The 129,853-nt window shown below is 42.3% G+C and overlaps 2 protein-coding genes across 5 annotated transcripts; one reads left to right on the forward strand and one right to left on the reverse strand.

Moving 5' to 3' along the window:
* Positions 1 to 1,079: 1,079 nt before the first annotated feature.
* tmx1 (thioredoxin-related transmembrane protein 1) lies at positions 1,080 to 8,455 on the reverse strand. The gene is made up of 8 exons (XM_079573948.1): positions 8,231 to 8,455; positions 6,862 to 6,977; positions 5,085 to 5,130; positions 3,334 to 3,462; positions 3,148 to 3,193; positions 2,945 to 3,046; positions 2,797 to 2,863; positions 1,080 to 1,432 (listed from the first exon to the last, which is right to left on the reverse strand). Exons 1-8 carry the CDS (start codon positions 8,440 to 8,442, stop codon positions 1,215 to 1,217), a joined length of 936 nt encoding a protein of 311 aa, XP_079430074.1. The 5' UTR covers positions 8,443 to 8,455; the 3' UTR covers positions 1,080 to 1,214.
* A 37,753-nt stretch (positions 8,456 to 46,208) lies between these two features.
* trim9 (tripartite motif containing 9) lies at positions 46,209 to 113,555 on the forward strand. Of its 4 annotated transcripts, none has more exons than XM_079573448.1 (12): positions 46,209 to 47,205; positions 69,942 to 70,037; positions 71,764 to 71,886; positions 90,348 to 90,458; positions 90,891 to 91,044; positions 91,152 to 91,297; positions 95,833 to 96,000; positions 102,820 to 102,958; positions 106,264 to 106,302; positions 108,118 to 108,421; positions 110,363 to 110,525; positions 113,105 to 113,555. In XM_079573448.1, the coding sequence occupies exons 1-12, from the start codon at positions 46,384 to 46,386 to the stop codon at positions 113,180 to 113,182; spliced, it is 2,343 nt and encodes a 780-aa protein (XP_079429574.1). In that variant the 5' UTR covers positions 46,209 to 46,383; the 3' UTR covers positions 113,183 to 113,555. The 4 variants fall into 4 exon arrangements, with proteins under 4 accessions (XP_079429574.1, XP_079429575.1, XP_079429576.1 ...); XM_079573449.1 differs by having other exon boundaries at positions 108,118 to 108,367; XM_079573450.1 differs by lacking the exon at positions 95,833 to 96,000.
* Positions 113,556 to 129,853: the final 16,298 nt, after the last annotated feature.

Below are 129,853 nucleotides of genomic sequence, written 5' to 3' on the forward strand. Positions count from 1 at the left end.
TTTTCCTCCCCCTACATGTTCCAACAATGTCCTAATGTGTAGAATGAGCTCAGACCTGTTCACCACAACTGCCTCGAAAATCCTGCAGTCACTCAAAAACGTGTTAATTTGGATCCGAATTGCCGTCATGCACGAACTTATTATAGAAGGTGCAGCTACACGCAAGACCTGAGGTGGCAGTAGTGAGTTTAAAATGGCAAACTTGCATCTAGCCCCGTTGATGTCAGAAGATGAGTTTAAAATGATCAAGAGAAACTATCGTTAGGATCCGGCTTCAGTCTGTCACACAACCTCTTAACCCCCGTCTGAACCAAGCACATTTTCTGCAGTTTGACTTGACCCAAATCTAAAAGTAAAAAATTTCGACCAAAAAAACGCAGCAAAACATGTGACAAAAAAAGTGATGAAAAAGCACCAAAAACGTGACAAAAAAAGCAACAAAAATGTGGCGAAAAAGATCAGTTTTGTGGATCCAAGTTTTCAAATGAAGCATCACTCTGGCCTATAGGCTTATGGTCCAGTCGTACTTGACTGAGGTGGGGGTTAAGAGGTTAACATGCAAACAAATGAGCCAGGTTTTCCCTCTCTTGCAACAGTAATCCATGTGTCTCATCTTATTAATGTTAATAATGCTAAATCCTGTGTCTGAAGTGTCACACTGCCACAGGGATTCGCGTCAAATCCTGCAACGCGCTGGTGCAAAAATACTTATTCCACTCCAGTTTTACTTGGCACGGCAAAATTACTTATTAAACACATTATTTGTGGAACCTCAGCATTGACATTTTACCTCCTATAAGGAAATTATGTCTCTGTAGGAATTCTTTAGTAAGAAGAGCTGGAGAGGACTTTGACTGGGGGGCTCCTCCTGCTGCAGCTACTAAAAAAACAACTTTCCATTTCGATTTACAGTGTGGTTTACTATTTCTGCACGGCCTGATAAACACTTTGAACCAAAATAATGTTGGATTATGGGCTTTAAAAATGTGTTAACACTGCTTTCTTAATTGGAGTAGTTTTGCTGTGATGGACTCAGCCAAGCTCTTTCACAATACTTGACTTTTGAGAATCTGATATTGAAATTCTTTGGAAAAGTCTTTTAATTTGGGAACATGTGGCCCCAAAGTCTGCCCTCCTTTGTGGACAGGGCGAAAAGTGAAGGAATCGAGGAGTTGAGGCTTTGAGGACGTAAGTTTAACGCGTCGTGATCTGATCTAGCTCTCGCTCTCGTCGTCTTCCTCGGCGCCTCTGGCTCTCACCGCTCTCTTCCTCACCGCTCCGTCTGTGGACTGAGCAGCGTTGTCGGAGCGGCCTTCGGGGGGCGCTCTCCTCCGTCTCCACAGCTCCTCTTCATCCTCCTCGTCCTCCTCTTCTCCGTCAGCCTCGTGCTCGTCGTCCCGGAGCAGCCGAGCCGCCTCCGCCGCCTGTTTCTCTGCAAGAAGAAACATCCAAACACTCATGAGACAAAGTCCGTTTAACATCACATCCTCCTCTTAAACCTTCATTTAGTTTCTGCCTCAGTGTTTTATCAGATTCACTTTAAGCTGATGGAAGCACCACCTAAGAGGGATAATGCATCATCTATTAATATATTAGGTAAGCAAGTATCTGTCTATCACTGTATATCTATATCCATCTAAAACAGCGGCAGGCTTCATATTCTGGTTAGGACTGGGAAAAAGCAGCATTTTGACATTACACACCAACTATAATATGGTCAAGCTTTGTATGCCTTTCAATGCCATTTTGATGCCCAACTATTATATTTCTAATGCCACAAATGCAAAACATTTCTTAATATTTGCAAAAATTCCATGAAACAAAAGTAGTTTGCTATTTAAAAGCAAATGGAAATACTACCCAAAAAGGATCACAATTTCTGCAAAAATAATACACGAGTGATGACAATGGTAAGAGATTTAGATTTAATGCATGTTGGAATCTGAGTTAATCTTTGTAAATGCCATTTAGGGCATTCAATTTGGCAATATTAAGACAATGTTTGTTATTTGAATTTCAGTTTGGGCCGTCTTGTAATGAAATTGCTACTGGAACAGGAATTACTTCATTTTAAATAAGATAAATTACTTGAAATGAGACATACAAGTTTTCCATTGGCAATAAGGCAGTCCATGTCTGGTCAAAATTAGCACAAAATCCAATTAATTCACGCACTTTTAAGATACTGTATGCTCTTTTTTTATCCAAGATAAAAGAGCATACAGTATCTGTTTCTTACTCATTTTGTGTAAGCAAGTACTGTGAGTAAATCATTTTAAGCGGTAAAAGCTTCATGTCGACATATATAATCGATGTTTGTCTAGGTTTTATGTATTATTCCTCAGAATTTATTTTTCATATCCATGACATACTAAGATTTTCACACGATTTCATGTTTTGTTTCATTACTAAATTACATAACATTCGCGTAAATCAGAGTTTTACACTCATTACTCAAGTCATTACTCAAGTAACATTTCAAGTACTTGCTTACTTTGTTAATTAATTGTGACCCAAATAACCAGGATCTTCTACTTGAGCAAAATTAGTAACGTTACTCTTGAGTAAATATCATAATTTAACATTGGTTCGGTTCTACATAAGTTCAGTGAACTTCAACCTACTCCTTCTGAGTTAGCAAATTCACTACTCCTCCTGTCAAGAATGTGTGTTGTTGTTGTTTTAATGCTGCGCAAACTAATAAAACTGAAATTATATATTTAGGCGACTCCACCCACGTCTCCAGAAAGAACAACCTCTAACAGCTAAAGTTGAAATGTGAAAGAAGAGACTCACTCTGGTAGTACTCTGAGGACGAAAACCTTCTGGAGGGGAAGACATAATCAGCGATGAACACCAGCAACTGCAGAGACAAACGAGTGAGATAATCAGAACGACACGCTGCTGCTGAGGAGTCTGAGATCAGAGCGTGAATATGACTCACCAGCCCCAGGGCCAGTCCAGAGAACAGCGTGATGAGGCCAAAGATCACGTACGAGCCCCAGTTTGGGATGCCCAGCTCGTCCGTCATGTAGTTATGGCAACGCTGAAGAGAAACAAAAAACAAAATTATGAGACCACTTTTTAATGTAAACCTGTTAAAATGATCAATTCAGTAAAATACAATCAAATAAAAGTGTGACTTACTCTGATGAACATGGAGAGTTTGAACAAAGCAGACATTGCGTTCATTCTGCAAAGACAAAATAATTGAAATCCAAGTGCTTTATTGCTTGATACAGTATTTTACTCAATAAGTCTGAAGATTTAGGATGATAAACAAAGAGATGATGTGGAAAGCAATGTAATAAAGTGAATCTTAAGTGTCCTTACAGAAAAGAGGAGGGTCCAAACCAGGAAGACACGGGTTCGATGGATTTCCATTTCTGTTCATCGATGAAGCTGAGGAAGTCGTCTTTGGTTCGAGCTCCGTGGTACTTTCTGAAAACCCCGTCTTTACAACTGGAAAATAATCAGTGTCATCATTACTAAGATATTTATGAAGCAAAGACACAGGGGCCCGACCGATATACCGGACCGACATTTAGGTATTCTCAATATCTGCTACCGGAACCAAAGTGAGAGAGACTTCCTGATTCTGTTTGCGCTGGAGAATCATCACAGTGAAAATCAGTCGCAAGTTTGTTCAACCATTTTCACACATGTTGCAGACTTTTGCTTACGAGATAGAGACAGAAAGTGTTCAGAATCTACAGATTTTTGTCTTTCAAACAAGCTCCCTCTGAAATACCTACTAAACATGAACGTCCTGTATAAATCAGCCCTTTGCCCCTCAAACAGCGCCCCCTGCTGTCACAGTTCAACACTGATGTTTAGACAATTCATACACAGGATTACAGATGTGTTGGGGTAACGTATTACAAAAGTAACGAGTTACAAAAATAAATGACTTTGATCAGAAACTAAGGAATATAACATATTACCTACACAAAATACGGGAATGTATTAGCCATTACAATTAAAGCAACAGAATTACAAGTGGATTTTTATGTATGAACTAAAAAACGCCAAACCCTGGTGTATAAGTTAATGTCGTCAAAACAAAACCTGAAAGAATGGGGAGCAAAGGAAAACTCTAACTGCACTTATGCTCAGTGGCATAATTACTATTTTCAATTTGTATTTTGCCAAAAGTAACTCAGCTACATTTTTGATGACGAGACATTGTTTTAAACGTTGGCCAAAAATATAATCGGTGCACATCGGCCATAGAAAAAAACGCATATGTGACCTCTACTAGGTATTTATATATACTTCTATGCTTTTACTATAATAATAAATGTTTAACTATTGGCTATTTGAGAGATAAAAGAAACTACATTGAATTAAATTACTTAAAATATCGGCCTATATCAGCCTTCGGCCAACCCCTTCACATCGGCATTGGACCCCAAAATTTTTTCAATCGGGCCCTAAAAAACACTTAAGTCTGCTCTCTAGTGGTTTAGAAAAGGCACTACAGCCTGGGGCCCTTACGCTGCATGAACACAAGTGCAAATCTGAACATGACCTCATCTCTGAGGACAGAAATAAGTCATGGTTATTATGAAATCATCATTAGACATCCTTCAAATCCTATCTTTGCTGTTTACAGTTTAAACATCATGCTAACTCAAAATAATTTCATGCTATAACATTTTCAGTAGATGAATTAGGATTATATAATGCATTCAGAACCCCTGAAAAGTAAACCAAGCCTTTGTTTAAGGATAGGTTATGAAGTTGGCAGTTTGGATTTTAAACCTCTCGACATTTAGACTCAAGCAGCAAAACACACAGCACGACATTGAAGCAAGTCTGACTAACCACAATTTGCATTATCAGGCAAATCACCAACAAAAGGAAGCTTGCACTGGCGTGGCTTCTTATCACGCACTTGTACAGCTGCATTTCAACAGTGACACTTAAAGTAATCATATATTTTAATGTTTGCACACAATTCAGTTCATGCCACGAGCAAAAACCACTGACAGAACATTAAAAATAGGCTTATTTTTAATCAGACATCTGCAACTGACCACAGCTTAGTTTCAAAAGCAGAAACCGCACAGAGCCACACTTACTGGTAGATTGTAGGAAGTGAAGTGATGATGAATCTCCCACTCAGCCCTGAAAGAGACAAGAAACTGTTTGACAAAGAAACATTTTAAAATCATGCCATAGCTTGCACTCCATAATTAAATAGAAGTGAAAAAGCAGGTTTCGTATTGTCTACATGGCACAAATACTTAAAGTGACACCATGGAGCATAACTGTATAATGTAAAATGATCTTTAAAAGGAAAGTTTCATATATTAGAAGCATTAACTGGTGTATGTATTTCCATATGTATGTCCAGAAACTGCACAAAGAGACAAGTTAAAATGGTGTGTTAATGTGTTATATACTCCAGCAATGACCCACTATTTCAACAATAACCCAACATGCCCTTTGTAACTTGACCTGGGACGTCCCATTTGGATCGTGCACTCGTAACTTAAAACAGCTAAACATTGTCTCCCATGATGCATTGTACGAGACACTGCTTAGGGTTCATTTCAGCTTAGAATACAGGATTTGTTGGAGAGGTTTCAAAGGGGAAACAGAAGTAGAGACTCTTCAAATATCACGGGGGGTTAAGTAAGAGGACACTTTTATTCATGTTAGAGATTTTAATAAGCTATGACTAAACCCAGGAGGCTATTGGAGGGATATGCAAATGACAGTCGTGTGGGAGGGCTGGAACTAGTGCTGTTTTAGGAAGCCCTTTAAGTTTTAGTCTTTTGGTTGAAAATACTTTAAGTTTTAGACACATTTTAGTCAGTTCTACATGTGATAGTTTGTGTCACATTTTAGTCAGACAAAAATTCAAAAGTTTTTTGTCAAGTTTTAGTCAGTTTCATTATAAAAAGTAATTAAGCATTAGTGTTTATTTCTTTTTTAAATTATGTTAAGTATCAGAAATTGGGATGAAGGTTGACAGGCTGTACTAACCTTTTAATAATAATTAGGGCTGGGCGATGTGGCCAAAAAAGAAAATCTCAATTTTTTTACTCAGTTTGGACGATCTTAAATCGACTTTATTTGAAATAAACTTTAAAAAGTCTCCTGATCTTTGAAGAAAACTAATCACAGTCCTGCTCATTAATAATTTCATAATGTAGCTACAATTAGGCCCATTAAGAAAACATAACCCTTTATTTAAACATTGTTATTTCTGTTTTAGATATTCCTTGTCTGCTCTCAAAAGTAAAACCTCTTAATAAGCCATGGAGTTTTCAAAAGTGTTTTAGTTTCATCGTCTTCATGCCTCTGCTGTGATTGACAACCGTCTCCATGGAGACTCAAGGGAAAGGGGCGGAGTTAAATGGTCCGCTCAGAGCAGAGTGAGAGAAAGGCACAGGAGCAGACCGGAGGAAAGAAAACTCCACAGCGTCCTCTTAAAACACAACACGCGGCCTTTGTGAAGCAGCAGAGATCGTCAGAAAGTCCCTGCTCAAGGCAAATGTACCATCGCATGAAATATTATTTGACTGCTCAAGCACCTGGCTCATCACCAAGATCAAACTGAGACTTACTGGAATAAATTATGTAAAAACTGTGAGTAAACCATGTCTAAACTCGAAAAACACCTAACTTATGCGTTCTACTAAAGCATGGAAATGAGTGTCCACATCCAGCTGCAAACAACAAATAAATAAGCAGATAAGGTGTTATAAATGTTTAAATCTTGACTGAACAATTTTGAAAAAACTTTCAAACCTCGACTCAATGTCTCACCGGTCCCACAGCTTCACTTCACCTGAACCATCCCGTCCTTGTGCAGTAAAGTTAGTAGTATTTTTCCAAAGTATCACATACCAGGCTGCTCGGTGACATCCACCTTGGCGATGTTGATCCCCATGTCGTCCCCCCAGTCGGCAAACTCCTTCCACGTTAGCTGGAGCTGCTGGCACGCCGGACACCACGGAGCATAGCTGTACGGGGTCACATTACAAAGGACAATAAGCCAAGGTGCCATGGGAAGAATCTCAACAGTGCATGGGAATTTTACATCTAACACATTTGGGAAGAGGGCTGCAATATTTGCCTACTCCTTCAAATATCGCAATGAATTTATTATTGCGATATCTTCCTAAACCACTAACAGTACGTATTTTTTCTTTTAATCACAATTTGTCAAAACAAGACTGCATTGAAAAGGAAGTAGGCTTTTCTAGTATAGAGCTTTTCTTTTAAGCTGGAAAAAAAAGTACATCTCAGCCAGACAGAAGACCTCAGAGATGTTGCTGATTACCGTTGCTTTATCTCCATCCTTTACTAAGTAGTATACAGTTTAACATGTTATTGAGGTGTGCAAAATATACTATATACAGTGAGACATTCATTTAGTGGTAGTGAAAAGATTTTGAAACTGAGACAAGTCTACTGTAAGATGATTCACTTGCAATGTGAAACTATACACACACCTATATGAGGACATTTCCTTTCAAGTGGGGGAAGTGCGTACGGTGATATATTTTTCACCAGTTTGTACAATATTAATTTGGTAAACATGTGTCACATTCATTTCCTTTATTACTGTGGAACTACTTGTCAGGAGCTACCTTACTTTTGGCGGAGGGATATTAGTTCACTTATAAAAGTCACTGCAGACATTACTACTAGGTTTCTTCAAATAAAGTTTCCTGAGGAGCCATTTCCACAAAAACAGCGCACAAACCTCAAGCCACTTCCTATTTTGAGCCTGATATTCAATGCAAAACCACACTGTGAATATTTCTCTCTTGAAAAGTCAATATTACCATTGAGTGAATCGTCTTGGTACCACTTACCCCAATGTATACGATGTTAGTGACAGATTTACCTATAAAAATGATCGCCTCCCGTAAAATGCACACATTGTATACATTGATCACAATAAAAGCAATACACAACCAGCCTTTCCAAATGTTGTTACTCACTTTAAAGCCTTAAATGTCTAAATTAGTGAGAGACAAGATGACAGCTAGCATCCAAGTCATAGTTCAGTAGCGTTACAGTAGCCACACAAATAGTTCCGTTTGACCAAATATACAATTTAAACAAACAAATTACAAGCTTAAAAAGGTATTCTTGGCCAATTACGCTTTCAAACGTTTAAAGGAGTCGGCACGTTCGCTGTAATTCTCAAAATCAGCGCTAAACGAGGAGGACTAGCCGGTTAGCCTTTAGCATTAGCGGTACTTACAATTCAATCATCCATTCTCCTGACAGGATGTCCTCCCAGTTCGAGTCGGTCACTTCTTTCAGGCTGTCCGGCTTGGCTTTCACCGGAGACGATACAAAACTAAATATAAAAACCAGACAGCTAAAGAAAAATAGCAGCTTAGTGTCCCTGAATAAAGAAAACATTGTAAAAGTCCTGCTACTACTTCTGCTGCTCGCTGCAAAACACGCCATGGCTGTGGGGGGCTTTCACTTCCGCATTGCGCTCCCCGCGTAAGGTCACGTGATTTTGAAATTTAACCACGATTAATAGCAACAAAACTATTTTTATTAATATACATATATTTGTTTTATTGATTATTGAATCAAAACATCACGTTACAACTTCCCAATAAGAAAAAAAAAAAAGGTTATTTATATTTTCCGATAGGTGGCGGTATTGTATCTGAAACAGTCCCTAGCTGCACATTACTACACATTACTGTATATTATAAATCTTTGCTGCATGTACGGATTGCTCCTAAAATCAGGTGGGTGAAATGCTCCCAAACAAGAATAAATAGGCTATAGCTGCAGGTAATAAATGTGCTGAACTAACGTCTTTACTGCAGATTGCAAATACAAAAGCCTAAATGTCTTTGGTTTAAGGCTATCAGTCTAGCACAGGAGTACTTCACAGGTCTGTCACCATGCAGAACATCATTAAAACCTTTATTTTTGTTGTTAATTCAATTTACATCATCAGTACGACAGGAACACAGTGGAGTCGCCTATTATCTTTCCAAATACACTCAAATATCAATCAGTCAGTTCATTTTATTTTCCGCTTTTGGTCTTATCTCTCCCCACAGGCCCCGTATACATTTGCCATTTTTATTCAAGCACATTGTCCTGCCTTATCTCCCCCTCCTCCTGTGAGTGAGTCAGTCAGTCGTCCGCTGCTCTTCTGCCTGAGTGGATCTGGAGAAGGGCCTGTTATCAGTGTGGAGTTACAGAGGTAAAATGGCCGTCAGTTTATCGCAGCTCTTCAGGTTAAAAATACCTCCAGGTTTGACATCCTTCTGTGACCCGGGACTCTTCCTCCACACATCAGCTCTGCTCCACTTTACAGCTGCGAGAGTCTGACTGAAATAGCAGCGGCAGGACAGACATGAATTGCATGGACATTTCTAAACGCTCATAATCCAGTCCAACTCAGATTTTTATTGGTAATTCCTAAAAGCTGCAGCTGTTTATGTCCTTTGCAGAGTATAGGAATACAGCGGAGATAGCCCAATTCATCAAGTAGCAATAAAACCTGTTAACACTAATGGATCCCAATTTCTGTACATTATTTATTTTTGTGAGGTCATTTTCTCCTTCTAATGCACCATGTTGTACCCTGTTTTACCTTTACAGTATATATATGATGAAAATACTCATCATATTTATACTGTAATGGGAGTATATAATTGTAAATGTTGTAGACTAAAGTTACAAATGTATTCTCTATACACAACTATTGAGAAAACGTATCAAATATGAATTAAATCTTTATAGCCATAACATTACTTGTATTTGTTGTTATTAGAAGAGTAAAAATCATCAGCTAATTCTTCAAGTCCCGTACAAGCTGGTTACTTCATTGGGAAAAAAGTCACTTTGTCTATGATCAAATGACTTAAAAGTGCTTGACAAAGACAGGTACGAAACAACTCCTCCAAGCTCAGGTAAGAACGTATCTCAGCATGGAAAACACTGACTTTCTTCAAGGTTACGCCTTCAGGGAGGAGACTGCAGAATCTACAGGTCAGTTCCAGTCGCCTGAGGAACAGTTTAGTACACAGGGCCATTGGGATAGGGTATTTTTTAACCATTTTGCATTTAAAATACCTTATATTTGAGCAGCATCAGCTTCGTGGTTGTATAAGCTACTCAGCGGCGGAGGGATCTGCTAGAAAAAAGTCCCTGAAAATGCGATCATTCATGTGATGCATTTTTATTCCAAAAATTATTCTATGGACACAGACATTTATATGGTTAGTCTGGTGTTATAAGTGATTTGCCTCAGGTCAACTGTGGAGCGGGTCAGACTGTTTTTAATGCAGTGTAGCTGATACCATAGAAATGCACTAGTCCGTCCATGGGAGTGGATCTCTCCTTCTGTGGTTCTCCCCAAGGTTTCTCTTTTCTCCTGCCGGGTTTTTGAGTTTTTCCTTGCCGTGCTGGAGAGTCTAAGGACGGGGGACACCCACGCCGCTCATCGCTACCTTTGGACAATATATTTGCCATTATATTTACCTGAACTTTTAATTGTCATATTTATTGCTCTGTTTTATTGCCTTGATGTTTGTTGCAGCCCTTTGAGGCGACTTCTGTTGTGATATTGGGCTATACAAAACCATTAAACTTGAAACTTGAACTTGAAACTAGCCTAGCACTAGCCTAGCGCCACAAAACTCTTCAAATATAAGAGCTGCATGAATTACAAAAAAAAAGATCTCCAGAAATCAGCAACACTCTGGTTATCTAGGAAATGAGGCCCTATGTCAAAAATCCTGAAATATCCTTTTAATCGTCGATGAAGAGATGAGATGGCCTTTTTTCTGCATGTTCCAGCAGAATTGATGGATGTGTTAAATGTCAAGAACAAAATAGACCTCATTTTACTATTCCCGTGGGCAAGTCTTCATCAACCAATAGATCTGGACAGGAGCAGTGAGGACCAGGCGAGCAGGAGGAGAACTTGCAAACCCCCACATAAAGTCAAACCTTCCTCACACAAATGTTTATTTTTTTAGTCTTTCTCCACAGTATTGTACAACAGCCCTCTTTTAGATCTCTAGTGTGTACAGTACAATCTGCAAATATGACATTTTCACCGCGGGACACCCATAGAAGTTGAATTATTGATCGTTATCCGCAGGGCTCCTATGGGGAGGTCAATATACTCTCATTTGCTTTCGGGGAAGTAGTGGGCACCGAACATTTCTTTCACACGTTAATGCTGCTACTTCTATCAGAGCATAGGATAAATCTAAGCAGCAAAGGCAAAGTAGTCACCGGAGAAAGTATTGACGACACACATTTAGTAATTTATTTGATGCGCTATATCTGTGTAAGCTTACACTGGCCATGGTTTGTACATTTAAAGAGGGGGTATTATGCTTTTTTCAATCACTTAGCACCAGTCTATAGCACACTACAATGATGACGAAACCTTCTGTTGGTCTGTAAATGCAGTAAATTAAAATAACTGCCTTGTATAAAATTGCTCTCTCAAAATGGCTGCAGCGAATGTCTTGAAATAGGCCTCTGTCTCTTTAAGAACCTCTGACCCTTTCAGACACGCCCCCTCCACACGCTGTCTGTAGCATCAGTGGGGAGGGGGTTCTGCTGAGGAGCAGTGGTTGGTTAGTCGGCTGATGACGAAAGCTCGGAGGCGTCTCCAGGAGGTGGGGGCGTTCCTAGGAGGACTCAGGCAAAGCTATCCCTAAAATGGCTGTTATCAGAGTTTTTACAGATTACTCAAAAATACGTGAATGTGCCAAGGCAACACTTCAGACATGTTTTTAATGAGGGAATGACATAATAACATGATGTAAAGCTTGAAAAAGTCGATTTTGCATAATATCCCCCCCCCCCCCCCCCCCTTTAAATGATCTCTCTATACAGTTCACCCCCTCATAACTCTATAGTTTCATTATCTTTATGTAAATGATGCGTATAATTACTCTATATTCACATAATACATTTCAGTTCAGAAAAAGCTGTTTTTCATGTGGTAGGCGACTTGAAGTTACATTTTTAATAAGAATTCTAATTTCTATTGTCAGAATCTCCAACTCAAGGCAATTAAAGCTGCTCTATAATCAGAAAAAAATGCAATGTAAATTACGGGGTAAAGGTTTAGGCCAGTTTTGGGATGTTTTTTTCCGAGGTTTGGCTGATGCTGCATTGTGTTACCCTGGCAACGCAGTGCTCTGCTGTTCTTTCATAACTCCTGCTGCTGCTCTCCAGCTAATGACAGCGATTTTAACTAAAAGTTAGTACTACGCATGGCACAGGTAAGTAAACTTGCAGTTGTTAAACAGATTTTCAAGATGTTGTTTTGATATTGGTGCCATTTATCATGACGAGGAAGAAGCTAGCGTCTCTCAGAGCTAGTAGCTAATTGTCAGTTAGCTAGCGTTAGCTTGACAGGAGAGTAACTGACATTTTGTTTCTTGATTTATTACTTTAAAGGATAACTTATCCTCAAATCCTCTTTTTTTGGCTGACAAACTGTATACATGAATGTCCAATAGTGGTGTCTTCATATCATGGCCATAATTTTTGCAATTCATTGCAAATAAGTTCAACTGTCTGCCTAAAAACGTCAGTGTGGTGCCTCTACAGGCAAAATGTCTGTACTGCATTTGATTTTTGAATTTGGTGCCACAGTTGGAGGAGGCGTAAAATCTTAGCCTGGCACGAGCCAGACTGATGCTCAGTGTTAAGAGATACGTGTCTTTATATGTATTTATAAATACATAAATAAAGTCAGTCTGGCTTTTGCCAGGCTATTAAAATGATGTCACAGGGGAATTCTGATGTTACTTGCCCTGCAGCACAAACACTCCAATGAAATGCTCCCACACATGGCCCTGCCTCCAGCAGTGAGGGGGGGAGCCGGGGAGGGAGAGGGCTGTATACCTGTAAGGTGACTCAGGCCTGTCAATCACAGACCCATAGCTAAACCCAGAGCTCCCTGTGTACTGTGCATCTGGTTTTCCTGGCAAAAATGGACATTATTAGAGATCTGATCAATCTGGCCCAACACCTGAAAATCAAAAGGACAGTTTTGTCTCCCTTTAAATAAAGAGAATTTGTACTTAAATTATTTACAGAATTTCTCGTCCTTTGTCTGCATCAGCCATAGGAAAATAAGATACCAATAGTTCTAAATGCAAATCTAATCAGTTCAAATCTCATTGTTTTCTCTGTTCTCACTGGTTAGGGCTGACCCATCTGTGACTTTGTGAACATGTCTAAAGGCCAAATGTTCAGAGCGTTGGTGAACGAGCGGTTGGCAGCGGCTGCTAAAGAAATATGTACGCTGTATAAAAGAATGATGACGGAGAATGAGGAGGAACTACGTCAATGTGAAGAGGAGAACCAGAGGAAACAGGAGCTGCTGGACAAGGCCCTGAGTCCAAGAGTTCTGCTGCACAGAGTTGGTCCTGGTGCCGATCTGAACCAGGAAATTACTCCAGAGATTAAAGAGGAGCCAGAGGAGCCAGAGGAGCCAGAGGAGCCAGAGGAGCCAGAGGAGCAGGGCGCCACACAGCAAGAGCAGCTGCCGGTGTAGGTTTTATACATTGTATATAAGATACCACTATTTACTATTGAATTGCTTTTTTTCCTCACATTTCCTACCTATTTGCACACCCTGAGCTGAATGTAAACAAGTACATTTCTCCATTGTGAGATCAATAAAGGCTATCTTATCTTATCTTATCTTATCTTATCTTATCTTATCTTATCTTATCTTATCTTATCTTATCTTATCTTATCTTATCTTATCTTATCTTATCTTATCTTATCTTATCTTATCTTATCTTATCTTATCTTATCTTATCTTATCTTATCTTACACTGACAGTAATGAAGACTGGACACGTCCACTCAGCTGGTCAGACACAGATATGGGAGCAGAGTCTGATGGAGGTGAGAACAGCCAAGTCCAGATCAGGGGCAGAAGCACCAAACGCTCCGCCCGAAACAGGCCTGCACCAGACCCCAGCACCACTGTCCACGCATCAAGATCTGACGGAGGAGACAGGAAGAAGCACCAGTGTTCTGTTTGTAGGAAAAGATTTGGATACAAATGTGATTTGCAAATGCACACAAGATTACGCACAGGCGAGAAACCATACAGTTGTACAGTTTGTGACAAAACATTTGCAAAGTCCTCTAATTTAAAGTTACATAGCAGAGCACACACAGGCGAGAAACCTTACAGCTGCTCAGTTTGTGACAAAGCCTTTGCACATTCCTCTAATTTAAAGTTACATAGCAGAGCACACACAGGCGAGAAACCTTACAGCTGCTCAGTTTGTGACAAAGCCTTTGCACATTCCTCTCATTTAAAGATACATAGCAGAACACACTCAGGCGAGAAACCTTACTGCTGCCCAGTTTGTGACAAAGCCTTTGCACAGTCCTCTCATTTAAAGGTACATAGCCGAACACACTCAGGTGAGAAACCTTACAGCTGCCCAGTTTGTGACAAAGCCTTTGCAGACCCCTCTACATTCAGTAAACACAACAAAACACACACAGAAGACAGACCTTAGCTGTGCAGTTTGTGAGAAATCATTCAAAAGAAATGTTGTCAGAAGACACATGAGCACTCATGATATTTGAAGTGTAGTTCAGTATGTAATATTTTGATGAAAAAAAAAGTTAAAGATAAAGTAAATATAAAAAAATTCATGTGTTGTGTAAATATGTTGTGCCTGATGAATAAAAGCAAATTGTTATGTAACTCTTTTGAAAATACTGCTTGTAAATCACAGTAAATATGTTATTTTTGTTCAAATCACAAATCTTTGCATACTTCCAAGCAAATGTGTCAGTGTTTGTGGACTAGAGGAACATTTTTTGATTGAGTTGTTTTGCTTTCAAATTGCAAATAAAACTTAAATCTAAAGATCAAACTCGTTACTGAAGTTATTCTATGCTTTGTCATTGCTCTGTTCTGCTTAAAGCTGTTTCGTTTCTTTCGCTCTAAAATCCATGTGATGTTTGATGACCTCAGTAATTTAGTAATTTCTGTGAGTGGGATGTTCCTGAATCACTGCTGAATCACTTGACGCCGCTCGCTCCATCCATTTCCCTCCATGGCAGTCGACACATTTTATATTTATTTTATTTCATGGTTCATATTAAGAAAACAGATGCTTCTGGAAAATTCACATCTGAAGATAACATTTGCCTGTACCCAATTATTAAGACAATACCAACTTGTGAGGTGCACTCTTTAACATGAAAACAGCAGCTGGTTCTGAGACGACATCTGGATCGGCTGGAAAGAAACACGAGCTCCATGTCTCAAGATGAAATGGATCGCTGATCTTTTAAGAAGTTGATTTGTGCCCAATACCCGGCAGAAAGTGAAATACAAGCACTACCTTTTGATGGAGTTTCTAAAATAATTCCCAAGTGTCCCGCCAAAAACTAGAGGCTACTATGGTAAGCTAGCAGCAGCTAATGCTATCAGTTTGTCAAAATGTCCGACACTGTAATGCACTGAAATATTAGGTTCAAGTAAGAGTAACGTTACTTTAAAATAATTTTACTCAAGTAGAAGGAAAAAGTTGTGCTGGTTCAACTGAACAACAAAATTGTGTTCAGATGTTAGTCCTGAGCCGCTACGACTGAGCCGCGCCATCACTGTGGCCGTAAAAGTTGGAGTCATGTTTCAGTCGTGACATAAATAATGAGAAAGAAAACATGAAAACATTTAAAACATTAAAATAAATCATTATGAAGAATTAAAGAAGCACTTAGTAACTTGTTTACCTTAATAAATCCTTTTCGTGGTCCCTCTGGTCTCCCCTTGGTGTCTCTGGCCAGAAAACCACAGTTGCAACTTCTCTGCCTCCGGGTCTTATGTGTAATATGCACTAATGGACTCACGAAGAAGAAGCAGGCTAACGGGCAAAGCTAACTGTGGGCTAAATACCACTTAAACAGTATTTACAGCCAAGTTTGAGCGATAAAAAATATCCATAATCCAATAATCCATTGTGTCACTGGGTTGTGGCACAATGTACAATATCCCTCTCTCCCTTTGTCTTTTCTTTCAGTGTAGTATTTATTCTCACGGACAATTAATGAGTATAAAAAAACATGCAACTTGCTAAGACACCTGCGATGTCGCTTATGCCCTCTAGGGGCATGAGTTACTTAGTACTGCTTTAAGTAACAAAACACAAAATAGGCTACATCTATTTTATATTTGTCACTTAAAAAGGTACTCACAGTGGCATGAGTTTTTACTCAAGTAAGAGTACAGATACTTCATTTTAATATTACTCAAGATAAAGTAAAAAGTATGAATGAAAAAACTACTTGCAAAAGTATAGTTCAAAACATACTTTAAAAAAAGTACTACCCACAGGTTATTTAGCCTTAATTAATCATGAATTAATACTTAATTAATTATGAACTATTCATTAATTGAGTGTGGAACATACTAATTAAAGTGACTATACAGCGTTTAAAAATGTTAAAATCAAGTATTTTCCTCCCCCTACATGTTCCAGCCATGTCCTAGCGTGTAGAATGAGTCCAGACCTGTTCACCACAACTGCCTCTAAAATCCTGCACTGTCACTCAAAACGGTGTTACTTCGGTCCAAAGTGCCGTCATGCACGAACTTAATATAGAAGCTGCAGTTACACGCATCACCTGAGGTGGCAGTAGTGAGCATAAAATGGCCAACTTGCATCTAGTCTCTTTAACTTCTATGGTAAATAATGCTTAACTTCTAATATAACATCTGAAGAACGGTTTATGGTAAATGGTGAACAGTCTCAACTTATATAGCACTTTTCTACCTTCATTAGGCCCAAAGTGCTTTACGGCAAGGAACCAGCCACCCATTCACCCGCTCATTCACAAACTAATGTGCACAGACACTGAAGGCAAGGTGGGTGAAGTGTCTTGCCCAAGGACACAACGACAGTGTGCATCTTTAGGAGCTCGGATTCAAACCCCTGACCTTCCGATCATGGTAAATGGTAAATGGTCTCAACTTATATAGCGCTTTTCCACCTACATTAGGCTCTCAAAGCGCTTTACAGCAAGGATCCACTCACCCATTCATACACCAATGTACGCAGACACTGGGGGCAATGTGGGTGAAGTGTCTTGCCCAAGGACACAACGACAATGTGCACTTTCTGGAGGTGGGATTCGAACCCCCGACCTTCCGATCATGTGACGACCTGCATTACGACTGTGCCATTGTCGCCCCAAAACATAAATACTCACAGTTTATTAAGTGTTAAAAACTCTCTGAGGAACTAGTCACAGCTAGTCCCGCCAAAGCAAAGTCATGAAGTAAAAATATACTTTTTTTTAAGTCTCTGCTGCAGTAAACATGGCTTTTCAGTTCAATATAATAAAAGCACGCTGTCTCTGCTCTCACCATTCATCATCCTACCACAGCCCTGTGTCTAAACCCTGGCTCTGCTCCAGCTCCGTCGCCTCGAGTGAAACGCAGACAAACCAAAACGACTGCAAATTCATCACACCGTATACAGGCCGCTGTAACTGTCTGCAATACAACAGGCCGTAACTGGAGAGGAGACGCTGACGTGTTTATATGAGGCACAGAACTCATGAAACTAATGCTGTAGAAGAGGCTCTGAGAGAGAAAGATACAAAAATGTGGAGATTAGTTTTACAATTACATTTGGTTTTGTGCGTTTGGGTTTAGCAATAAATAAACTGTTATTAAATGCGGTAAAATAGATGATTTTGGCATTTTCTCCAAGTAATGTGGAGAATAGGATCACAAAAAGACGAGAGAGAAACTAAAGTACCTAAAACACATAGGAAACCTTCAATAGGCTTAATGAAAATATATACATGCATTTCCAATGATATCACGCATTTTTCCGGCCGCCATTTTGAATACCGAATTAGCATTATGCAGTGCTACAACATGTAACTCTCTACTCAGGATGAAAATGAAAGACAACTGATCGACAGTGGCATTTTTATACTCGTAATCATTGCTCAAGAAGATAAAACACGGACCCAGAGACACACGTTTATGTGATATAAGTAGTAAATGTGGCTCAGACGTAGCAGCTCTGTCTGTTGAGCTACAGCAGGATTTACTAAAGATCTGCTTCACTCCTCAGACTAAATTAACACATCAAAGAGGAAACAGAAAACCTTTCTCTGTGTTTTTTCTTACAGCTTGTCATGTCAACAGAGTCGCAGTCTGAGTCAGTGTTTAAGCTGCTCAAGACGTTAGCATGCTACCGGTTAGTAACTGTCATCCAACTGTCAATGGCTTCAACACGATAAACACACGCATGGCTCACATATGAACACTGAGGAAATACTACAGTAACTGCATGCTGTATCCAAGGCTAGATGTTTGAAGTGTGGTTCAGGCCTTTCTCTTGGAGAGGTCAGCGCTGAGCTGTTGAAGCTAAACGCTAACCGGTAGAATGCTAACATCTTAAGCACTGACTCACTGGTTTCTTTACATAAAGGTGCGTCTCTGGGGCTGTGTTTTTACTGTTATCTTCTAAAGCAATGATTATAAGTACATAAAAATGCCACTGTCTGCCACTTTTCTTGCATTTAAATCCTGAGTATAGATATTGTTACATATTGTAGGACTGCATAATTCTAATTCGATATTCAAAATGGCCACCAAAACAACACTACATATGACTGAAAGGCATGTATAGAGAGTAGTAGTCAGTTAAGGTGAGTTTAGCTTTAATGACAGAAAATACTTGAAAATTCATCAAAATTGTTTCATAATTACAACTAATATCTTCTTCTGGAACACTGAAGAGGCACCAAGAGCCCCCCACCTCTGCAGCACAGTGGAGCCGTCACAAGAGGCGCTACAGGAAACAAAAAGGGACCAACAAGGGGGCATCCGGTCAAGACTCGCAGCTAAGCCACACAAATCTTCTATCACTATTGTTCTGACTAATGTTGGTCACTGGAAAATAAGCTCTTCAGGAGGAAGAGGAAGGAGGAGCTGACCAGTGCAGGACACCACGCTCTGAAACAGGGACAAACACAGGAGGCGGTGCACGGTTTAAAATGCAGTACTTTCTGTAGCTATTTTCAGTCCCGTCTCTGTGTCAGCTGCAGGTCATTACAATAACAGGCTTACGGTAATCAGACTGACAGTGTTAGGCCAATTAAACACAGCCTCTAATAAACACTATGTGATTATGACACTTGTTCACAGGAGAGGAGCGGCTGCATGAGTCAAAGTGAAGTGAGGAGAGAGTGCACAGGGGTAAAAGCACTGATTCTACTGGTCAAATGTTTCCCCAACACAAGTAAAAGTTGCTATGTCTAATGTAGAAAATACTTAAAGGCACTATACCCGAATTGTCCTCCTTCAGTATATTGTAAGCTCAGACATTTGTGATAAAAAACTATTTAATTTTCTTGACAATGACCCTGAAAAGTGATCCTGCAAGTTATGAAATGTGTTTAACTTGTCTCTGTGAAGAATCGAGATATTACAAATATGTTACAAAAGTAGTTGCGGCCCAAACAAATTTCTAAAATGTGATTGTTTGTAAAAAAAAACACAAAAAAAACAGGTGTAGGACCTTTAAAGAGGGGGTATTATGCTTTTTCACATAGCACCAGTCAATGACTACAATGATGACGAAACCTTCTGTTGGTCTGTACATGCAATAAATTAGAATAACTGCCTTCTATAAAATTGCTCTCTCAAAATGGCTGTAGTGAATGTCTTGAAATAGGCCTCTGTCTCTTTAAGAACCTCTGACCCGTTCCGACACGCCCCCTCCACACACTGTCTGTGGCATCAGTGGGGAGGGGGCTCTGCTGAGGAGCAGTGGTTGGTTACTCGGCTGGTGACGAAAGCTCGGAGGCGTCTCCAGGAGGTGGGGGCGTTCCTAGGAGGACTCAGGCAAACCTATCCCTAAAATGGCTGCCATCAGAGTTTTTACAGATTACTCAAAAATACGTGAATGTGCCAAGGCAACACTTCAGGCATGTTTTAATGAGGGAATGACATAATAACATGATGTAAAGCTTGAAAAAGTCGATTTTGCTTAATACCCCCCCTTTAAAGAAGAACTAGGTAACTTGTTTACCTTAATAAAGCCTTTCCGTTGGCCCTCTGGGGGTAATACAAGTGTTAATGGGATGATTGGGGAGTCTTTAATCTCCCCCTGGTGTCTCTGGCCAGAAAACCACCCTTGCAACTTCCTTGCCTTCAGGTTGGAGGCGCAATACACTCTAATGGAACCACGAAGTAGAAGCTAACAGGCTAACGGGCAAAGCTAACTGTGGGCTAGCGCCACTTTAACATTATTTACAACCAAGTTTGGGAGAAAAAAAATATCTCCATTGTGTAATTGGATGTACAATATCCCTCTGTCCCTTTCTCTTTTCTTTCAGTGTAGAATTTACTCTCACGGACAATTAATGAGTAAAAAAAAAAATGCAACATACTACGACATCTGCATTGGCGCCTGTAGGTGTTACGGAGTTCTGCTTTAAGTATCCAAAGTAGAAAGTACAAATCCATTTAAAGTGGACATGTCATATGGAGCTTAACAATAAACTTAAAAAACTAATTTTGGGAGCCTCAGCTTTGATACTTTCCATTTTATAATTTAAAAAAATATGTCTGTAAAAATTAAATGCTAATAATGAAATGCAGGAAAGAGCTGGTGAAAAGCTTGACTGTGGCTCCTCTTGCTGGCAGCTATAGGAATAATTTTCTTCAAAATAACTTCCAGGTTTAACAGGCTTCAAGCACTGAACGTCTCAATATACTGATAATGTGGGATTATCTGTTTTAAAAATGACAGTTTTCGGGTTTGAACAGTGACATGAGTGTAATCAGGTATTTCAAGAATTGTTTCTTTATCCTGAATCAAGCAAAGTATAGATTCCAAAAGTTACAAACCGAATGTTCAGACCACATAACATGAAAGGCTCTTTTAGAAATGTTGGAATAGAAATGACAGCTCTATTACTCTGTTGTTCCAGCAAAGAGTGAAGCTTTTATGCCGTGCGTTAAAGTGAACTAGACAAGGTCAAGACATTTAAATCTCCCTCCCTTCTATAGTTTAAGTTCATTGTCTTTAATCTATTCCTGGCAAAAAACAAATGTGTCACTTTGCATCTCCAGCCGGTGAAGTGTCTGCGGCTCCTTTTTGCATGTGCCGTGGATTAGTGCAGGGCCAGCGGTGGTTACCTCTGAGTGAATGTGTCTAATTGGATTATGGAGGTGAATGGGCTCTAAACACACAGCAGCATTTTAGAGGGAACAGTTCCACATGTCTCTGGGGACGAAACCAAACAAAGCAGGGACAAGCAAGGGACATTTTTGTGATAGGGTTTGAAGAACAGCACACACTGAGTAATACCTGTGAAAATAATTAACATTTGAAGCATGAGGACCAAACAAGGTGTAAAACTGAAGAGAAGAAGCCACTTTGAGCATCAGGAAAAGCACTATGTTAGACTTAAGCGTTATTAATTAAGGGTCTAATTTGTAAAATCTACTTTTTGGTGGTTTGTTTTAATGCTATAGGATATAAGTAGGATTTTGCTTGGTCTTTAGTAAAAATATCAGCCCATACACGTGATTTCCATGTAGTTTATCTGCACTAAACTCACAAAACTCTCTTCAGTTTCATTTTTGCACCACTGCTCTGGTCACGGTCGCACAAGAGGCTGAAGTGCACCCCCTGCTGCCCGTTTTATGTAACTACATGTGTTAACAAGGGTTTTTATTTCCAGAAAAATTGATCTGCATTTTTAAAGTTATTGAACCAGACATAACAAAGCTAAGATGGGTTAAGTATAAAAGCCTGTATGAGGCATCGGATCTTTAAGCACAACTAAGACAAAGCCAGGTTTAAAGCATGAGAAAACTGCCACCTTAATTTAACCAAGTTTTCTGATTTTAGGTTTCTGCAGTTGGTCAGGTCTAGGTACAGCAACACTATTGGTGTGTTTCCACTGGTCAGCCCAATGCCTGGTCAACCCTGCTAGGCGAGCATCCCCACTGCCCAGAAGGACTAATCTGTGCTGACCAGTTTTGGGACCAAACTCAGCCCAGGGCCAAAGCGCTGAACTGATACTAACATGATGTGAACAGACTGCTGACCTCTGACTGGAAGAAGAGAAGAAGAGAAGAGAGAGAGTGTTCACTAAAACAGGCCGGTCATTCAAGATTTAATATTTCACAACATTATACGCTGTTGAAACAGTTCATTTTGCAGATAAAAGCATTTAGCTGCTGTTAGCACAACCTTAGATGGTGCTAGCATAACATTAGTGTTGCTTACCTTCATAGTTGTCTATTTAGCTTCTTCAATCTTGTAGCATTTGCCTTGGTACCTCTGAACATTTCCATTAACCTGATCAAAAGGCATTGCTTGTCCAGATTGTTCTCATTGCGACATTGCTCTGTTATTCCTTCAGTAATGTGTATTCCAGCGTGCACGTCCGGGAAGCGCCGCCCACAACCACTGCGGCCCTATTGCAATGGAAACGCTACACGGGGAAAAACTGTATCGTGTTGCATACAGCAGCCAGTAGATGTGTACACGTGACTTTTGTGCCCAAAGAATGAGATCACTCGAGTACCAGCACCTCCTGAATGACCAGGTTATTCCATCAGTGGATTCTTTTTTCCCTGCATGACGACATGGTGTATTCCAAGATGACAATGCCAGGATTCGCGGGGCTCATATTGTGAAAGAGTTGCTCAGGAAGCACGAGATGGATTGGCCACAGAATCCATTTTTATATTCGAAATGTTGATGAGGATTGGCCTGTGAATGTTAATTAGCAGAGACTTGTGTACTACAGTTCTGCTCCGTGTTGTTCATTTTCAGAGGTTTTTCTGCTGCTTCTGTCCCATTTTAAAGTCTATTTATACTCAGCTCCAAAAGGACACTACAGCAACGTGTTTGCGAAAGTGGGACTCACCCGAGAGCGGCGTTACATCACACGGCTTAGTCATGTGTCCGTGAGGAATGACCTTTCTGCGTTTGAGAGACACAGTATGTGGGGTATCAAAGAGTCTATTCGTGAAGGAAGCAGGGAAGAGGGAAATGGTTATGTCCAGGCAAGGAGCAGCAAAATGAAAGCTGTATTCAACATCTTCAGGTTGATATGCCCTTCTTATAGCTTAAAGAACAACTAACCCCAAAATCAACTTTTTTTTCTAGCTAAGTTGTATAAATGGGTTTCTTTTAGTGTTGTCTAAGTGTATCTGTCACTATTTTAACAATTTAGTGCAAATTTGTTGAAATCCTGTCTTTGTGTCCCAAACCGTCTGTGTGGCGCCATCTGCAGCGAACTGTCTGTACTGCATTTGATTTTTTGAATTCGGCACCCAATTAGCGGAGGGGAGAGAGATGATGTCAGGAGGCGAGAGATGATGTCACGGGCCCTGCCGCTCTGGGGTATAAAAAGGCTCAGTCTCGCTCACGCCCCCGTAGCGAGTTGGAGTTGGAATAGCGAGAGAATATTTTCATCGATTGTCAGGTTTGCGATTAGTTATCATAGCATTTAGGTAGATTTTATTAGGATAGCTTGTTTATTATAGATAATTGTATAGTTTTAGTAGTGTTAGTTGTTGAATATTGTAGTTGTAGTCACTAGTTGCTTTTATTGTTAGATTAGTTAGCTCAGTTTAGCTTAGGGCGTTTGTTAGTATTGTTTTTAGTGGTCTATCGTGTATAATTTAATTGTTAGGTGTTAATTGTACTGTGTTAGGATGGGGAGGAAGTGTAGCGTAGTGGGGTGCCACAGTTCTGTAGGTTTGCACAGGTTTCCGCAGAACTTAGAAATTAGGCGCCAGTGGACGCGCGCAATTGGCTTGGGGGAAAACTGCGAACTCCCTGCACAGGCTGGAGTTTGCAAAGACCATTTTACGCGCGATTCCTTCGCCAACTTCATGGAGGTTGAGCTGGGCTATGCCAGTCTTCTCCGTTTGAAGAGCGAGGCCGTCCCCACCCTTGCTCTTCCACGACTGAGCCTTAGCCCACCGACACTGCTGCCCCGCCAACAGGACGATTTCGGGCGCCAATGTGAGGTGAGTGAGAAAAATAATGCTGATTTACCCATTTTGGATTTGGTAATAATTGCAATGATTGTAGCTGCTGTAAAAAGAGGCACTTGGTTCACTCTGTCCCGGTCATTTCATGTCAGTAGAAGCTACTTTGCTCACAGATTGAGTCATGTACAGTATATAGAATATTGATGTGCACGTCAGAATAGATCGTTATTGTAGTGTCTCAAACAAATTCGCCGTTTTCGCCTCTGATAATACCAATCACATGAGTCGTGTAGATATGTTGAAAAAATATGGCGTGTAAATAGACTCTGCAGCCTCAGCTCCAGGCGACGTGTCCCGCACTCGCTCACTTTGGCTGAGGAACAGCAGCCACCGGTTATAAGCGCGTCTACTCGCTGCCCGGGGCAGCCTGCTAATGCATCAGTCTGCAAAGTTACGCCAACACTGTGCGCAAATGTGCACGAGTCTGAGCAGTGAGCACCAAACTAATCTAAGTTTTGCGATGACTGTAGCTTTTGACAGTAGCTACAAGCTAGCATGTTAAGCTAACGTATAGCTAGAATGCTCCCGTTTGATGCTCGATTGCGGTCAGTGAGGAGAGGGCTGACCACTCCAGGTGGACCGTGTGGTCAGTGAGGAGAGGGCTGACCACTCCAGGTGGACCGTGTGGTCAGTGAGGAGAGGGCTGACCACTCCAGGTGGACCGTGTGGTCAGTGAGGAGAGGGCTGACCACTCCAGGTGGACCGTGTGGTCAGTGAGGAGAGGGCTGACCACTCCAGGTGGACCGTGTGGTCAGTGAGGAGAGGGCTGACCACTCCAGGTGGACCGTGTGGTCATTGTGGTCACAGATATGAGCTGTTCTTACGTGGTTTCAGAATCAGTATAGTTGTTGTTGCCGTTGTTGTTGAACAGGTTCACAAAGTAGGATCAATTCTGCTAATTATGTTCATGTTGACAAGTTTTCTGAACTGAACCAAAGTTTACACCTATTTGAACGCAGCTATTCAAAATGCCAAACCATTTGGAAGTTTTTAGTAGCGACTGTAGCCAGAATGAACCTGATACAAATATTTGGTTTATCTGCTATAGGGTGGCATATTCTAAAGTATATCCAAGGTTGTTTTCCTATAAATCATCAATACAAGTTTACAATCTATGTGCATGTCACGTGAGTGTGCGCTTTATAAATATTATTTATTTTTATGTTTTCAGCCAAAAGTGAGCAGAGAAATTGGTTGCCAGACTGATCCAGTCATTACATGGCATGCAAGTGTCCAGGCCAATGTGAAGCCGAGCAGGCGAAGCAAAGGTGATCTCTCTATTTATCCTTTAAACAGTACTCTCACCACTTTAGTTTTTTTTTCTATAGTTAGACACAAGTTGTGTAATTACTGCCATTTTAAACATGTTTATTTTGTTTGTGTTTTGTCCAGCTACTCAAGCCCGGACCGCTTACACAAGCGTCGGTTGTGGGACAGGGGACCTGATGGAAATCCCTCTCCCTGACAGTCCCAGAGCAGCCTCTACACCTTTAAAAAGGAGAAGGTGTGAGGTGTCTGCGTCTGACCCCAGCTTCCACATTGATGACAGTGCCAGCACTGTGAACTGTTCAAGGTACAAAGGAAATCTAGAGTTTAATTGAAAAAATATATACAGCGTCCTACTTTTTTGAGGGATGACATATGCCTCTTTTTTTTATATAGCATTCCTGCTGAAGTCCCTCCACACAAGGACAAAAAATATATTGTTCACGAGGACCAACTGCTGGAGCTGTTCAGGCGCTGTCCTGTCTGCACTGGTCGCTGTGCTGTGGACACCATCACAGTCGGCACACTGCTTCGGGTCACGCAACAGTGTCCTCGCTGTGAGTTTACCAATCAGTGGTCCAGTCAGCCCATGGTGAACAACATCCCAGCTGGAAACTTACAGCTCTGTGCTGCTGTGCTGTTCACCGGCTCATCATTTAGGCAGATTTCAAAGGTACTACAAAAACATTTGAATTGTTTGGATTATTTTTCCATATATTATCAGCTGATAACAGATGTTTTAATTTTATAGTTCTTGGGGGCCTTCAATATTCAGGGCCTGTCAGAGCAGTGCTTCTATAGGCATCAGGCAAAGTTCCTCATCCCTACGGTCAACTGGCAGTGGAAGCTGGAGCAGGATGACCTCATCAGGGAGGCTCTTGAAAGCGGCTCTGTGTCACTGGGTGGGGACATGCGGGCAGATTCACCTGGTAAATACATTTCATAAACATTTATCTGAAGTATTAATAAAAGTCAGCTAATGTATAACTTGCATTCGTGTAGGACATTCAGCCAAGTATGGCAGTTACACCATGATGAATCTAACGTGTAACAAAGTCATTGACATCCAGCTAGTCCAGGTAAAACATTACAATAAAAATGTATATGTAATTTGGGATAACTGCATTATGATAGAATTTTTTATTCTTATTTTTTTTGTCTTATTAGAGCAATGAGGTTGGAAACAGCGTGCGCATGGAGAAGGAGGGCTTTGTGCGGAGTCTGACCATGCTGGAAGAGAGGGGTGTCAATGTGGAGGCCATTGTGACGGACCGACACACCGGCGTGCAAAAGTTTTTACGGGAGGAAAGAAAGGATATCCGTCACTACTTTGACCCATGGCACATGGGAAAGGGTATGCATTTTGGTAATGCTGTATAATATTATGGTTATTGTGCATTTAGTAAAAATATATTTTAATTCCTAGGAATTGGGAAGAAAGTGGATGAGCTGGGAAAGAGAAAGAGCACCCAGGACGCTGGCCAGTGGAGGAAAAGCCTGGTAAACCACCTCTATTGGTCAGCTTCTACGTCCTCCTCGGGACAAGAGGCTGTCGCCAAGTGGACTTCTGTGGCCAACCACATGCAGAATGTCCACACCCATGATAATGCCCTGTTCCCTCAGTGCCTCCATGGGCCTCTGGTTGGGGAAGGGTCAAGAGTGTGGCTCAAACCAAGTAAGTATAGCAAGCAATACTGGCCCTTTGGCCATTGTATTTTAGATTTCAGGCTAGCATTGCCATTCTAAATGTCATTCTTTAAAATGCTTTACTCTGTAGGTACAGCAGCGTGTGAGAGACTCTCAGACATTCTATTGGCCCCACGCTTTGTCAAGGATGTGGAAAAAATTAGTCCGGTGTACCACACATCGACCCTTGAGGCTTTCCACAGTCTGATTATCAGATTCTCCCCAAAAAGTGTGGGCTTCTCCTTCAAAGTAATGTTCGCTCGGTAATACCTACAGAAAGTATTAAAATATATGTTCTGTGTGTATATATGTAAATATACTTTTTTTCCCCAGGTTGCAAGTTGCTGCATTGCATTACAATGAGAATGCAAATAGGTCTCACGCAACGACAGTAGAGGGTGTGCTTAGGTATGCTATTGTGTACCCAAAGTACAAACACGGAGACTACACTGTGAGAGCCCTGAAGACGAAACCTACCTCATGTATGTCACATTTGCAAAATGAGTTCAATGCTTATAAGTCAGCGAGGACAAACGTATTCTTTGTTTACAGTCTATATTGACAAGCTGATGGCACTGCTCTTTGACAGTGTGGTGGAGGATCCTCTCCTGTATCAGGAGCATTCAGAAAAAGTCCCTGTGCCTGAACCACTCTGTGCACAATATGAGAGGCCAGACAAACAGGAGGCTGTGAGCAGGCACAGGTCCAGATTCTTCAAGAAGACATAAGGTGACCAACGCACCTGTACTGCATACAGATTTTAAGAAATTTTGGATTTGGTCATTTTGTATGGCAAGTACATGACGTAGATTATAGAGCTAGCTTATTTATTCCGAGGGCTCGCATGGGCACCGCCATTAATTGTGCCAGCCCCTTTTCTCCTATCTGTTAACATGGGACTGCATGCACTACACGAAAACAAAGCCTTTTTTCGGCCGCGCAGAGCAACGGTGCAGTGTTGACTTGTTGATGCAAATGAACATTGGACATTTTGCACAAATCAATCTACTAAATATCAGATTTTAGGGAAGAATATTTTCCCTCGTTCTCCGTTAAATGAACGGGCTTCGCGCTCGACCAGAAGTGTCTGTACAACGGAAGTGCCGAGACAAAGCAAAAAGTGGCAAAAGTGGGCGGGCCAGACTAAGGTGAATAGTGCTAAGCTATAGTGCTAACCATTAACCAAAGTGTATTTTAGTCATGTAATTGTTTCATTTTTTCAGTAATTTCATTTTATATCTCATGTATTAAAACACATATTTTATTGTCTTGGGGTGTTTGATGTCCCAGGGATAGGAAAAAACTGAGCTGGGCAAAAAAAGGTGAACGGAGGAAATGACGAGTTGGAACAAAAGCGTTGTGAACCATCTATATGAACCATCTCTACTGGTCGCCATCAAAGTCCTCCTCAGGTGATGATGCAAGAGTGCGTCCAAAATCAAGTATGTGGAATTGCAACTACTCCTCCCAATATCTAATTTATATTGATGTATTTACACTTCAGATATAAATTTATTATTCTTTGTAATTCTTTATAATTCTTTGTAGGCACAGCAGCATGCGAGAGACTCTTACTATTTTGTTTACACCACGTTATTTGAAAGATGTAGCTAAAATGAGCCCACAATACCACACTTCGCATACTGAGGCATCCATAGCCTGATTCTCTCTCAATAGTCTGGGCTTCTTGTTCAAAGGAATGCTGGCCAGGTAATGAATCATAAAGGTTCAACAAATATTCACTTGAGTTATTTTATTGCTTTGAAATGTTTAGAAAATAATACATTGATACTGCATGTTAATGTTTATTTGTGAAATTTTAGGGTGCAGGTTGGTGCCTTGAATTATGATTAAAAAAGGCAAATCGTCACATATGCTGCTGTATGCCATAGTGTATCCAAAATTCAAACGTGGAGACTACACAGTGAGAGCCATGAAGACCAACCCTACTTCATGTATGTCATATTTATTTAAATTAGCATGACACATAAGTATTATTAGGATAAATGTTGATTTAAATAAATGTTGTGTTTTAGACTACATTGAAGAGCTGATGGATCTACTTTTCAATAGCATGATAGAGGAGGCCCGTCCCTATCAGGACTACTCTGACAAAGTACCTGTGCCTGTACCACTTTGTGCCCATTTTGAAAGAGCAGACAAACGGGTGTCGTGTAAGGTGAGAAATGTGAGAATTTTTAAATGTGTGTTTTTAAAATACAGATAACAATGTTTCACTTTTGGAATTTAAATTTTTATATTCATACATTTTTTGTGGATGTTGAGAAAATCAGCCATCTGTACCACACAACCCTTGTGGCATCCCACTGCCTGACATTCAAAATCATCGTCATCAAATTAATGTTGGCCAGGTAATGAGTAGATAAAGTTATAAAAATATTTTGTGTAATGTGTACATTTTACTTGTGAATAATACTACATTTTGTGTTTGTCTTCTTTAGGCCCAAATTGTGATGCTGCAGTGCAACGGAAGCACAACATGGTCACACACTACAACTGCTGGGAGTTTCCCAAAGCTCAAACATGGCAAGTACACATTGCAAACCTTTATTAACCTCGATTAGTGTCCTGCGTAACAAGACCTTCCAGAATGGAATGATGTGTTGTCTTCTATATTTTGCATGACAATATTATTACATTACTGTTGATGCTAATTTTTTGTTTTTTTCCAGATTTATCTGGCGTGGTCAATGGCAATAAGGACCAACAGTGTTTGAGAAGGAAAAAAGTTGTCAGCCAAGTGCTGTAACAGACTAGTATGATGATGGATTCCTTTGCACATGCTATCTTCGTGAATATCCTGCCTGAGGCTTTTGCAAAACAGAAAAGGCAACTATTATCTGTTGTTGCATGTATCTACAGGAGAGCATATGACAAATGGTGTAGTTTTGCTGCTATCAAAATAATAAATTTAGTCTTGGGCTAGCCTGGCCTTAGCCATCCGTAAATTCCAGTCAATTATAATTACCATTCAGTGAGCAGGGGAGGTGGGTGCGGCACCTCAGATGGACCAGTAGCCAACCACATATAGAACAATAGGGTGTGATCATGAAGTCCATTATGAACATGTAATTCAGATGTGTCAAGTTTTGATTGTGTGCAGAGTGTGCAGGCCAATGTGTGTTCTGTATTTACAAATACTTCATCAGTGTCACTTTATCAGCCACAGTCAACCTTCATTATCACAGTAATTTGTAAGTTTATCTTTTGGACAGTCAAGGAATGTTTTTTTTTATTTTTTTTTATTTGTATGTAATCAAGGTCTACTTTGTTTCCTTTGCACATGTTTTATTCATTTTACATAAAGGACTTTTTTCTGTTATAAGTACTTGTTATCAAATGTAACTTTTTTTCTTTATGCTTGTTTGCACCTCAAAGCTGTCTCTGTAGTAAATGAACTCCTCCACTGACTGCTAAAAAAAAAGTATATTCTCGTTAGGGGTGCAGCCCATCTTCCAAAAGCTGCCTGCATGGATATTGATTGTAAAAGTGAAGCATAAAAGTATGATTTCAAATCGATACCAAGAAATGTTTTTTAATGGACCAGTAATTAACAACTGCAAGTCTTTTCAGATATTTGTATTTGATTAAGAACATCCATCCATCTTCTTCCACTTGTCCGTTGCCGGGTCGTGGGGGCAGCTGTTGGAGTTGCCCAAATCACATTACACCAGCCCTTATGGCTTCTCCTGCAGGCGGTGGGTCCACGGGAGGTCGGCCTCATGGTTCTAACCGGGCCTGGTGGTCTCTCATAAGGGGCTTCTGAACCGCTCTTTGTCTGACCCGTCACCTAGGACCTGGTTGCCATGGGAGACCCTACCAGGGGCACGAAGCCCCCGACAACAGAGCTCCTAGGATCATTCGGGTGCTCAAACCCCTCCACCACGTTAAGGTGGCGGTTCAAGGAGGGGTGATTAAGAACACATATATTTAAAACAAAAACTGCAAAACTATATACAATAAAATACAATACAACTATACAACTATACAAATTCCAGTGGCGGGAGGAACCCAGTATATTCCCCGTCTTCTGGGAATTCCTGCCTGATCCTGGTCACCGCACAGGAGGGGATGACCACACGAATGTGCTGCCCTAAATAACCCCAGCACCACCGGACAAAGTTCCTGTATGCCAGGTGCCTGTAACAGCTGTAAGAAAGATGATACATGTGTGTTTTTTTTTAATTAATGAGCCAACACATTGTCATACTCTAACTCAAACTAACCTGTTGATCATGGTCTCTGGCATGTCTCCAAACAGCTGCACATAGGTTGCATACACTGCTTGGAGAACATACGGATTTAGAGACACTGGCTCAAATCCGGGGTGCTGGGTTATGCAGGTGGCATGACCCACCTGCTGACATCTGCGCATAACCTGACAGGCAAAATTAAAATAAATAAATCAGGGCTAAGACTTTAGTGTAGGGTTAATGTGTTAAATTAATGTTTCTTTTGTGCACATAATTTCTATCAAAAATACCTTCGGGGTCTCCTTGCAGCACACGTTTTCCCTTGGGGACAAACAGGTGCAGTGACCACAGGTGCACCTATTGAGGCAGAGTTTTCAATATTATACCTATATAATAACACAACATATAGTTTATCTTGGTCTGGGTTCATTTATTAAATTCAAATACAAAAAGGTCAAGCAAAGGACCGCAACAAAAGGGGTTACTTTAAAATTGTATGGGAATGTGTTAGGCTATATAATTGCCCACTCTTGTCAAAGGTTCGATTCAGACAGGTTAGCATTTCGGTATCCGGATCCCTACAGGATAGCTTTTCAAGACCTGTAACAAGCAGTTCGTACTTTTTATTCCGCTCTAATATATATATATATACCATTCAGAAACAGGCCCCATTCTGTGGCCCTGCGCTGCCTCCGCAGCCTCCGCTGCCTCCGTAGCCTCCGCAGCATCGGCTCCCCCGGTGGCGCGGGCTAGCTCGCGAGCTAGCGGCTCAAATTGATAGGGCTGAGGGCCGCTATCTGCCTCCTCTCTCTCAACCTCCGGTGAGGACGGTGGAGAGAAGTCCTCCACCTCCCAAGACCGCACAGAAGCTGTAGAGCTGACGTCGCTGTGATCGTCCTCCATCTTGGTCACTGCCAATGTCAAGTGTCAATCATAGCCTAGACCCGCCCAACATTAACCCCCCCGCCTGTCCCCTTTAGTCCTCCAGGCTACGCCCATTTGGAGGGAGATTTGAAAAGAGAATGTGAGTGACGTAAGCCTCGAGCAGCGGGGGTGAGAAGCTCTTTAAATAAATCTGTATATGGAGTCAAGACGGTTGGACAAAATAGTGATGAGACTCTGTGTCTCAGTTGGACTTTCCCTAAAATAGACATTTTGAAACTGAAATGTGTTTTTGAAAGAATGTGTTCTCATGTTTATTATCTTCATATTTCTATTATTTATCACCATCATTTGTTTGTGTTTAGTTTAGGAATATGCAAATGAACAGTAAAGTGAAAAGTATTCTATTTTCAGGCAATTGTGCCAAACTAGACTGCAAGTGACTTAGGAATATTTTAGACTGATCTTTTGCACATTTATTAGCTCAATGGATTATTTGTTTAGGATGAGTTTTCAAAAAAAATTCAGATAGAATACTTTGTTTTTATGATTTTGCAACATATTGTGGCGGATATTGCGTCACCTAAAATTACAATCCAATATTTTATGCTGTCTGTAAATACGTCATCCCTGGTGGAGACGGCACAACAGTGACTGCACTTTCTGAAGCACCACAGAGAGCAATCTCACCAATTGCATCTCAGTCTGGTACGAAGCCTGCTCTGCAGCGGACGGGACACTTGTGAAGAGTGTGATTAGGACCTCAGAGAAGGTCATCAGGACCTCCCTCCCCTCGGTCCAAGACACTGGAAAAAAGCTCTGTGTGTCCCGAGCAAAGAGCGTTATCCTTGCTGTCGTCCAGAGCTGGACTGCCGGTCCTGCAGGGTGTTACAATAACCTATTTTCACTTATAATGGCAAATATGATGTGAAGGGCAGGAGTAATGTTATATCCGAGAGGCCCATTGCTCATTAAACAAAATGATCTGGGAACCATAACTCAAGAAAGCGCCAACAGAGGGGTACAAAAAGTGTCAGATACTCCCATGGACATATCATGAAATTACACCTATATAGTGAGGAGCACGTCAATGAAATACAGTATGTAGTATCTTTTGAGGGGCTCCCGATGGCCAGTCCAGCCCTGCTTTTCCCATGGCAATTAGGCTGCTGAATGACTGAATGACTCAAATAACTTTACCTATTTACTTTTCACACTAACTCAGTTTTTAGAGATTTCGAGGACAAATGCAACAACATTTCGTTCTGTGTACTTCGTGCATTGAATGACAAATAAAGTCCAGCAATCTATCAATATATTGTACAGTCCCAGTGAAAAGCAGTACAGGTGGTTATTTAGTAGCTAGAAAAGAGGTTCCCAAACTTTTCAGATTGTGACCACCAAATTTATCAATGCAAAATACTGGAAACCCCATTAAACTGTAAATTGATGCTTGTAATCATCAAGACTTTTAGATTGTTGATATTGTTTTATGGTCATTTAATGTAATTTTGATACAATTAAAAAAAAACCTTATGAATGACCCCATTTGGAACAATAAAATCTAGAGCTAAAGAGTCTGTAAAACACTATGACTAAAATATAATGAAAAGCCATTCATCGCCATTCGTGACGTTTTAACAAAAGTTCCCAATTTCCGTCCCCGGCTGACGCCTCATGAGACTTTTACGACAATGTTCTTTTTACGTCACGGTTATTATTTTAGCCGCAGATTTACTCATTTCTCCCCGGGCCGCAGTGTCATTACGCGGATGCATTTGTTTTCGGATGCCGTGGTGGAAGTCTGTGGGCGTCTGAGCTGAATGAATCCATCCCGCGCCTCCGTGCTGTCCTCCCACACTTCCTGCAGCTCCACTGAGTCACAGAGATGAGCATCGACACACGGAGACACCAGGAATACACCGGATTATGCAACGCGCCCAGGAGGGACGGGTGTTCAGGGAGCAGCGCACCACAAAACTACAATCATGGTTAACAATGATGGAGTGCAGATCTCAACCCTGGTGAGAATTGTTGGGATGTGATGGAGGAAACATGCAAGAAATGGTGACATGGAAAGCTGCTCCAAAGAGAATCTCTGTGACATTTTACTTAGAGGTTGGCAATATGAAGCATAGGCGTGAATTCAGCCGAGAAGATTAATTTGAGCGTCACTTTCCTCCAGCCAGTGATCACATCTGAGGGTCACACCTCCACCTCAGCCAATCAGAGCAGAGCCACACCTTCGTCGCAGCCAATCAGCGCCCGCGGTCCTGCCTTTAAGCCTCCAGTGTTCATGGCTCATCCGCTTCCCACCTTTACCCCTTCACACACTGCTACATCCTTCACAGGTCTCCCATAACGCCACCAGTGTCCAGACATACCTACAATCCATATATCGATGTCGACTGCAGGGATCTGTGAATAAATCTTTCTAATCGCTGCTTCTGTCTCTGTTCGAGCCTATCCAGGTGGAAATATCATCGACAAGACAACATTGAAATTGCTGTTTGGAAGATATGCACATTTATAATGTCGAGTTTAAATCCAATGTCAAGAAAAACAAGGGAAGAAAATGTAAAAATTGTGAAAGAAAAGGGAGAAAAAGTTGACAAATATGGGGAACATTTTTGTTTTTTCTGTCCTTTTGAATAATCTTTTTGAGCGACAAAGCGATGTAAATGTGCCCCATCACGAGAACAGGGGACACAACTCGGTTTTGGGGCGTTCTGAGCGGGACATTGCTTGTGTAAGTGTAGTCGTCAAAGTTTACAACAATGTGATCATATTTGGAGAAGATGTGGAAAGTTGAATTCAGGAACTGGAAATATGTCAAAGAGAGGAATCGGCCTCTAAACTTTGGGGCTGTTCTCGCCTCTCTGGGAGTGACAATAGGGCTCATTTACATCTCATTTAGAAAAGCCACACCGCTGTAAAGCTCTCCCTGTCGTGTCATGTGTGCAGTGTTGGGCAAGATACTTCAAAATTGTAATATATTTTATATGATTGCAGCTTTGAAAATGTAGTAAGTTTGTATTACATAATACTGTTTAAAAAATGTAGCTGAGTTACACTACTTTGAGCTGCTTTTGAGCTACTTTTAGCAAAATGTAAACTGAAAATAGTAAAAATGCCACAGAGCAAAAGTGCAGGAGATTTCTTTTTCCTTCGCTTTCTCTCGTTCTCTGTTTTGTAAATGCAGATCTAACACACCAGTGTCCAACTAGATCTGGCATGTTGCATGTTATTTGAGGGGAGTTTGGCATTTTTTCATTCATACATTCAAATGCACTTGTTGCTTGAATTTTAATGACTAATATATTCCCGTATTGTGTCTCAGTAATATGTAATATTCCTTAGTTACTGAAAAAAGGAATTTATTTTTGTAACTAGTTACTTTTGTAATACGTTGCCCCCAACACGGCATGTGTGTGGGGTTTCAGAGTTCACTCACTCAAATGCACATAAACTGATCCACAATAGGCGTGTGTGTGTGTAAAACTGGCTTTTTTGCGTGGCATTTGTTCACTAAAGGATGTGTCAACAACGCAAACCAAAGCAGCGCCGCCTCCTCCCCAAACAACAACAGGAAACAGGAGACGAGCGTTTTCTAACGTGGAAACAGAGAGAGACATCAGAGATCAACTCAAACGCTTTTTTTAACACTGAAGCTGCTGAGTCCAAAGTGTCGTCCTGTCTGGGGAGCAAAGCAGCGTCTCTGTCCCGCCGTCGCTGCTTTGTTATCAAGGCTCTTCATAAGGAGGCAGCGCCACATAATCCGTGATTAATGAATCCGCTTCCAAACATGTTCGGTTCAGCTCATCTGCTACAATTTTGTTTTTGTTTTTTTGTATACTTTATTGTCCCCGTAGGGAAATTTGTCCTCTGCATTTAACCCATCCTTCGATGCCACTGGGGCGACCCGTAAGGAGCAGTGGTCGACGGCCGTGCCGCGCCCGGGGACCCATCTCCATGATGTGGAGCCAGGCTGATGGTCAGAATCACCTGGCTGGAGGATTCACCTATTGCACATGTTTTTAGTGGTAGGGGAAACCGGAGTACCCGGAGGAAACCTACGCAGACACGGGGAGAACATGCAAACTCCACACAGAAAGGCCCCGTCCTGGTGGGAATCGAACCCGGGACCTTCTAGCTGTGAAGCGGAGGCGCTAACCGCTGCGCTACCGTGCCGCCAATCTTTGCGGCGTCCATCCAACACCCAGTATGGAAGTACCCAGAATGTTTACCCAGTATGTAGATGATGTAGTACATGCTCCGACATCTCCCTAAACAAGCCGGTTGGAACCTAAAAGTTTACGCTTTTAAATATACCAATACTCCAGTTTAAACATGTAGAGGCTTCTTCGTGGCTTCAACTGAACGACTCTACAAAAAAAATACTGCTTTTGCGTTTTTCTCGAAACTTGGGCTGCCGACTTGAGTCCCTGGTTCTAGTGACTGGGCACACATGTAGATGTCTGAAGCACTTATTTACATATTTCTGATGGTTTGCAGAAACATTGCTTCTTCATCATTATCAAGAAAGTCCCTAAAAAGCTACTCATTTTTATCGATATCGCCCTGATTTTACTTTACTCAGAGGTTTTCAGTCTTTTGCTCAGCAGCCTGCATAGCTCAAATAACTCTCTTTCCAAGAAGCTCCCCTCAGGCTTTATACCTTGATGTGTCAATTTTTATAACTGTCCTGGTGAATCAACTATGTATAACGTCAGTTTTGTGGAAGCCGTTTCTCTTTGACGCCAAATGATGGAGTTATTGAGATATTGAGAGGAGAAACTGGTCAAAAATATGAGCTTCTTAACCAAATGGGAAACAGGCTTCCCAGGTGAATAGGGAAAAAATGTATATTTACAGATATCAATTTGAAACTTTTGCTGTAGATCACTGGCATAAATGTGAGAAAAACATACATTGCAAGTTTTCTGTCATTTTATCTTTTCATATAAGAACAAGGTGTTTTATGCCTAAAAATGGCCCAAATTTCCCATCTTTTCGGCGACAAAATCTGAATAATGGATAGAGCTACATTCAAATTTATGGCTTCATTTTATTGATGAATGAGTTACCAAGACTTTTTCAGAGGGGATTTTGGATTTCTTGTTTAGTTTTAAAATAAGCTGTTTTTTAGTGGAAAAATGTGTAAAAATTAAATTTTCACCTTATTTTTTGACATTCAAAACTCAATAAATGGGGCTAGGGATTAAATAATACAAAATCCCTCTGAAAAAATCTTTCAAATATTGTTCAGTCCAAAGCTGGAAAATGTGAAGTCTTTAGGTCCGACTGACGTGGACATAGTGTCGCCACAATGACGGAAAAATGTATTTTGAGAAAAAGGCCCTTGAAATTGCATTCTCCCATACAAGTCTATGGGGGAACATTGAATTAGCGCAATATTTAAACATGTTCTTGTGAAGATTAGGCATATTTTCTGTTTCCGGGTGAAAGCTTATATGTTCAGAGACCAATTTGGCCCAAAACCTGAAAACTGAAAAAATTAAGTTTTGCCTGTAGTGTCTCCCCTTAAAACAACAACAAATATATATATCATTGTTGTCTTGGCAGTGGATCAATGTGTTGCAGCTTCACCCTGATCCTCATTTGAGAGAAAAGGCTTTATTTTCAAATCCCAAAAGCTCTGAGAATAAAAAAAAAATCATTAGCCTATTAACTGCACGAGACTCCCTGCAGAGAGAGAGGAGAGAGAGGCACGTGCTGGGCTTCCACTGATCACGTTTATCTCAAAGCAGGTTTCTCACTCACACCAAGCGCTGGAGCATGTCCTACATCCGTTTTAGACTCCCTTCAGTGAGAGGGTATTGGTGGATGAAATATAGAGCAGGTTGGCTCATCGCAGTGTCATGCTCGAAATTTTCAATGACGACTCATTCCCAGAGCACACGGAGCACAGGCCGAACAGAAAACAGGACACACCGACAGAGGGATGAAATAACTTCAGATCTGACAGTATACTGGGTCAGGGTTTGCAGCCGTCCACTCCTGCTTTTTCTATCTGTTCAACAACGGAACCGTCTGGAACTTTGCAAACAGCCAATGAAATCTCAAAAGGTTTTTATATCAATCCAATCAGAGCATAGATGTTGGTGCTTCATCTTGTCTAAGAGGATTATCTTCTTGTTGTCAACGTGCATTGCTTGAAACAGCCATTGCACATTCATGTTAAACGCTCCTAAAATCTGAAGCGAGTTGCTAATGACTCCTTTTGTCCTTAAAGACAGTAGTTGGTCATTTTATGCTCACTACTGCCACCTCAGGTCTTATGCGTAACTGCAGCTTCTATATTAAGCTCGTGCATGACGGTACTTCAGACCCAAAGTAACACCTTTTTGAGTGACAGTGCAGGATTTTAGAGGCAGTTGTGGTGAACAGGTCTGGGCTCATTCTACACACTAGGACATGGCTGGAACATGTATGGCAGGTGTAGGCAACGTCAGCCCCGGGGGCCAAATCCGGCCCTCCACATAGAACCTCTGGCCCCAAAGACGACTTTGAGAAATATTATATGCAAATATGAGATCAAATACCTTAAAGTACTCTAAATAGTGTCAGTATTTTTAAAATATCCTCGCAGAGCAAACCACTTGGTCAAACACACGTAATGTAAAACAATGATTCTCAACTTGTGGGTTGGGACCAGAAAGTGGATTGCAAACCTATTTTCTAATTAATGTTATTGGGCTGTTTAAAAAAAAAAAAAAAGATATATTTTTTTAATTATGGACAAATTAAGACACTTTTATTTGGGTCACGGCTTGTCATCCTGGGGTTATGGGTCTCGAAGCTTGAACATTGCCATTTGCAGAAAAACATTTTCTTTACTTTAGCATAAATGGTGAGGTTCGGCTCTTGGTGTTTTGGCAATGATAAAAATCGGCCCTCCATGACGCAAGCTCGCCTACCTCTCATGTAGGGGGAGGAAAATACTTAGTTTTAACATTTTTAAACTCTGTATAGTCCCTTTAAAGTGATGGTCTGTAAGTCTAAATGTATTACACATTTTATAGTCTTGCATTTTGATGTAAAGTAAGTGATAGAATATCCAATACAGTATATATATATATATATTTTTTGTAAAGTCCCTCCTCCCTGGATCTCAGCAACTCCAGCAAGTCCAGTAGTCCTTTTTCCTTGAGCACTTTTGAAAATTCTGTTCCTGCTCTCCTCATTTTGCAAAATAAGAAGGGCTTTCCTCAGTATGCAAACTTACAGACTATCATTTTAGACGTAGATCATTCAGATTTTCCTCCTATCTTTGTAAAAAAAAAAAATAGGAAAGCATGAATTCTGGCTGAACAGGCTAGGTCAGAACTATGCTCGGTATTAGTCATTTAAGTCATACAATGAAATGAATTACATGAGTGTTTGGTTTATTACCATGTAATTACACTTTTAGGGACCATCCTAATTATATTACTGTCATTATTGTTGAGTAAAGTAAAGCACTTTCTGGAGCCCTGCAGCTTATCCAACTGAAGATAGATAGATAGATAGATAGATAGATAGATAGATAGATAGATAGATAGATAGATAGATAGATAGATAGATAGATAGATAGATAGATAGATAGATAGATAGATAGATAGATAGATAGATAGATAGATAGATAGATAGATAGATAGATAGATAGATAGATAGATAGATAGATAGATAGACCTTTATTGTCCCACAAGGGGAAATTTGTTTTCACAGCCGTCACAGAGACACACACAAAAGACACAGAAGACAATCAAAAGACAGTAACAGCACACTACGCAAAAGAGAATATGCGGGGGGGGGGGGGGGGGGGGGGCGGGAATTACAGGTCGTTCAATGCGGCTATGGCGGAGGGGATAAAACTTTTCCTGAAGCGTACCCGCTCCCACCGCGGAGTCCTATACCTACGGCCTGATGGCAGCAGGACGAAGTGAGTGTGGAGAGGGTGATCGGAGTCCATGGCTATAGTACGTGCGAGGCGTGTGACTGCTTTCTTATTGATGACAGAGGGGTCTGTGATGGGGAGATTAATAATTTTGGAGACTGTTTGTGTGACCTTGGTGATTTTTTTCTTGTTTTTGATGGTGAGCATGTTGAAGAAGCAGGGGGAACAGTAGAGCAGGATGGGTTGGATGATGCTATTGTACAGGAGGAGCAGGAGGTGTGGGGAAACACATAGAGCGCGGAGTTTGCGGATGATATAGAAGCTAGAGATAGTTTTCAGCCCTCTATCCCTATCCCCCCATCTTTTAGAATTCACATTAGAAATACAATACATTCAGTGAGGTCACTATGTGCAAAACATCACATGGCTTCTTCCCATCTCCACACAATTGAAGTGCAAAGACCATCGTTAAAGCAGAAAACTGTTTACTCACATTAATGTTGGGGTTTATTCATGAAGTCGGCGAAAGCCTCGGCCTCGCGCTCGTCCCCTGGGTCCCATTTACCACCAGCAAAAACGGCAGCAGAATAGCCGAGCATGTAACGTCTCAAAGAAGGGCGGACGTGGGGTGAATCTGAATGAGTTCAGCCGGAGAGAGTTCGAAGGTGACTCAGGTCTTCTGTCACCTCTGAGGTCAAGCTGAAGTCACTGAAGTTATGAAGCAGGTGGCGAAATCAGCATACGTGAAGGAGAAGGTAAGGAGACACACACTCAGGATTCGAAAGCTTGGAAAGGTCACGTTGCAGAGTTGTGGTTAAGTCATTTTTCAGTTTTTTAGTCTAAATCGCATTCAAGAACTTGGGTAATGTTTATATTTGGTCCACTTTAAGCAAAATCCCGATGCAATTCCTGTGAAAATCTGCAACGCTTGGTCAATTGTGGTGCATGTCATAAATTCTGAACCAAACCAAGAACAGGAGCTTGCAAGTAAAATTACACAGTACAGATTAAATGTGTCTTAGTCTAGCATTGTCACTTTTTAAGGCGATGGGAACAAAAGTGGCTTCCCCTCTTCAGATCGGTGGAGAGTCCTTGCCTTAAGTGGAGGAGTGTATCGGACAGTTGTGGTGAAGAGGGAGCTGAGTCGGGGGACAAAGCAATTTGCCAGCAGATCTACGTTCCTACCTTCCCCTTTTGGTCATGAGATTTGGGTAATGACCGAAAGATCATGAGTGTGGCTGTGAGCACCCTTCGCCATAGGGTGAGGAGCTCAGTTACCCGGGAGGAGCTCGGAGTAGAGTCCCTGATCCTTCTCTTCAAAAAGAGCCAGCTGAGGTGGCTCGGGCATCTATTTCAGATGCCTCCTGGTCGCCTCCCTCAGGAGGTGCTCCAGGCATGTCCTATTTGGAGGAGGCCCCTGGGAAACCCAGGACACGCTAGTGGGACTATGGCCCGATCTTGTGTCTCAAAACGCAGACGAAAGCGTGACATTTTGCATCTTGCCACTCCAGACTTAGTACATTTAAGTGGGTGGAGACACACATTTTTCCCCAACCAAATTGACTCCGTGGCCGGTTGAGGGGTTGTGGGGGAGTGGGGGGTGTGCATTTGTTTTGTTGACTAAATATTGTTTAGCTCACGATGGGATAAATAACGTTTTTTAGTTTGACCTGTGAGATCCGAAGGCTTAAGAAAGAACGCAAGGCAGCGAAATGTAAACGAGGAAATGAATGTCAGCGGTGCCATCAGTGCAGTCACCTCCACAAGATCTGGCTCATAGTCTCTGAACTAGCCTGGTGTCGTCTCGAGATCCCACCAGAACAGCTGGAGGAAGTGAACGTAGACAAGGAAGTCTGGGCATCTCTGCTCAGACTATTACCCCAAATAAAGTGGATGAAACTGGATGTATATGGATGGTGTGGGCTGTCAATATTGCTGCCCAAAAATGTTATTCTTCTACTTTTATATTGACTTTTTATAAAGGTTGATTCCTATCCAACACATTCAACTCTGACACACTGCCCCCTATTGGCAAATGCTGTGACTCCATCCCGTGAACTCGATCCAGACCAGTGACGGATGTAAACTGACCAAGTGGACCACCTCCCACTACTGTCCAGTTTGAGTCAGAATCAAGTCCTCCGCTCCAAGTCCAAGTCATTTGTATGTAAAAAACAGATTTCCAATTGTATTTTTCCCCAGGTGTGTTCACTCAGTGGGCCTTCATTTGAATCCTCACAGTTTCAAACTATCTTTAAACTTAAACCAGCATTTAAAAGTATATAAAGTGCAATAGATTGTGATCTTTCCAAGTCTGGGAGCTTCTTTATTGGTCTTGAAAGTGCTCTAGTGCCATTGACGACAAGTGGAAGAAACCATTCATAAAGGAAACAAAACACCTTCATTTGGCCTTTCTGTTTAACACAATAAACTGAATACAATTTACAAGCAACTATTGTTCGGATGCGATTAACAGAATGGCTTCCTCTGCCCCTCCTCACACAGACAGTCATCTAAGGTAAACCCGGTTCACCTCGGCTGCTCTCGGCCGCTGGGAGTCTGTGATGTACTGGAAAGCCCTGGTGCATTGATAAATAGTAAGTGTCTTCTCCCTCTCAGAGCCTGTAAAATGTAATGACTGCAGATCTCAATGGAACAATCCATTTCATTCTAAACCGACCCATGAGGCATGAGTTGCATTAGCAGATCATATCAAAATGCAATTAGACTCTCAGGGTAATCTTTACACATGGAACAAGCTGCTTCGTAACAGTTTCGCAAACAGATCTCTTTTATTAATATGTGAGGATACGCCCTGTAGCTGGAGCTTGAACCAGCTGGAGTTGGTTGATACATTTCTGAATCAAATCTGTATAAAGGGCATTGCATTCGTCTAATCAAGGGAATAAATGGCTTTCTCTCAGTCAGCACGGGTGAATTTGTGCAATAGTTTGGCTCCAAAAGTCAAATCGATGAGCAAAGACTTGTATTTTTAGACAATCCAATTCATATTTAGCCTTTATTGCCTTCGGAGCAGACATTTACCCAAGATTTTCCCTCAAATCCCCCATCTGTGTGTGTCGACGCAGCAGGAAGCAGTTGCCTCCTCAAAAGTCAAACCAAACATTGGGATTTGGGCGGATTGTGTGGAGCTGTGAGAACAAACATGGCCGCCAAAGGAAACTGCATCCTGGCAGAGCTGTCATCAGGACCGGAGGAGGCAGAGGAGGAAATAACTCACAACATTTGGTCTGAGTCAATACGAAGTTTGAGCGAATCCCGGGGAAACATTCGTGGCTTGTGTCGAGAGAATAGGAGGGACGCTTTAGGCGGAATTGACGTCGCTGTGCATAATCCTGTTTACCTTGGTTGTTTCTTCTTCTACTATACCTTACTCATCAAGTGTCTTTTCCATAAACAATCATTTAGATTATAAAACATTCTGTGCTGAGGTGCCCAAAAGCATATGCCACACTTTTGCTTGATACAGTGATATTCCATGGCGCTCACTCTGCTGAACCAGGGTGTGTTCAAATGCAGAGGGAAATCTTTCTGGCAAAGCGGACAGAGATTGATGAAGTCTATTTACGCAGCACAAGTGAGACACTGAGGTTACGCTTCAGTATAGACCAGGCCTTTTGTTGTGAAAAGGGGAAAATCTAATTAAGAAGTTGTAAAACAGAGGCACTAGAAAATAATTTGACCTTTGGGAAATCTCATCCCATTGATGCTGCTGTATTTGAGCAAGTGTTTTGTTTTTGACGGTAGGTGTTTGTTTTAAGATATGAGTGATTTGAGTGTACATACAGAACAGGTCAAAGGTTTGGAAAAGCTTTTTATGTATTGGTTTTTCTTTCATTTCAAGACTATATCCCCTCCTGGAACCGCCACCTTAACGTGGTGGAGGGGTTTGAGCACCCGAGTGATCCTGGAGCTCTGTTGTCGGGGGCTTCATGCCCCTTGTAGGGTCTCCCATGGCAAACAGACAAAGAGCGGTTCAGAAGCTCCTTATGAGAGACCAACAGGCCGGTTAGAACCATGAGGCCGTCCTTCGACCCACCACCTGCAGGGGGAGCCATAGGGGCTGGTGCAATGTGATTTGGGCAGCTCCAACAGCTGCCCCCACAACTCAGAACGGACAAGTGGAAGAAAATGGATGGATGGATGGATGGATGGATGGATGGATGGATGGATGGATGGATGGATGGATGGATGGACATGGAATTATGTTATAAAACAAAAATTTAAAGTTTAAATAAATTCTGCATTCTTTGTTTTACTTTTCCTGCTTATCACTTCAGACATTTTCTCAATGAGCTTGGCAATGCAGTCACCAAAAATGTTTTTGGCCTCACTGATGTTTATGAAGCTCACTGAGAAAATGCCAACAGTAAAGGGTGGGCAATTTCACCCTTTTTTGTTTTCTACACAATCCCACATGTTCATTCACACTTTAATGTATATACCTATAACCCAAGTCCACACATGTAAAGCACAAAGATAAAACATGACCTATACTATTTACAAATATGTTTTAATATTGAAGTGTTGAGTATACTAGAATACCTTATGCTCCCAGGACAGATACTACAACTTGATATCACATTTTCTCCCCTTAGTCAATCTTAGTGAATAGATGATGACAATTGCTTCATTATCAGATTCCTTTCCATCACCTGCATGTCCCTCTGGTTTATCAGTGAAGTCTTTTTTCTGGCTGAGCTTTCGTAAACTGTGGAGCATTATCTGGACCAGACAAAGACTCTCATGTGAAGAGCTCCTCAGATCGGTCTCTGCCGTGGAGGATATGCAAATGAAATCAGAGGGTTCTCCCGCTCTGAGTCAGTTCATTTATCACAGGACTCCTGTTGCCATGGCTTCCTCATTCACTCTTCAAGTATTTAGATAAAAAAAAGAGAGCACGTTTGGACAGAATAGAATACCTGACAACAACCACCTCTCCACGGCTGTTACAGCAGCTCCTCCTGATGCTACGACTATGACTTTACGGAAGTATAGAGCAGGTTGTCTGTAACCGAGAGGCTGGTGGTTTGAATGTAGTTTGGGAATAAATCTAGTTGTGTGATAAATATAACCTTCCTCCAGCACTGGTCAGCTCCTCCATCTCCTTCCTCCTCCTCCTGTTGTCTCCATGTTGTCGATATGAGTCTAAACGTATTCATTGTCTGAACAATGCAGAGAACTAATTTCTCTACAGAGATTAATGCAGTATAACTTAACTTAACTTAACTTGTAGATGTTTTAGAAATGATAAAATAAGTGAATACAAATGCTTTAATAGTGCATTGCTGCACATTTGATTACATTAGGCTTTTTTTTTTATTACGTTAAAGCAAAAAAGAAAATGATTACAAAAGAAGTGAACATTTTGTTACATTTGGAACTTTTCTACAGGGACCAGAGGATGCTGTACATTTAACTTTAGCTTTTGAGGCTTCTTAAATAGTGGGGCAGAGTCCAGAAGGTAGACGTGATATTTAGGTCGATGAAGACATGTCCACTGGCCTAAAAAGGGGAGGCTAAAGGCTAGTCTGACGGTGGCAAAGAATTAGGCTAGTGGTTCTCAAACAGAGGGGGAGGACCCAAATTAAGTTACACATATGTCTCTTTTTGACAGTAAACGAGACATATGATTTGCCTCATTGGCTCTGAGTCTCCAAGATGATTTTTAGAATTAAATCAATTACCTGTTAAAGTGGGCCATACTCTAAATACTAAAATGTGAAAATTCCTTTGAAATTCCCAGCCAAATGAAGCAAGATACAACACTGGCATTTGTGGAAAGTGTTGCTTTTTTATGGGAGGTGTTATGACTCAAGACAACAGGCCCTAAGTGGCTCTGACCTATGTGCACTTTACCCACTTATACTTAACCGTAAATAGACCTTGGTTGGAAACCTTCTCTGCTTGGTGTCCATTCACCTGTTGATTAGATTCAGTCCAATTGTTGGTCTCATCTTTGGACAGACACGCTTTGTTTTGCGATAATCCTCTTCATTGAGACTCTTGTCTGAGACGCGGCTGTGTCTGCGCTTAAAGCTCATTAATTCATGTGTCCAATGGTTTGTGGGAACCCGCGGTTCGTCCAATCACTGCTCACCCCATGCGCTACTCACAGTTCCGACCAATCACAGACGCGCCTCTGAGAGACTGCTTTTAGCTGAAGGTTAGACGCTCACAGAGCCAGCAGGACGCGCGAGGACTACACACCTCCTGCACCGGGACTAAGCCAGGACCTAACCAGGACCTAAACCAAACCCAAACAGATCCTTCAGGCCCGGTCTGGACCAGGCCCGGGGAGACCCACACGGCATCATCATTCAGTCCAGGACCCCCTCAGCGCAGAGAGCCATGGAGGAGATGGAGGAAGAGCTCAAGTGTCCGGTATGTGGTTCGTTTTACCGCGAGCCCATCATCCTCCCGTGCTCCCACAACATATGCTCCGCGTGCGCGCGGAACATCCTCGTGCAGACCCCGGACGCGGAGTCGCCTCAGAGCCGCGCGTCGGGCTCCGCGGTCTCGGACTATGACTATTTGGACCTGGACAAGATGAGCCTTTACAGCGAGGCGGACAGTGGCTACGGGTCCTACGGGGGCTTCGTGAGCGCGCCCACTACGCCGTGTCAGAAGTCTCCAAACGGGGTGCGCGTTTTTCCGCCTGCGGCCCCGCAGCACCTGATGCCGCATCCGCCCGGCGCTCTGACGCCCGTGCCGCGGAACTCCTGCATCACGTGCCCGCAGTGCCACCGCAGCCTGACGCTGGACGAGCGCGGACTGCGCGGTTTTCCGCGGAACCGTGTCCTGGAGGCGGTGGTGGAGCGGTACCAACAGAGCAAAGCGGCAGCGCTGCGGTGCCAGCTCTGTGAGAAAACCCCCACAGAGGCCACGGTCATGTGCGAACAGTGCGACGTGTTCTACTGCGACCCGTGCCGCCTGCGCTGTCACCCGCCGCGCGGACCTCTGGCCAAACACCGCCTCGTGCCACCCGCACAGGGTCGCATCAGCCGTCGCACGAGCCCACGCAAAATCTCCACTTGCACAGAACACGAGCTGGAGAACCTGAGCATGTACTGCGTCCAGTGCAAGACCCCGGTCTGCTATCAGTGCCTCGAGGAGGGCAAGCACGGCACGCACGAGGTCAAAGCCCTGGGCGCCATGTGGAAACTGCACAAGGTACGTACGTACTGTGCGTCAAAACAAAACCCTTAGTTTGAGCGCAACAGGTGCGCCACAGTCAGAGCTGCCACACAGAGGGAGGGACGCTCCTTCATTCAGAAACATTTGTCTGAGCTCCATTTAAACCCAGTGTAAACCCCGTGTAACTCCATCCTCTAGGATCACGGAGGCACGTGGAGGAGCAGAGCTGTCCTCGCGCTGCAGTCACAGCTGTTTGGTATTCAGTTCACAGTGGACTCAGCAGCAGAGCCCAAAAACAACTCCTGTCCCATTCACAAATAGGCTTTTTATGGTCTGCGCATTTGCTATGTTTTTGTGGTTATAGTTGGTTCATATCAGTAATGACAGTTGGTTTGGAGAGAGAGAGAGCATGTAAAGGATGCTGAGGCTAGAGTTGCCTGGAAACAGACTAAAGAAGAGATTTATGGATGTAGAGAAAACGGACATGAAGTTAGTTGAAATGATGCAAAGGAGAGGGTCGACTGCAGTGTGTCTTGAAAATGCTTTCTCACTTGTTAGTCTTTTGCTCATTCATCCACTCCATTTCATTCTTCATATCTGGTCATAGCCTCCATTTTCCTCTCCTCTTTCCAATCATCTCTGAGGGCGGCAGCACAAATGCCAAATAGATGGGAAAATCTCCAGCTCTGCCCATGTCATCTTCTTGGAGATTGCCCTCACTCCAAAAGTCCTGACCCGTGTCGCCTCATCTTTTCAGAAATCCAGCAGCAGCGAAAGTGCGTAGGAGCATTTTTAGAAGCCAATCTCAGAGGCAGTGGGAGGACTGGGAGCTGTAGTAAAGTGCGGAAATGCATTTTGGCTTCCTGTGGGCTTTGGCCTGACCTGGAAAGCGACGGAGAGAGAGAGTGGGTTTGAGTGAGTTTGACAAATTGAAGAGATTTCGCATCTCCAAAGTTCCAGCTCTTCTTCCCGGTCTAGAGTGGTCTCAGAGGTGGTTTAGTCCGAGTTTAGTCGCTCTGGTGAGGTGTTCACAGACTGCAGTGTTGTGATTCATGGCCAGATCTTTGGGATGATTTAAAAGAGCTGTTCAAAAGGCTGGCTCTTTTTGTATTTTTAAGAAGCTTGTCTAAAATTCATGCTGAAGGAATTCTGTGCATTTTGTGCCACAATTTAGAAAAAGAGGCTACACTCTGGAAATGACCATCTTCCATGAGATAAATGACTTGAATTCAGGTTCTTCATCTTGAGTTTGAGCCGGTTTGAAAAGATAAACATGCTAATGCAATGGAAGAAGCATGAATCCCACTTAAAATTCACTTTTACATTTAATCATTTTCCTTTTTCACTTGAAATCATACAATATAATCTGAATTAAGAGAAAATGTGCTTCTTCCATTGGTGATAAGAAGTTTTATCAATCAATCAATGGTTTTGTATAGCCCAATATCACAACAGGAGTTGCCTCACAGGGCTGCACCGAACACTAAGGCAATAAAACAGAGCAGGAAATAAGACAATGTAAAGTTCAGGCGAATTAAGCATCCAGGCAAACATAATGTCCAAATAAGCGTCGACAATAGGTGGCCCCTGTCCATAGACTCTCCAGCACGGCAAGGAAAAACTCAAAAACCCAACGAGAAACCTTGGGAAGGCCAAGATCGCAGACCGTCCAGTCCTTGGTGTCCATTTCCAGTAGGCAGGGTCCCTCCATTCAGTCGAGGTCCTCCGTTCGATCTAGACAGGGACAGGAGTGGGACAGTTTTATCTGATCTAAGACGAGACCAAACCTACTCAAACTTTAGATTCATCTCTTAATTCAAGTTAATTTATGTAATTTCTTCCTGAAGATGAGATCATTTCTCTCTTGCCAAGTCATGCAAAAACCTTTGACTTGTGGTTTCTGCTCCGTTCATCGGTTTAAATGTCTCGGTAATGCTTTATAATAAGGGTACATGAATTCATCATTGTCCTGAGTTGTTTCTGACTCCTTTCAGCACATTCTCTCTTCAATTCAGATTCATTTGTTTGCCAATGGGGTGAGAAAATTGCACTTTACTTTCTGTTTTCAAGTAAGATTAGCTTTGAACCAGTCATCAAACTAGCAAGCAATCCGATCAGGACAAAAGATTACTATTCTCAATTAAGTTTGCCCAGTTGTGCTTTTGTTAAGCCTTTTCCAAACTGTCTATTGACCAACAAGTGGTGAACCCCTCCAGCTCAGCACACGTCGGAGTCTTAATCAAACCATTGTGCGTGCAAAGGTCAGGAATTTGCTGGAAGCGTCTGGGATGTCTTAGGGAATTCTTCTCGGAGCGTCCCCTGTTTCCCGGACTCCTCTCTGTATTAAAGTCTACGGGACCTGTTTCCTAAAGTCTGTCGGGACCAGTTCAAATGGAGAGACCGCGGTTCTTGGCAAAACCCAGAGAGACAGAAAGAACGAAAGAAAGAAGAGAGAGTGAAGTGAAGGAGATGACAGCGCAGATCAAAGAGAAACACAAAATGGCTGCTGATGAAATGAGTGCAGGTTGATAAAAGATAGAAGCACTTTAGAAGTCGTACGTAGGCGGGTTTTAAATAGTGTCTAGACAGTTGAATACAGCGGCCCACACATAATATATATTTGCACCATATTGCCAATTAGGGAGTTTTGATTGACAGGTCCACAGCCAGTCCTGTTGCAGTATCTTTGAACTTTCGTATGCTAAATGTGCAACTTTTTATGCGAGAAAATAGTGTATTTGGCCTTGTAGTACCCAGTAGCCTTGACTTTCCATCACGGTGGTCTCAACAACCCTCCAGGATCAATTGTTTTGTAGGTTTTCTGGTGAGAGGCTCCATCAGCAGGGAAAACCTTCCAACCAATTGATCCTGAAGCGTCCGAGATACCACTGTGATGGTAGGTATTTCGGATCCTGTACGCTTTTCAGATTTTGGGGATTTGCATGTCTGCCCTGATAGCTTTGTAGGGAAGGCATGTAGGTGGAACACTTCTGCAGCCTCATCATCATGGGTCCACTGAAAACAATAGCTGTTTTTACTAAGAAAATGACTTAAAATCGCTTGAATTGAAAGAATATATTGTGATTTGAAGCAGATTTGGAACATCTGGATTAGATCGCCAATGGGTCTAGCTATATGTTTTTTTTTCTCAAGTTAGTTCTCAAGTTTATTTTCTTCTTATAAAGGTCCTATACCTGATCTTTTACAAACAATGACAGAGCAAGCGAGTAAATGCAATGTTTCATTGTGTTTCAGACTCATTGCTAACTTCCCGAACACATTGATAACATCCCAATTCTTAAAGCAGAACTAAGTAACTCATGCCTCGTATAAGCACCACTGCAGGTGTCGTAGCATGTTGCGTTTTTTTACTCATTAATTGTCTGTGAGGGTAAATACTACACTGACAGAAAAGACAGAGGGAGAGAGGGATATTGTACATCCAATTGAACAATGGAGATCAATTTTTTCACTCAAACTTGGCTGTAAATACTGTTCAAGTGGCGCTAGCCCGCAGTTAGCTTTGCCCGTTAGCCTGTTAGCTTCTTCTATGTTATTCCATTAGTGTGCATTGATGACTCCGACCCGGTGGCAGGAAAGTTGCAATGTGGTTTTCACACCAGAGGGAGATGAAAGACCCCCCAATAATCCCATTAAGAGGGACTACGAAAAGGATTTATTATGGTGAACAAGTTACTTAGTGCTGCTTTAATATGAATAAGACATGTTTGAAATTGACTCAAATGCAAATAACTGATGCATATAATTCGATGCATGGGATTCTTTAAATGTCCCAAGTTATTTTGTTTTCTTGTTCCATTGGGAATCTTATTTCAGGATAGCCCAAACCTACTGAAAATGAACATATAAATTCTCTCATTTCAAGCACCTTTTAAACCATTTATCTTGTTTAAGGCTGCCATTTTTTTTCCAGTGTTCAAGTTTTGCTCTGTCCACACTCCCCTTTCATGATGATACCACCAAGTACCACCAAGCCAATAAAGATCAATTTAGAACTAAACTGGATCTCATCATAGAGGAAAGAAAAGCCCAACTTTAAAGCATTCCAACGCATACATGAAATGATCTCCAAGTCATTTTCATTTATCATTCTATTTATCAAGGTGTGGCACAGGTAAAAACATATTAACCCTATTTGAAATACCCCGTGTAGACTCACATGTTTGCACCAATTGCCATGCTTTTCCTTAGACTCCTACTGTATATAAATAACATTAAAAATAGCATAACCTCCTCCTCCGCAGTGTCAGCTCCCACCGCACGTTAAACCCTCGCACCATTTAAAATCTAAACCCATTGCCCGGTCGTGTTCGCAGCTAATCACAGGTGATTAATTGGTTTGGAAATAAAGCGTGGGAGTGGAGGGGCCCAGTGGGATTTTACAACATGTTTGACCCTGAACATTTGGCTTAGGGCTAAGGCTGAGGAAGATACTGGTTTGGAAGAATGTGCTTTGTTTTGTATTAGTTGTGATTTATTTGGGGCACTGGCAATAAAGTAATGCTCACTGACAGCGCACAAGGAGGTAAATGTGGAGGTAAATGTGTTGGCAGGAGCTTTGTGATTGGCTGAAGACTTTCTCATTCATACCTAAAGAAGAATGTTGGGTAAAACAAAAAATATGAACTTGCCCTAAAGCATCTTTGCAAATACTGTATGTGAGGAAAGAGGAAATATTCTACTGTGACTTTGCTGAAGCTGCCGTTTTGTGGATGCCTTAACCAAAGGTGGTCAGTTATGAAGTAAACTTGAATACATCTGTACTATGTATCTTAAGAACTTACATTTGAAAGATAAAATATAGTACCATCTACTCCACTACATTCCTTTAAAGGCTCCAAGGTAAAAAGCAAACTTGATCATGTTTGTTGTTCATTTTCGAAGCCTAGTAATGCACACTCCAGAACAGTAGGCGGCGCTGTGCTGATGTGCAGTCAAATACTACTGACTTAAAACATGGAAGAAGGTTTGTCGCTTTCTTGTTGCCGTACATTTTGCTCAATTTTCATGTTTTTGAAGCTGAAAAGTGCACATTTTACTTTGAATACTTAAAGGTACTAGATGCAAGTTGGTCATTTTATGCTCACTACTGCCACCTCAGGTCTTATGCGTGTTACTGCAGTCTCTATATTAAGCTTGTGCATGATGGCACTTCGGACCTGAAGTAGGATTTTAGAGGCAGTTGTGGTGAACAGGTCTGGGCTCATTCTACACATTGGACATGGCTGGAACATGTAGGGGGAGAAAAATACTTTTTTAACATTTTTAAACTCAGTATAGTCCCTTTAAGTACTTTCTACTATCACTTGAGTATAGATTTGGCTGAGCAACTCTTGACCTGTAATACTCAACTAATGTAATGAAGTACTATGACCACTTCTGGCATTAGCCCATTTGTTTGAATGGTGAATATAGGCAACACCATGTAAAATCATAGTTTATTTCAGATATTTGTATTGTTGAAAAATGCCTAAAAAAATGAAAAAACAAAGCTGTGTGTTTGCTGTGAGCGGCTCACCTCTCCTGAGCTCGTCTCCATGGAGATCTTGTCTAAAGGCAGCCAGATTTGAGATTTAAATGTGTTAGGTCGTCGTCCAAATCCATTCTTTAATTACCCACTGCAAGAATATCATGTTCTGTGTTGAGCTGGTTATAAAGAGTGTTTTGTATTACTGACAAAAGTATAATGCAAAATGTTGTGCAGTGTGACTTTAAATGTCACACTGACAAAGTAATATACAATACTAAGAACCCTTTAGGGAGGCATCAATATTACAGATGGTCTATGTGCTTATAGACTGAAACAGGAGCACCAATCTAAACATAGATGGATCATTACAATAACACTTAGGCAGATATTTCTGTCTAAATACCAACATCTCCTTGTTCGTATACACTCTAATCTGTAAATCACGGCCAAAACAATTACATAGATGTGCAACGATCCATGCATTAAAAAGTTACAGACCAACCTTTCACTTCTCAACATGTTAATAATGTTTGTCTGTAAAGTTTACCATCGGGGATTCTGAAGGGTTTTTGTGGCTTGTGCCCTGTCGCTCCACTTCATGTTGTGGCACATTGTGTTTTTTTCCTGGTGGGAAACTGAATATTTTAGCGTTAGCTGGAGGCTCCGTGTCTGACTCTCTGTGGACCAAACCAAACACTCAGACACGAACGAGAAGTTTTCAATCTGTGCATAAATCATTCAACAAAACCAGTTTCCACACAGACTTCGATCTGTATTAAAGAACTTACTGTTATTTGAGTCTGCAGAAAGTCTCTAGAATGGCAGAAGTTGGTTGATTGAACATTTCATTCGCTGGTATTGGTAAGCTCTCTTGTCTCACAGGAGAAAGGTCCCGGGTTCAACTCCTGGCTGGCCCTGGATAGATACAGACGGCATCGCGTCTTCGAAGGGGGCGTGGCCTCGCCGAGGGGAAAACAGAAGCTTTTGGGAGACACAATTTTGCACTCTTTTTAGCCATTTTCTGGTGAAATATAAAGTTATTTGTCACATACAAATAAGGTAAAGTTTAAATCGGGCCCTTTTGGATATTTTCTCAGCAGATTGTTCAGTAGAAGCGAAAAAAGGGCAGTGGTAGCTAGTGCTAACTAGAATACGTTTGTCAAGTGTGACGTCACGACTTCCACTTCCGGGTCCTAGCAAACCGGCAAATATGTGACTCATCAGCCAAAAATGCCGCACCTACTGCTATAAAGTATTATTTACTAAAGTCGCTACTTCCGGGATTAGCTTAGCTGTTAGCATTTTCCCCCCCCGCTAAACCGGAAGTACCGATTTTGGCAAATATTACTTTTAGAGCTGTAGGTACAGCATTTTTGGCTACTGGGCCTGATAAATAAGTATGTTCAGTAACTTTCTGTTGAGTTTCAGAAATATTGATTGTGGTATTAAAGAGTTTTTTGTAGTTTCTCGCACATCTGCAAACCCGGAAGTAGAGCTGTGACGTCACCACTTAACAAACGTATTAGCACAATGCTAACATGTAGCATCAAGTTAGCATTCTCTGTTATTTATGTATTTATGGGCAGTTGAACCACTTTGCTCCTCTCCATGCATTTGTATCTTTATTTAGTAGAAAACTATATTCATAATTCAGCGTTTGTTAAAGTAGTTTTTGAATGATTAGAGAAAGTTTAGATTTTTCTCAAATTGTTTTCCCGTTAACTGTCTCCAAACATGACCATGACGATTCCAGAGATGCCGTCTGTATCTACAAACAATGAGGGATGCAAAGTACTCAGCCGCAAAAGCCATAGATATTTATGAAGCTATTTCCTCTGTTTCCTTTTCCTCACCTACTCCTCCACACTCCAAAATGTTACACAGTGCGCCATTAAGTGCAAAAATCCTTGCTCCACTGCCAGCTTTATTTTTTACCTCAAATCTATGCTAATATCATATAAATGTGCTTTTTGCAGCTGTCTAAATCCGACCCTCAGTTTGTCCTTAAGCGCAATCCAAACAAAAGTGTAATTCTATCTCCAGCACTTGTTTAGTAAAGGGCACTTGCTGAAGGAGGTGTGCCCACAGAGTCAAACAGGAAGTCACTTTATCCCCGTGTTTAAAGCCCGGTGACACCTGACGCGCTGACCTGATTTGTGATAGCGCTAGCCTCTTAGCTGCTACGCGCCTTTTGTTTTGCTTTTGCTCGTGGCGACATTTTTAAACGGCCCTTACTCAGCAGGTCAAACTAACACCATCCTCCAAATATGGGGCAAGACGCTGCATAAAGCAAAACACAACCCAATAGGAACGTAATCATTTTGGCCAGTTTTAAATGCAATAAGCCGATGAATAACAGGCCAATGATGTAGTAAAACATAGAATAGTTGAGTCAAACATGTAATAGGATTTCACAACACTAATAGGATCAGTGATGTCTTATAATGCACGAAAAGACTGAAATGATTTGTTGTTGGCAGCTTTTTGGGTGATCAACCTGATATTGGAAAAAATACGATATAGTGTTCAGGACTGTGATGTCATATCGCTAAGCATCATGGGATTTGCATTTTGCACCAATAATAAACTTATGGACATTTTGAAAGGTAAAATACTAGAGTTATTGTTCACATTAAAACAGTACTAAGTAGCTCATGCCCCTAGAGGCCATAAGCGCCACTGCAGGTGTCCCAGCATGTTGTGGTTTTCTACTTATTAATTGTCAGTGAGAGTAAATACTGCGCTGACAGGAAAGACAAAGGGAGAGAGGGATATCGTACATCCAATTACACAATGGAGATATCTTTTTTTACTCAAAGTTGGCTGTAAATACTGTACCTCAGTTAGCTTTGCCCGTTAGCCTCTTAGCTTCTTCTTCCATTAGTGTGTATTGGTGCTCCGACCCATAGGCAGCGAAGTTGCAAGGGTGGTTTTCTGACCAGCCAGCTTTAAAACTTGGACATCACAGTGACTCAGCAGCTATTGGTGTTGTTCCACGGCTTTTTTTTTTCACTTTATACTGTGAGTCAATGGAAAAGCCACAAACATGGCGGACCTCCATGCAACTGATAGCCTACCTGTTTTGGCTCTCACCATTTTAAAAACAAAACTTTTATCGACTAAATCTAAGTGAATATGGGCATGCGGTACCTCATTTTTAAGTTTTAATCTCCGCAAATGTATTTTTGATTGTTGCGCAAAATGCGGCAACTTATCAAGGCTGGGACAGAAACAGATTGGATCACCTAAAGTGGCATAATGAAATAAAATCTGCTGCCAAGTGTTTGTATAGTAGTTTATGTAATTGACATGTAACATCTCGTTTGAAAAGAAAAGCATTTATTGATCTCAATGGAGAAAAGAGGACCATCACCATTCACTTCTTCACTCAGAGAAAGACACTTTTAAGAAAGTCTCTTGATATCGGTTAATATCGGATATCGGCAGATACTCAAAACCCCAGTATCAGTATCGATTGCCAAAAATCTGGATCGGTGCATCTCTAAACTAGAAATTGCTTTTACGGATGGCAGTGGCAGTGAAACCTTTACATTTCTACATCACTTTTATCAGTTATCATATAATTATGAGCAAACATGTTCTACGTTTGCACTCAGCAAGTTTATTCCATTAATGTCTAGTTATTATCAGTTCCTACAAACCTTACTCGACTTATATTAATATCTTTTTTAATGAAGTTAGACAAACTTTTTCACGCTCAGTGCCAGATCTGTTCTCCAGAGCGCGGATAGTTTACGGCTCTGCTACATTATTGATGCAACTGGATATATTTCATGAATCTTTAATGGGACACTTAGGGTTGTGCCGCTTCAGGCTGCTCCGCGGAATACGCCAAAGTCTTAACGAATTTACTCTCGATACTTTTGGAAGCAACTTTTAGAGGGCCGTTTTTTTCCCCTGACAGTAAATGGGATAAGACTTACGAGTTAAAATGGGTCCAATGGAGCTGGTTAGAGGAAAGAGACAATTGTTTTTTCTGTCCAGTTTGGTGTTGGAAAGTTGTAAAATGTTACAGCAAATGGATGGAGGCACAGCTCTTGTTTGTAGAAATACCCAGTCAGCAGAATGTAAGGAAGGCAAACAAACCTGAACGGATTTAGCTTTATTGATTGTTAACTACAGATAGACACTAATTTAAAAAAAACATCCAGCAAATGTTTTAGTTTTGTGCCTAATTTAGATGCCGCTTAAGCCTATTCTTGAACTGATTTTGCTCATTCTGCTTTTTTGTTACAGGATTCTTGCCTAAGTATTCATTGAATCAAAAACGTTATACCTATTGCTTTCCTGTGTCAGATTGTAGACATGCATTTGTCAGTTTTTCTGGGTCTACCCTTTTTATGTATTAGCTTTTCTTTATGTCCAACACTATTTCAATTGTGTGATTCTCATCGAAGACATTAAACTATGAATGAACACATGGGATTATGTAGGAAGCAAAAGAAATCTCACTGAGCTTCATAAATTTGTGAAATGGTCTATCTGTCTGTGTAGTAAGACAATTTCTGGTGGCGACATCGTGAAGCCTTTTGTACAAAGCAGTAATCGAAGCATAACAGCTTTTTTGAAGGATTTATTTCAACTTTTTTGTTTAACCTCTTAACCCCCACCTTAAAGGAATAGGCCACCGTTTTTAAATACTGAGATATGTTCTTACCTGAGCTTAGACGAGTTGATGCGTACCTGTCTGGTCTTTACACGTGCCCTCAGTCATGTAAACAGAGCACAGACAGTGTTAGCATAGCCTAGCCTCTTCTCCTCTATAGCTCCAAACGAGGTGAAGATAGAAGCTACCAAGCTCTTCCACGTTTTCCCTATTTAGATATGGCCTTTACACAATCTAAGTATAGCTACACAAAATTAAACTTGTCGATTTTCTAAGTGGATAAAAAGGAGGAGAAGAGGAGCGGCTATATGCTAATGCCGTCTGTGCTGTTTACGCGTAAAGATCAGACAGGTACGCATCAACTCATCTCAGCTCAGGTAAGAACATATCTCAGTATTTAAAGACGGTGGCCTGTTCCATTTTCTCTCTGATCTTCATATCAGCATTACCCATATGAAAAAGGTTACCTAGCGCCTATAGGCCAGTGCAACACCTCATTTGAAAGCTACAAAACTCATCTAAATTGATCTTTTTCCTCACGTTGTTGCTGCTAAACTGGAGAAAATGTGCTCAGTCTGCCTTCAGTGAGAATCTACAATGTAAATGGTCTTGAAATACAAGAACCAATACATTAAATAAAGGAGGAACCTTTTATTTCGTGGGCCTAAGTGCCTGTCCCGCAGAGAGCATTTCCTTCAATAGCCCTGAGTCTTTAAAATGCTGTAAAGTGACTGTTTTGATCAGGATTTCTTCTTTTATGGGCTATTATCCGTGGGGAAATCCAGCATTGTATTATCATATTTAACATCATATTCAGTAAAGAATCATCCTGTATTTAAGCACAACATCTTATCGTACCCACCGGTCCACTTCAATCCACGGCAACATGACTTTTGAACAGAGACTGAAGCCTTATTTCAATCTTGGCATCAATTGCAAGGGTTTTATTGCTTTTCGGCACCGTTATATCATCTCAGAAAGACATTTAAAACTAATCTTGAAGTCTTATTAACTTGGGCCCCATAATCACACCTCACTCTTCCAGGGCTTTGTTTTTATGAATCAGTGTTTTTATTTGGGTCGCAGCTCATCCCTATTGGGTGAAAGGCCACTCCAGTTGAGAGGTGAAAGGTGAAATAATGCGGGGTTGACAATGAAAACATCCTCCACAACTTCTAAACTGCTTCAGGCGCTTGAGAATCCGACATATTTCCCTAAAACTTTTCTCCACTCAAAACTAAACCAGACCCCTCCGTCTCAAACTCTGACCGACGGCAGGATCGTGAACTCTGACCCCACATGACTTATTGACCCACATGACCTCGTTGTTCATCTCCCCCCGCTCTTTGTCTGGAAGTATTTGAAGGCTTGTTTAAAACTACATGTTTAAATCAGTACAGTATTTAGCCCCGTAGCTGTGGGGAAGAAGCGCTGCTTAAATTAGTCTCTAAAACTTACAAACATTTCGGGGAAAGTAGGTTAAACCCCAGAGCTAAGTCTGTCGTGGAATAAATTTGCAGCTGTTTGAATGATCTCGAACAAACAGAAGCAGAAGTGGGTAATAGTCGGAGATACATAATGTACAGTGAGGAAAAATACAAAAATATATTGTTTGAGCCTTTGAGTGTTTTGATGGTTGTCTTATTTAAGGTGAGACACTGTGGGTGAATAGAGGAAGAATATGAGAAAAAAAACTGGTAACACTTTATAATAATGGTACACATGAGTTCATGCATGATTTTCATGAATTTATGCATAATTTCATGATACATTCATCCATCCATCCATTTTCTTCCAATTGTCCGTTGCCGGGTCAAATCACATTGCACCAGCCCATTATGGCAACTCCTGTATTACTAAATCCTGACTTCTCAGGAACAAACATGATCACATGTTGGTTCATGGATGACTTCATCCCTGAATAGGTTGTGTTCACGATTTAGAATGTGATGATGTCACGTGAAGGCAACCTATTAAACGTCTAACTACTGTAATGAAGGTACATAAGAATACCATGAATTCACTAAAACGACAATGAAATGACAATGAAATGATCAATCAATCATGATCACGAGGCTCATGCATGAACTTCATGACTTATATGACGGAAATTTATTTGCAAATCATGGACAAGAACATTAAGTATTACTCCATCCATTATTCTATTATTGTCGCCTAAAATATGTGGAATTTGGGGCATTTTTTAGGCATAAACAGACTTATTTTTATATGAAAACAGAAAATGTGGAGAAAAAAAATTCTTCTCATATTTATGTCAGTAACTTACAGCAAAAGTATCAAATCGATATCTCTAAGTTTAAAAGTGAACAAATCTGTAAGAATTAAAATCTCACCTACAGTTTCTTGTGATTCAAAGTTCAATAAATCAGGCTAGGAATTAGATATTTCAAAATCAAAATCCCTCTGAAATAATCTTCGAATCCAAGACTAGAAAATTTGCAGTCTGTAGGAGATACTAAAGTGGAGCTGTTGTAGCAAAGGTTTTAAGAAAACCTCATTTTGAGAAAAGTTTTGTATTGTGAAACGAGTACACAGTCTCCCAGAAAATAAATGACCATATTTGGATTACAGCGTCATCTCGGTCGCCTTTCGTGCTACATAAGCGTGGGAAAAAGTGCTGCTCTGGTGTCAGTATATATTTCCCGGAAATCTCCATAAACTAAACATCGTAAAGGCTGAGTTTGGACAGTTATGAACACATGCAACACCAGATGGAAGCTCTAATTCTCAGCCTTGCTCCAGAGGAAACCCTATTGTACATGGTTTGCTGTTTTTGCTTGTCGCTCACTGATGCTCCTCTGTGCAGCCAAACGAGAGATGGCTTCACTTTTCACTCATATTTTCGTGAATGCCAAAGGATAGCCACGATAATGTTACGTAATGAGTTGGTTCATCAGTAGAAGTTTATCCCTGGGGCTTGTACAGTTGAATTAGTGTCAAAAGAAACAGGGAAAAAACATGCTCTTCCGTGATAATGATCCAACTCAGCAGGAGGTCGGCTATTTGTGGAACCGTGTTGCTGCTAAATTTGGCTTTATTTAGCGGGGCAGCATTGAGGAAAAGCATCGTAAATTGCCTTGATGTTGTTACTGTACACGGAAAACGGCATCAGCAGCTCAGAGTTTGCTTTACACTTATATTTACGCCGATTTGATTCCATATCCCACGCTTTCTTGACCGTATAAGTGCGGCCATGGTTATGCGTAAATCCCCAGAGTTCAATAAAAAAAAATCTGTTTGGTCGATTTTAAAGGGAGACACGATTCTTGGAGCCTCAAAACCAAGTCCAGATGTTCCTCATGAGTAAAGATCCCTTTCTGTAATTATAAAGGTTGTGTGATTGTAAAAGCTTATCCAGACTCCAACCGAGCGGTGACATTTCTTAACCACGACTTAATTAACCGTTCAAATGTCTTGCCTCAGTGTTTGCGGTGAAAGCTGGGCGTGAACTAAGGCGCTAAACCACAATCAATTTACCCAGGAAGAGCAGAAGAAACTCGTGTATGCGTAACTTGATTCAGTACAGTGGTTCCCAAAGTGTGGTCCAGACTTTGGGAATGGCTGCCTAAGTCTATAGTGCTTTATACTAAGACATTGTGACAGTATGTGACAGTAGCGTCCTACAACAAAGAAGTTGGAAGTTCAAATCCCGGCTCACGAATGCACACTCTGTCATTGTGTCTTTAGGCAAGACACTTCACCCAGCTAGCATCCAGTGTGTGATGTAAAGTGTTTAGAGTGTCTATAGGTGGAAAAGTCCTATATAAATGGAGCCCATTTATTTGGACTTTCAGCTCATGCCAGAAAAGATCAAAGAGACAACTTTTGAGCAAGTGATTGTCTTAATTTTGCTCATTTTGCTTTGGTTCTGGTTCCATTGCTGTTGTTTTTTATGCCACAGTGGTGTGATATCTAGTACTCTCACCTCACCAGGCTGAATCTTTTTTTTTTCCTACTTAGAGAATTTTTACGCCAAAGGCTTTAGTGGCAAGGACAGTTCAGAGTCTGGTCTCGAACCCACGACGTTGGGATCAGACTAGGGACAAATGAGAAGATGGTGAAAGACTGTTGTGGAGCGGAAGGAAGAAGAAGATCTTTTTTTATATAGCGCCTTTCATAGACAAAGCGCTTTACATGAGAGAAATGTACATTCACTCCACACTCGGTGGTGGTGTGCCAAGTTTGTAGCTTCAGTGTCCCCTGGGGGAGACTGTCAGAAGCGCTGTCGCGACTGCACACGTCTGCGCTAACGGTCCCTCTGACCACCACCATACATTCACTCACACACATCATTCATCCTGTACATGTTTTGAGTGGTAGGGAAAACCGGAGTACCCGGAGGAAACCTACGCAGACACGGGGAGAACCTGCAAACTCCACACAGAAAGGCCCCGTCCAGGTGGGAATCGAACCCTGGACCTTCTAGCCGCTGCGCTACCATGCCACCCAGTGGAGGGAGCAGCGCAGGTGGAAGAGGAAGAGGAAGGAGCTGAGCAGTGCAGGACACCACGCTCTGGAACAGGGAAAAATCCAGGAGGCACTGCACCGTTTCAGACGAGCACTGAAGGCAGCCTGCAAGGTTTCCTCTGTGTACTACGGGTTCCTCTACGTCCAAAAACATGCGGGTCAGGTCGGCCCACAACGGCGGAGTGTTCAGTCGCAGCTGTTCAGGACTAACCCAACACCTGGACACCATTTTGTTGTACAATTATACAACTATACAATGACGAATAAAGCACTCACTTACTAGTACTTGGCAGCAGCCTTATCCTACTTCTTTTTCAAAGACTTTTGTCTTGGTTTGAAGAAGTGGCATTACTCTGTGCAGCTGATGGTCGAGCGCAGCGGTAGGTAACCTCAGGCCCGGGGGCCAAATCCGGCCCTCCATCACAAAATCTCTGGCTCCCAAGAAGATTTTGAGAAATGTTATTATTATGCAAAATAGAGTCAATTTGAGCGCATAATATAAATGAGTTTTTTTGCCGAATTAAGATGTAATTGGGCTTTTGACCCAGATCATTGAGATTATTGATCATTATATTTCATCTTTATTTCAGGTTATTTTCTTTACCAATGGGATGAGAACGTTGGTCTTATCCCAGTGGCAGTTTTACTATAGTCTGAAATGTCGTCATTGAGCAAAGTAAATCTGGTCCAATCAGAAAAAAGTGAGTAAAGTATTTCCTCAAAGTACTTTAAGCCAACTACTTTTTGTATTTAATGTACTGCATTGGCATTTACAGAAAATGGTTCTTTACTTTGGCCTGCCATGGTGAGTTTGGCCCTTGGTGTTTTAGCAATGATCAATCGGCCCTCTACAATGCAAACTTGCCTTCCCCTGGTCTAGTGGTTAAGGCTGATGCACATATGGAAGAGTTCCGGCTCTCCCTGTCCAATACAGGCAGAAAAAATCAAAGATGTTTTTTAAGGCTCTAAAATAGATCTGGCCTATAAAAAACAGTCAGAAAATTACCATAACACATGTTTTTCGGGTGAGTAAAGGAGATGACTGTGCGCTCGAACACCACCGATTAACAGGAAAACATGACACTCTGCCATTTTAAAGAAGCTCTTGGTATAAATAATTCATCACTTTAACATTAGTGCTAAACAGTTCCTTTCGTAACTGTACATTTTTCTCATCCCACATTTGTATCTCCGCCTCATCATCCACATAGAGCCCGTCTCGTCACCTCTCGCATCCTCTCATATTGGCCATAATCTCACTCTCAAACCGCGAATCCCATTTGCCTGCGCAGCCTGTGCCTCCATCTGCTCGACCCGCCGGCGCCGCCCGTAGCACCTCCTCAAAACTCCTCCAGCTCCGTTTAAATAAAACAAGAGTCACCGGCACGCTTTGACCCGGTTCGGAGACGGGCAGGTCGTGTGGAAAAACGCCCCTGGACAGTTGGAACCCCCTCACAATGCATGCTGGGTAGAGAGGCGAGGAAGACGCTCCCTCCGCGCCCGTCAGAGAGAAGCGAGTGAATTCAAGCGTGGATGGAGATTGGGCAGCGGCCGGGTTTGCCGAAAATGGAGTGGATTGATTTTGAAGAGGGGGAAGATGAAGGGGCCCCGACTCTCAAAGTAAGAAGCTCGAAGCGGAGATTGATTTACTGTTTTGTTTTGTTTTTTTTGATTGGGATTCGGATCACACCTGCTCCGCCGCCGGGATGTGTCCAAGTGTGTTTACCGAGGCCGTCTGTGCTTTCTGTGAGCCCACCTCGTGTCTCACTGTGGAGCTGAGGCTTAGCTTACTGTATAGAGGCACAAACATTGCTCAGGCAGTCGGGGCTAAATCTTTGTGCTTCACTGGCCAAGCGTTTTTGTTTATGTTTTGTATCACTGCGCATTTACAAAGTTGTTCACAGATGGTTCGGTCGACACAGTTGAGCAGAATTGTTTTTTTCAGTAAGCTGTTTGGAGACAATGAGAAAATCAGTAAATTTTATATTGTGAAGGCTGCATTGAAAAAAAGCCTTTCATTTGTGCGTATTTGACTTTTCAGTGGCTACGTTTACATGGACAGAGAAATCAGATAACTGGAGTAATCAGATAACCTAATAATCAGATCTGATGCGTTTATATTCACTTCAATGCAAGTATGTCATGGATAACTTTTGTGGGTTTTCTTTGTGACATTAGTTTTGCCTTTTTGCTTTATTTTCCTGGTTAGTTGATACACAAGTGTGAAAGATCAGAACGATATCAGATTACATTTTTCATCAGATAATGTTTATCAGATTAGATGTCTCTAAAATAATCTGAGAACTCCAGAAATCAGATCAGGATCAGATTCTTGGTCTCCATGTAAATGTTATGGCATAAAGTCAGACTGACTTTATGTATGTATTTATAAACACATATAAAGACTGTCTGGAATTGTGGTAATAGGAAAATCAAGACTGGAGGCGGGGCTAACGATCGCAGTTTGAACGAGAGCGAACCAATCAAACACAAAGCGACTTACACTTTATGTTTTCGTCCTCCGCCATGATTGTTTGTCGTCCACATGTGCAGTCGAGTAAATGTTCCGGTGAAAGTCCTCAGAGCAGCTTCTTTCTGTGGCTTTCAGGACAAGTCCAGCTCAGAAGAAAGGGCATTGGTATAAGATCGTTGCGTAGTGGCCGCCATCTTCACTGTTTTGGTTACGGCCCTGAGGAGCACTGGTTGATGGGAAATCCTAGCTCGGAAGATGATGCTATGATTGGCTCGTCTTGGTTTTGGCGAAGTCAACAAGATTCAAATTGCACAATTCCAGACTGTATCCCCATGTATCTCTTAACATGGAGGATCAGTCTGGCTTGTAAACGTAACCACACGGCCGCCTCTACTTTCAATCACAGCGGCTTCAGGATCAAATGTTTTTCCATCCATACATCCATCCATCCATCCATTTTGGAGCTGCCCGAATCACATCGCACCAGCCCCTTATGGCTCCTCCTGCAGGTGGTGGGTCCACAGAAGGACGGCTTCATGGTTCTAACCGGGCTTCTGAACCACTCTTTGTCTGACCCATCACCACATACAGCCATTGGGTCACAATTTAAGTTTTTTTTGGAATAAAACGTTGCATAATACGCTTTCAACTTAGCCTGTAAAGACAGAATGCACGATAGATGTGATTGACAAGCGTATAAACCAATCAGAAAAGGCAGGTATGACTCAAACGAAATGTGGTGTGTTTCGTAAACTAGGAAGTCAGTGGTTCAGCCACAAGATCGGAGATGAATGTAAACGATCTGTGTAGTTTTTGCAACAAAAATAATCTAATTTAATAAGTCTTTAGCAGCTTCAGATTTCATATGTAGGAGAATTCAACATGGATGACAGCAACAAGAAGAAATGCTGTTGGATCACTTGTTGTGTAGGATTTCTGCTGAGAGTTTCCATCATCAATGAAAACCTTCCAAACTATTGATCCTGGGCGTTGTACAGACCACCATGATCAAAAGTAAAGGTGCCATAGTGACCACTCATACAGCCACTGGGTCACTAGGTCAAATACGCACAAATAATAACTTTTCTTTCCATATCAATAGTAGCATAATGCTCAGTGAGAGTAAGAATCACACAATGTAAATAGTGTTGAAAATAAAGAAAAGCCAATATATACATGCTTCCAAACTTTTGACCAGAGTGAATTTCCTGAACGTTGCTCAAAGGCACTCATTGGACGCCGCTCATTGGACGGCGTTCATTGGACGGCGTTCACAGGACGCCGCTCACAGGACGGCGCCGTGGCTCCGTGCGGTGGAGCGTCGTCAAACTGAGCGTCTCTCTTTAGGAATGTGGAGTCACTTTAGTGTCATGAGCTGAACGTGAGAAGAAATGCGTCTCCTCTTCTCTCCCGAGACCCTCCTAGTCCCCAGATAAACCGGGGCTGTATCCGAGCAAAACCCCAACTAACACAGCGGCTCTAAACTGGAGCTAAAAATGGATCAAAGACTTAAATATCTGGACATTGAATCATACTTTGTCTCATTAATTCAGTTTTAGCCTCATTTCGGTGTTCAAACATATGTGTAAACGGCTAAACGCAGTAAAAGACTCCATGACGTCCCGCAGAGGAAGCGATGGAGGAGTCGTCTTTGCTCAGCTGTTTACCAGAGTCGGTCCCACGGCGCCGAGTTCAGCCTCAGCTGCCACTGTTTTCCAAACGCAGGGGTCAAAGGTCAGGCACATTCCCATTGAGGAAGCTCAGTCTGGTTGACACAAGAGCAGAGGGCGGCACAGTGTGGACGTGTTTTTGTAACCACAGAAAACCGGAAACTCTTTTAAAGCTTGGTTATGTATACAGATATTGTCATAACCACTTTTGTTGAGAAGTTTCTATTGTCGAGAAGCTTTTAGATTTGGGTAAAACTGGAGAAATGTGCTCAGTTAAGGCAAGGATTGAGCGGTTAATACTACTCAACTTGTATAACGCCTTTCTACCGTCAACAGACCCAAAGCGTTTTACAGGAAAGGAACCAGTCATCCGTTCACACTGTCATTCATACACCAATGTACAGAGCCAATGTACACTGGTAAGGTGGGTGAAGTGTCTTGCCCAAGGACACAACAACAGTGTGCACCTGGGATTCCAACATTCCTTCTGATCATGAGACGACCCACTGAGTACTACCCACCCCTAAATATTATTACTTATATTTAAAGCAGAACAAAGTAGCTCATGCCCCTAGAGGCCATAAGTGCCACTGCAGGTGTCGTAGCATACTATGTTTTTTTACTCATTAATTGTCCGTGAGAGTAAATACTACACTGACAGAAAAGACAAAGGGAGAGAGAGATATTGTACATCCAATTACACAATGAAGATTTTTTTTTTTTACTCAAAGTTGGCGCTAGCCCGCAGTTAGCTTTACCTGTTAGCCTGTTAGCTTCTTCTTCGTGATTCTATTAGTGTGTATTGGGGCCTGCGGGTCGGTGCAGGCAAAGTTGTAATTGTGGTTTTCTGGCCAGAGACACCAGGGGGAGATGAAAGACCTCCCCAGTCATCCCATTAACACTTGTATTACCCCCAGAGGATTTATTAAAGTGATAGTCTGTAAGTTTAAATATTTCACAAATTTAATAGTTTTGTGTATAATTGACCGTCTGGGTCTGAAATTTAAGGTAACGTAAGTATTACAAACAGCATTTTTTCAACTGATTTCAGCAACTAGTCAGAATCCGCGGGATACCACTTTGACCAATGAGACGAGCTTTTCCTGTGAACCAGCCTGTCAGGTCCAATCAGGAGAGAAGGGGGAGGAGCTTGACTGTTTTGAAATTACTGTTCCTGCGCTTCTCTCTACCTTTCCTTACTTTGCAAACTTACAGACTACCACTTTAAGGTAAACAAGTTACTTAGTACTGCTTTAATGCAGTCAGTTCATAATTTTTGGAAAGAGTCCGGTTGTCATATCACTAAATGCAGCTTTTTTGAAAGAACTGCGCTAGAGATGAGACGTTCATGACCGAGCGGCTCTTTAAGGGGAACGGTTCAAACTGGGTCTCAGTTGTGAAAAGAGCCGGATTTTATTCAGTCATCTTCTTTTCCCAGAACTCCCCACAAGAGTCAGCCCAACAACGGAGCAGGCGACACAAGTCAAAGCTAAATGCACTATAAAGGACTTATCACACAGCTGCAGTCTCTTTTTATTACAGTTGTGGACTCGGCTCCCAGTAAAGAGCCATAAATCCCAAGCCAAAAGAGCAGTCAGCTTGTTAAACATATTAGTTTATGGGAATTCTACTCAACAACCCTTGTATTTTTGTAGTTAAGTGAGGTTTAATCATCCTTCAGCTCCTCTGGGAAACTCAAGAGAAGTGTGTGACCTTGTGTCGTTTAGTTTAGGTGCATTGCTGTTAGAGTCTTTTATAATAACTTAACACCTATTGTAGAGCAAAATCCTATGCATCTGGTAAAACGTGGCTTACTTTTCCTTTTTGGTCCCGTTTCATAAAGTTCTCAATCAAATCACGTTAAGTTCTCCTCCGTGTCTTATTGAAGTCGTGTGAACCAGATGTGCAGCTGAACGTGTTTCGAAAATAGCAGAGCTGCTCCCTGCGTCTCCTCTGCCCCATAAAACTGTGGCTAAATCAGAAACTGGGAGATTTAGACACGCACATTTAGGTTACAGTTAATACTAGAACACGTGCTTCGTCATTTAGGCGCTCGTTGCCGTTATCACTCAAGACTTGGTTCATATTTATATATTTGAGGTTGGAGTGAGTGAAGTGTTCTTGTTTTTTCTGGATTTGTTGTAAACAGAAACTGGCATCAGGCCAAAGACAAACTGCAGAACAGCTTTGGAGTCTGATATTCTTACAACTCTTGGGCCTGGGAGATTTGCAAACCATTTTCATCCTTGTGTTTCTTCCTCTTTAGACTTGATTTACTTCAGTTTGTCTCGGTTGATTGTTGGTGAAGCCGTGGTTTAGTGTTTTGGTCAGTTTAGTGCAGTACAAAGTGTTAAAACTAAATATGTGAAGCTGATGATTCATCATTTTGACCATGAAAACAACAAAACAACCCCTACGCTGTGTTGTATGGGACAAAAGAGACAAAACACACAGGTGATTAATCAACTGGCCTCGCTACAAAAAAAAAGTAACCCAGTGTCCTCACTTTTCAATCTTGGCTTAGGCTTGTTTTGTCCTGGCTTAGTCATAATTTTGTTTTTATTTAGTTCTGGTTCAGGAAGGAAGGAAGGAGTTTGTGATTGTAGCACATGGATCTCTAACCCAACCCTTTTTTGGCTATGAACATCCTGAAGACAGTCGGCAAACATCTGAATCAACATAGTAAACTATTCGGACAAAACTCAAGTAAATCTCTTAAAAACATCATCTTTGCCAACTCTCCTGGGTGAACTAGATAGATAGATAGATAGATAGATAGATAGATAGATAGATAGATAGATAGATAGATAGATAGATAGATAGATAGATAGATAGATAGATAGATAGATAGATAGATAGATAGATAGATAGATAGATAGATAGATAGATAGATAGATAGATAGATAGATAGATGGCTTTATTGATCCCGAGGAGGAGGATCTACAAAATTAAGAAGTTAACAAGAAGTTAAGGCACTGCGAGACAATGTTCAAGACATATCCCTCTCTCCTCCTCCTCCTCTGCTCCTCCCTGATGTTGCTCTGATGGCATGAGGGACAAAAGAGTTCTTCAATCTGTCCTTGGAGCTCACGTTGCTTCTCTGGCAAGAGAAGACCGAGTTAAGGGGGTGGCTCTGACTGGACAGGATCGCCCTGATCTTGTAGAGCGTCCTCTGCCCTACCACCTTCTCCGCTGACTCCAGGCCCAGTCCAACCACTGAACCCGCCTTCCTGATGAACCGGTTCAGCCTCTGAGTGTCCCTTTTCCTTGCGCAACCCCCCCCAACAAACAACAGCATAAAAAAGAACACTGGACACAACAGACTGATAAAACATGTACAATAACTTAGAACCTGACCCTGAATGAAGCCAGCCGTCTAAGAAAGTATGTTCGCTGCCCAGCTCAGCTTGTTGTCCAACTTGCATAGTTGCACGAGTGTCTTCGAGGAATAAGTGTCTCTGATGTGTTTGTTGTGTAAAAGAGACCCCTTTCACAGGCACGATCACAAAGCGCCTCACATGGGACAATGTTTACATTCACTCCTTACACGGTGGTAAGCTACAGCTTCTTTTCCTGCAGATACTTGAATGAGGATCAGTCCATTACATTAAAATAAAAGTGGCGGCGATTGAATGCTCCTCTCGCTCAGGTCTATGAGGAGAGTGCACGGCTCTTGGAAAGAGTTCATGAGATCGATTCTGACCCTCGTCTTTTTTTGTTTGTTGACCCATTGGTAAATCGGCGCTTATGTCCTATGGCTATGGACAAAAGCGTACATGTTTTCAGTACTGGGGGAAACCGGAGTACCCAGAGGAAACCTACGCAGAGGAGAACATACAAACTCCACACAGCAATGCTCCGTCCGTCCAGGGATCAAACCCAGAACGTTCTTGCAGCAAAGCTCGTCTGGTTTGGTCTTGGTTTGGTTTCGGTTTGATTCTGCTTTCATCCTTGTTTTGTCCTTACATTCTATGATGGAAAACATTGTCAAATCTGACCGCAGTTGTGTTGTTGTTCCTTCAGGGGCAGCTCTCTCAGGCTCTGAACGGACTCTCAGACCGAGCCACTGAAGCCAAGGAGTTCCTGGTCCAACTCCGAAACATGGTGCAGCACATCCAGGTAAACTATCCACTCACGGGACATTTAGACCTAAAGATTAAATGTAGAAGGTGACTCTGCACACTGTAGCCATTTGTTTAACATCGGTGAATCCATTTTTCACAACAGATTTACAAATCCCTCCGAAGTAAACCAACATTCTTACACCCTTTCGAAGTGAACGCTGTGCCCCGTGGACGTTGGCAGCCTCAGCACAAGCGCATTACTCACATTTTATCATGTGGTGCTAATGATCGAACCGCCCACTCCACACCAAAGACACAAGAAACACTGAGAAACTGAGAGTGTGAACCAACAGGAGGAAAACAACACAGACTTTACATGGGAGGGTTATGTAACTGCGAGCGTGTAGCCATAGTAGTCTGTAGAAATTAAAGTTTAATTCAAATAACTGGAAGAAGAAGAAGGAAGTTGACAGAGCTGCAGAGCCTATGCGGCGTTGTGAGTCAGAGTAAATTCTTTTCTCTCCCACTTTCTCCCCTGCAGTGCTGTCCTCACAAATTACTGTTTCAAGCCTAAAATGAGGGAGAAGAGCAGAATTAAACCTATTGCTGTAGATTAGTAATGGTTAAGCTTGACTAGGTTCTAATTTTTTACAAAGATGTGAATTCTGGGATTTGGCGTGATTTCTGCAAGGTCTGAAGGGTGTTAACGATGACAAAAGCCAAGTTTTAGTATAACAAAATCAACTACTACTGCAAAATGTAAACATCACCACCACCTGTATCAGCAGTGCCTAGAGTGACTTTTAACTCAAAGAAAATGCCATAATAGATCATTTTGAAAGAGTCAGTTCAGCATAAATTCTTTTATAAGTCAATTTTTAAGACATGCCTTTGTTGATGTCAACGACTTTTGCGATAAAAGTTGGAAAAATGGGAAAGTTGATGCTGCAATGCTCTGTGATTGATAAACACCAAGACACCACAATAGTGTTTCCTTAACTTTGTGAAAGGAGTGAAACAGCGCCTCCAATTTGGCTGATGGCCAAAAAGTGTACTGCATCCACATTTACCATTTAGAATGAATGGGAGTATTTAGCCAATTTTGACCGCGGGCCCCATTTTGGGCACCCCTGAATCAAAGAAACAGCATTAAAGGAAGAGACTTGGTTGTTTAAGCTGAAATAAGTGCTTTTTTTTCCCTCCAATTTTTGGACATTTTAATTTTTAATTTTTAATTTTTTCATAAAAAATAAAAAAAAATTGCCCAATGTTTTTTTTTTACACAACAGTTTTCTTAATTTTGCCCCAATTATTTCTCGTTTCCATTTTTATCCCCTTATTTTTGCTATCATATTACTAATATTCTCTCTATTTCCCCCTTTTTTGCCCATTTCCCCCCATTTTTTATCCAGTTGATCCCAAATTTTCCCCCCTTATTTTTGGCCCCTTTTCTCCCCATTTGTTGTCACAATTTCTCCCCATTTTTCCCCCAAACTATTTCACATTCTTCGCACATTTTTGTGACCTTGTAGATGAACCCGATATTGTATATTTGCAGATCTTCCACACATTATTGTTCTGTTTAGAGGTTCTTGACGATGACGAACATTTTAGATAGATATCGGATAAAGTATCATTCAGGTATCAGTATCATAAATCAAGTATCGTTAAAGTACTGAAAGTAAATTTAACGCGCCCGGCCCTAATTCTGACCATCCCCAAACACTTAACACATCACTTACCTGTAATCCAACACAGTGAATGTACATGTGTTATTTCAGGAGAACGGCGTGGAGTTCGAGGCGTGTTTAGTGGCTCAGTGCGACGCTCTCATCGACGCCCTGAACAGAAGAAAGGCTCAGCTTTTGGCCCGAGTCAATAAAGAGCATGAGCACAAGCTGAAGGTGAGTCCACAACACACTGCACAAAAGCCTGTCCACTGTGGCATGTATTTGGAAATCTGCACACTTCGAACAGCATTTTCACCCAATTTTCTATCAGTTGTGGTCATAGATGTCTTCAGGCCTTAGTTTTCCCCCTCAGGCGACTTGTTTGTGGTAGAAGTATGAGCTTTTACATTCGTCAAACTCAGAAACTCATTTGTTCAGTAGCATCAAGTGTCCATATTTCCACGAGCGCATTCTGAAATAATCTGTCTAATGGGACATAAGCCACGGCGGAATACATTTGTGGTTAGAGCATCCAATTTCACGCCCGAGCGCCGCGTGAAAATCCGAGTTTAGACGCGGTTTCAGGAAATAGCGTGTGCATTAGCGACATTAGCGACGTTAGCCTCCGCCCACTCCTCAGATATCTGCTCCCTCTTTACTCTCCCATACATCACCCATCGCACGGCAGATTAATGCGAGCAGTTCGACGACCGTTCCAAATCTCATTTACATTTTACAGGCAGCATCCACCTACCCTTTACTGTCAGTGCCAGCTCTGATTTATACTGATTAGAGTCGAGGAAATTAGCGGCGCGTGTTTTGTTAATCAGAGGTGAGAGCTGTTGGAAAGTTCACCCTGACACTGGGATGCTTTATCAGAGGTTTCTTCTGCATTTTTGGCTTTCTCATAGTTAGTTTGCTTTTGTTTGTATTCTTTAGAACTGCTGCATCCTTAGGTTAGGGTGACCAGATGTCCCAGTTTACCCGAGACAGTCACAGTTTTGTGCTCTCTCTCCCAGTGGATTTCTATAAAACCATTGATTTGTCCCAGTTTTTCACAAGTACCGCGCCTCAAGCAGCTTTTTTACTTGTGTGCTTATCGACTGAACCAATTAAGCAGCTAGATGTCTATCACCTGGATGCTGATTGGTCCATTTAATAGAGATTGGACTTTCTTAAACAGGAAGTTAAACATGGGACAATTTGGCTACCCACCCAAAAACTCCCATTGTACCACGTTTTTTAAAGGTACAGGCCACCATTATTTCTGAGATATGTTCTTACCTGAGCTTAGACAAGTTTATATGTACCTGTCTGGTCTTTGTGCCCGTGGAGGAGCGTGGTGGCTTCTAACTTCACCCTGTTTGGAGCTATAGGAAGATACTGAGAGAGGCCAAATGCTAACGACATCTTTGGTCGTTTTGTGTGACTGAGCACACTCACAAAGACCAGATAGGTTTCGTATCAACTCGTCCAAGCTCAGGTAAGAACATATCTCAGTATGGAAACAACGGTGGCCTGTTCCTTTAATGTGGAAAATCTGGTCACCCTGCCATAGGTGTCACTGAATCATGTGTGCTATAGTCATGGTTTATTTCAAGCAGAAATCACTGAACAGCTACATAGACTGCCTGACCTGGATTTGAACAAACTGTTCTGATCTGGGGTCGCTGCAGTCGGTCAGCTTTAGGTTAAGCAAGACTCAAAGAAGATGAGCCGACAACCTGAACATCCTGACGGACCAGGTTATTCCATCAATGGGTTTCTTCTTCCCTGGTGGCACAGGCCAGGATTAATCAGGCTCACATTGTGAAAGAGTGTTTCAGGGGGACCAGATCTTAACCCCATTGAACATTTTTGGGATGTGCTGGAGAGGGCTTTGCGCTGTGGTCACACTCTCTCATTAACAATACAAGACATTGCCATTGCAGAAGCTCATTGAAACAACGCCACAGCGAATGTGCTGTAATCAAAACTAAAGTTGGTCTGTCAACAAAGATACTGAGTAGCCAAGTAGTTTTAAAGCCTTTATTGTGAAGTACATGGTGGGCCAGATCTTGTAGCGGCGCAGGCTCTTGGCGAATTATTTTCCGAGTGGCGGCGCTATATGTGCCATTCGCCTCCCCCACCTGTGAGGGGGCGTCACAAGAGGAGGTGACTGCACTGATGGAAACACGGCTGACATTCACTTCCTCGTTTACATTGCACTGTCTTGCGTTCTTTCTTAAGCCTTAGGCTCTCACAGGTCAAACTAAAAACTTTATTTACTCCATCGTGAGCTAAACGATGTTCACGTCTCGAGAGAAAAAGAGCTACAGCGTCCGCTGTGGCGCGGATCGGCCGCGCTCGGCGTGAACGCGAAGCAAAACAAAAGCACATGTTCACCCCACACAACCACTCTCCTGGACGTGGAGTCGATCTGGTTGGAGGAAAATGTGTGTGTCTCCACCCACTTAAATGCGCTAAGTCTGGAGTGGCAAGATCACAAAGTGCGCGCTATCGTCTCCGTTTTGATGCGCAAGATGGGGCCCGGTAAGTCTTACAGAGAAACCAGCCTATAGCCGCAGGACTTATTATATTTAGCCCTCCTTTCAACCATGTACATGCTCAGGTATATATAGATTACGGTATCTAGTTGACTTTTGTTATGACCCGGCTCTTTTGAATCACACGAGGACAGATATTTGGATGCAGCCAAAGTAAACACTGGAGATAGAAGTCATCTTAAAGATGAATTGTTCCTAGTTACAAAGAAGTACAACCAGCTGGTGAAGTCCTGACCTCCTTTGACAGTCCCTTTTTATCCTAGTTTTGCGCAGAGAGGGTGAGTCAGTTGTTTGTGGCTCTGTGTTTGTACTTTATCTGTTATGTGCAGATTGACTATGGTGTTGACCATCATCTATCAGCTAATCTCTCACTGATATGGTCTTCATGTTCTGTAGCGTTCAAGCAAAGCAAGTGAGAAGTTTGTTCAGATTTAGTTCCACAGTATCCACAGTGTGTCCTGATGCAGTGGAGATGATGACTATATTTATTGTGACAGATTTACGACAGTCTGGTTGAGTTCTATTCCTATCTGCAGGAGACTGTTGTGTCTACATGTTGACACTGTAGCTGTGGGATGGTCATCCGGTCACCACACAGATGTTTAATACACTCAGGCTTTCAGAACAGTTTCTACTATGTCTAAGTTACAAACACAAACAGAATAAATTTGATAATCCACACAAATAGAGCAGGGGTCTCCAAGTAAATTTTGCTGGGGGTGTATTGCCGGTGTCCATAAACAAAAGCTCCAGTAAAATATATTTTAATTGGGAAAATACTATTGAGGAAACTTTTTTCCACAAATAAATAATAATGAGCCTGACAGGACTGTAGCCTCGGCTTACACTTGTATTGCACTTAACAAGCCTGTGTCACAAGTCATTCACTCAGCACAATTATAATGTGTTGTTTATATCCTCTTATTATGTCAGTGCCCTCTGCTGGTCACGTGTGGAATTCTTTATTTATTTAAGCTGCCCCCTATTGGCTGGAGTGAGCATTCTGGTTATTCCTTTAAAACTTCATAACTTGGCACTGGAACGGGCTGGAGACTTAAAACTTCATAACTTGGCACTGGAACGGGCTGGAGACTTGCCTTTTATTTTTCCTTTGACATATTCAGGAATTTGTGCTCTTCAAGTCAGGGGCCGGATTGAATCATCTCCAGGGGCCGCCTGTTGGAGACCCCTGTATTAGAGCGTGTGACCTTTTTTTCTGTGTCGACTTTGTTTTTTGGTCGGGCAGTGTATTTGCTGAGTGATGTTTTATCAGAAATGCAGCAATGAAATGGACACAGATTATCAATGTTAATACCGCCTACAACTTTGTGGCCAAGGCTATTTAGAGGATAAAATTCCAATATTCTTAGATGTCAGATTCTCAAATCATTTTGCTTTAATGGAAAATTCCTGCAAATCGGTTTCCTATTTATAAAATATAATCGACAAGTGCAAAAAGATCTGGAATGATGCATCTCTAGTTTTGTCTATATCCTCCCAAAAATGTAAAAAAAATGATTTATTGTCATTCAGATGCACGAATGTCACGGAATTAAATTTCTTTGCGTTGTCGTTGGCTCAGTTTTGAAAATATCTGGATTGTGAGAGTGAACAGGAGACAGCAGAGAATTGTTTTGAGGAAACTCCAGACATCAATCTCACAAAATGACAGTATGAGCGGCTGACTCACAACTTTACCATGAGAATATTACTGAAACTAAAGGTGCACCACAAACTGTATCATGATGTTTCTTGAAATAAGCTGAACAGTCAATATATCGTCCCATACATTAGAGCTGAGTGTTCTGGGCAATTTAACCATTAATCGCAAGCCAGATTCGATGTGGGGCTTTGCCAGTTGTCGTATTTGATCAGGTGTATTATTGGATATAATAGATACAGTATAAAGCCAAATGTGTGGATATTTCATGCAGCTCTGGGTTTATTCATATGAGTCTATGTGACAGCACAGATTGCGATCCCACATTTGCCGGGACGGTGTGAAATCTCATGTTACATAATGAATGTGCCATGCATGTGGTCTGGACGCGTTCACATGTTGAAACAGAGGCACTTTGATTAGGACAGAACACTCACTGGTTTTGTAAATTGTTTCAGATTACATCACAACATCCAACTACAGTGTAAAAGGTAGAAAATAATACTTCACGATAGTGTGCAGACCTTATTATTGTTAATATTAGGCGAGCTAGAGCACATGTTGTAATCAAAAGGGGTCATAAGCGTTTACTCATGTGCAAAAACAATAGTGTGTTCAAAAGTGGATCAGCTGCTGCAGAGTCATGCACGCTGCAGGTTGGTACAAACAAATGTAGTAGCTGATAACTCAATGAAAGGTTCTGTAATGCTTCATTCAGGCTCTGATGTTCATCACCGGGACATATCCATGGTTTTCTGCAACATTCAAACTTTGAAGATGAGTAGTTTTATTTTCAGCAAGATGGGGCACCTCCACAATATCACCGCGATGTTAGATCCTTTCTTAATGAGATCTTGCCAAACAAGTGGATTGGATGAATGGGTTTTGTTGTTGAATTCCCTCCGTGTTCACCAGAGCTCGAACCTCTAGATTTTTTATATGGGGAGAGCTCAAGGACAAAGTCTACGCCATGAAACCTGCAGCGGCCGCCTGTATCAGATTTGGAGCGCTAATGCAGTAACACACACTATTTCAAATTGTAAATCAGGTGCAACATGCTCACAAATGAAATGCAAACTCCCAGACATTTACCAAAGTATTTCACACTCGACTGATATAGGTTTTTCTCTCCGTTCAGACTAACTTCTCTGTGTGGCATGGACAGGGAATAGTAAGGCACTGTCAGTGTTGATCTGTGACAGAAGGGGGCATATGGGCTGATTTATTCAGGGCATTTATGTTTCAGAGGAAGACAAAAATCATCAGATTCCAAAACAAAAAACTTTAAGTTTCTTTCTCTTATGGTTCCAGAATTATGAGCAAAAGTCTGCAACCTAAAATATACAAAATTGATGTACAAACTAAGATTTGTATCGCAATGTTTTTCCGATCCTCTGAGGCCTAGGTAGTTGTGGGCTCATTTTATGTCTCTGATTGGGTTTTTTCCAATGCACAAAACAGAAAGTCTCTGTCACTTTCGGTTCCAGAGATATCGGCCTTTTAGTGTCATAATATCGGTAAAATACCCAAATACCAGCCCGATATATCGCCCTCTATTTCATATTGCTTCACAGAACGGAAAACATGAATTGTATTACCAGTGTGGGTTTCATAAAATGAAACATAGAAGGCAATAATATCAATAAAACTAAAATACATTGTCCTATACATCGCTAAATATAAATGTTTTCATCCTGGATTTAAACATTGTCCGGGCTGACGCTTGTCTCTCATCAAAAGACTGTTCTAGGTTTTAGCTTCATAAAACAATTGCAGATTTTCTTCTGGATTGGTTTCAGTAAAACACACTCTATACAGTAATACACAAGCCCCACCAAAGAGAAACAGCCAAACATTTCACACATTTGGCACCATTTGAGTGGGTCCTCCTGGCTGTGTTCGCCTTGCAGCCCTGTCCTGTGGGAGACGACCGACACAGCCACACGCACAGGGGCCGGCGCTCATTATTTTCGACAGCGGAGAGGTTGTAATCGAAGCCTTTTGTCGGAGCAGTCGATGGGGGAGAAGGTTTTTTCCGCTTCATTATTAGCACAGGGGATGAATGGAGAAAAGGTTATTGCAATCTGCGTGATGTGAAACGCACGAAAGCCGCCTCTTCATCCCGGCACCTTTAGTGTTTGGGATTAGAAGATCTTACCCTCAGTGTTGATGTTCCTTCGTCCTATTTTAGCCTCGGTTTAGTCCTTGGCGTTGCATTGTTTGTTGTTTATGGGACTGCAGTTTTGCCAGGAGGTCGTCGACAGCTTCATTTATCAAAATAATTCCGTATAAAGCTTTCCTTCGGTCACATATCTTACTGTCCTGCTCAAATAAAACACCTTCTCTTGCATTTTGAATCTATAAACTCAGGTATTCTATCTCAATCTAATTAGTTCCAAGGTCGTACTCCTCCCATAGTCTCCTTTTATTTACCATTACAATAAGCCCCTATGTCCCTAAGGCATTAAAACCAATACTACAGCCGTAATTGGATTAGGGCCCTGCGGTGCTGTGTTGCTAATGCCGTTCTTTATGTTCTCTCGTCTCATAGGATTTGTATTACATCAAAAGCAACACATTTTGGCTTCAAACACATCCACAACGCTGCGTTTTCACTGGTAATTATGAAAGTAATGCGGTGGTCTGATTTATCTTGCTCGTGTAGGTCTTTGGGGACTTGGGAACTAGAGACATGAACAAATAGCTGTAGCAGGGGTGTAGTAGTAGTAGTACCTGCAGTTCTTATTGTCGTAGTATGAATAGAAATAGGAGTAGAAGTTGCACTAGTTGTTGTAGTACAATCATCCCTATAAAGCAGGGATCTGAGATAACGCCGCAGGAAATAATCACATGGGGTGAATCAGGCAAGTACACAGGCCAGTTTACGTCCCCTCTCAGGGAGATGAGTCGCCCGGGGAAGATCACTCCATGTTAGAGCCATATCAACCATCGCAGACCTTGAGAACTTCAGGGAAGGGTCTCCTGGTCGTTCCCAGAGTCAGGACTAAACACACAACAGTCTTCATGAGGATGTGAGACAGGCCTCAACTCAATGGATTTCAATGTTCAAATCCAGGCTGAAAACCGGTATTTTGTGCATATGATGACAGAAAGTGTTTTTTATTTTATTATTTAGATTGATTTGATCTGCTTTCTTGTCGTTTTATGCAACTGTGAATTGCCGTGTGTATGAATTGTGCTCGACAAATCAACTTACCTTGCCTTAAAGGGACTATACGGGAGTTTAAAAATGTTAAAACTAAGTATTTTTTTTGTAGAATGAGCCCAGACCTGTTCACCACAACTTTATAATAATCCAGACCCAAAGACAAGAGATCTGATATAAACACTAAGTCATAAGACATAAGTCACTCAAAAAGTTGTTCATCTGAGTCCGAAGTGCCGTCATGCTCGAGCTTAATATAGCACCTGCAGTTACGCGTAAGCCCTGAGGTGGCAGTAGCGAGTGTAAAATTACAAACTTGCATCTGAAAAGTTGATATTAGTGAGTATTTGACCTTGTAGTGACCCAGTGGCTGTATGAGTGGTCAGCATGGCGCCTTTACTTTCCATCACCGTGGTCTCTACAACGCTCCAGGATCAATTGTTTTGTAGGTTTTCTGGTGAGCAGTGAAAACCTTCCTAACAATTGATCCTGGAGCGTCCTAGAGACCACGGTGATGGTTAAAGTGATAGTCTGGAAATCTAAATATACTACAAATTTTATAATGGGCGGCACGGTAGCACAGCGGTTAGTGCTTGTGCTTCACAGCTAGAAGGTCCGGGTTCGATTCCCACCAAGGACGGGGCCTTTCTGTGTGGAGTTTGCATGTTCTCCCCGTGTCTGCGTAGGTTTCCTCCGGGTACTCCGGTTTCCCCTACCACTAAAAACATGTACAATAGGCCAGGATGTATGAGAGTGTGTTTGAGAGTGCGCATGGGGGACGACGGATGAAAATTAGCCTAAGGCTACAATCCGGTGTGGCTTGTTCATTAACTTGCACTGTCCCTACCAAATAAACCATAAATAAATAAAATAAAAAAATAAATATAAGATGTGCAAAATCGACCACCTGCTCTTGCAATTTGATGTTAAGTAAGTAATAATACATACAGTATATATGTTTTTGTGTTAAGTCCCTCCTTCCTGGATCTCAGCCACTTACCGGAGTCTAGCATCCTCCCGTGTCGACCAATGAGACGAGCTTTTCCTGTGAACCAGGTCCAATCAGGAGGAGGGGGCGGAGCTGCTCCTGCTCTCCTCATTTGGCAAACTAAGAAGGGCTTTCTGGTTAAAGAGGGGAGGAATTTGATTGTTTTCTTTCACATAACACTGCATCTCCCCTCGCTTTGCAAGCTTACAGACTATCACTTTAAAACAGGTGATACAAACGTTAACATCGCTACCTCCATCCAACATGTTGATTTGTGCAAGACACCGCTCAGGAATAACAATACTCTTTTTGACAAGTCCCATTCCTGCAGAAATGATGCCTAATATCGCAAACATTACATCACTGCAGTAACCGTTCTGGCTCTGTTTCCTGATTTTTTAAAGTAGCCCACACGGGGGGGAGAGAGGAGGATGTAGATATGATATACTCCTATAAAACAAGCGGTATTGAGTGAATACATAAGAGCCGCAGTGGGCCTCTGCTGCGGACACTTGACTCTGCATTACACTCCTCTCTCTGCTGCTGCAGGGCTCCATCAGCGGAAAAACTCTGCTGTTAAAAGTTGCAGAACGATGGAGAAACTTCTGAGTGAAAAGGCTTTGGTTTTGCGAGAGTAGTTTTGAATATCACCCACTCTTTGTAACAGGAGTCTGGCGCGGCGAGGCTAATGGAGGGCGCTTTGACATTTTAATATAACGTTTATCAGATTTGCTTAATGTGCTGTTTGACATTTGCGGTGGGCAGAGGTGGTCCAAGTACTTCATTTCACTGTTTGAGTAAAATAGGCTACGGCTGATATGCACCAGTACAAGTAAAAGCTGCTCTGTCAAAGTATTTCGCAAGTGAAAGTATCTGCACAGCGCCACCTACTGCTCTGGAGTGCGCAATATTAGGCTTTTAAATGGGACAGGATATGCTGCAAATTTGACTTATTGCTTTATAGAAATCTGTGGTACTGGTTTGTTGCACGTTGTGGCTATGCCAGCTCCTCTGACCAATCGCCCATCACTATTCACTTTATTCCTGAAGTTCGCCATGAATTGTGCCCAGTCTGTCACTTGTATTAGTTAACATAGGACTGGAAAAGATAACACATTGAATGTTTTGGGATTTAGCTGTTGAGTACCATCAATACAGACCATTTTTCATGATATTTGTAGCACCACAGCCTATTCTATGTTATAGCTATGGACACATGCTATGGCTCGTTTGAAAGGGGCGACTCTAAGCTCTTCGTAGGTGGAAACAGTTTAATTCTACGTGCCTCGGTTCCTGAGAAATCTAAGCTAAACAGAGGCTAGTTTTGATCAAAATCACAGATTTTTTTCCTAGAAATGGAGATAACGGGGTTTATGCAACACTCTCCTTTCTCATTAACTCCTCTCTCCAACTCTCTCCTCCTCTTTCCTCCATTCTCCTCTCTGGACGGACACTAACGTTATGGGAAGAAGCAAATGTTCAAATATCTCAGTTTCAAGTCAATTTTGTATAAGCTGCACATGTGTGGAGGCTAAATGCGGTAACATGCTAACGTCTTGAGCAGCTTAAACATTGTCTGAGGCTCGCAGAGAAAAGGTTTTCTGTTTTCTCGTCGATGTGTCTGTGTGTGTGTGTGTGTGTGTGTAGCTGGACTGACAGCTTCTTTGCAGCTGTCATAACAAACACATGCAGGTTTGTTTACTACGCTCTCACAGTTATCTTCAGATTCAGGTTATTTGCCATTTCTTGAGCAATGATCACCATCACATTCAAAATGCTTCTGTCAATCAGATGTCCTTTATTTTTACAACCTGAGTAGAGATATTGTTACATGTTGTAGTACAGCACAATTTTCCACTTCGATCTTGAAAATGGCCGCCTTACCTGATCTGGAAAGTGTTGAATGTGTCGCCGTGTCTGACCTGATGCCAGTAGAGAATTACTGATCTGTCCCGTGGTCGCATCCCATTTACAAACTTGGGAAACTTTTGGGTTTTTGCACATTTTGCCGAGTTGACACGAGTTGTCTTCGGTGTCCTCATCTTTATTCATGTGCGCTCCTGCTCCGGTGACAGTGAGCCCAGATGAGGAAACTGCGGCTCTTTCTTTCTGCCGCATTGGCCCCCCCCAAAAAAAACCAAAACAACAAAACAAAACAAGCCCCGAAAACTGGAAACTCCAATTAACCGTGTGACATTTTAATCACCACAGACTGCGGCTTATCTGTCTCCGACAAAACAGCAGCTTCTAGGAAGGAGAATGTATTTAGATTCATGGGGATGTGATAATAACTCGTGTCCAACTTGGTTAATCTTGATGGTTATTATGGCAGATGCGGTGTCAGGTGTCTGCGAGGCTCAGCGGTTTTGTGAAGTTGTTTCTGTCCTGGTTTTGTTTTGCGATTGTTCTAATGAGTCCTTTGAGTGAATATACCTGGTTTTGACTAAAGTGTCTTTGGCGTGTTTGGAGCTGGAAAGTCCACGACAATCAACACTAAAGCAGCTCGAAAAGTAAGTCAGGACAAAAAAAAAATGTGTTGAATTTTACAAAAGAATAAGAAAATTCTGAGAGGATTGGATTGGATTGTTGGAACAAAAAATGCCAGACTTATTGATCTCACTCGTCTTTTTCGTACAAAAGGCGACCGAGATGACGCTGTAATCCTAATATGGTCATTTCCTTCCTGGGAGACAGCCCTGACTAAAGTCTATATACAGGAGAAACTTGGGAAATTAGAATATTGTTCAAAAGATCATTACACGAGCTTATTACAGAAGGTGCAGTTACACATATGGCCTGAGGTGGCAGTAGTGAGTATAAAATAGCCAACTTGCATCCAGCCCCTTTAAAAAACGCCTGATATAGACTCATTACATGCAAAGTGACATACTTTTTTACAAGCTGTCAGCCACAATGATTATTTTATTTTATTTTATTGGTTTATTTGGTTAGGACAGTGCAAGTTAATGAAGAAGCCACACCGGATTATAGCCTTGGACTAGTTTCCATCCCCCATGCGCACTCTCAAACACACTCTCATTCATCCTGGCCTATTGTACATGTTTTTAGTAGTAGGGGAAACTGGAGTACCATGAGGGACACGGGGAGAACATGCAAACTCCACACAGACAGGCCCCGTCCAGGTGGGAATCGAACCTGGGACCTTCTATCTGTGAAGCACGAGCTCTAACTGGTGCCGCCCATCAAATTATAACAAATTATAACAAATAAAGGCTATACATATCTCGCTTTGCATGTAATGATTACTGTCACAGTTTAAGTTGAATAACAGAAATTAATGTACTTTTTAAAAAATATTCAAGTTTTTGGCCTCTTTTTTTCAAAATCAGGTTTTCTTTATTCTCTAGCATCTCCACTTTAAGTAGCTCCTACAGACTCCAAACTTTACAGTCTTGGACACAACAATATTTTTGAAAGTTTTTTCACTGGGATTTTCTGGCATCTCATTTCTAGCCTTATTTATTGAGATTAATTCCACAAAAAACAAGGTGCGATTTGAATTTTTACAGATTTTTCTCTTTGTAACTAATACGCCAACTAAATAAACCCATACATTCAAACCTGATCCATTATTTAGAAAGAAATAGGTGATTTGGGCAATTTTTAGGCTTAAAACGCTTTATTTTTCATTTGAAAACATAAAATGAGAGAACTTGCAGTACATTTTTTCTCATATTTCTCATATACATATATTCATCAACATTTCAAACTGATATCTCTTGATTGATATCTCTTTTTGTATTCGCCTACAGTGTCTCACCTTAAATTACTCAGTTCTTGTGGACGAATAGAAGTTTATTTAATGAGGGAGTTAAAATAAAATCAACAAGTGAATACTATATACTAAAGTGGTGAATCCTGAGCCTAATATCAGTTCATTCGAGTTCACTGCAGTTTTCTTCCTCCAGCGCGAGCTCGGAGCTGCTGCTGTCGGGACTGTCTGAGAGCCTGTGATTTAAGGAGGAAATATGGGCCAAACTCCAGAGTGAGCTGCATCTAAAAGAGGAGAGAGCGAGGGAACAGGAAGTGAAAAGTTAGACAGGCGATTTCATGCAATAGATGACAGCGTAAAATGTGTGTCAGAGGCTCCGGCTGTCGACTCGCGGAAACTGACAGTAAATCCTGCGACTGGGGCTGGAGTTTATTTTATCAGCTGTATTTTACAAGCTCATATTTATGTGGCTTATGGAGGAAAAGCATCAACAAGGAAACTCACTGGTGTAATGAGTTCAAGCCTCATCGTACACACTCTCTCATCCAGTGTTTTTTTCTGCTCAGAGATAAGTCTAACCCACAACCTCCGTACTGAGAGGGAGAAAAAACACAGCTGCACAATTCAGATCACACATGTATAAAACAAAGTAATTAACGCAGACTGTAACCTTATGAAGAACTTTATTTTGCGAGTTTAAAGGAACAGGCCACCGTTTTTCCACACTGAGATATGTTCTTACCTGAGCTTAGACGAGTTGCTACGTACCTGTCTGGTCTTTGTGCCCTTGGAAGAGCTTGGTTGCTTCTAATTTCCCCCCGTTTGGAGCCATAGGAATACATTGGGAGAGGCCAAATCCTAACAACATCTTTGGTCGTTTTGTGTGACAACTCGTCTAAGCTCAGGTCTCAGTATGGAGAAACGGTGGCCAGTTCCTTTAAAACTGCAGGAGTTTGTTCACAAATCATGATGTTTGTTCTGCAGCTACAGGACAGTATAGGCTCATAGATATATATAAAGGCTAGATGTCTTAAGGCAGAGTCACTTCCGGCATAACGGGCGGCCATCTTGCCACAGGGAAGCTTTCTGGCGAGCTCAAGTAAGTGAGTGATCAGCATGAACACAAATCCTCATATCTCGCTCAAATCGCAACATGTCGAAATAAAGATTTTCTATTCCATTTTTTTATTCATATGTATGCAGTGTCATACCTACATCTCTGAGGTTTATAACAAACCAAACCGTTTGAAAATCGGTAGAAAATTGAGCAAGTTATGGTTGTTTAAAAGTACATGCACCATAAAACTCAATGTTATGAGTGAGCGAGCTCCCTGTGGCAAGATGGCCGCTGTGTGTAGACGTCGCCCTCCATTGGCCAACAGCGCGTATGAGACATCTAGCCTTTATATATATCTATGAGTAGGCTACGCAGAGCAACCAATCGCATCACAGCCGTGAGGTCTTACCTGTGCTATGTCGCTCTACAGTCGATGTTCACATCACAAGTCGAGGAAATAATCCAAAAACCTAAAGAGAAAGCCGGTGTAATGGAACCGATTGATGAAATAGCTGCTGGATGCGTGAACTTTGATGAGCGTTGAAACAAGGGCAGAAGCTCAATAAATACCGCCGTCAGTGCCCCTCCGCCTCCTGGGTTTGTCCCTGTTTCAGAGCGTGGTGTCCTGCACTGGTCTGCTCCTCCACCTCCTCCTTCCTCTTCATGCTGTGCAGCTCCCTCCGCTCCACAACAGTCCCTTTTATGTTTCCTCTAGTGCCTCTTGTGACGCCTCCTCTGTGCTGCAGGTGTGGGGGCTCTTGGTGCCTCTTCAGTGTTTCAGAAGCAGAACAAATCTGTAGGTCTCAAACGTCTCATGAGCTATAGCTGTTTGTTTACTTTGAAAAAGCTGTGTCCTTCAAGGCCTTTACGGACTCTCTGCAGCAAAAAGAAATCCACTGGACAAGAGAATCCAGTGAAACAGCACAAACCACACCATCTTATTTTATCTTATTTTAACTTAAACAAGTGCAAGTTCAGTTTTTTCTTAATTTGACGTCATTCTCAGCCTAGTCTTGGGCCTGACTTTCTGACTTACTTTGCTGGGGAAAAAAAAATCCTTTCTTGTTTTCCTTTTGAGCGTTTTAATGCAACTTACTGCGTAGAAACGTTTTACAAAAATATTGCGCAAGTATTTGTAATTGCAATAAGAGAGTCAAAAAGTGGCAGTTTTTCCCTCATATCATGCAGCCTTGAGCTAACCATTATTACTATGGTTTCTCAAACGTCATTATAAAGCATTGGATTTGATTCCAGCAGGCAATTCTTTGAAAATACCGGCACCCCTTAACATTAGTTCAGTGAAAATCAAACATCAAACTTCATGTTTTGCTGAAATTTTCCTTACATTTTCATATATTTTTGCTCAAAAGCTGCCTGTTCTGTCAAAATTACTTTCATTTATACACATTGTGCCAACTCTTAAGGGGAATAACATCAATCTTTCGCATTTGTTGCTTTAAAGACATTGTTTTGGAGCAATAACATGAAACCTTGATCACTAAAGTTGCTTCAGATTCTCAGCAGTACAAAGCGAATCAATAAAATCTTTTCAAATTAAAAGCCGTAACATTTCGCTTTAGAACACCCCTTTGCGATCACATCTCGCCCCGATCCTCATCTCTCTTTGGAGATCTCATCCGCAGTGGTTGAATTGCAGGGTTGTGTTTTTTTTTCTTTTTTTTCTTTTTCCTGTTGCTGCAGAAGGATGCTCGTCTCCGATGGCAACAGCAGAGTCTCTGTTACTAAGCAACGCCGCCTCCTCCGTCCTCTCCATCCATCCACATTATAGTTATCCGGCGGGGGACCGGTGAGGGGGATCTCCCACCGACCTGGAGGAATATGCAAGAAATAAAATCATCCAAGACCCCGATAAAGCGGTGTCGTAACTGGGGCAGGAGGGGGAAAAAGTTACGATTTTATGCACCATCGCTACATTTTAGTCCATATGTTGAAGCCATGCTAAGCAACATCTCTATCAAGAAGCAGAATAAAATGAAATGTAAGCACTTAGTGGAAAAATACCTCCAAAAATCTGGGCTTGCCTCTCCTCAGACTTGAGAAAAAATGGCATTATCTACTACAGTGTTTCCCAACCGAGCAGTGCAGGGACCTTGAGCTTGAGCACTTAGCAGCGTTTACTTGGAGTTATTTCAGGTCAAAAAGATGAAACTGATGCACTTCAATATGATTTTAATGAAATGTAAATAGTGATATTTTCCAGTAAAAAGTGTTTTTAGATTCATTTTAAACCCAACACACGACTAAATACTAAATCTCATTATTAGCTAGAGTTAAGTTGATCGTGTTTACCTTAATAAATCCTTTCCGTGGTCCCTGTGGGGGTAATACAAGTGTTTATGGGATGATTGGAGGGTCTTTCATCTCCCCCTGGTGTCTCTGGCCAGAAAACCGTGTTTGCAACTTGACTGCCACCGGTCCGGAGTCACCAAAACACACTAATGGAATCACGAAGAAGAAGCTAACATGCTAACGGGTAAAGCTAACTGCGGGCTTACATCACTTTAACAGTATTTACAGCCAAGTTTGAGTGAAAAAAATATTTCCGTTGTATAATTGGATGTTAAATATCCGTCTCTCCCTTCGCCTTTTCTGTCAGCGTAGTATTTACTCTCACAGACAATTAATATGTTAAAAAATCCTAACTTGCTACGACACCTGCAGTTGCGCTTATGGCCTCTGGGGGCAAGAGTTACTTAGTACTGCTTTAAAATAGTATAGAAATGAAAAACTCAAGAGGAATGTAAGATGAAAAAGGTCTACAGGAAATGGAGCCTGTAATGTTCCACAGAGTACCTTTAATGTCGAGGGATGGTCAGAATTCTGTGGTGGAGTTTGCCTTTATAGGAGGATTCACACCAATCCGACGCACTGTCACTGTTTGGGGGGCTGTGCGCTCGGGTCTCCTGTTTTTGTTCCCATCTCACCTGCTCAGAGTAACATCTGCACTGAAGCGACCTGAACCCCAGGCCATCAGTGCAAGTGTGCATAATGTCGGTGTATGTTCAGTAATAAGTTGTAAACAAAATGCCTCGGTCCCCGTGGTCGCCAAGGGAGCTAATTATATTCTCAGAGAGTCCCGCTGCCTTTTTATTTATGTTCACGTCACAAAGAAGTTCATAGATTTTTTCCAGCATGTTGATGAAAAAGTGTGCATGACGTATGGAAAAATTGGCTCTGTGCATAACTTCAAATCAAAACAACGCCGCCCAAGAAGTGACTTCCTGTTTCGATCCAGCACACCAAAATAAAACACCATCTTATTCATTAGTTCAGCAGCTCACTAGTTCAACTTTCTTTCTTCCTAACTATTAACAGACAAAACACTTAAAATGTGTGTGTTTTATTATATTCTTGTAATGTTGCAAGTACCTGCTGAACAAATCAATGAGACGAGCTGTGTGCTTTTATTTTGGTGAGCTGGATCGAAACAGGAAGTCACTTCTTGGGCAGCGTTGTTATGATTTGAAGTTATGCACAGAGTCATTTAGCGCGAGGGAGCCAGATTTAGAGAGTTTAATAACACAAAAACACAGTAGAAAAACTCTCCTTCTGATATCCAGCTGATTCGCTGACCAGTCGGTAACACTGGGCCAATCACAGAGCTCCTATTGCGGCAACAGGGAGTTTGGGAATGGCTGCCTTAACTCAATATCAACATCCCATAATAGTTTGTCCTCTGAGTCCAGTTAACTGGACTCAGACTGGAGCTTTCTGTAATATACAAAGAGCGTGGTTTTATTTTCTTATCCAAACAAGCCCTTCTGGAAAACATCTCGTGCCTCGTCACCACCTCCTCCGGCTCCTGCGAGGCTTTGACAGTTTCTGCGTGTCCTGGTGTGAAAAAACAAGTGGCACTTCTGTTCAGTTCGTGTCACTCTCGGTCCGTGTCAAATCCCCGTCTGCGTGGCGGCGTCCCTCACTCCATCGATCCCCGGACGAGCCTCTGCTAATGATGAGATCGGTATTCTCAGCTCTCCTGTGCTGTTTGTATTAACATAAGGTTTAATCAGCGTTCACACCTCCCCCTCCTCTCCCCCCTCTGTCCTCTCTTTGTCTTTCTCGGTCATTAATCTAACTCTGTGCTGGACATTGCTTTGTTTTGTGGCGAGAGGAATCTCAGCGCTGACATAAAACGACCACATTCTGTTTCCAATTAGTAAAGTAGAAAGTGAACGAAGCCAGTGCAGACTTTTAACTCTTAACAATTTTTCCAAGTCCTCCTGACAATCTATTTAATTTGTGTGTGAAAAGAAAAGGATATTGATGAGTTAATTCAGTCATATTAATGTGTATCAATGTGCTTTTTTTTCACTTGCCCTTTAGAGTTTTATCATGAGCCGATTACAGTGAACTCTCGCTGTAAACAAACATGATGCGCCTTGAGGGGATGAACCCAGGGGAGGAAAAACAACTCATCTGAGACACGTGAGAAGCTTTGTGTTATTGCCTGAAAGGAAAACGGACTTGGAGGTAGCATTATGATGCTAACTAGCTCATCAGCTTTAGTTATTGGTTGTTTATTAAAAACTTTGGAACAAAGTCACCAACCACCACAGATTTGGATCAATTTCATGAACTCTCAGGTTAGTTTTCTAACATTTCTGTGACAATGACTCACTTTATTGAAAGTACATTTGTGCAATGTCATCAACAATGCTGACTCAGACTCATAATAGTGATTGTAATGTTGTTTCTGTTTGTGTAGCGGGTGCTTGGAAACGCAAGGCAAGGCAACTTTATTAATACCGCACATTTCGCACACAAGGCAACTCAATGCGCCTTACAGAAGAAGATATGCCAAATTACAATCAAAGCACATATATAAATAAACATCAACACATGAAATACACATTACACTTGGGCAGGTGCTGGAATTTTTTCTTGGGTAGGGGAGGGGCGCCCGCCTGTCGACTGGATGGCGGAGGGCGGGGGAGTAAATAAAAGTTTGTGAACACAGACGTAGAGGGATTGGGGCGTGGTTAGGGAGGGGATGCGTGTGCAGTTATTTGCATAGTCCTTGAAATGAATGTTGTGAATGAATGTCTGTAAATATAGTCGCAAAATCCTCAGTCCGTATCTGGTTTAGCTCCGTGACTTGACTTTGAGTGGGGATTGTTGACTGCGTAGGATAGAGGTCCAGCTGCTTTAATCTCTTCTCAGGAGGAAAAGAATAATTCCAGTATTAGTTCATCAATTTATGATAAATTTGCTTTTTTTCTTGGTCTCGGCATTAGTTCAGTTCTCCAGAGCAGGTAGTTCCTTCACAGTTCATCCCTTTTCCTGTCAAGATATAGTCCACCTATTGTCTGTCTCCACAGCGAGCTGCCAGGTCCCTGTCCATCGTTTTGCTTTACTTTCTGGTGCTTGGTAAGGTTTTCCACATGAGTCGTCCCCACTTTTAGCGCTTTTTGAGGGGAACTGTCAGGCTTAGGCCTTGTTGACATGCGGCCTGGCTGATATAAAGCGATAATATTGTTCATATAGACGGATATATCATAGTGACAGCTGTGTTTTTGTGTTCCAGGTGGTGCGGGACCAGATCTCCCACTGCACAGTGAAGCTGCGGCAGACGACAGGCCTGATGGAGTACTGCCTCGAGGTCATCAAGGAGAACGACCCCAGCGGCTTCCTACAGGTCCACTACTTCACAAATATATAGACAATACAAGCACTACTCCAATTAAAGTAAACGTTGCTCAGTCAGATTTTTGCTTATGTGGAAGTACTGAATTTGCTGCAGAAAATGCTTCCATATTCAAACTACAAATTGGTTTAAAAAGTGTGAAAAATAACACAAACAAACAAAAAAATCTCCTCTGTACGGCAACACGGCAGGGACAAACCTGCTTCCTCGTCAGTCAATGGCATTTGACACAGTGCCACCTACAGCTCTGGAGTATGCGTTAGGATTTTAAAATGAACAGAAAGCATGGCCAAATGTACTTTTTACTTTGGAGCCTTTATAGAGATGTAAGAACTATATTTATTTTGCAAAGTGAAGTAAAAGTCACGAGTATTGTTCACAGACCGCCGTGTTTCTGAGTCCTGTCCGTGCTCGTCCTTTCAGATCTCTGACGCGCTGATCCGGAGGGTGCACATGACGGAGGGCCAGTGGGGCAAAGGCACACTCACCCCCCGCATGAGCAGCGACTTTGACCTGACGCTGGACAGTGGGCCTCTGCTGCAGACCATCCACCAGCTGGACTTTGTGCAGATGAAAGGTGAGACAGGGAGACACTGTGCCGGCTCTGCAGTACTTTTACGTGAATGAAAGCGCACTCTAAAAGGCAGTGAGAGTGAGCGTAACCTCTCCTGTGTCTCCCCTCAGTCCCCGCGGCCCCGATGCTGCAGCTGGAGGAGTGCTGCACTCAGAACAACAGCGCTACGTTGTCGTGGAAACAGCCTCCCCTGTCAACGGTGGCCGTGGAGGGCTACATCCTGGAGCTGGACGACGGCAGCGGGGGACCGTTCAGGGTAACACTGCGCCAATGACACTCCATTATTTACAGGGTGAAGCAACGACAGTCCTGCAGCAGCAGCAGCAGCTCTGTGTAGTGACCGGGGAGAGGCTGTTTTTTGGGTCACGGGACGAGTCAAACAAGTACTTTTGTCTCCTGCAAATACTAGTGTGACACAGCATACAGTTTACACTTAACAGGGGGGTCTGAGGTAGTATTTTGGATTACTTTAAAAGGTATTTGTGTTGTGTAGAGAATGTACCGCACCCTGATGTTACCTCCTCCTGATACAAACATTTTTATATTTTTGGGGGACAGTTCAATCAACATAGTTACAATTAGGGTTGCAAAGGGGCAGAATATTCCTGATAAATACCTATAAACTTTCTATGGGAACTTTAGCTCGGACATTTGAGGGATTTTGACACATTAAAAACTGTCAAAACGCTCAAATAAACATTATATTTTTGGACTTTAGTGGACTAGTAGCTACCCATGAATCATGTTTTTGAACCATAAAACATGAAGTGATGTCACATCCCCGACTCGTACAAGACGTGAGGACCATATCGTCAAAACATAACATAACTTTCCTAAACCTACTTTCTGCTTAAAGGGACTATACAGAGTTTAAAAATGTTAAAATTAAGTATTTTCCTCCCCCTACATGTTCCAGCCATGTCCTAATGTGTCGAATGAGCTCAGACCTGTTCACCACAACTGCCTCTAAAATCCTGCACTGTCACTCAAAAAGGTGTTACTTCGGTCCAAAGTGACGTCATGCACGAGCTTAATATAGAAGCTGCAGTTACACGTATGACCTGAGGAGGCAGTAGTGAGTACTACAAAATGGCTAACTTGCATCTAGCCCCTTTAATCTTTCTAATGAGTGGTGGGAAAACCGGCAAAGTTTTGTATTTAGTGATCTTGTTTTATCACCACCTGTCTCGAACTCAGATCATGATGAACAGTGACATTAAACAGACCTAGATTATAAATTATATTGTTTTGCTTTTATAACAATGTAATAATGCAATACTGCACACACTTAGTGAATGTGTGGAGATGGATACAAACATGGAATGAGTCTGTTCCATTTCCAAAAGCTCTTGTAAAGACTGTCCTCTTTAGACCCTGGTGTCAGACATCACAAAAGTGATTTCTTTGATACGTTTCATCACTGCTGTGATAGATATTTCAGTGCATAACTATCAAATCACGTTCTTATTCTTCAGTTTATATCTGCAACCTTCAATTCTATTTATTCCCTGTTTATTCTCATTAATTCCCACTAATTCCCTTGACAAATTCCCAATGTTGACTATTATTCCCAGTATTTTGCAAACCTAGTTACAATGCAATAAAAGAGATCATTAACCAAGCGTTTTCTCACGTGTAAAACGAGTAGCACGTGCAAAAGTGGATCATCAGCAGAGTCATTTGCATATATAGTTCAGGACTGTGATGTCATACCGCTAAGCATCATGGGATTTGCAGCAGTAACTAATGGAGATTTCAAAAGGTATAATACTGGAGTTATTGTTCACATTAAAGCACCACAGTGAGTTAGATGGATTTACCAGTAGTGACTCAACAACCACAGCTTTTTTCTTCACTTTTTATAAGTTTTTAGCTAATCTTAGTCTCTGGATGATGTTTGCTAGCAGCCACAAACATGGCAGATCTCGATGGGAACAGTCGATTCTCCCGAACTCTATTCTATCACTGCCATTTGGGGCCCTAATATTGTAGTACACCTCATACTCCTGCCTTGATTAATGTTCCCCAGCTCGTGCCAATGTTCACTATAATATACAAATTTGCTCTAAAACATTTCCAGTCACACACAGACATCGTGCTATTCACAGCTTTGTTCACATGTTGCATTTTGCTGTATTTGTTTCGCCCGACAAAGCCCCTTCAGTCCAACTCCGTGGACAAAACCAAAGTGCGTATTCCCTGCGGTGGATGTGAGTGAGATAGAGCTGGTCATGTGACTCGTGCGGTTTCCAGTGACGGACAGAGAAAGCGGTCCGTGCTGCAGCTGTAGCTTCAAAGCCACCGGTTTAGACCCTCCCAGAGTCTCCTGGTGTAATCCATCCGGCCGCCGCCTCCTGTGTGCGCTGGATCCAGGCCCCGCGGCTTTTGTCACCGCTGCTACTTATACCTCGGACACAATGAGGCCCGCACAAAGAGGCAGGGAAATGTGAAACACGGGCTTTTTAAAACGGGCTCAGAGAAAGTCCCCTGCACCTGCTGACCTGGGTGTGCCATGACAGCGGGAGTGACTCTGGACGCATTACGGCTGCAGCTATTTTCAGCACTGTTTCAACAACCCTTTTTCAACACTGCCTTTACTGTGGACACAACAGACTCCAGTTGTAAGAGGGGCACTATTAGAGACACATGAATATTATACATGAATATCCCCCAGACCTGCAGCATGGAGGCAGCACAAGAGGCGCTACAGGGAACAAAAAAGGGGCAAACGGGCAAGACTCGCAACTAAGCCATTGGGAGTCCATTTTTTTCACCATGTAACAGCATGAAAGATGTCAAGCTGTGAGACCTGATTGTCTGGAACTTGTCTGCGTGGGTTTCCTCTGGGTGCTTGGTTTCCCCTACCTCCAAAAACACATTAAATTCCGTTGTACAATGACAATAAAGTTCTTCATTCATTATAAAGACTCAAACTTCAAAGAGGAAAATGCTGGTTGCTAAGGTGACTAGTATACACACAAGTAAGTCCAAGGCTGTGTCCTAATGTCGACACTATTCCCTATAAAGTGCACTATATGATTTTGCCATTTTGCAGCGGTGTCTGAAAGTCCAGAGAGGATAAAATAGTGCACTCAAGATTTCACTATACGGGACATTACAGGCCGCAATGCAGATTCTGAAAATATGTAATGGTCTGTAAAGTTATAATGTAAAAAAAATAGTGTAAAAGTACCCACAGACAACAAAAACCAAGGAACTCTGTCCGCTATGTTTTGCAAGAGTCGAAGAGCGAACAGCATTTGCACTAAACACAAGTCAAATGAGTGAAAACAAATGATTTAATCACGTGTTGCCTCTTTATCATGAATAAACCACTGAAGTATAAGTTTTTACAGTGAATAGGCCATGAAAAATATGCTTAGAAAGGTATTAATAAGCTGCTCATTATATCCCCTCCTAGAACCGCCACCTTAACGTGGTGGAGGGGTTTGAGCGCCCGAATGATCCTGGAGCTCTGTTTTCGGAGGCTTCGTGCCCCTGGTAGGGTCTCCCATGGCAAACAGGTCCTAGGTGACGGGTCAGACAAAGATCGGTTCAGAAGCCCCTTATGAGAGACCAACAGGCCCGGTTAGAACCATGAGGCCGTCCTTCTGTGGACCCACCACCTGCAGGAGGAGCCATAGGGGGCTGGTGCAATGTGATTTGGGCAGCTCCAACAGCTGCCCCCACGACCCGGAAATAGAAAATGGATGGATGGATGGATGGATGGATGGATGGATGGATGGATGGATGGATGGATGGATGGATGGATGGATGGATGGATAGATGGATAGATGGATGGATGCTCATTATATTATTATCAACTATACCGTGCTAATAAGTCATGATGCTTATTAATGGCCTACTTTAATCATAATCCAAACACTAACCTTAATCTTAACCGTTACTCCAACCCTAAACAGATTACTAATGCTCATATACCTTATTAATACTTAACCGCACCGCTTAATATAGCAATAATATATAATAAATGATTTATTTTTATTTTTATGAATTGTTCTATTAATTGACCTTTATTTAATGAGGAAAGTCCCACTGAGATTAAGTATCTTATTTCCAGGGAGTCATTGTCCAAGGAGAACCTATGGTACATTAACGTTGCTAGCGTTTGCTGCTTACCCTTAGCTTGAGCTGCTAAATTATCCACAGCTGAATTCCTCAAGCAAAAAGGCAATAGTCCAAGCCGTCTTCTTCATTCTTATAAAATCCACGTTAAATAAAACTTTTCTGACTGATATTAATTCATAAATATTAAACTGTCTCTTGAATTTAGACGGTCTTTATTGCAGAAACCGTATTTTCCTGAACTTATATCCGTGCACTCTTTCTGTTAGTGATTCGAACACGCCGCCCACTAGCATTAGGGTTATTTCTCAGCACAATCGTCTGTTGCTTCTGACATTTGCTGCACATAATTTTCAAGAGCTCAGAGGCCTCTGTCCCCGTCCTGCTGATGTCATGAAGTGGCTCAGAGCTCCTTCATGTTCAAGTCTGCCTCGCTGATTGCAAACTTCTGTTTTTAGCCTTTACTGACTCACTCCAGTCCGTGATTCCTCCGCTGACAACAGTGGCATTTGGCGTGTTCGGAAATAAGTTCATTGTTCATGCTCAGTATGTGACGTGTAAAGCCTGAAAGTAATGCGTCACACACTAAAGAGCCTTTCATTATCATCCCGAGAGGTGAAATATATCATAGAGTATAGCCGTTTTACAAATATATTCAAATGTCCCTCCATCTTCTGCTTTATCCGGGGCTGGGTGGCGGAGCAGCCGTCTGTGCAGATCCCGAGGTGTTCCCATGGGGCCAGCCGAGACTCACAGCCCCTCCAGTGGCTTAGGTCTTCTCCGGGGCCTCCTCCCGACTGGACGTACCCGGAGTATCTCCACTGGGAGGCGTTCAGGAGGCATATGGACCAGATGCCCGTGCCACCTCATCTGGTTCGTTTTAAATGTGTAGGACTCTGAGCTCCTCACCCCAAACTCTGAGGCAGTGTTTCCCAACCGCATTCTTGTCTTGGGCAAGTCACATTACCCCCTGATCTCGAGTCCCGCCTTCAATTGTCACCAAGCCATATCCAAAACCAGCCATGCTCCCTATATGGAGAGAGAAACGTTGGCTTCTCATTTAAGTGTAAGTCCAGAGGGTTTGTTTTACTGAGTAGCTGAATGGCTTGTTCTTAAAAATGATATTAAAATGATTTATTATTAATATTCTCTTCTGAAACAACTCAAAGAGCCATCTGCTAAAAGTGCTGGCATGGCCCCAGGGGTCCATGTACGGCCTGGTTCAGAAACACTGCTCCATCTCATTTCAGCCGCTTGTATCTGGGTCTGGGGTCTTGTATTTTCTGAAGACGGTTCTTCCTACATGCACACACTGCGCATGGTGTGTAGAAGCCTCATGAATACAAACATAATCTGGTTTGTTTGAAATATCCAGCTGTTTGAGAGGTACGTGTGCTCTCCACAGCTCGCAGCAGGTCGGGGCTGATTTTCCACACTTATAACTTCACATAACACCAGTGGACAGTAAGCCTAACTCTCCTGCACATCCACTTTAAGTCAGGGCAGACGACTTTCCCCATAATCTCTGTGATTCATGAGTCTGTACTCTACCGCCCGGCTGTGTCCCGTGTCCCGGGTGATCGCCTTCTCTTTGCGATGTGCTAAAATAAATGCAGACACAGAGCTGCACCGACCACTCATTAAACTATCTCCTCGTTGTGTCTTGCAGAGGACAGTCCCATGTAGACAATAGTTTGGTTGATAGAAGTGAACAAAGCAGCTGTAAATGTTTCAAAGGGAGTTGTTTCCAGCGGTGCCCAGTTACTTTCAGTAACTGCTTCTTAAGTTCTCTGAGTGTGCATGGTTTATAACTTACTGGCGACAGGCGGAATCTCAATGGTGAGCTAAAAATAACCGGTGCAGGTTTTAGTTTGTTTTTGAGTCAGTGGTTCTTTAAATGTTGGTCATTTGGCTTTGGACTTTGAGGCTGTTCACAAGGCCGGATTTTTGCGGGAATAACGGGGCTAAGCCCAGGGGCCCGGCAGGTTGAAGGGCCCCTGGACATACGGAGAAAAATGCGTGCTCAGTGCGGGCTGTAAACTAGTTCCCTCTCTTTGCAGACTCCCTCGCATTTATCAGATGATTTTTTTACCCGAGAATAAACCAGGACTACGCCAGGACTAAACTAAGACTAAACTAAGACTAAACTAGGACTAAACTAGGACTAAACCAAGACTAAACCAAGACTAAACTAGGACTAAACCAGGACTACACCAGGTCTAAACAAGGTCTGAGCCATTTTCATTGACTTAACACTGGGAAAAAATGTGTACCTATTTGTCTGTTAAACTGCACCATTAAAGTAAAAACGATCTCTGTGAGAGGACCCCCAGACCCCCTTTTAAATGTGTCCCTCCACCAGTCTGGCAGTAGCAAAGGTTCTTCCGCGAGGGCCACGGAGCTCAAATTGGGGTCATTATATTTAACTGTTTTTTTCACTAATTGGTCAAACCAGTACAATGTTAAAGATGTTACTTCTGCATGTTAAAAATTAAAGAAATTCATTCATTTATCCTTTCATTGTATAGCGTGAAATCCGACTGACAGTCATATAGTATATGGACAGAGAGTACATGTTAAGGCGCTATATATAAATACATATTGATTGATTATGGGGGGCCCTGAAAAAACTTTAGCCCTGGGGCCCATTTCACTTAAATCCGGCCCTGGCTGTTCACTTGGTTTTAGCTACAGAATTGAAAAAACACTGAGGCGTGAAGTGTTCTTGTAATTAGGACCATGATTGAGGGCCTATAAAAAAGTATGTCCTAAACACCAGTCTGCCTGACATTGGCAAAGTTACAGGCGAGTGGTTCTCAAACAGTGGGGCCTAAATTGAGCTCATGAGGTCACTTCTCCCCTGCTCTAGTGGTTGAGTTCTTGCCGGTAAAATGGGGGCACCGTACTGTAGGGCCCCTTCGCTAAACTTTACTCGGGGCACTAGAAAGTCTGGTGTTTTCAGTCCGGACCCAGAGCTCATGGCCGCCTGCAGATCGTCCGGTAAATCGAGAGAGCTTTTCCTTTCGACTCATGCTCCTTATCTTCACATATCCCTGTACAATCCCCTCTGTCCCGGCGAAGCGTACATTTCCCACTCGTCTTTCGCGACTGTCTCTCATCTGCGATAATAACAGCTTAGCACCACAAGCCGCTCATTCACAGCACAATGGACCGCTGCTAATTACTGAGAGGCAGAGGCCAAGCTGCGCCCGCTCCACAGACAGACAGAGACAGGCAGAGGCAGGCGCTAAAAGTAGCATTCGGTTTGTGCGTCTCAATCTGCTGTGTGGTAGACAGGCCTCCTAGTGTTGAAGGTTCTAATTTGATTTAATGTAGTGTTGGTTTTATTCTTGTGTTTGTCAAACTTGGATGGAAGTTGGGGGTGGGGGATAATTTTAGGATATCAATTTGAGACTTTTGTTGAGAAAAAGTGGAGAGCGACTTGCTGTATGTGCCTTTTTAGCAGTCAAATGAAGGGCATCCGAGGCACTCTGGTGGACAAAAGTGTAAAGTCCTTTATTGTGATAAGATAAGATAAGATAAGATGATACTTTATTGATCTCACAGATGGAGAAATTGCATTCGATGAGAGAGCATCCGGCAGCAGCACCCATTCAGTGCGCACCACTTTTTTTTCTTCTTTTTTCTTTCTTTTTTTGGTGAAAGATCGTTGTGTCGCGGCCGCCATCTTCACTGTTTTGGTCACAGGAGGAGCACTGGTTGATGGGAAATCCGTAGACGACCACGGCGGTGGAGCTCTTTCGCTTGGCCACGATGTTCTTGGCCACACAGGTGTAGTTGGCCGTGTCGGACAGACGCGCCTGCTTGAGGATCAGGTTGTGTCCACGGTGATGTAGAAGTTCCTGTCCTCGGCCGGGTCGATGATCTCGTTGTCCTTCAGCCACTCCACCCGCATGACCTTGGAAGATGGAGAAACTGTAGCTGCCCTCTGTCTCCTCTGATCATCTGAAACGGTGCACCGCCTCCTGGGCTTGTCCCCGTCTCAGAGCGTGGTGTCCTGCACTGGTCAGCTCCACCTCGTCCTTCCTCTTCCTCCTGCACAGCTCCCTCCACAGTCTATCACCATCTCCTCGTTGGTCCCTTTTGTTGTTTCCTGTAGCTCCTCTTGTGACGACTCCTCCGTGCTGCAGGTGTGGGGGCTCTTGGTGCCTCTTCACTGTTCAGTGTCTCAGAAGAAGATGTTTGTAGATCTCAAATGAGTTTAGCTGATAAGCTAGCAGTTTGTTTACCTTCAAAAAGCTGCTTTCTTCAGGACCATTTTGGACTCTCAAAGTAAACAAATCCACCAAACCTCCACAAAAACACGGTAAAGTACGTATCCAGAAAAACAACGTGGTTCGCTGAAAAAGGCAAACAATTCACTGAAAAAGGCAAACAATTCAGCTGCATCAGGAGAGAGGGAGGTCACTTCCTGTTTTCACGCCGCCATGACGATTAGTCTGTCTAGATGTCTGGACAGCCAACGTGCTTCAACACATACGCGTGTCTTTGTCAAGGCAAGAGTTTGTGAATGAACGAGGGCTGGTACCGATTTAACAGCTGATTACATTATGTGATCAAGAAAGGCTGTATTAAGTAATGTTCATACAAAATACAAAGTACAAATGAACAATTATAGGTTATTATTAGGTGTGCACTCCATATAACTGTATATACAAACAGTACAGTACAAAACACAGTGATGATGGCAGTAAGCACCTGCATTGAACAAAACATTACAGAATGTTTCGCAGAGAGGGCAGCCACTTCATAAATGACCATAAGAGGATAGAGTTCATAGAAAGGGAGGCCGTAGAGTCACAGAGAGGGGGAAAAGTCTATTTCCTCATTGAGACCGGAGTTTGTTGTAACCCCTAATGTATTGATCCAAAAAGTTTCTCTTTGGAGCAGTCTCTTAAGAATAGATATAATATAATAAAGATGCATGGGTCTCATTCAACCCCATTCATTGAAAAAGGTTCCCGAGTCCTGTGTGAAATTTAATGGCCGCTCTGTCTCCTCCTACACAGCCTGTTCCTTAAGGGCATAAAGGCAGGAAGCCCTGGGCTCGAGGAGTGGGCGGAGCTTCCACAGAGCTCCAGAGCTTGATTGACAGGCTCTGGAGCCAGTCAATGCACTGAAAATGCTTACAAATTTCGGGCTGATAAACAAAAACTACCGTGGTTGTAAATATTTCACCTACCCCAGCGTGGTCACATGGGTCATAGCGATTTTTAGAAAAAGAAAAACTCTTTGGAGCCAGGCTTTTAAGTCGGGGGACGTTTCAAGTCCCATTAAAATCAATGATCCTAAGTGTCTCTTGGAGCCGCCCCTGGCCACCAGGGGATGGTGTTTCAGCAATGTCAGCTCCCCACCACAAGGACCATACAGAAGCATGTTCCTCGCCCGTTGCTTTTGAGTCTGTCCCCCCTCACTTTGCTGTGGATGACTTCCAGGACCATGATTTAAGATCCTGTTTGTTTTTTAAATGTTTTGCAATAGGGTAGTCAAGGTTCTGTGTTCTGATGGCATATTTGTGTTCTGCGAGTCTCTCCTTGAATTTTCTTTTTATGTAGAAACACCCACAAACACAATCCAAACGGTAGTTTGAGTAGTAGTGCTGTCATTGTCAAAAGAGCGGCACTAATAGGTCCGAGTGTGGCTTGAGTTTGTGAAGGTGGTTTGCTCTGTTTATATGGGAACAGTGACTGCATGAGCCACATCTGAATGTGCTGATGGTTTTTTTGAAGATGGTCTTTTGGGGAGGGAGACGGCTCCTCACCAATTTGTCTTTGAGAGAGGGTGCCCTGGTTTTCTTTTGGATTAGTTCTAGTTTAGTCTTGATTCTTGTAGGATTTACAGCCCCAGTTTAGTCCCAGTTTCCTTCTCCCTTTTCAGTCGCTTGTCTTTGTCATCTTGTGTCATGCTCCTTTTAGTTTTGCAGTTTATTGAAGTTTGTCGTCTGAGTTTGTGGCTGTCTTGATGTGAGAAGATTAAAAAACCACAGGCTAAATCTACAAAGGATCCAAAACACACACGTAAACGTTGGTTAAAACCTGGATGAGATTTTCCCGGTTCCTGTCTCCGTCAGTGCAGCCCTCTCCTACGCAGGTGGTGTCTCTGAGTCTATTAATAAAAGGCGTGGGTCGACTTCCTCCTACTCACACTTTACAAACTCACTTACGGCAAACGTGTGGAGGACATCGCTGCCGCTGCTGACGAGATGCAAGCCCACAATCCGGAGGACGCTTCGAAATGCAATATTTACACACATTTCCGTTTGGTCCAGGGCTTCGATTAGTATCATAGCTATTCAGTGGTGCATATTTTAAACTTGTCCAGGATCGAGGTGTGTCGTCAAGAAGATCATATCGCTAAATTGCTGTTTGGAAGATACGCACATTTACAATATTGAGTATATCTCCAATGTGGAATGAAATGTGGGTGAAAATTGGGAAAAAATTATGAAAAAATGGGTGAATGGGGGAAGGGGTTGGAGGAAAAAATCGGAAAAACATGCAAAAGATGGAGAAGAATTGGGCAAAAATTGAGGGACAAATTGGGGGGGGAAAAATATGAGAAAATTGGAGGCAAAATGGGGGGGGGAATAGGTAAAAGATGCGGAAGGATTGGGTTCATATTTAGGGGAAAATGTGGGGGAAATTTGGGAGGGAATGTGGCAAAATTTCAAGGACAAATTGGAGGGGAAAAAGTGAAAATTGTAGACAAAATGAGGTGGGGGGGTGGAGAAAACATGTGGAAGAATTGGGAGGGAAAATGGGGGAAATTTGAGAAAAAGATGGTAAAAAGAAAAGAGAAAATTGGGGGAAAAAAGGGATAAAGAGGGCAAGAATGGAGGGAAAATTGAGGGAAGGGTTGGAGAAAAGATGGGGAAGAACAGGGCAAGGAAATAGGGAAAAAATTGGGGGGAGGAATGGTAAAAAAAAAAAAAAAAAGTGTTTATTCTGCCCTTTTGTTGTCTGTTCAGGACAATTCTCTATCATTATCGAGAAAGTCCCCACAAATACTGAGATATTCATGTTTTCCAATATGGCCCAGTGCTATAGCCCAAGTATTATTCACATTTTAGAGAAAGCTGGAATATGAACTGCAAAACTGATCAAATAACCACATGCATTTCTGAACACGTTTATAAATATCTAATCTACATACAGTAGCAAGACCCTGTGAGGAGGCAGGGATATTTTCTTTTACATTAAAAGCACACAAGTTAAGGTAATGGTAAAGGTAATGTCTCGTAAATCATATAAACCTAAAAAAGGAGGTCTCTAATGTATTTTTTTACGGGAATTTACAATATTTCATTGTGTTTGGAGAACTTTAACAGATGTTTTGATCACTATTATGTGTAATTATATTCCTCAAAATCATCTTTGGGGCAGAATAACTGTCTGAGGACTGGATTTGGCCTGACATTGCCTTTCCCATGTCCTACGGATGGGTTAAGGTTGATTGATTTTGGAGTTAATAAAGATATGGCTGGTTTCTCAAGGTGTTATGTATTTAAAAATGGGTTTTGGGAGCAAAACAGCTAAATAATAACTATGAGCCGCACGAGGAAGTAACTAAAACGCTTTGTGGATTACCCAAGTGGGATTTTCTGTCGACTCTAGGAACGTCAGTCCTGCGATGTTCTCTGCGCTCACGGCTCTGGCCTCATGTGTGTTTCAGGAGGTGTACGTGGGCCCGGAGTCCATCTGCACCGTGGACGGCCTGCACTTCAACAGCACCTACAAGTCCAGAGTCAAGGCCTTCAACGGCAGCGGAGTGGGCCAGTACAGCAAGACGCTGCTCATGCACACGTCAGAAGGTACGTGAGCGGGATTTCAGCCAGGAGAGACGAGGAGGCCATGGGTGTGGTTTAAAGGAAGGCTGCACAATATGAGAACAAACACAGCTCAGTCAGCACAGTACATGTTATTTCAATTACACAAAGAACATAAGCATTTTGTTCGTGATTCATGTCAACACAAGCTTTAAAATACTAAATCAGAACCAAAACCAGGCTTCAATGGAACTAAATGTATTAAACCATGACTAAAACTACTTACCATACACTTAAACTACACTATTTTGAAAAATATTGTGGCTTCTTTTGTCACCTATTGCACTGGGTTACAACAAAATACTTTTTTTTTTTTTTTTGCAACATATAATCTGAAATTACATCAGTTTTTCTGTATCATGTCAGGTGGATTTTTTTCTTCTTCTCTGTATTCCATGGGGCAAGTGATTTTGACTTTCTCTTGTTCTGTTAACCTCTTATCCCCACCTGAACTGAGTGCGTTTTCTCTAGTTCAGCTTTACCCAAATCCAAAGCTTCTTAAATACAGAGCAAAAATAGTGTCAAAAGTGAGGATGAAAACGCAACAACAATGCAATAAAAAAAATGTACAAAGACACAACAAAAAAGTGAAAAAAAGACAAAAACAAAGTAGAAAACATAAAAGCAGCGACAAAGTTTTGTGGGTCTTAGCTTTCAAATGAGATGTCACACTGGCCACTGGTAAGCTCCTGTCGTGAAGCTTTTAGATTTCAGTAAAGCTGAACAAGAGAAAATGCTCTCGTTTAAAGGAACAGGCCATCGTTTTTCCAAACTGAGATATGTTCCTGCCTGAGCTAAGCCGAGTTAATACCTGTCTGGTCTTTGTGCCTTTGGAAGAGCTTGGTCGCTTCCAACTTCACCCCCATTTGGAGCTATAGGAAAACATTGGGAGAGGCCAAATGCTAACAACATCTTTGGTCGACCAGACAGGCACACATCAACTCGTCTAAGCTCAGGTAAGAACACATCTCAGTATGGAAAAACGGTGGCCTGTTCCTTTAAGGCGGGTGATAAGCGGCTAAAACCAGCCTCAGCCAAGGGGCCGCTTTCAACAACACTTTTCATTTCTAAGAAGTGACCTCGTGTATCAAATAATAGACGTGCCTGAATAAAGCTTTCATAAATTGTCCCCCACACTCTGCTTTGTACCACAATATCTGCACAAATGCAAATTATGTTACAACCGACCCCATCGCCCCCTAATTGTGGAAAGACAAGCACCAGGATGAAGATGTTTTAAATGTAGCCAAGGGGTAAAAAAAAACTGGCCTGAATGAGCGAAACTAATGGGATTTCTAGATACAGCAAATCAACATTCTCCTAAATCACCTCATAAAACTTAGACACCAGGTTTGTTGTAATCCAGTGTTATTGCAATAAGGATAGTCTGGTGTCATATTGTGCAGCCCCAATTAAAAGAGAGTTATGAGTCTTTTCCAGGTTGAATTCAGGCCACAGCTGCCTGTTCGTTGTGTACTATTTTACATATATGCTTTCTATAGGATAAGATAATACAGTAAGAAATACACTACACACTTCCTTAGTTTTGATAATATAGTTTAAGTGGTCATTAAGTGGAACTCCCGCTGTAATTCCCATGTTCTGAATACGACAGTGCATGCAGTAGCCTGTATTAGTGAAGTGTTCCTGGCACGATACAGGGAGCTGGACATCTGCCGCTGAATAAAGAAGCAGCTCACACTGGATGAACAAATGTGTTATGGCTGTTTTTTCCTCCCACAGAAATAAGTGGAGCAGGCAAACGCTCAGAAACGCTTTGATAAGTCTCAGTTTCAAGGTTTTCTGTCTTGGCAGTAGCTGTGTTTCCTTGAGAGAGGGTGAAGTCGTCGACCCTGAACGTTGTTTCAGTCCGTGGCGAAAAGCAGCCCAGTATTAGGGCCCGACTGAAATGGATTTTTGAGGTCCAATACCGATAAATTATTTTAAATCTCTCAAATCTAGACCTATAGTTAAACATTTATTATTATAGTTAAGGCTTTAATCATAGGAATATATAGAAATACAATAGGTTGAAAAAGCTGATGCCGATTTGTACCAACAGTATTTTTAATTCTGTGTCTGAAGCTTCTGAACGTGTCAGTGTTGAACTGTGACAGCAGGGGGCGCTGTATGAGGGGCATATGGCAGATTTATTTAGGGCATTCATGTTTAGTACTTCAGACAAAGCTTGTTTGAAAGACAAATATCATCAGATAGGCACAGCCGGCATCTCAGGAATCGCCAATATATGGTTATGTTTGAAGCAGTTGTGGGAGAAAACCAAGAGGAGAAAAATCTAAACTTTCTATATTTACTACAAAACTACTTTAAAGGTACTATATTATATTAAAACTAAGTATTTTCCTCTCCCCACATGTTCCATCAGTGTCCTAATGTGTAGAATGAGCTCAGACCTATTCACCACAACTGCCTCTAAAATCATGCACTGTCACGCACGTGCTTAATATAGAAGCTGCAGTTACAAGTATGACCTGAGGTGGCAGTAGTGAGTATAAAAGGGCCAACTTGCATCTAGCCCCTTTAACAAATGTTGAATTATGAATAAGTTTTCTACCCAATAAAGATAAAAAGACATGGAGAGGGGCAAAGTGGTTCATACTTAAATAACGGAGAATGCTAACATCATGCTATAGGCTAACGCTGGCTACGACTGCCATTTTTCGCTTCTACTGAACAATCTGCTGTGAAAAAACATCCGTATGGACCCGATTTAGACTTTGACTTTATTGATGTGTGATTATTTAAGATAAGATAAGATAAGATAATCCTTTATTGATCTCACAAAGGAGAAATTCACTTGTTACAGTCGGCGTTCAAGAAGATCACTCAGAGTTAATAAAGTGCAGCTGATACAGAGATTATTGCACATGTTACTTTACAGTCTTTAAGTTTAAATTCCACTAGAAATAAAAAAAAAAAAATGTGGAAAATTGTGTTTCCCAAAACATACTTCCTCACCCCTCGGCAAGGCCACGCCCCCTTGTATGACGCCCCATTGCATTCACAAAGGAGTAGCCTAATTGCAACTAAGTCAAACACTTCAGTCATGAACTAAATGTTCCCAGGTTTTAAAGTCGTGCAATATCTCATTTTCAAAGCATGAATGTTGGACGTAGTGGAGCAAAATCTTTTCAGACCAGTATGGAAACACAGCTACTGCCTGTGCTTATGCGTTAATTGCTCCTCCGCTGCTAAACCTTCACTGCTTTTGCTTTGCTCCCTCCCCCTCTCTCCTTTCCCCTTCCTCTCTCTCTCTCTCTTTATTTCAGCCGGACTCCAACCGTGTGATATTCAGTCTATAGGCCCAGGTACGACCTCTCTCCCCCCCCTTTCAAAACCCCCATAGTCCCATCTCACTCACAGCACTAGGCCTGTTTGTTTCTGTGGGCTTCACCTGCTGCTGCTTCGGTCCGTTATTAAACCCGATGCTTCCTCTGGGAAATAAAGCTCTGTAATGAAAGCCGTTTCGGCACATGTCGAGATATATATCGCTCGAGCACTGCAGCCCACAACATGCAAACTGCTTCCTGTTTGATTTACTGTGTCTAAAGTGTAAGAATAGAGTAAGAATCGCCATCAGAATTGTGTGATATTGTGAATCACAGCAAGCCAGGCATGTGTAGTTTGCAGAAATAAGAATGAAACATAATATACAGTTAATGATAAGATAAAGCTGTAGATTTTCATTATCATTTAACGTAGTGTTTCTCTTCACAGTGTCATTCCGCCTCTTCCATCTCCAGCTCCAGATCATCTCTCATCCATCACCCCAACAACTCTGAATGTAGATCTGGATTTGAGTAATAGTGTTTCATTCCAGATTATTGCACTTGTTTCAATTTCAGACGAGGTTCTTGATTGTACAAATTTGGTCAAACAACGGAAAAGAATTGGCATCTACCTCCAGAGATAAAGATGTGTTGATGGCAAAAAGGCAAAAAGGCGATAAGGGCTTGAACACCAAAGCCATTCCTGATTCGATTTGACTTGATTAGAATAGTAACTCTTAAGATCACATTATAAGAATTCCAACGGGATTCCAGTCTAAATTTCTAGGAAAATAATGACATTGCTCGATCATTTTTATTGTATGAAATTATGTTCTGTAACACATTCAACAGCCGTTTTGGATGAAATTATTAAAAAAAAACTTTGCTCAAACGCTGCTCAAAAGCATTTTTCCGTTTCATGGAATCTTTGCAAATCGTAAGAAATAAAATCTGCACAGATTTTTAACATTTTTGGCAGAAGCACTTTATATGGCCATGAAAATGGCATCAAAAAGCTTTCAGTTTGACCGGATGCTTTCTGCACAAACCATGACCATGTGAGCTTCCAACATCTTTTCTAACATTTGCTTTGCCTGGAGAACACAGGAACTAAAAGGCCTAATTCACGTCTTAGCTACTCGGACTGATTGCACGCATACAAAGGCTACATCACTGGCCTGGAGACTAGTTGGAGACGAGAGTCGCCACTGGTCACGGAGATGTCTCTGATATGTCCCTTGGAGATAAGGCGAGTCTCCAGGTAGTGTCGGTGAAAACAAACAGGTTTGATTTCAGTGGGGTCTCTGCATGAGAAGTCTCCAAGTCGTTTACCTGGTCTCAAGCAGCTGTGGCAATGTTGCAAGCACTATTTGTTGTCCTCAACCTGTGAGATGTTTCTGTGACGTCCCTGACCTCGGATACCAAGGAGTTCTCAAAGAGACTCCATACGACGTCTCACGGGTTGAGGACAGCAGTGTTTGCTTGAGACTGCAGAGACCTCTCATGTGGAGACTACACTGAAATCAAACCTGTTCTTTTTCACCTAGACTACTTAGAGACTCGCCTTATCTACAGGGGACGTCTCGGCAACTCAAGTCTCTAACTGGTCTTCAGGGCATTGAGATAGGCCCTTCAATGACAAATTTAGTTTTTTTTTGTGGGATTCGTCTTTGTTTGAAATGCATTGAGGCAAAATGTAGTTCAGAAGGACCTCTTACTGTTCTGACAACTTTGAAACAAGTCAATTGGCCGATATATAAATAAAGCTAAACTCAAAATTACTCAAATCAGGATTGACTCATGGACCCTTTGTGCCACCTTTCTGTCACTGACCCCGTCTCCCTCCCCTCACAGTGGCCTGGTTCACCTTCGACCCGGTCTCGGCTCACCCCGACATCATGTTCTCCAACGACAACCTCACGGTGACCTGCAACAGCTACGACGACCGCGTGGTGATGGGGAACACGGCGTTCTCGCGGGGCGTGCACTACTGGGAGATCACCCTGGACCGGTACGACAACCACCCGGACCCGGCGTTCGGCATCGCTCGGGGGGACGTGCTCAAAGACGTGATGCTCGGGAAAGACGACAAAGCCTGGGCCATGTACGTGGACAACAACCGCTCCTGGTTCATGCACAACAACTCGCACACAAACAGGTACGCACTGGGTGGATCTGCGTGGGTTTAGGTTCACTCTGGGCCCAGCTTTCCCCTGAACAAAACTGAAATCTTCAAATAACTGTCAAGGTTAGGGTTAAGGGTCTGTCTCATTGGAGAGAGTTCACGTCAGTCTCCACAAATCTGATTGATCGCGCACATACAAACTAGGGCCCGACCGATATGAAGGGGGTTGGCATGGCCGATAGCCGACATAAAGGACGATATTTTAAGCAATTTAATTTGAATTGTGTTTTATCTCTTGAATAGCCTATTTATTATTATGGTAAAGGTTTCAATCATAGAAATATATAGTCCGATTCCATAGTGATAAATGTGGTGCAGTCATCTTTATAATGTAGCTGCACACTGTTCTTTCAATAAACTATGCTAAATGATTATCGGGTATTTTGGCCGATGCCGGTATGCACCACTGATATTTTTGGCCAAATTTTAGAAATGTCTATAATCCTGTGAATGAAGCTTCTATGTCAGTGTAGAACTGTGACAGCAGGGGGCGCTGTATATTCATGTCTAGTATGTTCTTCAGAGCTTGTTTGAAAGACAAATATCAGTAGATTCCAAACCTCGTAACTCTACTCTCAAAATTATACTCAAAAGTTTATAACATAAAATATGTAAAAAAGGTGTACAAACAATTTTCACTGCGATGTTTCTCCGCTCCCCTGAGGCCGAGGAAGCGGTGGGAGGGCTGACTGAGCTCTTTCCGGTACTGAAAATGGGCAGTCTTTCACTATCACTTTCTGTCCTGGAGATATCGGCCTTTTTATTGGTCGATTTTGGAAAATAGCCGATGTTGAAAATATCCTAATATCGTCCGGCGCATATATATCGGTCGGGCCCTAATACAAATGGCTCTTCTCACCGGCCTTGGATATTACTTGGAGACTTAGTAGGTTCTGCTGGTCACAGAGATGTCTCCGAGACGTCCCCTGGAGAAAAGGCGAGTCTCCAGGTAGTTTCTAAGAAAGAAGAAAACTAACAGGTTCGATTTCAGCTGAGTCTCCACGTGGTCTCCGAGAGGTCTCTGCATCTCAAACAGCAGTGTGAACACTATCTGTTTTCCTCAAGCTGTGAGACTTTTCTGTGATGTCCCTGCAATGTCTCTGTCAGATACCAAGGAGTTCTTAAAGAGTCGTATGGAGATCTTCTCAGATTCATTGCAGGGACGTCACAGAAACGTCTCACAGGTTGAGGACAGTAAATAGTGTTCTCGACAAAGCTGCTTGAGACGCATAGACCTCTCGGAAATCAATCCTGTTAGTTTTCACCAAGACTACCTGGAGACTTGGCTTATTTCCAAAGGACGTATCAGAGACATCTCCATGACCAGCAGCAACTCTCCAACCAGTCTCCAGGCCTTTCGGGTTAAAGCAATGTTGCAATACTGACATGACAGTGAACCAGTAGTTTGGGAGCCACTATAATTAGTAGCTCTCCCGTCTATTCCCAGTTGCTTCACACATCCTATTTAAATTATTGCTTAGGCTTGATGAAGCATAATTTGGATCCATTTTCTTATTGTTTCTACCTTCATCAGGCCCAAAGCGCTTTACAGCAAGAAACCAGACACCCATTCACCCACTCATTCATACACCAGTGTACGCAGACACTGGAGGCAAAGTGGGTAAAGTGTGAATCTTCAAACCCCCGACCTTCCGATCATGAGACGACCCGCTCTACCAGCTACACCACCATATGTCACCCCATATGTCAGTCACAAGCTGTGCCATCGTCGCTATTTCTGGGCAAACACCCGCACTCTGCTCTAGGGCCAGGGTAGTATCTCCTGCCGGTGGGTAAAGCTGCCAGGACTGTCTCCAAATGAGCAGTGTAGCTGAACCAGGAGGAGGGAAAATATATAGAGAGCAGTGAAAATGATTAAGCTTAAGTGGTTAATCATTTCTATGTTGTTGTCAGGACGGACGGGGGCATCGCGAAAGGCTCTACGATCGGCGTACTGTTGGATTTCTCTCGAGGGATCCTCATTTTCCTCCTGAACGACGAGCAGCAGGGCCCAGTGGCGTTCGACAGCCTGGAGGGGGCGTACTACCCCGCGATCAGCCTCAACAGGAACGTACAGGTAAACAATGTCTTTCTTTCTCAGCCCCATCTGACCTTTTTCTGGTCACTAGTTTACACACACACTGGCGGATCCATAACGTGTGAAGCCGCTAGATTGGACCCTACCAACTTGAACTTGTGTGAAGCCAAGTCTGGGTTCAGAAAGTCCAATACCTCAGCACCCCAGCTATAAATAGAAACCGAGACTCCAACTACAGCCCAGTTAAAGCCCAAAGTCATAAAATTAGTGATGGGCGAGTGAAGCCTTGTCACACTTCAAGGCTTTCCTGGCAAAAAGATTCTGAGCGTCTTCATGCTGTTTGAACACTGACCTCTTGTGGACAAACTTCATTAATGCGACTTCTCATAAACATGAGTAAAGCACCATTTAATCGATGTGTGCAATAGAAGTTTCAAACAGGCGTGTGGCGTAAATTGTACTAACAATCTGATGGTGATGTTTGAATGATCAGACCATTCATATATAGGACAATAAATAATCTGCAGCTCCGAGGCAGGACCATGGATGTATTATATTAACAGGGCAGGACATCAGTCATTGTTAAAGCAGTACTAAGTAACTCTTGCCCCTAGAGGCCATAAGCGCAACTGCTGGTGTCGTAGCAGTTGCGCTACGACAAGAGTATATAATCTCTTGGAGATTATATACTACGCTGACAGGAAAGGCTAAGGGAGAGAGGAACATTGTACATCCAATTATACAATGGAAATAATGTTTTTCACTCAAACTTAGCTGTAAATACTGTTTAAAGTGACGCTAGCCCACAGTTAGCTTTGCCCGTTAGCCTGTTAGCTTCTTCTTCGTGATCCTATTAGTGTGTATTGGTGGCTCCGGTCCGGTGACTTCTGTCGTTTATGTCAGAAAAACTTAAGAATACAAGCATACCGGAGCATTACGTGAAGTGGTTGCTTGTGTTGAAAAACTACAAAACAAAGGCGCAAGGCGTTCAGGGAGCTGCTCTGATTGGTCGGTAGGCTCCATATCGCTGCGTCACTTCCTTTGAAAGCGCGCAATGGAGTGTTGCCAGACCCTCTTCTGTAAATAAGCGGAGTCTGGTTGGCGAGACTAGGTTTTCTGGCCAGAGACACTAGGGAGAGATGAGTAAACGCTTGATATTCACAGTCTTCCTAATGATTTCGGTGCTGCAGTTACATAGTCTCTCCACCAACGCTCCTTGGTGCCGTTCAACCCCATCATGATGCTGCTTTAGTGAGTCATGGTCCCCTAATGTTAACTTATAATGAGCAGTGGACAGACTTTTTCACTCATGGCTCCACCAGATATTTCTAATAGTGAAACCAGTTTATTGTAGCACTCTTCATGAAGAACCTCTGCCTTCTGTTCTGAGGAAAACTTATACAGAGAACTGCAATATGGGAGTTGTCAGGTGACCCACTCCTGCCCAAAATTGACGTCCTCTCTCCCAGTGTGCAGTACACCGAGCGGCCACCAGAGGGCCCCCTACCAACATTCTTGCTTGGGGTCCCTTGGTACCTTTTCTACGCCACTGTAAAGACCAGAAAACATCGAAAACACTCTGAAAATGAAGCACCTTTTGAGACATTTGACACTTTACTCAGACAACCAGCGATACAAGCTCTTATTAAATAAATGAATATTTTTTTCTCAAAAAAAAAAATCTCGGAAAAGAAAAACATTAAGGAATTACTTTTTATCATGCAGCCTCATTCCTAGTTTTGTGGTTAAGGCAAGGGAGAACTTGGCGCCAGAAAATACGGGATAATTTAAAAAAAAAATAGGTCATCCTTTTAAAGATCAAAACCCCATTTATTCACATTTTCAAACCGGCTTTTTATTCTTTGATCTACAACTACTGGAACTATCTAGAGCTAAATATTCCTCCTGTGATAATGCTGGGTTAGTCACAATTAAAGGGACCAGCAGCACGAGCTACACGTCACGTAAGGGCCGAGTCTACAGTGAAAATCCCAATATTTTGTCCCAGCTCTAGTAAATATACATATATATAATTATGTACTAAAGCTCCACAGGATAGTTTCAGACGGTCATTCCAAGAAAAACTATTACATTCAATTTCTGTGCCTACTGAATCCTGAAAGACATTTTTTAAGGTTTGTGGGGGCCATATTGGACTCCATCTTTGTTTACAATAAATCCTTTCACCTTTGCGTGTTGACTCTACCATAAGAATGTCAAGCCAAAGCAAATGCATAAACACCCAGTCATTTGCTTATGCAGAAGACAAACGCCAGATGTCATGCTTTGTGTCACCAACTGAAGAATCCTTTATTCTTATTTTAGTGACAAAATGATCTCCTGCAATAAATAGACGGACCAAAAGAGTGCAGACACTTAAAAACAACAAACTGGATTAGACATGAAAGCTGACAGGGAGCTTAAAGTGCACAGATCAGGGGTGACGTGTCCAAACCCACACAAACTCTCTTATGTCAGGCCATGTTAACAAATGTATATATTTTAAGATTCTATTTTTTATTCCCAGCCTGTTTCTGTGTCTACCAATGTGTGACACACAGGGAGCTAAGAATAAAGCCTTGTATCAGCTTGTTCTTAACATCTCTCTCTCTCCTCAGGTGACCCTCCACACCGGGCTGCCCATCCCAGACTTCTACACCCCCGGAGAGCCCGACCCCACCGGCTCCGTGTGCTAAAGACTTAAACCCCAACCGCCCTCTTCATCTCTGGGACCCTCCATCTCTCCCCCCACCCGTGCAGATCACAGAACTGGGCCTTTCCTGCGCTGAGCCTAAACATTATGGACCACAGTGGGTTGAACGGGAACCGAACGTTGGACCAAACTTAATGTTGAAGTGATTGTAAAACTGTCAGTGAAGGTGATGTACAGATAAACTGAAAGCACACGCGTCATTGTTCAAGATCCATCGTTTCTTGTATATTTTAGCTCGTAAGCGTTTCACAGTCGAACCACAAGAGGGAGCCAGAGGGTTAGGATAAGAGAGTGAATGTGGAAAAAGGGAAATCAAAGCATAAACAGTAAAAAAATAATGGACATCAGTCAATTACAGATAAGGAAATGAAGAAATAAAAGCTTAATGGGCAAATTTACTGCAGATTTTTGTTGAAGTAAGACATTGCAGTTACACTTTATAATAACTGCACCTTGGGCAAGACACTTCACCCACCTTGAACAATTCATTAGTTAAGTGTGACAAACACTTCATTACTGTTTAACAATGAGTGAGTGAATCATGTGAAGAACTATTCATTATGAGTTTGGCATTAACTGTAGTAGTTATTAAGTGTTAGTCACACTTAAAGGGACTATACAGAGTTTAAATATGTTAAAATTATGTATTCCCCCCCCCCCCCTACATGTTCCAGCCATGTCCTAATGTGCAGAATGAGGCCAGACCTGTTCACGACAACTGCCTCTAAAATCCTGCACTGTCACTCCAAAAGCTTAATATACACGTATGACCTGAGGTGGCAGTAGTGAGTATAAAATGGCAAACTTGCATCTTGCTCCTTTAACTAATGAATTGTTCATGATGTATAAAGTGTTAATTCATCATTTATTAAGGCTAAATAAGGTGTAGTTATTGTAAAGTGTTACCGACATGGCAGGTGATAAAAGGATTCAAAGATACTGCAGCGATTTGAAACTCTGTGAATGATGGCTTACACTTGTTTTGCGCTTTACAAGCCTGTGTTAGCAAGTTTCTCAAAGAGCTACACTGTCCTCATTATCCATTCATTCATACTCTGTGGTGGTGAGCTCCTATTGTAGCCACAGCTGCCCTTGGGGTAGACTGGCGGATGCCCCACATTCATTCTGGCCTATTGTGCATGTTTTTTTAATGGTAGGGGAAACCTAAGCAGACACAAACATGCAAACTCCACACAGAAAGGCCCTTTCAGTCGGGGATCGAACCTTTTAGCTGTGAAGCACAAGTGCTAACTGCTCTACCACCGGGCCACAAATATGAAGGTTGTAAGTTTTATTTAACTTACTTAAGTCCCACACAATACGTGTAAAAAAAAGTGACTATATTCGTGACAAGAAACCTAAATAATGGATAGAACCAGGCGTAAAATGTCAGTTTATTTTGTTGACATATAATACAGAAAGATTTTAACGAAACATTACCTCAAAAAATAGCTTGATAAATCAGGTTTTTGCAAAATCATGCCCCTGAAGCTACAATTCCCTTTACAAATGTGTGGAAACTCATTGAATCAGTGCCAAAGTTCAACACCTTATTGTGAAGATTAGGCAAGAGAAAACCGGTCCAAAAAAAGAACTGAATTTGCCTGCAGTGTCATGGAAACAATCGCAAACAACCAATGTAGTGTCCATTATTTTTTTACTGTTAAGTTCCCCCAGGATGAGAGCAATAGTCAGACTCTTGGCCCAGTGTTGCGTAAATGAAAGTCCTCGTCTATGACTTTCTGTAAGATACTGCTTTAAATAAATACTTGTGGAGACAGAGAGACTTAAATGTTACATGTACGAGCCAGAAAACGACGTGCTCTCTTAGAATCGTCTGTGAAGGTGCTAACGCTAACAGTTTGGCTACTTTTCTACTGTCGGTGACTGAATCTGAGTAGTTTTGTAATATATTGTTGATGTTTGGACAAAGCGAGTTATGAGAGTGATATTTTCTAATGGTTTTTATCGTCGTGGCTTCGTTCGATGCACAGAGAGAATCCATGTCTTTAATTTCATCTCTCTACGAACCGGAGAGTCAGAAACGCTATTGTTTTCTTTTGTAGCTCAGCATTTGCGCTGCCCCTTCACTCACATTGGCACCTTGGACAAAAATGGAAGATACAGTTAATGTCCTAAGACTTTGGACAATTTGTTTTTTAAATAGCAATTAGAAGGTTTTTGTCTTGTCCTCACAATTTCCTCTTTTCTGACACTTCTGCTGCTCTTCAGGGGGAACCGTCGACCAATGAGAGGCAATTCCTCCAGTGTGTCTATTAGGAGTAGGGCTGGGTACCATTACATTTTATTTTTTTATACTGAGGTCTTAGAGAAAGCCATACCAAGCATCACAGCAGCTCTGCCTCAGGTCCTGACCGTGCCTGGTCCAGACGCTGAGGAGCTGGGACGCCTCAGCCAAAGGCACATTGAAAACAACACCAGCATCAGCCCGGAGAATCTAATGGTTTACAATAAACATCACAATCAGTCTGACAGAAACACTCACCGAATGAAGACAGAGACATGTCGGATTTGGAGCAACAGTGGCGTTTATTAGAAAGTAAAATTAGAAACTCTGTATGAGTCTACACTGCACTAACGCAGAATTGTCTAAGTCCCACGGATTCTACCCCAAAATCAGAGTCTAATGATACTAACTCACTACAGAAATCCCCAAATCTGCCGATAATTCCCCTCAATTCTTTTTGTTTTAGCAGGACATTACTTCCTCCTGGAACCGGCACCTTAACGTGGTGGAGGGGTTTGAGCGCCCGATTGATCCTGGAGCTCTGTTGTCGGGGGCTTCGTGCCCCTGTAGGGTCTCCCAGGGCAAACAGGTCCTAGGTGACGGGTCAGACAAAGAGCGGTTCAGAAGCCCCTTATGAGAGACCAACAGGCCCGGTTAGAATTGTGGACCCACCACCTGCAGGAGGAGCCATAAGGGGCGGACGGATGACTGCAATTTGTTTATTCATGGTCCTGGTTTCCTGCTGTTGGACTGTCATAGCTTTGCCAACCATATTTAGTGCTGATGACCTTGTGCACACATTCCTCCTTGGTCAGTCTCTCTGGAGCTGGTGAATTTACATTACATAGCACAGATTTTTAACACCTATACTTAAATATTTGTCATCTAGAACCCATCCATCCATCCATCTTCTTCCACTCGTTCGTTACCGGGTCGTGGGGGCAGCCGTCCAAGCTGCCCAAATCACATTGCACCAGCCCGTCATGGCTCCTCCTGCAGGTGGCGGGTCCACAGAAGGACATGCTCATGGTTCTAACCGGGCCTGTTGGTCTCTCATAAGGGGCTTCTGAACCGCTCTTTGTCTGAACCGTCACTTAGGGCCATGGGAGACCCTACAGGGGCACGAAGCCCCCGACAACAGAGCTCCCAGGATCATTCGGGCGCTCAAACCCCTCCACCACTTTAGGGTGATGGTTCCAGGAGGGCTCATCTAGAACCATAAAGTATTCAAGTAACTTACTTTACTGCTGATACCAATAGTTCCTAAACTTTTTTTTTCAACCCTACTGGCTTCATTTAACGGTACCCAGCCCTAGTTACCTATAAGGAACCTCTTTATTTGAGCTCTACAAAGGGAGAGGCAGAACTGGGACGTGACCCAGTCCTTTCAGTCATGACCCAGAACTAAACTGAAAGCTGTGTCTTTCAGTTCAGCTCCTTCTTCTTGGTGGTGCTTATATTAGTAGAGCGCCTTGTAAGTCAGCAGTAAAATGTCCGATTCAGGTTAAAGACTCATCTGCCATTCTCAGGCCTCCACGGGTCGATCAACGTTTGGTGCTTGTGTTTGCGCTTCGTGGCCTTCTCTTCTTCTTCTTCAACGAAACCATGAGCAGCTACTGTAACATCGAGATGCCTGAGGAAAAACCTGCTGCTACTTCGGCCTGGCTGCTGTCTGTTTTATACATCCAACAAGGGCAATCTTCAGTTTGCTTTTGAATGAGTTTGGGATTATTTTTCGCATGTTGAGAATCTCCCCTGGACTGTACAGATTGTAAAGGCCGTGACAGAGACTGAAGCGCATGTCGGATTCCTGGAAACATTTCCCCAAACACTGAACCGATTCAGCATTTAAAATCACTGAAAAATCAGGTCAAACGCTCTTTTTGCTTTCACCGATGTTTCCTGAAGGAGAACTGTGTCTTTGTTCAAAACTAGAGGATGTTTCAAATGTATATCGTCTCCAGAGCTAAACTGCGATTCTTTGTTTGAACTCAAGAGGGCGCTGATGTTTAACAAATAGTGTGATTGTAACGTAAGGTGTGAACCAGCCAAATACTTCACAAACTCACAAAGCAGTGTTTCCCAAACTGTGGTTCTGGTTTAAAAGTGAGGCATTAGATGTGAAGGATTAGGATTTTATTTTACTGATACCTTTACACAGATCTTGGAGAGTCTTATAATACTTTTTAATGGCATTTTAATGCATCAATACAATATTTGTCATTTATTTAATAATAAAGTTGGACTGAACTGGGTTTGGTTGAGTCCAGTCCAGTTGTTTCACTACGAGAAGAGCACTCCCTACACCAGGGGGAGGCAATGTCCGACCTGTGGGCTAAATCCAGCCCTCCAGCATAAAATCTTTGGCCCCAAGAAGATTTTTCCAAATATTATTTTATAAATCAGAGACCAAATATGTGATAATGTACTCAAAGAATGTGGAAAATACAGTCAATGTTTAAACATTTTCCTGCAAAACACCGCATTAGTCGTATATAATGTATTTGTAGAAAACTGTGCTTTACTTTGAGCTACAATTCGTGTTTTGGAGATGAAGAAAACGGGCCGTCCATGACACAAACTTGCCTCGACGAATGAGAGCCTTCACAGACATGTAACATTTTGTAAAAATATTGTTCATTCAATACCAAGTTTAGGCCCCTGATGGGTGCAGGGACAGCTCAAATATATGACAGAAACTAATAGTCTTATATGGAATAAATTAAAGGCACTATACCTGATTGATTTGTCTAGTAGTGGAAGAAAAAGTTGTTTGTCCTGTTTTCGTACATTGTAGAGAGATCTATTCTAATTATAAAGAATTTGGATCAATTTCGTGAACTTGCGGCCGAGATTTCGAGCATTAGTGACCCTGAAAAGTGACCCTGTGAGCTGTCATGTTTTAGTAAAGGTATAGGTATCGTAAACCAAGTATTGTTAAAGTGCTGGTATCTGGAGAATATATAACTACACCCATCCCTATAGTCAAAAGTATGGTTTGGCCTATGGGTCCTTGAGTTCATAAAGTCTCAAAGTCCAACACACATCCTCAGATTTGTGCCAAAGTCATGAAGGAACCATTATTTGGGGAACACGGCTTCAGAGTGGATCCATTCCTGTGGTGGGAGCAGATCGTGAGTGCGCTGGGCGACACTGCGCTGCTCGGTCCGTATGAACTGGAACATATGTGTGGGATATAGATTGTTATGAATGACATTTACCCACTGTTTTTCTATCGTTTCTGTTCCATTTTCTCGACTGTACTGTACATAATATACTGCAAGAGAGAGTATGGACGACTTTTGATATCATTACAGTAAAAAGGGAATGTCGACATTTGGGGCAATAGTTCAGAACATTTACTTGAGTTTAAGGCTTAAACAACAGTATTTCTATTTTGTTTCTTAGTCCAAGGGAAATCTGTCCTGTAAGCACATGAATCCTTGTAAAACAGCCCAAAACAATATGACAAATGAAAACATCCCCTTTTTACGGTTTACTCTTGGTTTGATCTAGATGAATGTATAACTAGAGCGTCTATGGAGAGTTTATGAAATATTCAACATGGTTTTACAGTATATGATTGACATGATTATACCACAAGACCATTTTACTGCGATTATTCTCATTATTTAAAGATGTAACTAAACGAGCCTCTGTGTTTCTGTGTGTGTGGATATTCAATAAATAGATATTAGAGGTGAATCTGACTTCATTGTGTCTGTCTCTGTTCCTTCAGTCTGTTTCTTATGTTGCCCACGGTGACCATGGGGTTGATGGATTTTGTTTATTGGGGAAGTAGTAACGTAGTAGTAGTAGTAGTAGTAGTAGTAGTAGTAGTAGTAGTAGTAGTAGTAGTAGTAGTAGTAGTGCGTAATATGAGGAAAACGCGTCACGAGATTACTGTCGCGTATAGTAGTTTTCTTTCCCGTTTTTAAACCCCATGGGAGAGAGTTGCATATTTGTCCAGCGTTAGAAAGTCTCTTTAGCGCTTGAATGTCCCATGACTGGAGCTGTGTCTGTACAGTCGGTGCTCGGGGATGGTAAACGCAGAACCGAAGAACTCGAGCTCCACGTTTTGTGGACATGAAGTCAGTTTTTTAATCCTACTGCTGCGTGTTCATGGTGCTTCATGGTGAAGATGAGTGAGTTCATGTTAGTTTCTTGAGCTTGTGTTTCTCAAATCCTGTCGCGGAGGAGATGTTTCCTCGTCGACGGTCAAACGCACAATGAGAGCTCACACAGGCTTCCACGCGGCCGAGTGTGGGCGGAGTCACAGCAACAGCAGAAAAAAAAATCTTAGATTTTTTTTTTTTTTCTCAGCAGAAAAAACTTTTCTGAAAGTCCATTTCTCATTGTGCGTGTGTGGACACTCACAGTGAGCTACTGTTGATCGTGTTTTCTGATGAAGATGAGGAAGTTTGTGTCATGAGTTGTAAATTGTGTTTGTGTTTTGCTTTAATCACGTTTTTACTCTGCGTTTGTGCTTGTTTTTTTATTTCAGTATATTTGTTTAAATTAATTGCACGTGCCCCTATTTGTGTCCCTAACTATAATGCCATGTGGATAATCAGTCCCTGCCCGTGCCAATTACGCACAACTGCTCTGGTGCGTAATATGAGGAAAACGAGGAATAAACAACATGGCAACCAATAAAAACCCAGAAGAAATAAACCATTGAATCATTTATTAAATACAGGGTAAACACAGTTTAATATGAGTGTCATAAGTCGGGGAGCAGCGGTCCTTTGACATCTTCCACCAGAGGCAGAGTCCACATGGTGACATCAGGTCATCTCCTTTTCCACACCCAGCATCTCTTCATTTGGATCCTGCAGCTGGGCCATCGGAGGAGCTCCTCTCTGACATGTTTGTGGTAAACTCCTCTTACTGTCATGCCTCTTGGCTGCCCAGTCCTTGTCTGTGGCACCATCACATTTCATCTGGAAGCACCTCTTTCTGAGCGGGCTCTCGGAGAGTGTACATGATGGTGAGGCCTCTGAAGTTCACAATTAGTTCCAGTGCGCCTTCCTCAGTGGTGCGCAGCTGAATGTGCTGCAGAATGAACTGGAGCCCAGGCAGGATCCACTGACGCAAAGAAGATGCAAGACATCCTGTCACTGTGGCCATGTCCGCGAGGTTCAGGGCGAGAGTCAGAGTCACTTCTTCCCCAAGTAATTTAACTTTTACACAACACTTTAATACTTGGAGTTTTCCGTTCCCCCGCTCCACGGACACTTTATATAGGCTAGTTTGAAGATTTTTTTTTCCAACCAGATTTTTTTTTTCTCTGTCTTTTTTTTCTCTGTCTTTTTTTTTCTGTCTTTTTTTTCTGTCTTTTTTTTTCTGTCTTTTTTTTTTTTTTTTCAACCACCAGATTTTGTTCAACTGCACTTTGGCCGCCCGGTCCCCGTCACACTGTGGCACCATCAGACAATTTCTGCTGGAAGCGCCGCTGTCTGAGCGGGCTCTCGGAGAGTGTATATGATCTTGAAGCGCCTGAAGTGCCCAATTAGTTCCAGTTCCAGTGCGCAGGACAAGTGGAAGAAGATGGATGGATGGATGGATGGATGGACGGAGGACATTACTTTTTTAAACTATTCCAATATCATTCCATTGTTCATGTTTACCGATCACAATGTGTTTATTCATTGGTCCAGGTTTGCTGCAGTTGGGCTGTCATAGCTTTGCCAACTTTGGTCAGTCTCTCTGGAGCTGGTGAATTTACAGTATATAGCACAGATTCTTAACACCTGTACTTAACCTCTGAACTTCCACCTTAACCGAGTGCATTCTCTCCAGTTCAGTTTTACCCTAATCTAAAAGCTTATCGACTGGAGCTTGCCGCCTATAGGCCAGAGTAACGCCTCATTTAAAAGTTATGCCCTACAGAGCTGATGGAGATGGATCTTTTTCCTCACGTTGTGACTTTGAAATTTTTAAAGTTTTCGTCACACATTTTTGTCAATTTATCGTCATATTTTTGTAGTTTTTTTTATCAGATTTTTGTCATTTTTTAATCCTATTTTTGTCATTTTCTGTTGCTCTTTTGTGGTTTTAATGCTGAATTTTGAACGCTTTATTTATTATTTTTGTATGGTTTTACATCCTCATTTTCTTCTTTTTGTCACCTTTTCAAGAAGCTTTTAGATTTGGTTAAAAATCGAAAGGGAAAAAATGTGCTTGGTTCAGGTGGGGGTTAAGAGGTTAAATATTTGTCATCTAGAACCCATCCATCCATTCATCCTTTCATCTTCTTCTTCCACTTCATCCAGCCGTCCAAGCTTCCCAAATCACATTGCCATTGGCTCCTCCTGCAGGTGTTGGATCCACAGAAGGACGACCTCATGGTTCTAACCGGGCCTGTTGGTCTCTCATAAGGAGCTTCTGAACCGCTCTTTGTCTGAGGACCTGTTTGCCATGGGAGACCCTACCAGGGGCCCCCAACAACAGGACACGAAGTCAGTTTAATCCTACTGCTGCGTGTTCATGGTGCTTCCTGGTGAAGATGAGTGAGTTTATGTTAGTTTCTTGAGCTTGTGTTTCTCAAATCCTGTCGCGGAGGAGATGTTTCCTCGTCGACGGTCAAACGCACAATGAGAGCTCACACAGGCTTCCACGCGCGCGAGTGTGGGCGGAGTCACAGCAACAACAGAAAAAAAAAATCTTAGATTTTTTTTTTTTCAGCAGAAAAAACTTTTCTGAAAGTCCATTTCTCATTGTGTGCGCGTGTGGACACTCACTCAGTGAGCTACTGTTGATCGTGTTTTCTGATGAAGATGAGGAAGTTTGTGACATGAGTTGTAAATTGTGTTAGTGTTTTGCTTTAATCACGTTTTTGCTCTGCGTTTGTGCTTGTTTTTTTATTTCAGTATATGTGTTTAAATTAATAGCACGTGCCCCTATTTGTGTCCCTAACTATAATGCCATGTGGATAATCAGTCCCTGCCCGTGCCAATTACGCACAACAGCTCTGGTGCGTAATATGAGGAAAACGAGGAATAAACAACATGGCAACCAATAAAAACCCAGAAGAAATAAACCATTGAATCATTTATTAAATACAGGGTAAACACAGTTTAATATGAGTGTCATAAGTCGGGGAGCAGCGGTCCTTTGACATCTACACAGCCTCAACCAGGGGCAGAGTCCACATGGTGACACCAGGCCCTCTCCTTTTCCACACCCAGCATCTCTTCATTTGGATCCTGCGGCTGAGCCATCGGAGGTGGAGTCTGTCAATGTTGTCAGTGTTTGTGAACCACTCTTCTGTGCGCGCGCTCCTCCAGGGCGCTGCGCTGACTCCTCGGTGCTGATCCACTTTGTGTCCTCAACACCCATGTGCGGCTCATGTCTCCTGGCCGCCCGTTCCCCGTCACACTGTGGCACCCTCAGACCATTTCTACTAAATCTCAGCTTTGGTTACAATGTACGAGGCCCGGGGTGGTTTCTGTATATTCAAATTTTGGTCGAATTTTCAAGGGAACAAAGTGGACTCGTGAAGACATTTCACCGACATCGAGCGCCCCCGTGGACCGTGCGCTCCCGCTTCAACTTTGGAGTCAGAGCCCTTTACTTGTCGGACGTCTTCGGCTGGAGGCAGAAAGTTAAACATTTCACCCTGGCAAGAGTTGAAGACAGACCGAAACGGCCGGGACTCGTACCCCGAGCTCCTGCTCCGGAGGCAGACGCGGTCACCGCTCAGACACAGCGCCCAAAGAAAGTGGAATAGACTATATGTAGGAGACCACAGTTTTGAACACTGTCAATGTTATGAGACTCAGGTTATCGTGTATATTAGTTTTCTTTCCCTTTTTTAAACACCCATGAGAGAGAGTTGCATATTTGTCCAGCGTTAGAAAGTCTCTTTAGCGCTTGAATGTCCCATGACTGGAGCTGTGTCTGTACAGTCGGTGCTCGGGGATGGTAAACGCAGAACGAAGAACTCGCGCTCCAAGTTTTGTGCGCGTCTTATGGAAACAGGACACGAAGTCAGTTTAACTGCTGCGTGTTCATGGTGCTTCATGGTGAAGATGAGTGAGTTTATGTTAGTTTCTTGAGCTTGTGTTTCTCAAACCCTGTCGCGGAGGAGATGTTTCCTCCTCGACAGTCAAACGCACAATGAGAGGCCTCACAGCCTCTGGTGCCTGTGCGGGCGGAGTCACAGCAAATCCAGCCCTGAAGTCTTTTGGCCAAGGCTCACTGTGGCCATTTCCTTGAAATCTCCGCTTCGGATACAAGACACGAGTCGGACTAGTTTCTGTGTCTTTATTTTCATACATTCATCCGTTGGTCGTTGCTTCGAGGGCACAAAGTGGACGTTTTGTCCGACATCGTGCGCCATCGAGGACCGCGCGCTCCAGCGTCAACTTTGGATTCAGAGCCTTTTACTTATCGGACGTCTTCGGTGGGAGGCAGAAAGTTGGACAATTCATCCAGGCGCGTTTGACTTTGTGAGAATATTGTTGATCACGGAATAGTACGGAGGCAGACGCAGCAACAAGCAGGCTGTCCGCTCAGCCACGTGCCCAAGAAAAAAGGAAGCGGAAGAGACTCAATGGAAGAGACGGACGTTTTGTACAGTTTGTCGATGTTTCAGACTCTTGTCGCGTATATTGTTTTCTTTCCCGTTTTTAAACGTGTTTAAACGATGTTTGAACGTTTTTATATAGTTTTTGTTTTGTGCTTTTGTCATCGGTGTCAACAGGCATAGTTCTTTTATTTGTGTATATAATTATTAAACTGATAAATAAAAAATAATGTTGATAAAAGCATTTGATGGTCGGGATCTGTGTTGTTCCAAACTTCGATCGACCCACTTTTCCAGACTTTACAACTGACTTAAACACAAACATCAAGTCATTCACTTTTCAAACACAGGAAACAGCCCCTCATGTTACAATGTAAAGGTTTTATTCACAAGCTGCTCCTCAGACACTTTCTCTCTGACTTTTCCTGTGCAAAAGCTCTAGTTCATTATATGAGCTCATCACAGGTTTGTGTGTTAGGGAGACTTGGTGTTTTGGGGCAGTTGTGGAGCTATGTTAAAATAAACAGGTCAGAGCTGAAAACATTGCACCCAATAAAAACCAAGAGAGATATGATTTTCAGTAACTTGGTATAAACAGAGTTAAACACAGTGTAACATGGATGTTATAAGTCGGGGAGCAGCGGTCCTTTGACAGACACACAGTCTCGAGGCAGAGGCAGAGTCCACATGGTGACACCAGGCCCTCTCCTTTTCCACACCCAGCATCTCTTCATTTGGATCCTGCAGCTGAGCCATCGGAGGTGGAGTCTGTCAATGTTGTCAGTGTTTGTGAACCACTCCTCTGTTTGTGCGCGCGCTCCTCCAGGGCGCTGCTCTGACTCCTCGGTGCTGATCCACTTTGTGTCTTCACACCCATGTGCGGCTCATGTCTCCTGGCCGCCCGTTCCCCGTCACACTGTGGCACCCTCAGACCATTTCTACTGGAAGCACCGCTGGCTCAGCGGGCGCGCGGAGTCGGACCACGATGTCAAATATTCCAATGGTCACAAGTAGCTCCTGTAGTGCGCCTGCCTCATTGAAGCGCAGCTGGACGCGCTGCTGAATGAACTGGATCCACTGCCACGCAGCTCCAAGGCATCAAGTCACTGTGGTCATTCCCGTGAAATCTCAGCTTCGGTTACAATGTACGAGGCACGGGGTGGTTTCTGTATATTTCGTTTCATGAACGCAACACATTAATACTTCAAGTTTTGGTCGTAACTTCAAGGGAATAAAGTGGACTCGTGAAGACATTTCACCGACATCGAGCGCCACCGTGGACCGTGCGCTCCCGCTTCAACTGTGGAGTCAGAGCCTTTAACTTATCGGACGTCTTCGGTTGGAGGCAGAAAGTTAAACATTTCACCCCGGCAAGAGTTGAAGATAGAGCGGAGTTGCCGGGAATCGTTCCCCGAGCCTCTGCTCCGGACGCAGACGCGGTCACCGCTCAGACGCAGCTCCCAATGACAGCCGGAAGTGAAAGAGACTATGTAGGAGACCACAGTTTTGAACACCGTCAATGTTATGAGACTCAGGTTATCGCGTTTATTAGTTTTCTTTCCCGTTTTTAAAATACCCATGGGAGCTGTACCTTAAGAGAGGAGGACACAGGAGCGCGCGCTGCTCCGTTTGTGCTCGGGGAGGAAGAAGCTCCTTTTTTGTGTGTGCGTTTTATGAACACAAGAAAGTTCAAGCAGTGCTTTATGGTGAGGATGAGTTTATGTGAGCCAGTTTCTTTATGTTGAACTTTGTGACTTAGTTTTAGATTTGCTGTAGCCTGGTCTTGAGTGTGACCTGTACAATGTGTGCAACAATTAACCTGAATGTGGAGTTAGACCATAGTGTTTCAAACTTTGTTCACTGGGCTACTAACTGTACTGAGTGCAATGATGTTCATGTTGACTTCCTGCTTAGACATAGCACATAAATGTGAATAAATAAAAGCAATTTTTAAGCAATAGATCGTTTCAGTTCTGTGCTTTTGTTATCGATGTCCACATAGTTCTTTTATTTGTGTATATAATTATTAAACTCATTAATAAAAAACAAAGTTGTTAAAAGCAATTGATGGTCGGGATCTGTGTTGTTCCAAACTTCAATCGACCCACTTTTCCAGACTTTACAACTGACTTAAACACAAACATCAAGTCATTCACTTTTCAAACACAGGAAACAGCCCCTCATGTTACAAAGTAAAGGTTTTATTCACAAGCTTCTCCTCAGACACTTTCTCTCTGACTTTTCCTGTGCAAAAGCTTTAGTTCATTATATGAGCTCATCACAGGTTTGTGTGTTAGGGAGACTTGGTGTTTTGGGGCAGTTGTGGAGCAATGTTAAAATAAACAGGTCAGAGCTGAAAACATTGCACCCAATAAAAAACAAGAGAGATACGATTTTCAGTAATTTAATATAAACAGAGTTAAACACAGTGTAACATGGATGTTATAAGTCGGGGAGCAGCGGTCCTTTGACAGACACACAGTCTCGAGGCAGAGTCCACATGGTGACACCAGGCCTTCTCCTTTTCCACACCCAGCATCTCTTCATTTGGATCCTGCAGCTGGGCCATCGGAGGAGCTCCTCTCTGACATGTTTGTGGTAAACTCCTCTTACTCTCATGCCTCTTGGCTGCCCGGTCCTTGTCTGTGGCACCATCACATTTCATCTGGAAGCGACGCTGTCTGAGCGGGCTCTCGGAGAGTGTATAAGATCTTGAGGCGCCTGACGTGCCAAATTAGCTCCAGTGCGCCTTCCTCAGTGATGCGCAGGTGAATGTGCAGCTGAATGAACTGGAGGCCAGGCAGGATCCACTGCCACGCAGCTCCAAGGCATCGAGTCACTGTGGCCATATCCGTGAAATCTCAGCTTTGGTTACGAGGTACGGGGTGTTTCTGTATTTCGTTTCACACAACACATTAATATTTGAAGTTGTGTGTTCACTCGCTCCAAGGACAGTGTATATATAGGCTACCAGGTGTCAACTACCAGACTGGGTGTTGTTGCTGTGACTCCACCCACACTCGCGCGTGGAAGCATGAGCTCTCATTGTGCGTTTGACCGTCAACGAGGAAACATCTCCTCCGCAACAGGATTTGAGAAACTATAGCTCGCATAAACTCACTTATCTTCACCATGAAGCCGTTTACCATCCCCGAGCACCACCTGTACAGACACAGCTCCAGTCATGGGACATTCAAGCGCTAAAGTGACTTTCTAACGCTGGACAAATATGCAACTCTCTCTCTCCCAAGGGTGTTTAAAAACGGGAAAGAAAACTAATATACGCGATAACCGTCTGATAACATTGACTGTGTTCAAAACTCTGGTCTCCTACATAGAGTCTCTTTCACTTCCGTCATTCTTTGGGCGCACTGCGATTTTTGGACACGAAGTCAGTTCTAGCCTATACTGTTGCGTGTTCATGTTGATTCATGGTGAAGATGAGTAGGTTTGTGCGAGCTCGTTTCTTTCCTCCAAGATCAAACGCACAATGACAGGTGCCTGTGTGGGCAGAGTCACAGGAAATCCAGTCCTGAACTCGTTTGGCCAAGGCTCACCGACACCAGTCGGACTGGTTTCTGTGTCTTTATTTTCACACAACACATTCATCCTTTAAGTGTTGGTCGTTGCTTCGAGGGCACAAAGTGGAGGATTTGTCGTGTTGACATTTCACCGACATCGTGCGCCATTAAGGACCGCGCGCTCCAGCTTCAACTTTGGATTCAGAGCCTTTTAAACAATAGTGAACACGGAATGTACGAAGGCAGACGCAGTAACCAGTCGGAGAGAGACTCAATGGTGGAGACGAACGTTTTGTTCACGGATTGTCGATGTGACCAGACTATTGTCGCGTATATTCGTTTTCTTTCCCGTTTTCAAACACCCATGGGAGCTGTACCTTAAGAGAGGAGGACACATGAGCGCGCGCTGCTCAGTTTGTGCTTGGGGAGGGAGAAGCTCCTTTTTTGTGTGTGCGTTTTATGAACACGAAGTAAGTTCAAGCCCACTGTTGCGTGTTTACAGTGCTTTATGGTGAGGATGAGTTTATGTGAGCCAGTTTCTTTATGTTGAACTTTGTGACTTAGTTTTAGATTTGCTGTATAGCCTGGTCTTGAGTGTGACCTGTACAATGTGTGCAACAATTAACCTGAATGTGAAGTTAGACCATAGTGTTTCATATTCAAACTTTGTTCACTGGGCTACTAACTGTACTGAGTGCAATGATGTTCATGTTGACTTCCTGCTTAGACATAGCACATAAATGTGAATAAATAAGAGCAATTTTTAAGCAATAGATCGTTTCAGTTTTGTGCTTTTGTTATCGATGTCCACATAGTTCTTTTATTTGTGTAGGCTATATAATCATGGAACTGATTAATGAAAAATGAAATAAAGTTGATAAAAGCATTTCATGGTCGGGATCTGTGTTGTTCCAAACTTCAATTGACCCACTTTTCCAGACTTTACAACTGACTTAAACACAAACATCAAGTCATTCACTTTTCAAACACAGGAAACAGCCCCTCATGTTACAATGTAAAGGTTTTATTCACAAGCTGCTCCTCAGACACTTTCTCTCTGACTTTTCCTGTGCAAAAGCTCTAGTTCATTATATGAGCTCATCACAGGTTTGTGTGTTAGGGAGACTTGGTGTTTTGGGGCAGTTGTGAAGAAGAAGAAGAAGAAGAAGAAGATCTTTATTTATATAGTTATATAGTATAGTTGTGGAGCTATGTTAAAATAAACAGGTCAGAGCTGAAAACATTGCACCCAATAAAAACCAAGAGAGATACGATTTTCAGTAATTTAATATAAACAGAGTTAAACACAGTGTAATATGGATGTTATAAGTCGAGGAGCAGCGGTCCTTTGACAGACACACAGTCTCGAGGCAGAGTCCACATGGTGACGCCAGGCCCTCTCCTTTTCCACATCCGGCATCTCTTCATTTGGATCCTGCAGCTGAGCCATCGGAGGTGGAGTCTGTCAATGTTGTCAGTGTTTGTGAACCACTCTTCTGTGTGCGCGCGCTCCTCCAGGGCGCTGCGCTGACTCCTCGGTGCTGATCCACTTTGTGTCCTCAACACCCATGTGCGGCTCCTGTCTCCTGGCCGCCCGTTCCCCGTCACACTGTGGCACCCTCAGACCATTTCTACTGGAAGCACCGCTGGCTCAGCGGGCGCGCGGAGTCGGACCACGATGTCAAATATTGCAATGGTCACAAGTAGCTCCTGTAGTGCGCCTGCCTCATTGAAGCGCAGCTGGACGCGCTGCTGAATGAACTGGATCCACTGCCACGCAGCTCCAAGGCATCGAGTCACTGTGGTCATTCCCGTGAAATCTCAGCTTCGGTTACAATGTACGAGGCTCGGGGTGGTTTCTGTATATTCAAATTTTGGTCGAAATTTCAAGGGAACAAAGTGGACTCGTGAAGACATTTTACAGGCATCGAGCGCCACCGTGGACCGCGCGCTCCCGCTTCAACTTCGGAGTCAGAGCCTTTAACTTATCGGACGTCTTCGGCTGGAGGCAGAAAGTTAAACATTTCACCCTGGCAAGAGTTGAAGACAGGCCGGAGCGGCCGGGAATTGTACCCCGGGCCCCTGCTCTGGAGGCGGACGCGGTCACCGCTCAGACACAGCGTCCAAAGAAAGATCGAAGTGAAACAGACTATATGAGACCACAGTTTTGAACTGTTTGGAACTCGCGCTCCAAGTTTTGTGCGCGTTTTATGGAAACAGGACACGAAGTCAGTTTAATCCTATACTGCTGCGTGTTCATGGTGCTTCATGGTGAAGATGAGTGAGTTTATGTTAGTTTCTTGAGCTTGTGTTTCTCAAACCCTGTCGCGGAGGAGATGTTTCCTCCTCGAAAGT

The sequence above is a fragment of the Gobius niger genome (genome assembly GCF_951799975.1).
Source record: "Gobius niger genome assembly, chromosome: 16".
In the NCBI taxonomy this organism is placed as follows: domain Eukaryota; kingdom Metazoa; phylum Chordata; class Actinopteri; order Gobiiformes; family Gobiidae; genus Gobius; species Gobius niger.

Coding starts and splice junctions, on each gene's coding strand:
- tmx1 (XM_079573948.1), bottom strand. CDS start 8,442: ATGGCGTGTTTTGCAGCGAGCAGCAGAAGTAGTAGCAGGACTTTTACA. Junction 5,131..6,861: donor GGATGTCACCGAGCAGCCTG/GTATGTGATACT, acceptor TGTCTCTTTCAG/GGCTGAGTGGGAGATTCATC. Junction 2,864..2,944: donor CTGGACTGGCCCTGGGGCTG/GTGAGTCATATT, acceptor TTGTCTCTGCAG/TTGCTGGTGTTCATCGCTGA.
- trim9 (XM_079573448.1), top strand. CDS start 46,384: ATGGAGGAGATGGAGGAAGAGCTCAAGTGTCCGGTATGTGGTTCGTTT. Junction 91,045..91,151: donor GGACTTTGTGCAGATGAAAG/GTGAGACAGGGA, acceptor GTCTCCCCTCAG/TCCCCGCGGCCCCGATGCTG. Junction 106,303..108,117: donor TATTCAGTCTATAGGCCCAG/GTACGACCTCTC, acceptor CTCCCCTCACAG/TGGCCTGGTTCACCTTCGAC.